Source organism: Bufo gargarizans, chromosome 10, assembly GCF_014858855.1.
Source record: "Bufo gargarizans isolate SCDJY-AF-19 chromosome 10, ASM1485885v1, whole genome shotgun sequence".
Lineage (NCBI taxonomy): Eukaryota > Metazoa > Chordata > Amphibia > Anura > Bufonidae > Bufo > Bufo gargarizans.
Window position 1 is genome coordinate 50,850,598 of NC_058089.1, and position 144,179 is coordinate 50,994,776.

The 144,179-nt window shown below is 43.5% G+C and overlaps 1 protein-coding gene across 1 annotated transcript; it reads right to left on the bottom strand.

Moving 5' to 3' along the window:
• Positions 1–38,084: 38,084 nt before the first annotated feature.
• KIAA1549L (KIAA1549 like) lies at positions 38,085–110,704 on the bottom strand. Its single transcript, XM_044270633.1, has 20 exons — positions 110,062–110,704; positions 108,121–108,257; positions 107,352–107,562; positions 100,576–100,712; positions 97,121–97,283; positions 95,823–95,882; positions 89,422–89,573; positions 88,928–89,099; positions 88,045–88,208; positions 84,179–84,354; positions 82,419–82,546; positions 80,762–80,794; positions 75,356–75,531; positions 71,177–71,394; positions 66,625–66,757; positions 54,159–54,503; positions 48,119–48,216; positions 43,315–43,460; positions 40,445–40,593; positions 38,085–38,985 (listed from the first exon to the last, which is right to left on the bottom strand). The coding sequence occupies exons 1-20, from the start codon at positions 110,342–110,344 to the stop codon at positions 38,704–38,706; spliced, it is 3,363 nt and encodes a 1,120-aa protein (XP_044126568.1). The 5' UTR covers positions 110,345–110,704; the 3' UTR covers positions 38,085–38,703.
• Between the last annotated feature and the right edge of the window lie 33,475 nt (positions 110,705–144,179).

Sequence of the window (144,179 nt, forward strand, 5' to 3'; positions counted from 1 at the left end):
CTAAACACAATTGTGCACGCTAAAATACACATAATTCAAAACCTGCGTATGGATAGCTTGTTAGATGCTTGTATAAACACCAGAGTCCTTAATAGAACAAATGTCCTGTAAAATGATCGATCCAAAAAAACGTTATAAAATACTCAGTCCAAAAATCGCATCCGGAGAATATTGTGGTTCATCAGATTTTTTACGATTATTTGGTTCAATTATAATCAATATTTTGCGAATATTTTCTCCTATCAATGCACTTTGGTTTCTATGTTGCAGATAGGCTTAAGTCCTATGGGGAGATTATGCGATGATTGCTACATACAGTCACAGTTTTGCGGATTTCGATTATACCACTTATAAACTTTCGTGTGTATATGGTACTCACTGATAAATGGGTCTCTTCTGGTATTTCTCCGTGCTGTGTGGCGTCCCACGTGTAAAACAGCCGGTATGAGCTTACCTCTGAGGTCCCAATATATCTCACGGTTTTACCGCAGGTGTGGAATTCCGCAATCACAGCATCATCGAATTTCCTCTGTTTGCTCCACCCTTGTGAAGTGGCAAATTCTTACTCCTTTAAAGTCCCTTCAAAGTTAGATGAAACAAACCATCTATGCCGGCATGTGGTAGTTGATCTTCTTATAGATGATAAGGTATTTTTCAATGCTGACCAGACGCGTTTCGGAGCTTGGTACACTTGCTTCTTCATCAGTGGTATGAAGGAGCAAGTGTCCGAGCATGTCCTATTCTTATCCGTTTTGCGGACAATGATAAACATTGTTACAATGGATCCGCAAAAAAAGGATGCCATACGGACGTCATCCGTTTTTTTGCGGACTGCAAAACACAACTGTTTGTGTGCATGTAGGCTAACTCATTCATGGTTCGGTTTTATGTCCGCAAAAAACGGAACAGCAATGGAAAGCATACTGAAGACATTTTTGCAGAATCACAGAACGGAAACAGATACACATTGGTACACAAAACCGGAACAACGGATCCGTGAAAAACGGACCACAAAACAAATACCGTCGTGTGAACAAGCCCTAATGCACAGCATTATTCACACAGTAATGTCACAATATAGAGATAATATACACAGTAATGTCACAGTAAATGGCTTCACAACAGGGAAAAATACATACAGTGATGTCAGAGAATAGGAAAAATGCACATACAGTGGCTTGAAAAAGTATTCACACCCCTTTAAGTTTTCCACATTATTTTACATTACACCCACAAACTTAGATTTTGTTGGGATTTTATGTGATAAACCAAAGTAGGAAGTATGTGTAAAGTGAAACGAAAATCATCCATGGTTTTATAAAAATCGGAAAATTGTGGTGTGCATTAGTACTCAGCCTCCTGTACTCTGATACCCCAAAATAAAATCCAATTTGACCAATTGTCTTAAGAAGTCACCTAATTATTACATAGAGTCCACTTGTGTGTAATGTATTCTTAGTATAAATACAGCTGTTCTGTGAAGGCCTCAGAGGTTTGTTAGAGAACATTAGTGATCAAACAGCATCATGAAAACCAAGGAACAACCCAGACAGGTCAGGGATAAAGTTGTAGAGAAATGTAAAGTAGGGTTAGGTTATAAAAAAAATATCCTAAGCATTGAACATCTCACAAAGCACTGTTTAATCCATCATCTGAAAATGGCACAACTGCAACCTACCAAGACATGGTTGTCGACCTAAACTGACAGCCCAGGCAAGGAGAGCACTAATTAGAGAAGGTTATTCTGGAGGAGCTGCAGAGATCAACAACTCAGGTGGGAGAATCTGTCTACAGGACAACTATTAGTAGTGCACGCCACAAATCTTGCCTTTATGGAAAAGTGGCAAAAAGAAAGACTTTTTTGAAAGCAAGCCACAATAAGTCCTGTTTATCACATTCCTTATAAGGGACATAGCAAACATGTGGAAGAAGATGCTCTGGTCAGATGAGACCAAATTTAAACTTTTTTCGCCTAAATGTAAAATGCTATGTGTGTGCAAATCACCCTAAACACACCATCACCTCTGTGTACCACGGTGATTGCAGCATCACGCTGTGGGGATGCTTTTCTGCAGCAGGGACGGGGAAGCTGGTCAGAGTTGATGGGTAGAGCTAAATAGAGGGCAATCTTGGAGAAAAACCTGGTAGAGGCTGCAAAAGACTTGAGACTGGGGAAAAGTTTCACCTTGCAGCAGGACAACAACCCTAAATGTATAGCAAAAGCTCCAATGGAATGGTTTAGATCAAAGCATATTTATGTGTTAGAATGGCCCAGTCAAAGGCCAGACCTAAATCCCATTGAGAAAAAGTGACAAGACTTGCAAACTTGAAAACAATTTTTCACGTTCTCCATCCAATCTGACTGAGCTTGAGCGATTTTGCAAAGAATGGGCAAAAATGGAAGAGACATGCCCCAAGAGACTTTCAGCTATAATTGCAGCAAAAGATGGTACTAGAAAGTATTGGCTCAGGGGAGCTGAATATATATGCACGCTACACTTTCCAGATTTGTATTTGTTAAAAATGTTGAAAACCCCAATAAAATACATTGTAGTGATATCATAGAGGAGAAATAATAAAGATAGAGGCCACAGAATAGGAATAATGGGGGTCATTTATTAACCCCTTCCTGAACGCTGCCTTACATGTATAGATTTATTTAAGCTTGATGGCTGGGAAGGCAGCCCGCGTCCGTATCGTCTGGCTCTACAAAAATATCACATGATCCACCCCATCAGGTAAACGCTGTAAGAAATTAAATAAAAACTGTGCCAAAATAGCAATTTTTTTGTCACCTTGCCTCACAAAAAATGTAATGCCAAGTGATCAAAAAGTTGTATGTACCACAAAATGGTACCAATCAAGCCATCATCTCATCCCACAAAAAATTAGCCCTTACCTAAGACAATCACTCAAAAAACTAAAATATGGCTCTCAGAAAATGGCAACACAAAAACAAGGTATTATTCTTTTCAAAAATTATTTTACTGTGTAAAACTTAACAAAAAAAAATAAATAGACATATTAGGTATCACAACGTCCGTAACAACTGGCCTTATAAAAATATCACTATCACTTGATCTACCCCTTCAGGTGAACACTGTCAAAATAAATAAACACAAACTGTGACAGAACAGTCATTTTTTGTCATCTCGCTTTACAAAATGCGTAATATTGAGTGATCAAAAAGTTATATATATACTCCAAAATGGTACCAATGAAAATGTCACCGCATTCCACAACAAATGACCCTCCACATAAGACAATCGGTCAAAAAATAAAAACCAATGACGCCTGTAAACCAATCCATCAACATCTGCACTGCAAAAGCCATATGGTGCTACTTCCTTTCTGAGTCCTGCCATGTGCCCCAACAGCAATTTACCACCACATATGGGGTATTGCCATATTCAGGAGAAAATGGGTAACAAATTATGGGGTGGTGCTTTTTCTCCTGTTATCCCTTTTGAAAATGAAAAAATTTGGGGCTAAAGCAACATTTTATTGAAAGAAATTAAACTTTTCATTTTCACAGCCAAGTGTTTCTAAATTCTGTAAATCACTTATGGGGTCAATGTGCTTAGTACCCCCCTTAATAAATTCTTTGAGGGTGTAGTTTCCAAAATGGGGTCACTTTTTGAGGGTTTCCACTGTAAGGGTTAGTCAGGGTCTCTTCAAATACAACATTTTTTAATCTGCTTCCAAAAACCATATGGCGCTCCTTTGCTTCTGACCACTGCCATGTGCCCCTACCGCAGTTTACTACCACATATGGGGTATTTCTGCAAACTGCAGAATCATAATAATGCATATTGAAGTTTATTTTGCTGTGTTAACCCTTGCTGTGTTGCAAGAACAAAATGATTAACATAAAAAATATGCAAACAAAATGAAATTATGAAATTTCACCTCCATTTTACAATTCTTGTGGAACACCTCAAGGGTTAACAAAGCTTGTAACATCAGTTTTAAATAATTTGAGGGGTGTAGTTTCTAAAATGGGGTCATTTATGGGTTATTTCCATTACATAAGCCCCTCAAAATCACTTTATAACTGAATTGGTGATGAAAAAAATAGTTTTGGAAATTTTCTTGAAAATTGGTTCTAAAATTCTAAGCCTTCTAACGCCCTAAAAAAATTAAATGACATTTACAAAATGATGCCAACATAAAGCAGGCATATGGGAATTTTGATTGATAACTATTTTATGAGGTATTACTATCTCTGTCTTAAAGGTAGAGAAATAAAAAAAATGTAAAAAGTTTTTGGTAAATTTTTGATTTTTTTAATAAATAAAGGTGAAATATATTGAAACAAATTTACCACTCAAATAGTTAATTTTAAAAGGAATTGAAAGTAACAAAGTGGAATAGGTTGAGACTAGTTTACTAGGGTTGAGCGAACCCGAACTGCAAAGTTCGGGTTCGTACCGAACTTTGCGAGTTCGGGTACCTGGACCCAAACACGGCTTTTTCACTGAAGTTCGGGTTCGGTGTTCGGTTGATTTTATTATTTTTTATCATAAAATGGTTATAACGGAAAATAATTGAATTCTTAAGACAGAATGCTAAATAAAATGGCCATTGAGGGGCTAAAAAAAAAAAGTCAAATTCAAAACTTTTTTACTCACTTATCTGGAGGACTTTCTTCCCTTTCTGAGCGTGGGCAGCAGCTCATCAACCACCTGCATCTCCCAGGAAGCATTGCAATTAGCTCTTGTTAACTTCTTTATCACCTACATAGAAAAAAGTCCCTGACAACCCCAGAAATATATATGGTATGTAATGACCATGTTTTTTTTCCTGGCCACTTTTCCATGAAGCCCCACTTTGTGGAGAGTAACGTCCTATGGACAGATATTCATAGTGTTATCATTGGTGTCACTGTCAAATCTCTGATTAAAGGGGCTGTCCCATCTCAGACATTGATGGCATATAGCTAGGATATGCCATCAATGTCAGAGAGGTGTGAGTTCCACCTCTGTGACCTGCTCCTATCTCCAGAATGGGGCCACAAAATGAAGGAAAGTGGACTGTGCAAGCGCTGCAAGCCCCCATACACCACAGTATAGTCGAGTACTGGCTTGGCTTTTTTCAGCAGTCCTATAGTAGAGAATGGAGAGCACCTGCACATACAAGGTACGCTCTCCTTCATTTTGGGGGTCTCATTCTGGAAATCGGAGCCAGTCCCAGAAGGACCCATACCTACATGATATCCTAGCGATATGATATCAAAGTATGCGATGAGCGAACCCCTTTTAATGTCCTCCATGCCCTGTCTGTTCTGTATGGAGAAATGTATCTGTGTTCACATCATGCGGCAGATCATGAGATGCTTTGATCACACACAAAGGGGCCTTATTCAAATAGTTATGTGACTTCAGAAGCTATTTGGTTGGACCAGACCTTATTTAGGGGTTTCATAGCAAAGGGGTGAATACATATGCACTCACAACCTGTCCGTTTGTATTTAGTAAAGGGGTTGTCCCACCTCAACATTTGTGGCATATCGTTAGGATATGCCACAAATGTCAGATAGATGCGGGTTCTAAGTAACTCTGGGATTTGTCCCTATCTCCAGAACGGGGCCCCAAAGTGAAGAGAGAACAGCCAAGAATGCCACCCTCTATTCGCCACTATGGGAGTTCCGAAAATAGTCAAGCAGCAGCTGGACACAACACAGTATGCAGTATAGGAAAGAAGCAGTAGGTGGCGCCATTTGACAACATTTGTTACATTTCTATTTCTATAAGACAACTGTAAAAAAAGATTGTAACAATTTCACTTGCAAAAAAGTGTGTGTGTTTGTGTGTTACATAGTTACATAGTTAATACAGTTGAAAAAAGACAAACGTCCATCAAGTTCAACCAAGGGATAGGTGGGGACGCGAATCCCAGAAGGAAGTGAGACTCAGATTTCTATACGTTTTCATAAGCATTAATGTTGTTTACTTTTTAGAATTCATCTAAACCCTTTTGAAACTGTCCACTGTTCCTGCTGTGACCACGTCCTGAGGAAGTCTATGCCACAGATTCACAGTTCTTACAGTAAAGAAGTTTTGACACTTCTGAAGACTAAACGGTTTCTTCTCCGGTCGGAGGCAGTGCAGTTTTTCACCTTTTTTTTTTGTATGGCCCATTTATATATTTGTATAGGTTAATCATGTCCCCCTTTAGACGTCTCTTCTCAAGACTAAATAAATGTAATTATTTTAATCTTTCTTCATAATTAAGACCCTCCAGGCCCCTTATCAGTTTAGTCGCTCTCCTCTGTACTTTTTTCAGCTCCAGGGCATCCTTTCTATGGACTGGTGCCCAGAACTGAACTGCATATTCTAGATGAGGCTGCACCAACGCTTTGTAAAGTGGTAATATTACATCCCTGGCCCGCGAGTCCGTGCCTCTTCTAATGCATGACAATATACTGATAGCCTTAAAAGCAGCTGATTGACATTGTATGCTGTTATTTAATCTACCATCTACAAGGACCTAATCCAAATCCTTTTCTATAAGTAACTCACCCAGTGTTACATCACCTAGGACATATGATGCACGGAGATTGTGTGTATTTGTGTGTGTATATGTACTGGACCTCCGTGTATTATGTTATAAAAGGCCTCATGCACACGACCGTTGTTTTATTCCGTGTCCGTTGTGCCGTTTTTCTGCGGACCCATTGATTTTCAATGGGTCCGTTGAAAACTCAGCAAAATGCACCGTTTGCCATCCGCGTCCGTGATCCGTGGTTCCAGTCCATCAAAAAAATATAACCTGTCCTATTATTTTCGCAGAAAAAAAGGTTTGCAGACCCATTCAAGTCAATGGGACAGCAAAAAAACGCAGAGGCACACAAGATTGTCATCCGCGTCCGCGTCCGTTTTTTTCCTATCATTTGCATGGCAAACCTGTCTTAGACTTTTTTTTTACATTCCTTTATGTCTGGTGGTCCTCCAAAAATAAAGGAAGGCACACGGAAACAAAAACGGAAACGGATCACGGAACAACGGAACCCCATTTTGCGGAACGGAACACAACAACGGTCGTGTGCATGAGGCCTAATGCGTATAGACTTTACAGTATGTACTACATAGTGCTTAGGGCACCTTTATGTTTAAAATATGATGGTACATTGGCAAATAGAGTGAGAATCATAAAAACTAGCCAAAGTTAAAAGCAGGATTATTACAAATTACGAGATATAGCAATTGTTTCATACGTTTTTTAAAGGGGTATTCCCATCTGAGACAATGGGGGCATATTGCTAGGATATGTCCCCATTGTCTGATAGGTGCGGGTCCCACCACTAGGACTTGCACCTATATCGAGAACGGGACGGGGAAAGTGGTGGCTGGAGGACCCCGGCCACCAAAAAAGTGATCTCCCCGTTGAAGTGAATGGGAGCGCACCGTGTATGCATGGCCACCACTAGCGCTCAGCTATTTTGGCGACCTCATAGAAATGAATAAAGGGTGGCTGCGCAGTGCACCCTCCACCACTTTCAGGGTTCCGTTCTTGGTGTAGGTTCAGGTCCCAGAGGTCCTAGCGATATGCCCCCATTGTCTGAGATGGGAAAACCCATCACAGGTACAGTAAGTAGTGCTAATTTCCCCGTGTAGTTACTGGAGCCGGACTTGTGATAATCTGGTCACCTCAGCTGCCATACTAATGGGATTTTTCTGTGATGATGGTCACTTCAGTTTAACAAAAGGGATCAAGTAATCCTTGGGGATGCCATAACTATCTAAAGTAGAAACAGGTATGTAGAACAACCCTAGAGATGCTCTACAACCCATCACTAGTTATTAGCAAAAGACTATTACAGTCGGTAGTAATTCTGATAATACCATACCAATCTGAAATTATTATTCATACAGTTCCCTAGCTGCAAGGGTGGCATTCCCCTTTTAGTTATTAATACAGGTATGGAGACTAGTACTGGGTCACTTCTCACACCAGAAAAGATGGTGTTATGTGGAACCACTGTGTCAACTGAACAGATTTGTCTTTTTGCTACTCCCAAGGGCATTATCCTGACAGTCCTCTGGTATTCACCATTTAATCCCTATATAGGGATCTGGACATCACTGCAGGGAGACACCAGCCCCCTTCCTCCTGAATGGTTGACAGCAGAGCACAGAGGGATAAGGCAAAACCATAGTCAGGGACAGGCCGAGGTCAGGGCAGGCTGAGTACATGCAATCCAATAAACAGTCCAAGGTTGAGGCACATTACAGAGATCAGGCAGAGTTCAGGTCAGATAGTAAAGGGTCAAATCCAGGAAACAAGCAGAAGTCAGTACACAGGGGGGATATCTGACTCAAACCTATTGCTCAGGCACCTTCTCAAAAGGGAAGGTGTCTTAAATAACCCAAGGTGGCCAGCGATTTGCTGGTGAAGATTAGGGTGCACACGTGGCCATTTAAGAGTCTGAGGGAGCGCAATAAGAGAGGCTTAGCCAGTAAGTAGGCTGCCACCTGGGTAGAGAACATACCTACACCAGTGGCTGGATCCGCCATGAAGGAGAGGAGAGAGGGAGGAGGCACCCAGAGCGGGTTATGACAGCAGCAGCCGCCACTGTAATAGGTGGTCATGACCACCAGCTGCCTTCCTCTTCCCAATCCTTTCTCTAAGTTAAGGACTAGGAAAAGAGAATGGGGTCACCTTTACCACAGAATTAGAGTGACTGCAAGGATTGTTTCTATGGAGCCTATCTCCTTGATACCAACTTCAATTGTGACTATTACAGTTCCCCACCTCGGGTTAACCATTATATAGTTATGGTAAAGGCATCTTAAAGGGTCTAGGACTATGCTGGCAAGCATTTTTATTATACATTTTTGGACAGATCTAGTCAATGTCTGATAACAAATGCCATAAAATACAGCGCTGAGAAAGGTGCTTAGGTTTCAGCTCAGAGCCAACACTAGTGTATGTGCCAGGGTGATTCAATCCACAAAAATAGTGAGATTTGACACAAAAGGCCGGACGATTGATGAGATTATTACCTGTAAGAGATACAGACAGTGCAGTGTTTGTAGCTCAGCAGGTTTTAATGAAACACAGAGCTGAGGAGGGGATGAAAACCCGGCCTACACTCTCTTCTGTCAGCGATGCTCATAAACCGAAATGTTCTTTTTTGAGATGGTTTTTGGAGAAATAAGTTTGTGAGTATACATAAAACTTGAAAAGAAAAAAGATCCAGGAGATTAACCCTCAATGATTACACGCGGCAGAGAGCAATGGAATACATTATTGCTTGAACTAAATGTATAGGCAGAATAGGCAGCTGCCTAGGGTACCAGTGAGAGAGTGATAGCAGTGGCCGTGAGGATATGACATCACGTCACCTGCACTGGCAGCTGGTTCTGTTACACTGGCAGTTCTTGTTCAGACTAGACCACGTATAAAAATGGCCGTGGCTACTCCGGTTTACTTCCCTTCCTTGTATGATAAGAGTGTCTTCGATTCTTCAGAGAATTGTTTTAACATCTGGAAGAAATTTGGGATCCACTTGACTGAAGATCCTAGCCACAGAGGAGAGGTCTCCCGCTGGCCCCCTGGATTAGCAGATCTTAGCTATATCCCAATCTGGTTCTTCTCAACGTCTATCCAGGAAGACCTAAGACCCAAGACGAGCCTCTCGGACAAACTATGTGAGCTGGAGATTCAAATCAAGGAGATAGAGCTCCTTGTTATAACAGGAGATTGGTTTGATGTTCAAAAATGTAAGTGATCCTCATGGGGTGTCTAATTTTAGGGGGCGCTTCATTTTTAAGCGGTACCATTTTTAGGGGTGTTTTGCATATAGGACCATTGCCGGTTATCTGACTCCTTATTGCAGTGCTTGGATTACCCGTTCTGAAATTACTGCTTGAAGCCCACATGGGGTAAGAGTAATTATGATGATTAGTCCTTTGTATTGGTATGGGGTATTTTTTACCATAAAACATACCTGCGCTCTGTACCTTTAAATCCCCGGCTTAATTTTTACCCGCTGGCAGTTATTGGTCAGGTGGAGACTTGTCAGTTGGAGCATTTCCAGTCGTAAGTATAAACCTGAAAATATACCGTACTTTTATATCATTTTATATATATATTTGAGACTTGTCAGAAGATGCCATCTCGGAGGGTCTGTTGGCTCCAAAAAGAACCACCTTTTGGTTTTGGATAAGGCATTTCTGTACCTCTGAGCTACAGTATGTTGGTGGCAGTTCACTTCAATGCGGGGTTTACATTTACAGATATTGGTCCAAATCAGATGATTATATCTTAACTTAATTTTAGGAAAATGCCCAACCTACTACTTGAATATTTTGGTGGAATGGGAACTAAATTGCTCTTTCTTTATGCCTCGTGCACATGGCCTGTAATAGGCCTCCCAGGTCCATTGGGCTTTACTATTCTTCGATATCATGGACATAACTACCAGGGCAGAGCGAGTATTAGCTGCTATGGGGGCCCAATAATTAAAGAGGCCCACTCAGGCAGAAGGTGCAGTTAGTAAACCAAGGAAGGAAGCATGAAAAAGTAATTTCGACTCCATTCTTAGTTTTACTGTAAAGCCCCATAGTTAAAGGGGTTCTCTCACTTCAGCAAATGGCATTGATCATGTAAAGGCACTTACTAATGTATTGTTATTTTCCATGTTGCCTCCTTTGCTGTCTTGATTCATTTTTTCCCTCACATTATACACTGCTCATATCCAAGGGTTACGGCCACCGTTGCAGAGCAGATATGAGGTGGTCAGGACGGCATCTGCTGCACATATGTTCCTATGTGCGCTCCTACAGCTTTTTCCTATAGTGTGCAAGCACGACCACCGCTGCTGGATTGCAGGGTGGTCATAACCCCTGGAATTGAGCAGTGTATAATGTGATGGAAAAATGAATCCAGCCAGCAAAGGAAGCAATATGGACAATCACAATACATTAGTAAGTGCCTTGTATTAACTTTCTCTACATGATAAATGCCATTTACTGAAGTGAGAGAACCCCTTTAGCTCTGCTGTGCATATTGTATGCTATGCTGTGATATCACATGTGTATTATATCTCCATGCAGAGGTAGATTTGGCATTTCTGGGGCAGCATGCAAAGTTATGTTTAGGGGCTCCACCCAGTCTGATAAGCTCCACCCGCTGTACCACTTAACTCCTCCCTGGTTGCATGATAAGCTCCACCCCTGTCAGTCTAGCTCTCAGCTTAGCAGTGCAGCCTGGGCACATTTGCTACTGCAGTATGGCTGAACCAGCTGCACAGGCGGTATTTCTACCACCTGTTAGTCAGTTGTTGTTTTTTTGCCAACTGCTTGTGGCCAGCAAGGAGGTCCCCTAATCTCTAGGGTCCCAAACATTGGGTAGGTTTGCACAGTGGTAAAGTCTACCAATGCCTCCATGTGCCATCATTATAGGGATCATTTACTATGCTAAAATACACCAAAATCAGGGGCAGATAGACCTGTTCATGCCAGCTCTAAAATTGTGGGCGTTTCGTGGGTGGGAAAGGGGACGGGACGGCAGGCCCATCTCATTCACTATTTTCTACGCCTATTTTAGGCGTAGAAAAAGGTCTAAGTGTATGACGGCTCAGAAGCTGTCTTACATTTAGAACTTCGCCGAAGTTATGGATAGGCAGCCGCCAGTTTAGGGCTTTATTAAGACCGTTGTCTAAAATGCCAGTCTTAATAAATGTGCCCCTATGTGTTTTTTCTATGCTCTGATATTGCTGTACATGGTGGTCTTTTTGTGTGTGTTATTCTCCCAGCATTGGGTTATGAAGGAATTATTTCCATTTTACGGCAAATTGGGGCTGTGTAAAGAATACAGTACCCCCCAAAAAATGTTCCATCAGGTAACACCGGTATCCATCATATGAAAGATCCAGCACTGCGTTGTGGTTATAAACAGAAACCATGGCGGATGCTGTATGTTATTAGAATAGAGAAAAATCTCACCCAGGCTTCCATGGAACTTGACTTAGGGTTCCTCAGAAGACAGGAACCCCAAGAGTTGTCACTTTTACAGTAGAGATGAGGTAGTTGCTGTCCAGGGGTTCCACTATAATAGAAATGTTGGGAACTACTACTGTCCATGATAAGCAATGTCATGTATCAGGCTGTATATTCTGGTCTTGCAGCCTAACGGAATCAAAAATTGCTGACAGCTTTTTTGTGAACCTCCGAAGGAAATATGAGATGTAAAATTGGTCTCCGATTTTAAAATGCTCTGCTAGGTAAGAAAAAAAATTGGAAACATACTTACATTTCTTTAGTTTCCTCTAATGTCCACCATCGAGAAACTGGGTTAACAAGTAGCCTTTGTCTCAGAAGAAAGATAATATCTGGACACGTCAAGAAGGATTTCCGCGTATCTGGCCCAGCATATTACATTGTACAATGGGCAGTAGTTACAGGAAGATTAAGCAATTGAGGTATAATTTGTTAAATGACATAACAAGGCCTTTGTACCAAAAGTACAATTTCCATTTTATTTTTTCAGATCACTTTCTGAGGGCTGTAAAGGAGAAGATGATCCAGGATATGAAGACCATGGAGGCTCAGGGGAAATCTAAACAGGCTTCTTTAAGAAGAAAACTTTTTTAATATATTTAACAAAAAATTTATATTTTTTGGTTCTGTTCTGTTTGTAGATTGTGAAATAAAGCTGAATTTATGGACTTCCACATTTATTGAGTAAAACTTTCCTTTATCATCCTACTGTATATTTGTAATGAGTAGGATGAGGGCAGTGTAAAGGTCACTTGCCCAGAAAGGAAATTATTCTTGAGGCCCCAACCCCGATATCATCAATAATGTTTAATAGGTTTCGAGCCACTGAAGTAGACCCCCTACGAGCAAGTGTCACGCTCCGGACTCACAGCGCAGCTTCCGTACTGAACTTCTGGCACTGCCGGGGTCGCATAGCATTATATTGATGATGCTATTTGTGATGCTATGTAACCCTTACAGTTCTAAAATGTATTGGATAACACTGACAGCATTATGTCAGTGTTATCCAATACATTCCAGATCTCTAAAGGTTACATAGCATAATTAATCAATATAATGCTATGCGACCCCGGCAGTGCTGGGAGGTCAGAATTGGTCTGGGCGTGACACTCGCTCGTGTGAAATCAGCCCAATGGTGAGTGTTGGCTCCAGAGGCAACCAAATGTATTTATTTTCCAGGATTTTGGGGCCCATTAGAGTATCAGTGACTGGGAAATCCAGTTCAACCCTGTGACACAGAGTGCGGGGGGGGGGGGGGATTTGCAATTTGAAGCCATTTTCATTACAAAATATATTCCTTTATGAACCACTATATTGTAAAATCCCAGTGCCCATACACCTTCAATAGCTCCCTCATACACATACATACATGGCTGGGTATGCATGTGTTGTAAGGCTACTTTCACACTTACGGTAGCATGGTCCGGAAGGTTCCGGCGGGGATCCGTGCTAACGCTAGCCCATCGTGCCGCCGGAAGTCTGCTCCGGTCCTATTCACTATTATGGGGGCGGATCGGAGGTCCAGCCGCAGCACAGTAAACATGCCAAGAGGCGGCCGGACAACAACTACAGCACGCTGCAGTTAATGAGGCTGGAGCAGACTTCTGGCGGCACAGTGGACTAGCTTTATCAGGTAGGTTGCTCCCCCGCCGGACCCTGCTGCCGCAAGTGTGAAAGTAGTCTAAAGGAGGTGTACAATAAGTTGTTGACAGACACCCTCGGGTAGTTAATTATTCACTTTAATAAATGAAAGACTGACATGGTATACTTCACCTTCTGTCCGAGCCTCACAGATGTGGCAGCTTCTCCCATTTCTCCTTCACATCTGATGCCAGTAATAGATTTGCGGTCCAGAAATGCCCTGTCCGGTTGGGCAACGGTCTTACTTCCACTTGTATCTCAGCACTTTTAATGGCACAGCAATCTCTTTTGAAATTGTCTTAATAAAGTACTTTTTTAAATTAATTTGCAAACTGATAGCAACCGCTGGATCAGGCTGCAAGAAGACAGCAGATGATACGCCCTGATAATGCCTGTCCACGGCATTCCTTCCAGACTTTATACATATACAGTACAACACAAGGCCACGTCCCAGCGTCCAGAGAGCCGTCCTTGTGAAAAAAGGGATCTATATCTCATTAAAAGTTTAGATGTTTTTACACAGATGTCCGGGCGGTGCTCTGGGATTTGGACTCCGCACAGTCCACGTGGTGGAGTTGGGAACGGAGAGGCAATCCTTCCAAACAATCCCAGCTTTGATTAACAAAAGGACTGATGATAGAAAATGCACTTAGGCATCGCTAAGGTTCCTTGATCATGGCACGCTGAGAAATGCAACTTGGAAAGACAACCGTTTAATCTCTATGCAATTAATTAGCTACAAATAGGTGAAAAGGAGAGTATGTGCTGAACTAACAGAGCGGCTCTGAGTCTTATCTGGGTTATTTGTCAAGGGTACAGCTAGGGGTGAGCTGGTACAGAATGTACCCCAGGTGCTGCGCAGACAAAGGGGCACCAACAAGCCGCTCTGTCTCAGCCCGATCATTTAGATACAGGATTAGAATCTTTTCTCCAGGTGAAGGAAAGCCTAGCCATACATCTGCTGTGATTGTTAGACTCATGTCCCTTCTAGGACCCATTCTTTTATTATAGTACATGGACAACCATTCATTTAAATGATCAGTATATGATGTACGTCCTCTGCAGCATCCACTTGCAGCGCTGGGGTCCTAGGTTCAAATCCGACCAAGGACAACATCTGCATGGAGTTTGTATGTTCTCCCCGTGTTTGCGTGGGTTTCCTCCAGGTACTCCAGTTTCCTCCCACACTCCAAAGACATACATAGTAACATAGTAACATAAGGCCGAAAACATACATTTGTCCATCCAGTTCGGCCAGTTATTGATCCAGAGGAAGGCAAAAAAAAAAAAAAAACTGTGAGGTAGAAGCTAATTTTTCCCACTTAAGGGGGAAAAAAATTCCTTCCCGACTCAGTTGTTCATGTGCTCAGGTCAAACACCTCGGGATGCTCGGGGGTTCTACCGAGTACCCAAGCACAATGGAAGTCAATGGCAGAACCCGAGCATTAAGCCAGGCACCCCCTGCTCTGAAGAGGGGAGGGTGTCTGGTTCATAGGAAAAGGTCAGAAATGGATGGAAACACCACTGCAATTGTTCGGGAACAGCATGGGGAGGATGTCTGGATGCATCTTGGACTCCCAGGTCGCTGCTGGGAGCAATGTTGTCCGAGTAGTACGCCACTTTTACAGACTGACACTAAAATGCACAAAACCAAAGATAAAATCAATTTTAGAGGAAAAATTGCTAGGAAACATTCTATCCTGTATATTTACTTGTATATAAAGTGCAAGTTCTGCCAAAAATTACAAGGAAGAGGCACTCCGATGCAACCTGTATATCACATAATGGTGGGCCTCATTCACATTGTGGTACAATTGTTCAGGTAGTGGGACTCCTACACTCATAAAGCCTATGCACTAGGTGAAAGGGCTGCCAAAAATTACAAGAAAACGGCACTCTAATACACCCTTTACTACACATAAAGGAGGGCATCATACACCCTTGAAAAATTATGATTGATGGCCTGCTGGTGACCCTCAAAAACATTAGGAGCAAGGGCCTCTATAACATTACGGGCGAGGGCCTGCTGCTGAGATGACCATCTAAAACATTAGGGGTGAGGGTCTGCTGCAGAGATGACTCTCTTAAACATTAGGGGCGAGTGCCTGCTGTTGATCTGAGCATCGAAAAAATTATGGGCGAGTGCCTGCTGCTGAGCTGACCATTGAATAAATTATAGGCGAGGGCCTGCTGGTGAGCTGACCCTGTAAAACATTATGGTTGAGGGCCTGCTGGTGAGATGACCCTCTAAAGCATTACATGCGAGGGCCTGCAGGTGAGCTGACCCACTAAAAGATTGTAGGTGAGGGCCTGCTGGTGAGCTGACCCTCTAAAACATTATATGTGAGGGCCTGCAGGTGAGCTGACCCTCTAAAACATTACATGCGAGGGCCTGCAGGTGAGCTGTCCCTCTAAAAGATTGTAGGTGAGGGCCAGCTGGTGAGCTGACCCTCTAAAACATTATATGCGAGGGCCTGCAGGTAAGCTGGCCCTCTAAAAGATTATAGGTGAGGGCCTGCAAGTGAGCTGACCCTCTAAAACATTATATGCGAGGGTCTGCAGATGAGCTGACCCTCTAAAAGATTGTAGGTGAGGGCCTGCTGGTGAGCTGACCCTCTAAAACATTATATGCAAGGGCCTGCAGGTGAGCTGACCCTCTAAAACAGCGGTCCCCAACCGCCGCTATATACAGCCAGCCGACAGCAGAATGAAGAATGAAGAGGATCGCGATAGTGACCAGAAGCAGGAGAGGTTAGTGTTTTTTTTTATTTTATTTTATTTGCACTGGGGGCTGATGGCTGACCTGGGGGACATAGGGCAGACATGAGGGGCTAATGGGGGCTTATGGCTGACATGAGGGCAGGCCCGTCGCTACCCAACAGGCAAAACAAGCAATTGCTTGGGGCCCCGAGCTGGTTGGGGCCCCGAGCTGGCCCGGGGCCAAGCAGAGCTGAGTAACTCAGAAGATCCGATGGTATAGTCTAACCCCCAGGCGTTCCCATGGTGACGGGGACGCCTGCGGGTTAGAATATACCATCGGATCTGAGTTTTACGAGCTCAGTGAGATCGTAAAAACTCAAATCTGATGGTATATTCTAACCCCCAGGCGTTCCCATGGTGACAGGGAAGCTTGCCTGGGGGTTAGAATATACAGACAGGGCCACGCCGCTCACAGCAGTATATTTATAAACTAATCAGTAACTACTTTAACTTTAATCATTGCTCATTGCTGAGCTCTTTACTTGAATTATTTGGATATCTTACTTTGTCTTAGCTCCGGTAATAGGCGGCACAGGCGCGTGACGTCAGTGGGTGAGCGCCGCCTGCACTGCCTGCTGTTACCAGAGCTAAGACAGAGTAAGATATCCAAATAATCCAAGTAAAGAGCTCAGCAATGAGCAATGATTAAAGTTAAAGTAGTTACTGATTAGTTTATAAATATACTGCTGTGAGCGTCGGGGAAGGGGATCTGTGGATGGCACTGTAGGGGGATCTGTGGATGGCAGTGCCATCCACAGATCCCCCTACAGTGCCATCCACAGATCCCCCCTCCCCTAAACAGTAGATCTGAGGGGGGATCTGTGGAAGGCACTGTTTAGGGGGGGGATCTGTGGATGGCACTGTTTAGGGGGGATCTGTGGATGGCACTGTTTAGGGGGGATCTGTGGATGGCACTGTTTAGGGGGATCTGTGGATGGCACTGTTTAGGGGGATCTGTGGATGGCACTGTTTAGGGAGGGGGGATCTGTGGATGGCACGTTTAGGGGAGGAGGATCTGTGGATGGCACCTGTTTAGGGGAGGAGGGATCTGTGGATGGCACTGTTTAGGGGGGAGGATCTGTGGATGGCACTGTTTAGGGGGGATCTGTGGATGGCACTGTTTAGGGGGGATCTGTGGATGGCACTGTTTAGGGGGGGGATCTGTGGATGGCACTGTTTAGGGGAGGGGGGATCTGTGGATGGCACTGTTTAGGAGGGGGATCTGTGGATGGCACTGTTTAGGGGGGATCTGTGGATGGCACTGTTTAGGGGAGGGGGATCTGTGGATGGCACTGTTTAGGGGAGGGGGATCTGTGGATGGCACTGTTTAGGGAGGGGGCATCTGTGGATGGTACTGTTTAGGGAGGGGGATCTGTGGATGGCACTGTTTAGGGGAGGGGGGATCTGTGGATGGCACTGTTTAGGGGGGGGATCTGTGGATGGCACTGTTTAGGAGGGGGGATCTGTGGATGGCACTGTTTAGGGGAGGGGGATATGTGGATGGCACTGTTTAGGGGAGGGGGATCTGTGGATGGCACTGTTTAGGGGGGGATCTGTGGATGGCACTGTTTAGGGGGGGGATCTGTGGATGGCACTGTTTAGGGAGGGGGGATCTGTGGATGGCACTGTTTAGGGGAGGGGGGATCTGTGGATGGCACTGTTTAGGGAGGGGGGATCTGTGGATGGCACTGTTTAGGGGGGGGATCTGTGGATGGCACTGTTTAGGGGGGGGGATCTGTGGATGGCACTGTTTAGGAGGGGACTCTGTGGATGGCACTGTTTAGGGGGGGGGATCTGTGGATGGCACTGTTTAGGGGAGGAGGGATCTGTGGATGGCACTGTTTAGGGGAGGGGGATCTGTGGATGGCACTGTTTAGGGGGGGATCTGTGGATGGCACTGTTTAGGGGGGATCTGTGGATGGCACTGTTTAGGGGGATCTGTGGATGGCACTGTTTAGGGGAGGGGGGATCTGTGGATGGCACTGTTTAGGGGGGATCTGTAGGGATCTGGGGCACTGTTTAGGGGGGAGATCTGTGGATGGCACTGTTTAGGGGGGAGATCTGTGGATGGCACTGTTTAGGGGGGAGATCTGTGGATGGCACTGTTTAGGGGGAGATCTGTGGATGGCACTGTTTAGGGGGAGATCTGTGGATGGCACTGTTTAGGGGGGAGATCTGTGGATGGCACTGTTTAGGGGGGAGATCTTTGGATGGCACTGTTTAGGGGGGATCTGTGGATTGCACTGTTTAGGGGAGGGGGATCTGTGGATTACACTGTTCAAATTTCATGCACATTAAATGCAACAGCAGTATTTGCACTGTAAACCTCCTTTTTTATTTATATAAAGTGTGGGTGAACTTAAACTGTATGGCTATACTGTGGTTTCTGTAGGCTTTGCGTGCGTAAGGTGTGGAGGGGGGAGGCCTCCATGTCTATTTTGCTTGGGGCCCCCAAATTCCTTCAAACGGCCCTGCATGAGGGGCTAATAGGGGGCTTATGGCTGACATGAGGGGCTAATGGGGGGCTTATGGCTGACATGAGGGGCTAATGGGGGCTTATGGCTGACATGAGAGACTAATGGGGGGCTTATGGCTGACATGAGGGGCTAATGGGGGCTTATGGCTGGCATGAGGGGCTAATGGGGGGCTTATGGGTGACCTGGGGGACATGGGGCAGACATGAGGGGCTAATGGGGGCTTATGGCTGACATGAGGGGCTAATGGGGGCTTATGGCTAACATGAGGGGCTAATGGGGGGCTTATGGCTGACATGAGGGGCTAATGGGGGGCTTATGGCTGACATGAGGGGCTAATGGGGGCTTATGGCTGACATGAGGGGCTAATGGGGGGCTTATGGCTGACATTGGGGGGGTTTATGGCTGACATTGGGGGCTGATAGATGGCTAAAGGTTTGGGGGTCTGATCTGAGGTCTGATTAACATTGGGGGTCTGATTGCTGGTCTGACCTGAGGTGTAATGAAAAATATTTTTTTCTTATTGTTCTCCTCTAAAACTAGGTGCATCTTATAGGGCGAAAAATATGGTACAGTGCAGCAGAGACCAGTGCAGCAGAGACCAGTGCAGCAGAGACCATAGTCAGTTTATATAGTCGTTATATAGTGTTATATATTTTAATATGCACCTTGTGTTTTGTTATGCGCGTGAATCAGTCAGCCCCGCCCACCCCCTAAGCCCCGCCCCAGAGTCAACCTGTCAGCATTTTTAGTTGACAGGCGTATGCGCTTATCAGTTACTATGCCACCAGCAGCACTAAATACCCGCTCTGACAAAACAATGGCGGCAGGGCAGGCCAGCACCTCCAAGGCGTAGAGCGCCAGTTCGTGCCACGTGTCCAGCTTGGAAACCCAGTAGGGATCATTGAGGATCACGGTCTGCTACGTACTCCGTGACCATCTTCCAAAACTTTTCTCTCCTTATGACACTAGGCCGCGCATCAGGGTGAGGGTGCTGGCGGGGTGTCATGAAACTGTCCCAGGCCTTGGAGAGTGTTGCCTTGCCTCTGTTGGAACTGCTGTGTGTTCCCCTCGTCATCCCTCCTCAGTTTCCCAAAGAACTGTGCACTCTGCCGCCAGCGTTGTCACCTGGAAGTTTTTGGAGCAATTTTTCCACAAGGACCTTCTGGTATTGCTCACCCTCTCCACTACAGGAATGAGAGATGAGAAGTTATCTTTGTAGGGGGGGGGGTCGAGAAGGTTGATAACCAGTAATCGGTGTTGTCCAAAATGCGTAAAACGCGTGGGTCACTGGAAAGGCAGCCTAACATAAAGTCAGCCATGTGCGCCAGAGTCCCAACAGGCAAGACTTCGCTGTCGTCATCAGGAGGATGACTCTCAATCTCCTCATCCTCTTCCTCCTCTTCTGCTATCCACGCTGAACAGATGGAATTAAACTTCCATGGGTACTACCCTCTGTATCGGAGGCAACCGTCTCCTGCTCCTCCTCTTCCTCATCATCATCATCCAATTTGCGCTGAGAACACAAACTGAGGGTGGTCTGGCTATCACCCTGTGTAATTTCTTCCCCCATTTCCACCTCTTCCAAATGCAAAGCATCAGCCTTAATTGTGAGCAGCGAGTGTTTGAGTAGACACAGAAGTGGGATGGTTACACTGATAATAGCGTTATACCCGCTCACCATCTGTGTTGATTCCTTAAAGTTTCTTAAAACCTCACAGAGGTCAGACATCAATGCCCACTCCTCGCTTGTGAAGTGTGGAAGCTGAATGGAAAGGCGACGACCATGTTGCAGCTGGTATTCCACTACTGCCCTCTGCTGCTCACAAAGTCTGGCCAACATGTAACGACGGACGGCCGCCAACATCAGGCTGCGGAAGGCCACAGTGTCCACAAGCCTAAATGGCAACATTTCCAGGGCCAGTAATTTGGAAAGTTGCGCATTTAGTGCTATGGCCTGTGGGTGGGTGGTTGGGTATTTGCGCTTGCGTTCAAATGCCTGGGGTAAGGACATTTGTATGCTGCGCTGGGACGCAGAAGTGGATGTGGTTGCTGATGGTGCTTGCGAAGGTCCAGGTGCAGGGCGGGAGGGATCTGGGCCTGCGCCTTCGACAGGGGATTGGCCAGCACGTAACAGAGGGGAAGAGAAGGCAGTGGTGTGACCCGCAGACACAGATTGTGGACCCATGCATTCGGCCCACCTATTACGGTACTTTGATGCCATGTGGCAGATCATGCTGGTGGTGGTGAGGTTGCTAGTGTTCACGCCCCTGCTCATTTTTGTATGGCACAGGTTGCAAATTACAATTCTTTTAGCGTCTGCACTTTCCTCAAAAAGGTGCCAGACTGCGGAACACCTACCCCTTGGCAAGGGAGATTTCTGCAAGGGTGTGCTCCGGGAACAGTTGCAGGCCTGTTTGGTGTGGCCCGCCTTCTCCCTTTTGCCACCCACTGCCTCTTCCTGCTGTGGATCCCTCCCCCTCTGTACTGCTGTCCTCGCTCAGCTTGCCACCTTCCCAGGTTGGGTCAGTGACTTCATTGTCCACCACCTCCTCTTTCACTTCCTCACTCTGCTCATCCTCCTGACTTGTTGACTTAACAACAACCTCAGGTATTGACAACTGTGTCTCATCCTCATCATCAATCTCTTGAGAGACTAATTGCCGGAGACTTATTGGCAACTGTGTCTCATCATCATCGTCCACCTCGTGAAATACTAATTGCCATTGCCCCACCGTCATCTTCTTGTGACTGTGGATGCTCAAGAGTTTGGGAATCAGGGCACAAGATCTCATGTCCTTATTCAAGCGGGCTTGTCGAGAGGCCCAAACGAAGAAATGGCGCTGAAAAGAGCTCCTCGGAATATCTGAGTGTGGGATCACTTGTTTGACAAGACTCTCCATGGTGGGAGGAAAGAGGATCATGGTGAGGATTGTGTTGACCAGACTCTTGCCTACTGAGACTGGACTTGGTGGAAGACAGGGTGGTGCTTAACCGACTGGAAGCATTATCTGCTGCAATCCAACCAACCACCTGGTCGCACTGGTCTGACTTTGAGAGCATTGTCCTGCACCGCCCTGCAAACTGGGACATGAAGCTAGGTATTGTGGATGATTGTTTTTCTTGTGCTCTGGCAGCAGGCACAGTTCTAACGCGCCCAGGGCCACGGCATCAGCATCACGGCCACTTCCCTGCCCTAACTGATCGCCTTCTTCATATTAAATGTTACATATGCTTGAAAGTATGTCACACATACAGTAGCGTAGGATTTGTAAGTGTATGAGCAAAAAAATAAAAAAAGGTATTTGGGATGCGGAAACGTCACACAGGAGAAATACCGAAGATAATGTTGTTGATGTCAGCAGCGCCTAATATAAAATTACAGGGATTGTCCCAGGTATTTTGGATGTGGAAACGTTACACAGGAGAAATACCGCAGATAATGTCGCTGATGTCAGCAGCGGCTAATAAAAAATTTAAGGGAATGTCACTGGTATTTTGGATGTGCACATGTTACACGGGAGATGTACCCCAGCTAATGTCACTGTCCGTAGCGGACACCGTCTACGGAAAGAGTACTCTGGATGTCACAGATATTTTTGGGATGTGCACATGTTACACAGGAGAAATACCGCAGATAATGTCGCTGATGTCAGCAGCGGCTAATATAAAATTACAGGGAATGTCGCAGGTATTTTGGATGTGGAAACGTTACACAGGATAAATACCGCAGATAATGTTGCTGATGTCAACAACGGCTAATTAAAAATTACAGGGCTTGTCACGGGTATTTGGGATGTGGAAACGTTACAGAGGAGATGTACCCCAGGTAATGTCACTGTCCACAGGGGACACAGTCTACGGAAAAAGTACACTGGATGTCACAGATATTTTTAGGATGCGCACATGTTACACAGGAGATGTAGCGCAGATAATGTCGCTGTCTGCAGCGGCCTAACTATTGCACACCATTTATCGCAGGATGCACTAAAAATAGATATTGCTGCCACACACAATAGTCCTTAAAAGGACTTTTGGGTCTGTAAAGTTTTATTAATTTAGCGCAGGTTTCGCTAAAAATATATATTGCTGCTGCCACACATAACAATAGTCCTTAAAAGGACTTTTGGGTATCTGACATGTTTTTCAACTTCACCCAAAAAATATTTCTCTCCCTACACTATCTTTACCTTCATCAGCACAGCTCTCCCTGACTAACACTGAGCCGAACACATGTCATCGAGTGCTATATAGCACCCGATGACGCGTTCCGGCCAGCCAATCACTGTAATGCCAGTAACCAACATGGCTACGGCATTACAGTGAAGGGCAGTACTAATCTGCACGTTTATTGGCTGCGTAGCCAATACCGCCATACCGAATACCTCCACATGCCGAGCATCGAAATGCTCGAACCAAACTGGTGTTCTGCCAAGCATGCTCGATCAACACTAACTGTGATGTCACAGTACAGAGATAATAAACACAGTGATGTCACAGTACAGAGATAATAAACACAGTGATGTCACAGTAGAGGGATAATAAACTCAGTGATGTCACAGTACATGGATAATAAGCACGGTGATATCACAGTACAGAGATAATAAACACAGTGATGTCACAGTACAGGGATAATAAACACAATGATGTCACAGTACAGAGATAATAAACACAGTGATGTCACAGTACAGGGATAATAAACACAATGATGTCACAGTACAGAGATAATAAACACAGTGATGTCACAGTACAGGGATAATAGACACAGTGATGTCACAGTACAGGAATAATAAACACAATGATGTCACAGTACAGGGGTAATAAACACAGTGATGTCACAGTACAGGGATAATAGACACAGTGATGTCACAGTACAGGGATAATAAACACAGTGATGTCACAGTACAGGGGTAATAAACACAGTGATGTCACAGTACAGGGATAATAAACACAATGATGTCACAGTACAGAGATAATAAACACAGTGATGTCACAGTACAGGGGTAATAAACACAGTGATGTCACAGTACAGGGATAATAAGCACAGTGATGTCACAGTACATGGATAATAAGCACAGTGATGTCACAGTACAGGGATAATAGAAACAGTGATACAGTGATATTACAGTACAGGGATAATAAACCCAGTGATGTCACAGTACAGGAATAATAAATGTTGTACTATGATAATAAACTTAAAAAAATATTGAATGTGTGTCAAAAGTCTGACACTTTGCATAAATAGTTGGGGAAATGAGTGTTTTGCATATTTGGTCACAAAAGGTCCAAAGATGTAACCGCAAGACAGGTACCTGTACTGGCAGTATAATCCAGAACTGGTCATAGCACATTTCCACGTAAAAAGTTATAAACAGTAAATGTGACCTCATATGATTGCAATATCAAATAGAGCAGTTTTGAATGAGATTTTATTTTGGTCATTTTTAGTGCAGTTTAGGAAAACTGGCTTAGTTACCCATAGCAACCAATCAGATTCCACCTTTCATTTTTCAGAGCTACACTACAAATTTATCCTACAGTCAGGTCCATAAATATTGGGACACTGACACAATTCTAACATTTTTGGCTCTATACACCACCACAATGGATTTGAAATAAAACGAACAAGATGTGCTTTACCTGCAGACTGTCAGCTTTAATTTGAGGGTATTTACATCCAAATCTGGTGAACGGTGCAGGAATTACAGCAGTTTGCATATGTGGCTCCCACTTGTTAAGGGACCAAAAGTAATGGTACATAATAATAATCATAAATCAAACTTTCACTTTTTTATAATTGGTTGCAAATCCTTTGCAGTCAATAACAGCCTGAAGTCTGGAACGCATAGACATCACCAGACGCTGGGTTTCATCCCTGGTGATGCTCTGCCAGGCCTCTACTGCTACTGTCTTCAGTTCCTGCTTGTTCTTGGGGCATTTTCCCTTCAGTTTTGTCTTCAGCAAGTGAAATGCTCAATCGGATTCAGGTCAGGGGATTGACTTGGCCATTGCATAACATTCCACTTCTTTCCCTTAAAAAACTCTTTGGTTGCTTTTGCAGTATGCTTTGGGTCATTGTCCATCTGCAATGTGAAGCGCCATCCAATGAGTTCTGAAGCATTTGGCTGAATATGAGCAGATAATATTGCTCTTCTGTCAGCAGTCACATCATCAATAAATACAAGAGAACCAGTTCCATTGGCAGCCATACATGCCCATGCCATGACACTACCACCACCATCGTTCACTGATGAGGTGGTATGCTTAGGATCATGAGCAGTTCCTTTCCTTCTCTATACTCTTCTCTTCCCATCACTCTGGTACAAGTTGATCTTGGTCTCATCTGTCCATAGGATGTTGTTCCAGAACTGTGAAGGCTTTTTTAGATGTCGTTTGGCAAACTCTAATCTGGCCTTCCTGTTTTTGAGGCTCATCAATGGTTTACATCTTGTGGTGAACCCTCTATATTCACTCTGGTGAAGTCTTCTCTTGATTGTTGACTTTGACACACATACACCTACCTCCTGGAGAGTGTACACGATCTGGCCAACTGTTGTGATGGGTGTTTTCTTAAACAAGGGAAAGAATTATTCGGTCATCCACCACAGTTGTTTTCCGTGGTCTTTCAGGTCTTTTGGTGTTGCTGAGCTCACTGGTGCGTTCCTTCTTTTTAAGAATGTTTCAAACAGTTGTTTTGGCCACGCCGAATGTTTTTGCTATCTCTCTGATGGGTTTGTTGTGTTTTTTCAGCCTAATGATGGCTTGCTTCACTGATAGTGACAGCTCTTTGGATCTCATCTTGAGAGTTGACAGCAACAGATTCCAAATGCAAATAGCAGACTAGAAATGAACTCTGGACCTTTTATCTGCTCATTGTTATTGGGATAATGAGGAAATAACCCACACCTGGCCATGGAACAATTATCCCATTACTTTTGGTCCCTTGACAAGTAGGAGGCACATATGCAAACTGTTGTAATTCCTGCACCGTTCACCTGATTTGGATGTAAATACCCTCAAATTAAAGCTGACAGTCTGCAGTTAGTTAGTTTCATTTCAAATCCATTGTGGTGGTGTATAGAGCCAAAAATGTTACATTTGTGTCGATGTCCCAATATTTATGGACCTGACTGTATGTAGTCGGATCCTGCATTCACATTCTCTTGCATCTGCCCCCTAATCCTTGAACATACAGTCAGCAGGTTTTGCAAAGTTCCTTAATTTTTTTAAATTTTTATTTTTCCCAGGAATTCATCTTTGATCAGCGCTCAGATTTTGCCATCTGCCGTCTTCATTTTGTTCCTTTATATTTGAAAAAAAAAGAACATGGACACAATTTAAAATAGATAATTTTGCTAAACTTTGTTGCCGACATGCGCTGAGTTCCAGTTGGTTACCAGGCAACACTACACAGAAGAAATAGATTTCCAGGCAGGTTACTAACCTTTGGTGACTCATCTGATAGGATTACTACCGATGTGTCATGACCGTTCACATCTTTCGGAGAGTGAAACACATAAAATAAGCACCTTAATTATCACTGATTAAGTATAAATATGCCAGTGTGAAACAGTGCAGGCCCTCCATTTTTGTTTTTCCTTTTTTTGTTATATACTATATTACATCTCTAGAAATCAAGGGAAAAATGTGCAACTTTCATGCAATGGATAAAAAGTCAGTGAGTTCTGTTATGGCTTCTTTTGTAGCCACCACACTTTGGATTTATTAAAGTATTGCATTTGAATAATAATAATAATAATACACTGTGGGGGGAATTTATCATTAGGAGAATATTTTAAGTCAGTTTTTCTTCAGTCTGTTTTGCAGTTCTTGGTGCCACATTTATCAAATGTTGCATGTTGTTTGATAAATTTGGCTTGTCCTTAAACCTACCACTTCTGTCTAGAGAAGCTACTCCAATTTTCCTACTCCACCCTGCTCCTGGAGTGAGATTGCGACTTATTTGTGACTTTTAAAAAAAGTCTCAATGATAAATCTGGAGTGAAACTCATTATCATAGCTCGTCACGCCCACTTTCCCACCCATATTACAAAACTGGAGTGAGTGGTGTACACATGCAAAAAGTCGCTAAATTTTACCCCATCGCATAAATTATGCGCAAGCGAATGCAAAAAATCAGGGCCTGTATCTTTTGGACTATAAGACTTTTTTCAGCCAAAAGTGGGGGAAAAGTTGCAGTGCGTCTTATAGTCCGAATGCTAATGACTGTTTCCATTATGAAAGCGGTCATTAGCATGCAGAAGGCACAGGGATCGACGAGGGATGTGCTGCGCTGGCTGTACTCATCCTCCCTGGTGGGGGTCTGAGGCTGATGGAGAGGTCTGATCTGAGGTCTGAAGGGGATTCGATCTGAGGCTGATAGAGGGGTCCGATCTGAGGCTAATGGGAGTTTGAACTGAGGCCGATGGGGGTCTAAGCTGAGGCTAATTGAGATCTAAACTGAGGCTGATGGGGGTCTGATCTGAGGCTGATGGGGGTCTGATCTCGAGGCTGATGAAGGCTTGGGGTCTGATCTGAGTTTTTGATGAAAAATATTATTCCTCCTCTAAATTCTGAATGCGTCTTATAGTCTGAAAAATACGGTAATTAAAAAATATCAGTATGCCTGGAATATGACTTGTATAAGAGCAATTTAGCAAAACATTATAGGCAGGATTAGAATGACAGATATGCAGGTAACTGTAGTAAAGTGATCTGTACAGACCACAAAGTGGTGCTTGTTAAACAACAGGAGATTTTCTGAAGACACATCCCCTTTAATCAATACTGAATGGGATACCTAATAATTTGTTAACCATAAAAGAATTTTTATATGTATCCCTAAATAACACATAAAAAGTAAAATTAAAGTCACACTCAACACAAAATCTAAAACTTCAAGTTTGAGAGCAATTAAACACAATATATCACATAATCAGAGATGCAGACCTTTGGCTTTGCTTTACCAAAGATGTGGTACCTCACCCCTCATGTACATTCACACATAAAACTTAATCGGGTTTTCCGAAATTTTTATACTGATGATGACCAATCCTCTGTAAAGGTCATCAGTATCTGATCGGTGGGGCTCCGACACCCGGGACCCCCACCGATTAGATGTTTGAGAAGACACCGGTGCTCCTGTGAGCGCCGCAGCCTTCTCTCCACTTTTCCTAGGCCGAGTGACAACACGTTCATTGGTCAAGTGGCCTAGGAGCAGCTGAGCACCATTAAAGCGAATGGGGCTGAGCGCAATATTAAGCACAGCCGCTGTACAATGTACAACGCTGTTCTTGGTAAGCTGCAAGAAGGCAGAGGTGCTTACAGGAGCCCCCACCGATCAAATACTGATGACCTATCCAGAGGATAGTTCATCAGTAATAAAATCTCAAAAAAAACTTTTAACTAAACCTCCCTTTACTAAAATGTAGCTTCACATGCATGCAGCTATAACACACACACATAGTACCACCATACCACACAAATTAATAGTACTGCTATACCACACACATACATATAAATGCTATATAACACACACACACATTACACACATGTGCAGTATATACATTACAAACACAGAAGTTACGAACACCTTTTGCAGCAATTCTCAGATTTCCTTGGTGTACAAAACCATCCTGTATTGAGCCCTAGGGGTACCACAAATAGTCCATCTCTATAACCAGATATTAACCTCTTATGGACTCCACAACTCTAGCAAAATGGTACAGTAATGGTCAGTGTCTGCAGACACATTCCACTTCACAGTCTAATTCACTGTACAGACTTGCCATGCTGTCTTAATATTTTGCAGGTGCATGCAGCTTGCACTCCTTCCAGGGGTACAAAACTCGGAAATGTATATACAGTACTTAGAGTTTATTAGGATTTATCCTTAATACTCTCCCTCTGTCTCACATGTGCACCAACACGCTGCTCTCTCCCTCTTGTCTCATATGACCCGGAGCCTACTACTTGTCTTGTCTGAACAGGCAGTGTCCGTATGCCCCTGTTCAGAATTGTTCCCTTCCTTCCTGGCCATGCTGAGCAAGTGGCAAGGGAACAGTGTTGCATGCTGTGAACTGAACAACAAAGGTTTCCATGACAACCAGCAGCAAATCTGTTGCTGAAAGTCTGGCTTCCCACACTGATGCAGAAAGGGTTGTCCCTCCTTATATACAAATTACACACATATGTACCCATTATACACACATAGTCACACACTACACTTACATTTCAGCAGTGGAGATGGAGCTGTGCTGGGTAGAAGACAGAGCCACTCTGCGGACTCCTTCCCTCTTCTACTTCTTCTTCTGTCCCTCACCAGACAGGATCTCCAGACACCCTAATCTTGTGTTCCCCTCCACATCCCTACCTAAATGCATTTTCTGACTCCCCCACATGACCAGCTACACTTCTGACTTAGCTCCCCTAAATCAAATTCGTTAGGATTCAGTAAGCTGAGATCTATGCTGATGTTTGCAAGTTGGCCATTGTTTAGTCAGATAAAAACATTTACCAATAGCAACCTTTTTCCATTCATGTCAGTGCTACAGGCCCACATCTGTATTGTGTTCACATCTGTATCGGAGACTTTGTTCATGGCCTCCATCGCAGATTTCATCCAAAAGACCAGACAAAAAAGGACTTTTTTGTCCAGTAGAATGTACAAGGTTACAGTCTGTTTAGAAAGGATTGCCAAAACCGGAGAGGGGGAGGGGTCTTCCTTGATGTAAAGTCCTGTCTAAAGCCCACTAGTCCGAGAAGATATAAGTGAGGGACATCAACATGTGGAGTCACTGTGGGTAGAAATACATGGAGGCAAAAACAATAATAAAATATTAATAGAAGTTTATTATAAACCACCTAATATACCAGAGTCCACAGAAAATCTGCTACTAAACGAGATAGACGAGGCGGCAAATCATAATGAGGTTGTTATCATGGGGGACTTCAACTACCCAGATATAGACTGGGAAACTTAAACCTGTATATCTCATAAAGGAAAGCAGGTTCTTGTCAATAACCAATGACAATTACCTTTCCGAACTGGGTCAGGACCCGACTAGAGGGACAGCTATACTGGACTTAGTATTTATCAATAGACCTGACAGAATAACAGATGTGCAGGTTGGGGGACACCTGGGAAATAGTGACCATAAGTAATGACCTTCCAATTGTCATTCAAAAGAGTGTTTGTTCAGGGAGGAACAAAAATACCAAACTTCAAAAAAGTCTAACTAACTGGGACGAAGTCCTCAAAAATAAAAATACAGCGACAATGAGATATTTTTAAAAGCATCCTAAAATCTAATTGTGATAGGTACATACCTTATGGGAATAAAAGGTTAAGGAACAAGAAAAACCAATGTGGATAAATAGAACTGCAAAGAGAGCAATAAATGACAAAAATAAAGCATTTAAATCACTAAAACAGGAGGGTAGCGAGGAAGCACTAAAAAACTATAAGGAAGAAAATAGAATATGTAAAGAACAAATAAAAGCAGCCAAACTAGAGACCGAGAGATTAATTGCCAAAGAGAGCAAAACTAACTTTAAAATAATTTTTATAATTATATAAATGGTAAAAAGTATAAATCTGAAGGTGTCGGCCCTCTACAGAGTAATGAGGGGGGAGTTGCAGAGAGTGATGAGGAGAAAGCAAAGCTATTAAATATTTTTTTTCTCCACTGTATTCACTGAGGAAAATAAACTGTCAGATGAAATGCAGAATGTAAAAGTAAATTCCCCATTAAAAGTGCCCTGTCTGACCCAGGAAGAAGTACAAATCGCCAGGACCAGATGGCATACATCCCCGTATCCTAAGAGAACTAAGTAATGTCATAGCCAGACCCTTATTTCTGTATTTCTGATATTTGCGGACTCTATACTGACAGGGAGTGTTCCATAGGATTGGCGCATAGCACATGTAGTGCCAATATTCAAAAAGGGTCTAAAAACAGAGCCCGGAAACTATAGGCCGGTAAGTTTAACATCTGTCGTGGATAAACTGTTTGAAGGTTTTCTAAGAGATGCTATCTTGGAGCACCTCAATAAAAATAAGCAAATAACGCCATATCAGCATGGCTTCATGAGGGATCGGTCACTAATTTAATCAGTTTCTATGAGGAGGTAAGTTCTAGACTTGCAAAAACACAAATGCAATCGCACACTGCAACCAGCACTCTGCCCTGCCTCTATGCTGGATGTTGAATGAGGCATTAGTGTACATTTTGGCCAAAGCGTAATAAGCCACTAACCACGTCAAGGTCGCCTCTATGAGTGGTCCCTAACACTAGTTCCTACCTGTTATGGGCCATGACAGCCACACAAAGTCCAGGGAGCGCAGGTACAAGTTCTAGACTTGACAACAGCGAATCAATGAATGTCGTGTATCTGGACTTCTCCAAAGCATTTGACACTGTACCACATAAAAGGTTAGTATATAAAATGAGAATGCTCGGACTGGGAGAAAACGTCTGTATGTGGGTAAGTAACTGGCTCAGTGATAGAAAACAGAGGGTGGTTATTAACGGTACACACTCAGATTGGGTCACTAGTGGGGTACCTCAGGGGTCAGCATTGGGCCCTATTCTCTTCAATATATTTATCAATAATCTTGTAGAAGGCTTGCACAGTAAAATATCAATTTTTGCAGATGACACGAAACTGTGTAAAGTAATTCACACGGAGGAGGACAGTATACTACTACAGAGGGATCTGGCTAGATTGGAGGCTTGGGCAGATAAGTGGCAGATGAGGTTTAACACTGACAAATGTAAGTTTATGCACATGGGAAGGAATAATGCAAGTCACCCCTACATACTAAATGGTAAAACACTCGGTAACACTGACATGGAAAAGGACCAAGGAATTTTAGTGAACAGCAAACTAAGCTGTAGAAACCAGTGTCCGGCAGCTGCTGCCAAGGCCAATAAGATAATAGGTTGCAAAAGGGGCATAGATGCCCGTGATGAGAACATAGTCCTACCACTTTACAAATCATTAGTCAGAACACACATGGAGTACTGTGTACAGTTCTGTGCTCCTGTGAACAAGGCAGACATAGCAGAGCTGGAGAGGGTCCAGAGGGGGGTAACTAAAGTAATAACTGGAATGGGGCAACTACAGTACCCTGAAAGATTATCAAAATTAGGGTTATTCACTTTAGAAAAAAGACGACTGAGGGGAGATCTAATAACTATGTATAAATATATCAGGGGTCAGTACAGAGATCAATCCCATCATCTATTTATCCCCAGGACTGTGACTGTGACGAGGGGACATCCTCTGCGTCTGGAGGAAAGAAGGTTTGTACACAAACATAGAAGAGGATTCTTTACGGTAAGAGCAGTGAGACTATGGAACTCTCTGCCTGAGGAGGTGGTGATGGTGAGTACAATAAAGGAATTCAGGAGGGGCCTGGGTGTATTTCTGGAGTGTAATAATATTACAGGCTATAGCTACTAGAGAGGGGTCGTTGATCCAGGGAGTTATTCTGATTGCCTGATTGGAGTCGGGAAGGAATTTTTTTCCCCTTAAGTGGGGAGGGGTTTTTTTTGCCTGCCTCTGGATCAGCTTGCAGGATAACAGGCCGAACTGGATGGACAGATGTCTTTTTTTGGACTTATAAACTATGTTACTATGTAGAAAACAGGTTTCCAAACTGTAGTAAATGGGGGTCTGTTCAGCTCCAGTCATCTCATTTATGTGCTGAATCCGGCACTTCCATTATTTTCATTGTTCTGCTCCTCTAACAGAGCAGAAGAACGGAAATAACTAGCGGTGGTGTGAACTCAGCCTAAGGGCTCATTCAGACGGCCATATTGTTTTGCAGCCCGCAAATTGCAGATCCGCAAAACATGGACACCAGTCCTTGTGCTTTCCGCAATTTGAGTATGACTGCAATAGATTTCGCCTTTAGAAAAGGAGGACAATAATAAATACAGTATACATTTAAATGAGACTTCATGATCTTGAGTAAATAAAAAATAAAAATTATTCCGATTAGTTCGAATCACCAAAGAAATTTGATTTGGGTAATAATTGATACTACCCGAATCTAAAATACTTGTAATGGCTCGGAACGAGAGAGGTGGAAAAATCCTCTCTCATTCTGTCTCTGTTATTGGAAAAATTATATCTAAACAAATCAGAATTTAAAAAAAAAATTGGGGTTGAATTTCAATTTGCAAGTAATCTAATTGCTCATCTCTACACTGAATATCTATCTGTAATACCGAAAAAATATCACTTAACAATCTATTCCACTGTAGCAATGACCCTGATTTAATGTTATCATGAATCAAGTTTTAATTGTGTTTTAGCAATGAGCCCAAAAACAGCAATTGCTGTAATAAATAGTAAAGTCTGGAGGGTTCAGGGAATTAAATCTTATCAAAGCCGGAGGTCACTTCATCTAATTATACCACCGGGTGCAGGAGAAGACACAGCAGCATTTTTATCCCATCTAATCCCATTAATTGTTGGTCTATAGCATCATGTCTCAAGTGTACTGACCAGTCAGTGAATCATAGAATCATATCATACAATACCATAGTGGCCACTAGTACTACATACAGGTTTATGTGTATGTGCAGTTCCTCACCTTCATTTCCATCACCTGCCTCAGAGCATACCATACATAAGGCTGGCTCACTGTATTACAGAATTCCCATAAGGAAAACATTTAATTTTAGTTGACGTTACCCTACACTAAATTCCTAAACCTGAATACTATCTGGGAGAAGGTCCATAAATAAATGCAAAATGTGATTCAAATTAGTCTTCTGCACTAGCTTAATTTAGATGCTACAAAGCTGCAGGTCTCTTGCATAGAGACAGAGATAAATGAAAGAATTCTGTCTTGCAACCACCACTAGGGGGAGCTTAGGAGCTTACTGCATACAATAATAAAACAGTATTCTGTGAGATTCTATGCTCCCCTTAGTGGTGGCTGCAAGCAGGCAGAATCGTAACATTTTAATGTATGTCTATGCAGGGTATTTGGAACTCTGGACCAGAAAAATTTAATTCTGGTTAGAACAAGCTATTGCCTATCTACGGATAGGGCATAACTGTCAAATGAGTGGGGGTATTACCAATGGGAAACCCACCAATCGCCAAAATGCTCCATTCAGATAGAGGAACAGGACCATCTCTAGGCCCCACAAATCACTAGAATGGGGCTCCCAAGCCCCCTGCTAACTTCACAACTTTAGAGAGGAGGAGTTTGGAGGTCCATTCAGTGTCTACAGGGCAGAAGGAAACATCAGAGCACTCAGGGGACCCATTGATCCATTAGATTCCTCCCTGTAGGCGAAACAAGTATACAGCTCTCTAACTTCACAGGACTATTCCTAAACGAGGGAAGAGGAATCAGGCCAAGGGTCATGAATGATGCCCCTCTCTCTTACAATTTTGGGGAAAATGTTGGTCCAGTGCCAACAGGTGCTTTCCATACCCCACATATCCTGGATACATAGAGATAGATAGATAGATAGATAGATAGATAGATAGATAGATAGATAGATAGATAGATTGTCTATAGTCTATGAGCATTGCATTAAAAACATCTGAATGGGTTTGAAAAATGTGTAGACAATAATTGTTTTAATATATAGTTAAATCAGATCATTATCACAAGCAATGCAGCATGACAAATAAAATAAAACAATAATTACTAATGTATTCAAGACAGCTAATACAGAAAGCATCCTCATATTGTGGGTGGACATTCATCCTCTTGGGGTAACTTCAAGTCAATTGTCCTTGTAGTTTCTATTCTTTGCCCGAAACGGCTCTTTATTCAAGTTAATCATTGGATCAATCCATTGCAGCCTGACAGTTTGCATATATCTGTAATATATGTACAATATATACTGTATAGATATTTACAAGGATTACAAAAATACATTTCAGGTATGTACATATATAAGACTTGTTTACATGACCAAATATGTCATAAAAGAAAAAAAAAATCATACTGAAGAGACAAAGAAGAAACATTTAAAATCATCGATACCCCAAATTCTGTTTGTAGTCATTTGGTAATATTGCGTCAGACTAAAATTTACCTTGTTGCAAGTTGGAAACTCTAGACTGAAAACAGACTGGAGGGGGCAAAATAATGCCATTTTATGTAAGTAGTACAAACTGTAGCATTGCAGATAGAAAAAAACATGTTAAAGCGACCCTCTGGTTCAAGAAAAATTATTTACATCAACTGGGAAGCAAACAGAACACTTATCTGTTGTCCTCCTTTTCATCTGTAGATGCACCGATTTCCTGTCATCTTTTCTGTCATCCAAGATGGCTGCACTGCTTCTTAGACTACCTGGTGCATACTCTGCACTCGGTCGTCCAAGACACTTCCTGCTGCCCTCTGATTGGCAAGCTCCACTCATGTGAGCAGTGCAGGCCAACCTATGCACAGGGTGGGAAAAACAGGAAGAGCCTTGGACTACTGATGCACAGTACGCATCAGGTAGTCTAAGAAGCTTTGCAATCATCTTGGATGACAAAATAAGAGCCTGAAAATTGAAGGATCTTCAGTTGAAAAGATAATTTGGAGGTCACCAGGTAAGTGTTCCTCTCCAGTTAGTGTGAATTTTTGTTTGGCTTGAACCAGTGGGTCAATTTAAGGATTTTATACATTTGTGCAGTCAATGTGGGTATCATGCTATGGAAGGTGTATGACCGTATGGACCCAATGAGGTACAACTCTGTAATATGGCAAGCCTAGACCCCTATGAGCTCATACTGTACCTTCATGTGCCTTGGATTTTGCATGACAGTACACTTTCTCATGGAAAAAAAAAATGTTGACTGCACCATCGTATTACCTATTACAGAAGTAAGCTCCCGTAAAACTAATGTAGCCCCCCAGTGCCTACAGGTCTGCAATATAGACCCAAGTAACTCCTTGTGCCATTGTATTGTGCCCCACAGCTAAAAGAAATTCCAAGTTCTCTGCATCAAGGGACTCCGCTAAATTTTTGTAAGAGTTTAAAAAAAAGATTCCCTTTTATAACAAAAAATGGCAACATTTCAAAAACAAAGAGTTAAAATTAGAAACAGTATTTATGCCTTTTACCTTAGGAAACATATATGTTCTTCCATGGTTCTCAAGTTCTTACAAAAATGAGGTTTGAGTCATTAGGACAGTAACTATATTGGGTGCAGAGGTTGTGGTCAAACCCAGGAGGTCCTATATAAGGAGCCCAGTACTGAAAATGAAGTGTGATAAATGGGGACCTCAGTAGGTTACCATTCCTGGTAGCAAATACGGCTTCAGTGTTACCATCAGATAGATATATCTGTGATAGACATGCCAACCCTAGAAATACTGGGTAGATATACAAGAACACATAATAGCCATAGCATCTGGGAATGGAAAATAAGCCATAAATCCAGTTTTAGAAGGTATTAGCATCGGACCATATATACGTGGCACATCTTATGGAGGCTGAGCCGTGGTGTGGTAATTTCTACAAACCACAATATCATATTTCCTTGCATATACCGTATCGGGAATGAATAATAGCTGTTTTGCATAACCAAAGGGGTTCTTTAAAAAGTCCTTACTGTATGTGCATTCTAAATTAAGACTCAAATCTAATAGGATTCTATCTCCAAGCATTCCTAGGCTGGAAAGCAGACGTTCATTAGTTTCAGGGGCTCTTTGGCTCTCTGTTTCATGGCTTAGCATTATTTCTTACTAAATAATAGAAATCTCAAGCAGACAGAGACTTGTTTGTACAGCCGGCCAGAGATCGGGTTCTAAGCCAAATTTACTCAAGGTTCTCAGTTTACCTGCTTCGGACTAGCGCCAGCCTGAGAAACCTTTCAATGTTGAGAGGAATGAGTGCTCGCTCAATGAAACTTTTCACCAACTAGACCTGAAGTTAAGATTGCATTGCAATGTATGTATTATACTGTATATTCTGAGGGAGTGTTGGATAGTTTTTTTTTCTTGCTAACAGCCTTGTATAACCTCAGAACTGCTAGCACAGGGGTGCACAACCTTTGACCTGGGTACCACATTCATCTTGCAGTGTCATTCTGTGCAGAACCAACCATCTAGTCACAGATTTGCTTGTCTCTGTCTTGGTGGCTGTGCACATGTATTTGAAGTGGCATGTAATGGCAATGCAGCACTGTGTATATGCCTCTGGGTCTCCCATAGATAAGCAGAATGTGGGTCTCCTGACCCTTGCGTGGATCTTCATGAAGGAGTAAAATGTGATGGAGAGTTACATAGTTAAATAGTTAATACGGTTGAAAAAAGACATAAGTCCATCAAGTTCAACCAAGGGATAGGTGGGGAAGCGAATCCTAGTTGGCTATGTAAAATTACAGCTGCTAACAAAGAACGGCTCTTACTCTGGTGGACCTGGTTCATCCATGTATTCAATGATTGGCCATTAATTTGAAGCTGTAGGCCAGACTCCCTAGGTCAGTGTTCCTAGACTCCAGTCCTCAGAGCCCACCTACGGGTCATGTTTTTAGGATTTCCTTAGTATTGAGCTGGTGATATAATTAGTGTCAATGTCTTAGGACTTACCACAGGTGTCCATTCTGTGGGCTATTCTCAAATCCTGACTGGTAGGTGGGCCCTGAGGACTGGAGTTGTGGAACTCTGCCCTAGGTGATATCAGCGATTCACCAAGGGATTCAAGTCAGACCAGTGGTGGTCATAAGATGACTCCTTTAAAAGGAATAATATTTTTTTAGATAAGGGGCAGAAGGTGTTTATAAAATAAAAGAAGCATTACTCACCTCACTGGTTCCCTGCCACTGCCATTCTGACATTTACCGGTCTCCCCTTGGTGCTTGACTGTGGCATCTCCTGCCACTTCATAAGTGTTTAGCCTGGACCAGGAAATGGAGACCAGTTGGGACCTGCTAAGCATCAGAACGGCAGTGGTGGGGAATCGGTAAGGTAAGTAATGCCTTTTATTTTTTGTAACCCATTCTGCTCCATATCTACAAAAATGTATTCCACCAGATGACCCATCTAATTTTCTGTATTGTTCATGAAAGTGATACTACAAGTGAAGGCATGTGTTATTAATAAAAATTATGGCATCTATGTTAAAAATGGTCCTCAGGGTGCAAGTCAATAATGTTTAATCGACAGCAATCATAAAGATAAAAAAGTAATAATGTACATTATCCAGATACGCATCCATGACATTCCTGGATTCGGTAAACATCACTGGACAGATATATTTTATAGTTGCTTTATATTATAGTATATTCATTGCTGTGTGTGTCGGAATAACTACACATCAGCACTGTAAAACCGTGCGTCTATCAATGATGCATCGGCAACAGCACAATAAACACCATCATCAGTAGCAGGGACTGTTAAGACATGGGAGGACTGTTGCACAGCAGGATCTTTAGAGCAGAGCAGAGTCAGTCACCATTACTGGTATATAGTCCGGCCCAAATGGGTTGCTCAGAAGTGTAAACAATGGGAGCAACTCATCTGTAGCCAACTACACAGTTGCCCTTCCTGTCTTGACTAATCCACACTGACATGGCCGAAGGTTTGATTGCGAGTAATACTGATATATTTTACCAACATAACAAAAAGTAATTCATCAGTTTGGTCTTGAGGTCAATAGAAAAATGATTTAATAATTTACATATATAAATAAAAATCAAAGTTTAGTAACCAAACGTCATTCGGCTTTATCCATTTGAATAAAAATATCATAAAATCCCTTGTAGGTTCTTATTCATTTAGGCACTGTTACCATAACTTAACAGCAAAGCATTTGGTGCAATGAAGCACATGAGATGAAGTCATGGAGTCCTCACACCTGGAACTCAAACATGTCTGTCTGTTTTTTGGCCAGTTTAGCAACTTCTTCTCTTATGGCTTTAACCAGTGCGGCTGTGGATAGATTTGTGATGGAGGCGTCCGGAGTGTCAGTGTCTGCTAGACTTTGTTGAGAAGCTCCAATAGATGGTCCAGTAGCATGGTCTAGGCTTGGATGTAAATTCACTGGCTGGCCAAACTGCCTGGGAAGTCGAGAAGGAGAGTTCTGTGGGTATCTTGACCTGGGATACGCTTCAATGTATCCTGGAAGTGGAACCTAAAGTAACAAGAAATATCTAGATATTTAGCATTTTTCAGACAAAGTAATAATAAGTAACTTTAAAGGGAACCTGTCATCAACTTTATGCTACCCATACTAACATCAGAATAAAGTAGAGACAGGTGAGTTGATTTCAGTGGTCTGTCATTTATATGTTAAAAGTAAGTGGTTGCCAAGAACCAGCATCACAATCATTGTAGACTGGGCCTGGAAAAGAGTCCCGGCCACCTGAGAAGAGTCATGTTATTCATGAATTCCTGCTCTCCTGCCCACCTGCTGATGGCTGACAGTCTTCTACCTAGATTTCTCCCTTTTTCTCTTAGAGACAACTGCCAATCATTGCAGACTGGGCCTGGAAAAGAGTCACGGCCACCTGAGAAGAGTCCTGGTTATTCATGGATTCCTGCTCTCCTGGCCAACTGCTGATGGCTGACAGTCTTCTACCTAGATTTCTCTCTTTCCCTCTAGGAGACAACTGCCAATCATCAGCAGATGGGCGAGAGAGCAGGAGATTATGAATAACCAGGACTTTTCTCAGGTAGACTGGACTCTTTTCAAGGCCTGGTCTGCAATGATTATTATGCTTGTTCTCAGCAACTGCTTACTTTTAGCTCATGAGTGACACACGGCTGAGATCGGCATTTCTGTCACTATTTTATGCTGCCCTCAGTGAGGTTAGCATGAAGTTGATGACAGATTCCCTTTAAAGACTATGGACATTTTCATGGCAATTTTTTAATGATTATATTTGAGTCATTTTGGGCAAATTTTTTTTTGCCATTGGTCTTTATTAAAAACGTTTACTCATTTCTGAGATACAAGAGTTAAAAATCAGTCTGTTTTATTTGAATTTCATTGTCTGACGGCTCATGTGTAGCTCTTCTCTCTGATCTCCTGACCTTATAAACACTGTCTGCCCAAATTCACATCTCAACTTGAAAATTATCGAATTAGTCTTTAGCAGAAGAAAAAAAATCTATGCCTTAGACCATGGATGTCAAACTTATGGCCCTCCAGATGTTGCAAAACTACAACTCCCATCATTCCCTGATAGCTGTAGTATGCCCAGGCATGATGGGAGTTGTAGTTTTGCAACAGCTGGAGGGCCACGAGTTTGACATCCCTGCCTTAGACCCTAACTTTCTGTTGGGTGTGGGAAAGAGTATGGATCTAATAGAAAAGATCAGTAAGACCATCATTTTTTCACTTGAGTGTTACCAGAATCTACCGACCACACAACAACCAGTAAGGTGGGGTGGGTTAGGTTAGTGCTTGAGTCTTTTTACTCACTGGTTATAGTAGATGTTCTTGTCATGTGTCCAAAATAGAAAAACAATTTTTTTTCACATAGGTGGGGGTGATCAGATTATAATCTTAATGTATGGACCTTGCCATGCAGCGTTATGACCCACCTATAGCTTCTGTGACCCCAAGGGTAATAAAAGAAAAGACTTACCGAGTCTGCCCACTGTCCCGGCAAATCATTCTCTCCTGAGTACGACATCCAGGACTGGTTCCGGTAGGAAGCTGGTGGTTGTGGAATGTAATAACCGGAGTATCCAGCCCTGTTCCCTGGTATGGCGAATACAGCAGGCAATGAGTTACCTGACAAAGTAATGCATTGATTGAGATAGAGTATGTCCTGGAACCACCATAAAATTACAGTGACAATGGATCTACTGAGACAATGAGTTGTCACTAGCTATTACATGCCATTAATAGGGGTTTCAATATTCATAGCCAATCCTCAATATCTCCTGTGTGATGCCATATTACAAAGATATTCTCACCTAGATGAGCACTTCTGTAATAAGAGTCTGATGGAGCATACCATATATGAAACGCACACCAAAAACCTATGCGTACCTCCATATAAAATTGGAGGCTTATAGAATGGCCCCATAGACTGCTATATGCTATGGTTAAGGTTATATGTAGCCATGGAGTGTGGGAGGAAACCCATGCAAACATGGGAAGAACATAGAAACTCCATACAGATGTTGCCCTTGGTCAGATTCAAACCTAGGAGCCCAGTGCTGCAAGGCACCAGTGCTACCCACTGAGCCACCATGCTGCCCACATCCCAATCTCCCCATCTCTCAGCTAATCTGCACTAGTAATCAGATTTTTGGCAATCACTGCTGCCAAGTATACGTGATTATTGGGTATATAGAAAACATCGGATTCTGCACACTGCAGATTTCCAGCAACGGATTGCCCTCGGTTACACACAGTTGACTGTAGCTTTATTTATGGATAAACACGACATTGTGGCATATGGGTCACGCCGTAATTGTGTCATGTACTGTACTATTATCATCTGTTACAAATTCTAACACAGCTAATGAGCGGCTGTCTCTTGTGGAGAGAGGAATAGAGCAGAATGTGTACATATCTCTTGGGGAGGAAACATGGGAACGGTACAAACATAACATTAACATAACAGGCATGCCTTAGAGGTCTCGGAACAATACAATTATCCGCCTGGTACAGTGTGCAGGTATTCAAATGCTATAGGTATTGCTAACAGGTTAAACATGTCCAAGGTGACCTTTAGTGCACGTGAACTACCAATGGATGGAAGGTCCCGTGCTCTTGACAATGTTGCTGGCTTCATTCAATGAAAGTGTTAGTACTTTAGGGCTGAAAAGTTCTAGCAAAGGTAATCCTTGGACATGTGGGTACGTGAAGTTACCTAATAACTGTATCTGACCATAGTAGTGATTGCCCACCACTCTACAGTGACGTAGATGGTCAAGAGCTTGGAGATGTCTATAGCTTTAGGCTATTGGGATCATTTTGACCCCATGCTGCTAATTCATATAGGTGGCTCTTTGGATAAGATATCTTCATAGTTCTCTACAGTCATGTATCGGGGTGGACATATCATATGTGCAACGTGTGTAGATGCACAGGGGCACTGTTGCTACTTTAGAAAACTAATACTATAAGGGTCCATTCACACGTCCGCAATTTAGTTCCGCAAAATTGCGGGACCCATTCATTTCTATGGGGCAGCACTTCCAGGTCTGCAATTCCGATCCCTGAAAAATATAGAACATGTCCTATTCTTGTCAGCAATTGCGGACAAGAATAGGCATTTTCTATTAAGTGCCGGCGACGTCAGTGTTTTGTGGATCCACGGATCCGTGGATCCGCAAAACACACACGGACGTGTGAATGGACCCTAAGGGTCTATTCACATGTCCCTAGTTCTGGGTCCGCATCCATTCCTCAATTTTGCAGAACAGGTGCTGGACCCTTTCATTTCAATGGGGCCTGCAAAAGATGCGGACAGCACACCATGTGCTGTCCTCATTCGTAGTTCCGTTCCGCGGCCCCGCAAAAAAAAAAAAAGAGCATGTCCTATTCTTACCCGCAATCGCGGACAAGAATAGGCTTTTCTAGCATAGGGCCGGCCATGTGCGGTCTGCAAAACACTTACGGACGTGTGAATGGACCCTTAGGGTCTATTCACACATCCGCAAAATTGTGGAACGGGTGCAGACCCATTCATTTTCAACGGGGCCGCAAAAGATGCGGACAGCACACCGTCTGCTATCCGCACTACCGTTCTATGGCCCCGCAAAAAAATAGAACATGTCCTATTCTTGTCCGCTGCCACAGACAAGAAAAGGCATTTCTATCATAGTGCCGGCCATGTGCGGTCCACAAAATGCAAAACGCACATGGCCGGTGTCCGTGTTTGCGGATCTCCAATTTGCGGACCACAAAACAGTTGCAGACGTGTGAATGGACCCTAAATCTTATTAGATTGCAGTACATGTTCGGGACAATTACGGTCTAGACTGGCACACCAGTGAGGTTTTTTCTGGAGAGCCATGAATAAGGATCTCTATGGCTAGCATCCCGCTGTCATCTAGTATACTGCTCTTGACCAAGGACTTTCTGTTGTCAGTGCCCATCACTGCAGGCATACAACGAATCCTCTTTAAGAAGACCACCCAAAATTGCATTGATAAGCATTCTTCTTCTGCAAAAAACAGATGGCCAGTATGGTAGAACGGAATATCTGTCTGGATGAGGAAGTTGCCTTCTCAAAGAGGTGGTTTATAATACATTATTTGATATCTATGTATATTAAGCCCTAGAGCCATTTTACAAACAGTCTATCACCGTATTGCCATAGGCATTCCACAAAACCTGAGCAGACTCATGGCCCATAGCCTCCCACATGGTTGTTAATGAATTCTAATGGTAATGATGAATATTATAATAAAGCAGTATAACAGGTGATAACACTTCAGTAAATGGTTGCCCATGGATTAAGTATCTTAGCACATGTTCATGGTGACGTTGCCTCACCTGAATAATTTGATACCGACTGATTTGTTTGGGCCACAGGGACTGGCACCCTTGAAACGGCTGGAAACCTCCCATGCTCACCTGGACCTGGGTCATTTCCACCAGGCTCTGGCACCCTGTTCTTGTTTGCCATATCTGATGTAGACCTATATAGGATAGCACAATACTGGTTACTGCATAGGATCACATACATACCAAAATAATAAAATCATTATTAATGCAATTCTAAAAATATCTCATTACATTTTTGTGCATTAGGAGGAGCTTTACATTTTTAACATGCAATGTCACTGACAGCCACTAGGTGTCACTATATCAAATACTACAATATTTTTTCTATGCTATCTGGGTAATTTCTACTATGCAACAAAGCATTTTCTGTTGATGCATTGAGTCAATAATAATATATAGGTTATGGTTATGCTAAAACAGTTTTTTCATTCTAACTACATACCCCTCTAAACAGAGTTACTCCTGCAATACAAACATACAATTGTGCAAGTGTCCGTTATACTGTACAAGAACAACCGTGACATATAGCTAGAAAACAAAAAGAAAATCTCACTTGAAGCCATACTGTGTCCAGATCAATAGTGCAATACAATACCCATATAGAAGCCATACAATGCCCAAAGCAATAGTGCAATATCCTGATAGAAACCATACAATTCCCAGATCAATAGTGCAATACAATACCCATACAAAAGCCATACAATGCCCAGATTTATAGTGCAATATTCTGATAGAAACCATACAATGCCCACATCAATAGTGCAATACAATACCCAGATAGAAACCATATAATGCCCAGATCAATAGAAGCCATACTGTGTCCAGATCAATAGTGCAATACAATACCCATATAGAAGCCATACTGTGTCCAGATTAATAGTGCAATATCCTGATAGAAACCATACAATGCCCAGATCAATAGTGCAATACAATACCCAGATAGAAACCATATAATTCCCAAATTAGTAGTGCAATACAATATGCAGATAGAACCCATTTAACGCCCAGATCAATAATGCAATAATCAGATAGAAACTATACAGTGCCCAGATCAACAGTGCAATACAATACCCAGATAAAAGCCATACAATGTCCAAATCAATAGGGCAATACCCAGACAGACGACATACAATGCCCAAATCAATAGTGGAATACCCAGATAGAAGCCATACTGTGCCCAAATCAATAGTGGAATACCCAGATAGAAGACATACTGTGCCCAGATCAATAGTGGAATACCCAGATAGAAGCCATAGTGTGCCCATATCAATAGGGCAATACCCAGATAGAAGCCATACTGTGCCCAGATCAATAGTACTCACTGGCTCAGGCTGTACAGTTTACTGCTTGCATTATGAGCATCTATGCTGGCTCCAGGCCAAAAGAGGCCTACGGCCTGTGCATTCAAAAATATTTAAAATAAATATTTGAACAAATTCTGGGATTTCAGTAATAAAATAAATATGGCCATCGCTGTTCAACCAAAATATGGAGGATCTAGTCAATTATTGTTGGGATCTGCTAATGATCTGATGTCTTTGGACACTATCAATGCATATTAGCTGCTCATTCCCAGGACAAATGTTGGCTGGCCATGTTGGAATAGTTTTGCCTGTCCCTCTTTTCCACATTAGGCAGATCCCAGGTTTTTATACACATCACATATCAGCTATGTTCCACTTCTTATGGGCTAAAGAAAAAAAAGCTAACTGATAGTAAGCCCATCAACCACTAGGTGGCAGAATTTACCAGGAAAAGAGGAGTATTGATTTGCAGCTGGCGGAACCGTCAATTAAAATGCAAAAAAAAAAAAACTGTCACTATTACTGCAGTGATTTTGCTTGAATCGCACAGCAACTAAAGCAGGTGTTCCCTGTTTATTGTACGGTACGTGAGAATCTCTCTGTCAAGTCATTTGGAGGTCATAAAAAAATGATTTTCACATCCTGCAGCACCAGGAGGACGTTATGGAGAATTATCCTAATTTTGGGATGGGTTTTAGATGATCTATAGAGCCTTCTTTACTTGCATACGGTTCTCAGATGGCAGGAGCAGTGCAGGAGGCCACACCATTACATTAAAACATAGCAAAAGCCACAAGGATATACATTTGGTGTTTCACTGCAGCATTAGGCCTCATGCACACGACCGTTGCCGTTTTCCGTTTTTTTTCGCGGACCCATTGACTATCAATGGGTCAGTGGAAAAATCGGAAAATGCACCGTTTGGCAGCCGCATCCGTGATCCGTGTTTCCTGGCCGTGAAAAAAATATGACCTGTCCTATTTGTTTCACGGCCTACGGTTCACGGACCCATTCAAGTCAATGGGTCCGTAAAAAAACCACGGATGCACACAAGATTGCCATCCGCGTCCGTGATCCGTGTCCGTTTTTTCCTATCATTTCAATGGCAAACTTGACTTAGATTTTTTTTTCAATTTTCATGTACGGGGGATCCTCCAAAAAACAAGGAAGACCCACGGACGAAAAAACGATCACGGACCTACGGACCCCGTTTTTGCAGACCTTAAAACTGTGTGCATGAGGCCTTACTGAGATTTCTGGAGGAAGAAGCTCTAGGAAATGTTACCATTTACTAACCACTGTGTATGCCTCCGTTTATTTGGACCCATAGAAAAGAGTGGAAAATGAGGCAAAAACACAAAGTAACAAGGCATGCTAAATATTAAAAGACTCCTTATGAACATGTAGTGGGACAGATTGGTTGACCATCTATTGTGTGTGGGCATCATTCAAGTCTTTCCTCACAGCAGATGTTGAGGGAGATAAGGGTGGTGCTCAATCTTTTTGCTTTTGGGGAGATAATCCACTGTCGGGGTACCTGGCAGCATCTTTCTTTATTTTCCCCATTCAGGACACATGCATGCTCAGCTCAGCCGAATGGGTCAGGCAATACTCTTAGTCAAGAAACAGGAAGAGGTCAGGGGTGTCAGATTTGGTGCCAATCCATGAAACTAATCTGAGGTCAGGGCAAGCAGAAAAGGGTCAATACAGTAAATAGGCTAGTTGGAAGGTCAGAATCGGTAAACAGGCAGAAGTTGGTACATGGGCAGACGGACAGAACTGCATACACTTCACAAGGTAAAGAACTGAAAGTTCAGGCACCTTCCCCTAGATCAGAGATGGCGAACCTTTTAGAGACCGAGTGCCCAAACTGCAACCCAAAACACACTTATTTATCGCAAAGTGCCAACACGGTAATTTAACCTAAATACTACAGTCCAATATAGTATATCTGCCATGTACTTTATCATTTAGCTACAATACCCTGCCTACATTCAAGCACTGCCTGAGCTGTTCATAGTGCAGTCGATAAATGGCAGGAAAAGTCTAAGGCATATTGGTACACCATAGACTTTTTCCAAGGTGCGGGTGCCCACAGAGAGGGCCTCTGAGTGCCGCCTCTGGCAGCCGTGCCATAGGTTCGCCACCACTGCTAGAGGGGAAGGTGCCTCTCTTCTGCTCATAAAGGGCCAGAGCGCACACATCCTTGTCTCATCCAGCCAAAGACTGGTCACTTCAATCTGGATATACCCAGAAGTGACCAGTCTTTGGCTGGATGAGACACGGATGCATGCCCTCTGGCCCTTTATGAGCAGAAGAGAGTGCGTGAACCCCAGGAACAGACCGGGGAACCTTACAAGAAGTGCAGGCCACACAATCCTTTATGCTTCCTTTTTGCTGGATTTCTACTATCTTTGTCCAAGTTGTCTAAAGAAAAACTAATGGGAGCAGCCCTGTGGTTGGCAATGGTAAAAGTACTAGACAGGTACATGGTAAGCATTGGGAATACTGCATACACTGCTTGCCCACGTTGTAGGGTTTGTCTTTGTCACATTAAAGGGTTACCAGTTCTACCTGTATGAAAAACTATAAGATTTTCCAAATGGAGATTTATAATACCGCTGCCTGCTGGGCAATGAATGAACAGAAAGCAGCTGGCAATTTTTGCACAACTAATAGGCTTTCTACGCAGCCCTCTGACATTGGCAAATGTAGTCTCCAAGAAAGAACACAGCGGGAAACAGAAATATCAGCCGATATTACATTCACAGTGGAGTTTTGAATGGAAATGTCCCTTTTAATACCTAAAATAAGCGAAACAGTTCAGGACTTAAGAAGATGTCCTGTAATGAGTCCCTTGAAATATAACAGTCACTGATGAGTAACTTGTGGACGAGTCCTTGTGATAAAGCAATTATGCCAGCATTTACTACAGCATAGCAAACCATTTAATTGAGTAGTTATTAAAGGAGTAGTCCCCATTATTTCTGTATAACCGTACTGGAAATGCAACAAGCCGTGCAACTGTGTGTCTATCAAATGACCAGAATGGATCTGTATCGTATTTCCTATTAAATCACAGCGAGCAAAGATCGTGAAAACCATAAGGAATCAATACAGAAAGGGTACTGGAAAAACGGACATTTAATGGCAAAAAACTGAATTCCCCTTTAAATGGGTCATACCCCCAAAAGGTATCCACAGCATAGGTTATACATAATGGCTTGTGGAGGGTTTGACCACTGGAACATCCCTCAATCTTGAGAAAGAGGGTTTCCCAAGTCCCCTCTCTGAGTGGAGCAGTAGAGCACATGTCGGTCAGTAGACAGCACTCCTTCAGTTTCACTAAGGTGAATGGAGTGGTGGACCAACGCACGCACAACCACCCCTCGTTTTCAGGATGGTGAGGTGTTCCCTCGGATAAGTGATAAATAATTCTAGTGTGATAACCCCTTTAATGTAGAAATAGGACATAAAATTAGCTTTACCTCCTTAGAGAAGGGACAGCAACAGGACCTGTCCGGGGGGGTACCGGTGGTGGCGGAGAACCTACGACCATTTCAGGTAGTTGAGAAAATCGGTAATTCTGTTGGAGAAGAAAAATATTTAGGAAATCGCTTAACATACATCTAGTGTTTCTCTGGTCAAACCAACAGAACGTTTTGTACATGAATGGAAAAAAATTAAAGGGGTTTTGCAACTTTTTTTTATACTGATCGGTGGGGTCAGACACCTAGGACCACTGCCGATCAGCTATTTGAGAAGGCCACGGCACTCACAGGAGTTCAGCAGCCATCTTGAAGCTTTCCCTAGGCCAGTGACATAGCTTTCATCGGTCACATGGCCTAGACGCAGCTCAGCCCCATTCAAGTGAATGGGTGTCAGCTGCGATACCGAGTACAGCCGCTATATAATGTACGGCAAGCTGCGAGGAGGCCGCGGAGCTCCGAGGGCGCGGCGACCTTCCTCACGCAGCCGATTGGGGGGGGGGGTCCCAGGTGTCTGATCCCCACCTATCAGATACTGATGACCTATCCAGGGGACAGATCTTCAGTTAAAAACAGTCAAAAACGTCCTTTTGCAAAGGTAAATTCTGAGTACATTGCATCTTATGGCAGAAATTTTGATGACCGGGGGACCGATTATAGGCCAGTTTATTTTAATCAATCATTTGCAAGATTGATGAGTTACATAAAACAGAAGTATATAAATCTCTCTCCCATCCTGATAGATTGCTACAATGTATCATTGCTAGTAAAATGTATAAGTTTAACTACCTGCTGTTTCGTTTAGGGCTCTTTCACACTTGCGTTCTTTTCTTCCGGCATAGAGTTCCGTCGTCGGGGCTCTATGCCGGAAGAATCCTGATCAGTTTTATCCTAATGCATTCTGAATGGAGAGAAATCCGTTTAGGATGCATCAGGATGTCTTCAGTTCCGGACCCGAACGTTTTTTGGCCGGAGAAAATACTGCAGCATGCTGTGCTTTTTGCTCCGGCCAAAAATCCTGAAGACTTGCCGCAAGGCCGGATCCGGAATGAATGCCCATTGAAAGGCATTGATCCGGATCCGGCCTTAAGCTAAACGTCGTTTCGCTTTTTCTGAATAGTTACCATGGCTGCCGGGACGCTAAAGTCCTGGCAGCCATGGTAAAGTGTAGTGGGGAGCGGGGGAGCAGTATACTTACCGTCCGTGCGGCTCCCGGGGCGCTCCAGAGTGACGTCAGGGCGCCCCACGCGCATGGATGACGTGATCGCATGGCACGTCATCCATGCGCATGGGGCGCTCTGACGTCATTCTGGAGCGCCCCGGGAGCCGCACGGACTGTAAGTATACTGCTCCCCCGCTCCCCACTACTACTATGGCAACCAGGACTTTAATAGCGTCCTGAATGCCATAGTAACACTGAACGCATTTTGAAGACGGATCCGTCTTCAAATGCTTTCAGTACACTTGCGTTTTTCCAGATCCGGCGTGTAATTCCGGCAAGTGGAGTACACGCCGGATTTGGACAACGCAAGTGTGAAAGAGCCCTTACAGAGGATTTCCTAGATTTGATACAATTGTAGCAAGTTTTATTTATTTATTTTTTAAGTTCTGTACAAGGGTGTACATGTCAAGGTGTCAGGAAGGGCTGGCAGAGCATGTGCATTGTGTGGTAGGTGCCGGGATTGGGGAGAGTGCCAAACAGCCATAATGTGTTTGCTGGCGTATTTAGCTAGGGCAGCAAAATTAATATTTGCCCCAAATGAAGGAAAGCTTCTGGTTTTGTTTTTGTTATACTGAGCAGCTTTACTACTTTGGTGCCAGTGTGTGGATCATCTTCTGTGTGATAGGCATTAAAATTCTATCTACCAGGTAGCAATGTACATATGGGTCATATACTGGCTTCATCTTTCTCCTCATCTGACTGCTCTAATGTCTCCTTATCACTTACTTTTATTAACAGCAGCAACACATCAGGGGACTTAACCCTAAAACTGCCTTATTGAAGAGATTACTGTTACATTAGTTATAGGTAAGCAAGGTAAGGGTTAACTCCCCTAACTTGTCGCTACAATAAACAAAAGTTAGTTATAAGGAGACTTGAGAAGCAGCATCACTAAGGTGAAAGAATCAACATAAATCATTAGTCTTATCTGTAAAGTGCTGCCGCCATCCCTCCTGACACCCTAGGCACATGCCCTCATGTGCCTTGTTGTAAATACGGCCCTGGGTAGGTACCAAGGAAAAATGTCCCATTGTTACCAACATAGTTCTACATAAAAAGCATAGACATGGTTCAGGCTGTAGCTGCAAAGTCGTTATAAAAAAATGAAGGGGGGGGGAATTTGACAATCGTTACTGCAATGCACATAATCTACAGCACCATTGTCACTGGTCTAGTAACATAGTAACGTAGTAACATAGTATATAAGGCCGAAAAAAGACATTCGTCCATCCAGTTCGGACTGTTATCCTGCAAGTTGATCCAGAGGAAGGCAAAAAAAAAAAAAAAACTGTGAGGTAGAAGCCAATTTTCCCCACTTTAGGGGAAAAAAAATCCTTCCCGACTCGAATCAGGCATCAGAATAACTCCCTGGATCACCGACCCATCTCTTAGGCTTCACATGAATAATCTGGAGTGGTCTTCATCCATTGTGGCATGGGCTGTTCAACTACTGTAGCTAAATACTGCTCCCCTCTAATCCCTAGCTGCATCCTGATTAAGCCTTTAATTCTTATATGATTTGCTAACATTTTGAATTACTTATGTAGATATATGTTGATTACAGTTCAGCTGCCCACTAGCAACATATCTAGTGTTGTGCACTTAGGCATGCTATCTATCAAGTTTTCTGGTTATTAGGCCTCATGCACACGACCGTTGTTGTGTTCCGTTCCGCAAAATGGGGTCCCGTTGTTCCGTGATCGGTTTCCGTTTTTGTTTCCGTGTGTCTTCCTTTATTTTTGGAGGATCACCAGACATAAAGGAATGTAAAAAAAAAAGTCTAAGACAGGTTTGCCATGCAAATGATAGGAATAAAACGGACGCGGATAACAATCTTGTGTGCCTCCATGTTTTTTAGCGGTCCCATTGACTTGAACGGGTCCGCGAACCGTTTTCCGCGGAAATAATAGGACAGGTTATATTTTTTTGACGGACTGGAACCACGGATCACGGACGCGGATGGCAAACGGTGCACTATATTTTCAACTGCTCCATAGAAATGAACGGGTCCGCACCTGAAACGTTAAAATCGGCGTAACGGACGCGGACGCAAACAACGGTCGTGTGCACGAGGCCTTAATGTGACCTTGGAACATTGTAGTGCTAAGAAATATCAAAAGGGGTATTCTGATGGGGCAAATGACACAGCAGGTCCATTACATCGACCAATTGTCTGAATGTGATCTTTAACCATTTCAAAGAAAAGATGAATTTTTTGATTTAGGGGAAAATGTTCTGTACAAAAATGTTATATTATCATACATTGTACAAAGCAGTAAGGGGTTAATCTGGAAGTGGAATTTTTTCTGTGCATTTCAATATGCAGACCTATATACCGAAAACACAGCAGTCTGCAATGTAGATTGTATGCAAGAATACAGCAGGCTGGGCAATTTCTGTGACGTATCCAGACAAGCTTACTGAAATGCCTCTAATTAGCTCTGGGCTATAAGCCGCTTGTCACCCATTCTGTGACTCTCATAGCATCTCCGCCATCATCCTATTCTGTCATCATTCATTTATTCTCTTTCCATAAGTGATTTATATCCCTGGATGCTGAATAAACAGATATGAAGAGTCCGATCATCGCCACAGAATATACTCTCCGTGATATATTTTACCTATATGTATATTATTTATTATATTAGTGTCTGTTTCTGTGTTCCTCATATTCATTGTATATACAGTCATGTCGTAAATGTTGGCACCCATGACATTTTTCAAGAAACACATGTTTTGCTGTACACATGTTTATTCCCTTTGTGTGTATTGGAACAAAACCAAAAAAGGGAGGACAAAAAGCAAGTTGTACATAATGTCACACCAAACTCCAAAAATGGGCTGGACAAAATGATTGGCACCCATAACTTAATATTTGGTTGCACACCCTTTGGAAAAAATAACTGAAATCAGTAGCTTCCTATAACCATTCAATAAGCTTCTGACACCTCTCACCCGGAATTTCGGACCACTCTTCCTTAGCAAACTGCTCCAGGTCTCTCCTATTGGAAGGGCGCCTTTTCCCAACAGAAATTTTAAGATCTCTCCACAGGTGTTCAATGGGATTTAGATCTGGACTCATTGGCCACTTCAGAACTCTCCAGCGCTTTGTTGCCATCCATTTATGGGTGCTTTTTGACGTATGTTTGGGGTCATTGTCCTGCTGGAAGACCTAAGATCTTGGACGCAAACCCAGCTTTCTGAGAACTGGGCTCTACAGTCCGACCCAAAATCCGTTGGTAATCCTCAGATTTCATGATGCCTTGCACACATTCAAGGCACCCAGTGCCAGAGGCAGCAAAACAACCACAAAACATCAATGAACCTCCACCATATTTCATTGTAGATACTGTGTTCTTTTCTTTGTAGGCTCATTCCGTTTTCAGTAGAATGATGTGCATTACCAAAAAGATCTATCTTGGTCTCATCTGTCCACAAGACGTTTTCCCAGAAGGATTTTGGCTTACTCAAGTTCATTTTTGCAAAATGTAGTCTTGCTTTTTTATGTCTCTGTGTCAGCAGTGGGGTCCTCCTGGGTCTCCTGCCATAGCGTTTCATTTCATTTAAATGTCAACGGATAGTTTGCGCTGACACTGATGCTCCCTGAGCCTGCAGGACAGCTTGTTTGGGGCTGCTTAGCCACCATCCGGACTATCCTGCGTTGACACCTTTCATCAATTTTTCTCTTCCGTCCACGCCAAGGGAGATTAGCTACAGTGCCATGGGTTGCAAACTTCTTGATAATGTTGCGCACTGTGGACAAAGGCAAATCTAGATCTCTGGAGATAGACTTGTAACCTTGAGATTGTCAATATTTTTCCACAATTTTGGTTCTCTTCTCTTTCTGTTGTCCATGCTTAGTGTGGCGCGCACACACACATTATACGAAGACTAAGTGAACTTCTCTCCTTTTTATCTGCTTTCATGTGTGATTTTTATATTGCCCACACCTGTTACTTGCCCCAGGTGAGTTTCAATGAGCATCACATGCTTGAAACAATCTTATTTATCCACAATTTTGAAAAAGTGCCAATAATTTGGAGTTTGGTGTGACATTATGTCCAATTTGCTTTTTTTCCTCCCTTTTTTCCTGTGGCATGGGTGGTGAAGAAAACAGGCCGAAAATGTTCTAAATGTACACCAGCAAGGAAACTGGCGTAGATTTAGATTGGCGGTGGATGCGCCGAAGTTATGTAGAAGCAGGCGCCTGTACATTACTTCAGCGGATCCATCGCCAGCTCAGGGGTTATAAGGATCGACCGGTGTCGAAAACGACAGTCTTAATAAATGACCCCCATAATCTTGAATATAATCTTATTTTAGGCTGATTATTCCATAAATGTTTGATAGATGTGTGTCCCACATTTGCATCTATCTTGAGAATGGGGGTCTCCAACCACTGGTCCTACCCTACTACCTTCAGGCTGGAATGGATACAGAGGTTCTCTTCTTTCACTGCTATTGGAGTCGTGGAAGCTTCAGGGTCTTCATACCTCTGAGACAGGTGTAAATCTCTGAAGTCTTATCAGGTATTTATGGCGTATCCTGTAGCTATCGGGGAATACCCCTTTGAACAATTAAGGAACATTATACATAAATTACATTATGTATAATGACAGTCTGAGCTGCATTCTTAGCTGGATGACAACCCTTTTACCAGTGGTTACTTTAACCATTGACAACCCAGTAAAAAGGTAAAAGTTGGCTGGATATGGTGAACTATCTTCTATAGTTTGATGTTTTAGCTCTTTTTTATATATATTTTTTAACATATTACATTACAGATGGCAACTAAACTGTAAGTTGAAAATAACTTACTGGTCTGGGCAGACTGTACTGATATACCTCTGGCCCATAAGTCGGTACCCACTGCATGCGAGGCCGTGACATTGTGCCAGGGGCACTGGTGACAACTTCTGAATATGGCATATGCTGAACGGAGGCATAGGGATCCGCTTGCCGTTTGGCTCCACCATGCCCTGCGGATGCCAAGCTAAAAGCTTCCTCCAGCAACAAGTGCATCTGCTGCCGCACTTCATCAATAGATGGCTGGGAGCTCAGGGTGGATGTCTCCGAATGGCCTTTAGCTTGACGAGGTTTGATATACGTTCTTGCTTGCTTTATCCTATCGATATTTGTTTCTTCAATGACTTCAGGTTCCGTCTAAGAGAAAAGAATCAAAAAGCGTAATGTAATACACATTACAATGTTCAATACTCAATACGTACATCATTAAAAAAATTCAATATAACATTAGAAATGTAAGAGAATGAAGCTCCTCATAGACATGAGTCAAGAGATGAACTTCACAAGTTGTAGACAAATCTCAGGTGAAATTTGAAATTTTTAGAGGACCACACAGTCTCAAGTCCAACACCAAACACATATCTGCTGAAAACTGAATCACAAGAGTTGGATTGTCTTTGGCTGCTTGCCATTCATCATCTTGTGTCCTTTGGCTTTCCACCCAATGAGACATAAAGGGAACACCCATACTGGCCTTTTTTTTTTTTTTTTAAGACATCGATTTCTCTTCATGTGACTTCAATAGCCATCAACTCAAAGCTTAGACATCCATGAACTGGCCTGTTTATGGCCACCTAGAACTATGTGAAAGTTTCCTTCCAGATGGCAACTTGACACATTGCTAAAGGCTTGATTCGTCTCATTGTTAATCTGTTTGATTTCCCGTATAACCTCTTTCTTTGCTTTTCCAATATACCAGTGACCTACTTGGGTAAAAGTGCAACATTTTAATTATTCCAAGCACCATCAGGCTTGTCCAGGATTCAAAAGGCAAGGCTGCTTTTTGCCAAAAACATTGCCACAATTCCACATGTCAATCAATTATGTCTGGTATTCCAGTTGAACTCCATTAAAATAAAGGGGGTTAAGCCACTGTACCACATATAGTCTGTGGACAGGTGTGGTGATGCTGTTTGTAGAAGAAAGTAGGCCATGTTTTCATAAATCTAGAAAAGCCCTTGAATTTTTTTTTATGTTACAGAGATTGCCTGACCTTAGAAGAGCAGATGAGATCAAGGCATTTCTAGAGTCAACTACAACTATAAATATCTAAAGTGAGCAGAGCTCAGGGTAACGATGATATTTTTATTAGATACTCCAAACATCACAGAAATCTTTTTTGACCAGTAGTCCTTCATCAAACTGTCTGATTAGGGAAATTTGAGAGATAAAGCATCAAAGCCATTCAAAGGAGGTTTAATTGAAAGCAGACCCTACTTTCCTGTAGCACAAGGAAGTATTATAAATTTCTGGAAGGTAGTCCGTCAGGATCAGTTAGATCATCGGAATGTACTCAACTTGATCATGATTAGATACTAGGGGTGCTCCCAGCAATCAGAAATGATAACCAAGTGGTCCATGGAAGCAGGTTCAGATGAGTATGCTGATATGTGAGAGCCAAAGCCCTGTCCTTTGCAGAGCTTTATGTGTCAGGACTCGGACTAGCGTCAAGATGTGGCAACAGTATGAAAATGCATGCCATTCATTATACAGAAAGTCACCTATAGGGGGCAGTGAAGAGAGTTTTTTACATATGAGGTAGAGTTCCCATTATTTAGGCATTTTTATTATTAGTCCATACACCTGCCATTTCAATTAGGAAAAAAGTGAGAAGCGGTAAAATGATGTCTCCCAAATGGCGCTGTATGAAGAAAATAATTTCCACATAGCTTTTTAGGTGTGGTAGTGGTGCAGCTCAGTTCTGCACCACTACCCACGAGGTGCAAAGAAAACAATACGTTACCAGACTGGTACCAGATTGCAGTTAATGAGTTAAACGTTTTTTCTTTTCCAAGTTCTCTGCGGCTTTTTCTCAGCCACACATTGATTTTTTTTTGCCCACAGGGAAATTATTAAGTGTCCGTTTAAACAGTTCCAGCTTCCTAGGAGGATTTACTGTTCTGCAGACTCTCACCAGTGACCGCGGCAATACACAGGACAGCATTGCCATAAGTGATCCCAGAGAAAACATCAGATTACTGAGCACCTACATCTACTGTGCTACAGAAGGGAAAACATATCTGATTGGTAGGTGGATAGATAGATAGATAGATAGATAGATAGATAGATAGATAGATAGATAGATAGATAGACTTAATACAAGATAATCCTTATGTATTCAGGCTCTAATGTTATGCAGTTGATAATAGCCAAGACAAAATTAAGGTTAGGGGCAAGAATCGGATTCAGATAGATAAAAACTATTTTTGTCCCTATTTTAGATGGAATAGCCATCATTTACAGTTATTTAACATAGTAACATAGTAACATAGTATATAAGGCCGAAAAAAGACATTTGTCCATCCAGTTAGGATGTAAATCTATAGAAGGAGCAGTGGGGTCTAATACAGACACAATATAATGTAAGAACGGCGCACAGGTAGATAAATAACCTGGAGATATACTGCATAGCGCAGAAGGCGGTTTAATGATACAAGATCGATGTTGTTTACTGCCTGCATCTCCAACATATAAATTCTCCCATTTCTGCAGGTTCCCGGGTTTCTAAGATTAATAAGCATCGGCCTGACCCAGTTCCTGTGGAAGGTGAAGTGTAAATGGCTGGAACCACGCACAACCGAAAATAAGTGCAAAATTCACAATGTGAAGAATTATTGGACAACTATATGAAAGCATTAAAAATGCACCCTGTAGTGGAAGCCCTAGCAGCATTTGCTATGGGACCCATTGCCTAAAGTTCACCAGACCCTACAGCCACTGGTAATATCTGAGCTAAGAGATGTCAGTTGCTGTGGCATTTGCTTTAGCTGGTATAGGGAAAGGGACAGCACCAACCAGCAGCAGTAACTTTACTAGCACTCATAATGTTGTGCCCATTCACAAGAAAGGTAGTAGGGAGAAATCAGGCAACTATAGGCCAGTAAGCCTGACATCAATAGTGGGGAAATTAATGGAAACCATACTTAAGGAGAGGATTGTGGAACATCTAAAATCCCATGGATTGAAAGATGAAAAACAGCATGGGTTTACTTCAGGGAGATCATGCCAAACTAATTTCTATTAATTTTTTTGAGGTGACTAAAATAATAGATGGCGGAGGTGCAGTAGACATCGCTTATCTAGACTTTAGTAAGGCTTTTGATACTGTCCCACATAGAAGGCTTATCAATAAATTGCAGTCTTTGGGCTTGGACTCCCATATTGTTGAATGGATTAGGCAGTAGCTGAGGGACAGGCAACAGAGGGTTGTAGTCAATGGAGTATATTCAGACCAGGGTCTTGTTACCAGTGGGGTACCTCAGGGATCTGTTCTGGGACCCATATTGTTTAATATCTTTATCAGCAAAATTGCAGAAGGCCTCGATGGTAAGGTGTGTCTTTTTGCTGATGACACAAAGATTTGTAACAGGGTTGATGTTTCTGGAGGGATACACCAGATGAAAAAGGATTTAGGAAAACTAGAGGAATGGTCAAAAATCTGGCAACTAAAATTAAATGTTGATAAGTGCAAGTTAATGCACCTGGGACGTAAAAACCCAAGAGCAGAATATAAAATCAGTGATACAGTCCTAACCTCAGTATCTGAGGAAAGGGATGTAGGAGTCATTATTTCAGAAGACTTAAAGGTAGGCAGACAATGTCACAGAGCAGCAGGAGATGCTAGCAGAATGCTTGGGTGTATAGGGAGAGGCATTACCAGTAGACAGAGGGAGGTGCTCATGCCGCTCTACAGAGCACTAGTGAGACCTCATTTGGAGTATTGTGCTCAGTACTGGAGACCATATCTCCAGAAGGATATTGATACTTTGGAGAGAGTTCAGAGAAGAGCTACTAAACTGGTACATGGATTGCCGGATAAAACTTATCAGGAAAGATTAATGGACCTTAACATGTATAGCTTGGAAGAAAGATGAGACAGAGGGGATATGAGAGAAACTGCTAAATACATAAAGGGAATCAACAAGGTAAAAGAGGAGAGAATATTTAAAAGAAGAAAAACTGCTACAAGAGGACATCGTTTTAGAGGGGCAGAGGTTTAAAAGTAATATCAGGAAGTATTACTTTACTGAGAGAGTAGTGGATGCATGGAATAGCCTTCCTGCAGAAGTGGTAGCTGCAAGTACAGTGGAGGAGTTTAAGCATGCATGGGATAGGCATAAGGCCATCCTTCATATAAGATAGGGCCAGGGGCTATTTATAGTATTCAGTATATTGGGCAGACTAGATGGGCCAAATGGTTCTTATCTGCCGACACATTCTATGTTTCTAGGTTTCTAGGTTTCATAAATGCTTAAAGGGTTTGTTCACACGTGGGAGCCTTTCAGGCAGACCCCTTCCCCCTAGTGTGGCTGGACCTGCAGATAGAATCATACTGACTTGATCCCAGTGGCTGTGTTCCAGCTCCTTTTTTTCGGCAGTGCCACTGCAGCTTTCAGGTCTCCCTGCGTCAACATTTAGTTTGATGTGGGTCAGATGGCTGCTGCAACCAAAGACTAGCTGCAGCGGTAATGTGTCCCCCATGTATTACATGACCCAGTAGTGACATGACACATGGGGGGCACATCACCATTACAGCAGCCACGTATTCTGCATCAAACCGAATGTTGATGCAGGGAGACCTGAGACCTGCTGCAGGGCCAGGGGAGCATAGGAACCAAAACCAGAAGCGGGGATCAATAAATATGATTCTCTCCACAAGTTTGGCCACAATGGGGGGGGGGGGAGTCTGCCCAAAAGGCCCCCAATGGTTAACAACCTCTTTAGTCTATGCTTTTCAGATTTTATGCAAGAGGTTGTAAGTATGAGCAAAACTGGACTCACCCACATACCCAGACATGCCGTGATGGCTGCTATACATGGACTATAAAACTATGTTTGTATATAAGTCCAGCCGAACAACAGAGCACAGTTGACAGATCTACTCACAAAAGTGGAGTTTCCCTTTAAATGACTAAAATCAGCTGGAAGCTAAAAAGCCTCGACAGGGGAATACATACCATAGTTCTTACTATGTAGCTTCTATGGGGCCCATGATAAAAGGGGTCTGTCCAAAATGGTGGTATGTGATACCATAAACCTGCAAGTAGGGGGGGCATATATATATATTTTTTTTTATGGGGACCATTCTGCACCAGGTATCTCACAACGACCACAGGCTACGCTGTATAAGGTTGTGTCAAATTTCACAGTATAAAAAAAACTCTAAAACAAAACTTTTAGTAATCATGCAGTTAAAATAAAATATCCAAGGATACACAAAATAAACCACAAACTGATTAATTATCAGATAAACAAAAATAATAAATCATGCCCACATACATAGATGGGAACCAAAAGATAAATTACAAGTACATCCAGCAGCCATATCAGTTCTGGTGCATCTTGGCACGTCTGATAACGTGCAGCATAAATCTGGCAGGTTGGGTAACCTTTTTTACTCATGGTTTAGTTGTACCGGGCATCAACTGAAGAGAAGTCACCTTGAAGACAGGGTCGGCAGATGGATCTGTCCCTACTTTACCCCTGTCCAGGGTGGATTGGCTATAGACCTTACATGGAAATTTCCCGGTGGGCCGATGCCCAGGGGGCCGCCTGAGTCCTCCTCACAGCCGGCCGGTGGAAGTTTTTGCGGATGTATTTTGTGCTGCTCAGTGGCAATATTTTGTGATGGACTGTGGTTTTTGGCTCTGTTGGGGTGGTATAATGTGCCGCAATATGGTATTGCTGGCCCTGCCTACTTGTGTTGACCCTGCCTTCCATCAATTTGGACGGGGCCACTTTTATTTTTTTTCCAGGGCCACTTTAAGTTCCCAGTGCAGCCCTACCCCTGTGGCTACCCCTGCCTAAAGGTGGAGCACCCACCCCAAAAGGAGGGACCCCACTTCTAGGTGGCTAAACCCTCTGATGTCACCAGTAAGGCCCTGATCAACTTCATCAATTTGGCATGTTACACCCATTTTCCTTTCTTATACCACCTCACTGTTGTCATACCTGTATATCAATAATATTCACCACAAAACGGGGCACTTTTTTGATAAATGCTATGACTGTCCTTAGGGATGCCTGTTTTTCTGGACAGTTTTCAAAAATCATTGGTGAATTATTATTTTTTTAAATTGCAAGCGATTTCTTAGTAATCCCAACATTAAATGGGTATTCCCATCTGGGACATGTATGGCATATATTTAGGATATGGCATGAATGCCCAATAGGTGCGGGTCTCACCTCTGGGACCTACTCTCAACTCAAGAAAGGGGCCCCAAAGTGAATGCAGAGGATGCAGCACTCTGTAAAACATTACAGGGTTTGGTTAGAAAACTCAGCAGGAAGTTGATGAAAACAGGAAGTTCTGCATGTAAACATCCTGCCAGAATGCAGTGATGCTGAGAACAGGGGAAGGAAAGGGCTGACATGAAAATCAGGTCTATGGGGCAAATATAAACAGTGTCTGGGCAGATGAAATGAGGCCGGAAAAATTCTTTAATTAACCACTTCAGCCCCGCTAGCTAAAACCCCCTTCATGACCAGAGCACTTTTTACACTTCGGCACTACACTACTTTCACCATTTATCGCTCGGTCATGCAACTTACCACCCAAATGAATTTTACCTCCTTTTCTTCTCACTAATAGAGCTTTCATTTGGTGGTATTTTATTGCTGCTGACATTTTTACTTTTTTTGTTATTAATCGAAATGTAACAATTTTTTTGAAAAAAAATGACATTTTTCACTTTCAGCTGTAAAATTTTGCAAAAAAAACGACATCCATATATAAATTTTTCGCTAAATTTATAGTTCTACATGTCTTTGATAAAAAAAAATGTTTGGGCAAAAAAAAATGGTTTGGGTAAAAGTTATAGCATTTACAAACTATGGTACAAAAATGTGAATTTCCGCATTTTGAAGCAGCTCTGACTTTCTGAGCAACTGTCATGATTCCTGAGGTTCTACAATGCCCAGACAGTAGAAAAACCCCACAAATGACCCCATTTCGGAAAGTAGACACCCTAAGGTATTCGCTGATGGGCATAGTGAGTTCATAGAACTTTTTATTTTTTGTCACAAGTTAGCGGAAAATGATGATGATTTTTTATTTTTATTTTTTTCTTACAAAGTCTCATATTCCACTAACTTGCGACAAAAAATAAAAAATTCTAGGAACTCGCCATGCCCCTCACGGAATACCTTGGGGTGTCTTCTTTCCAAAATGGGGTCACTTGTGGGGTAGTTATACTGCCCTGGCAATTTAGGGGCCCAAATGTGTGAGAAGAACTTTGCAATCGAAATGTGTAAAAAATGACCGGTGAAATCCGAAAGGTGCACTTTGGAATATGTGCCCCTTTGCCCACCTTGGCTGCAAAAAAGTGCCACACATCTGGTATCGCCGTACTCAGGAGAAGTTGGGGAATGTGTTTTGGGGTGTCATTTTACATATACCCATGCTGGGTGAGAGAAATATCTTGGCAAAAGACAACTTTTCCAATTTTTTTATACAAAGTTGGCATTTGACCAAGATATTTTTCTCACCCAGCATGGGTATATGTAAAATGACACCCCAAAACACATTCCCCAACTTCTCCTGAGTACGGCGATACCAGATGTGTGACACTTTTTTGCAGCCAAGGTGGGCAAAGGGGCATATATTTCAAAGTGCACCTTTCGGATTTCGCATTACATTTTTTACACATTTTGATTGCAAGGTACTTCTTACACATTTGGGCCCCTAAATTGCCAGGGCAGTATAACTACCCCACAAGTGACCCCATTTTGGAAAGAAGACACCCCAAGGTATTCCGTGAGGGGCACGGCGAGTTCCTAGAATTTTTTATTTTTTGTCGCAAGTGGACTCAATATGCCCCTCACGGAATACCTTGGGGTGTCTTCTTTCCGAAATGGGGTCACATGTGGGGTATTTATACTGCCCTGGCTTTTTAGGGGCCCTAAAGCGTGAGAAGAAGTCTGGAATATAAATGTCTAAAAATGTTTACGCATTTGGATTCCGTGAGGGGTATGGTGAGTTCATGTGAGATTTTATTTTTTGACACAAGTTAGTGGAATATGAGACTTAGTAAGAAAAAACAAAAACAAAAAAAATTTCCGCTAACTTGTGCCAAAAAAAATGTCTGAATGGAGCTTTACCAGGGGGGTGATCAATGACAGGGGGGTGATCAATGACAGGGGGGTGATCACCCATATAGACTCCCTGATCACCCCCCTGTCATTGATCACCCCCCTGTAAGGCTCCATTCAGACGTCTGTATGATTTTTACGGATCCATGGATACATGGATCGGATCCACAAAACACATGCGGACGTCTGAATGGAGCCTTACAGGGGGGTGATCAATGACAGGGGGTGATCAGGGTGATCACCCCCCTGTCACTGATCACCCCCCCTGTAAGGCTCCATTCAGACGTCCGCATGATTTTTACGGATCCATGGATACATGGATCGGATCCACAAAATACATGCGGACGTCTGAATGGAGCCTTACAGGGGGGGTGATCAATGACAGGGGGTGATCAGGGTGATCAGGGTGATCACCCCCCTGTCACTGATCACCCCCCCTGTAAGGCTCCATTCAGACGTCCGCATGATTTTTACGGATCCATGGATACATGGATCGGATCCACAAAACACATGCGGACGTCTGAATGGAGCCTTACAGGGGGGTGATCAATGACAGGGGGTGATCAGGGTGATCACCCCCCTGTCACTGATCACCCCCCCTGTAAGGCTCCATTCAGACGTCCGCATGATTTTTACGGATCCATGGATACATGGATCGGATCCACAAAACACATGCGGACGTCTGAATGGAGCCTTACAGGGGGGTGATCAATGACAGGGGGTGATCAGGGTGATCACCCCCCTGTCACTGATCACCCTCCCTGTAAGGCTCCATTCAGACGTCCGCATGATTTTTACGGATCCATGGATACATGGATCGGATCCACAAAACACATGCGGACGTCTGAATGGAGCCTTACAGGGGGGTTATCAATGACAGGGGGTGATCAGGGTGATCACCCCCCTGTCACTGATCACCCCCCCTGTAAGGCTCCATTCAGACGTCCGCATGATTTTTACGGATCCATGGATACATGGATCGGATCCACAAAACACATGCGGACGTCTGAATGGAGCCTTACAGGGGGGTTATCAATGACAGGGGGTGATCAGGGTGATCACCCCCCTGTCACTGATCACCCCCCCCTGTAAGGCTCCATTCAGATGTCCACATGATTTTTACGGATCCATGGATACATGGATCGGATCCACAAAACACATGCGGAAGTCTGAATGGAGCCTTACAGGGGGGTGATCAATGACAGGGGGGTGATCAGGGAGTGTATATGGGTGATCACCCGCCTGTCATTGATCACCCCCTGTAAGGCTCCATTTAGACGTCCGCATGTGTTTTGCGGATCCGATCCATGTATCCATGGATCCGTAAAAATCATGCGGACGTCTGAATGGAGCCTTACAGGGGGGTGATCAATGACAGGGGGTGATCAGGGAGTGTATATGGGTGATCACCCGCCTGTCATTGATCACCCCCCTGTAAGGCTCCATTCAGACGTCCGCATGTGTTTTGCAGATCCGATCCATGTATCCGTGGATCCGTGATCAATGACAGGGGGGTGATCAATGACAGGGGGGTGATCAGGGAGTTTATATGGGGTGATCAGGGGTTCATAAAGGGTTAATAAGTGACGGGGGGGGGGTGTAGTGTAGTGTAGTGTTTGGTGCGACTTTACTGACCTACCTGTGTCCTCTGGTGGTCGATCCTAACAAAAGGGACCACCAGAGGACCAGGTAGGAGGTATATTAGACGCTGTTATAAAAACAGCGTCTAATATACCTGTTAGGGGTTAAAAAATTCGGATCTCCAGCCTGCCAGCGAGCGATCGCCGCTGGCAGGCTGGAGATCCACTCGCTTACCTTCCGTTCCTGTGAGCGCGCGCGCCTGTGTGCGCGCGTTCACAGGAAATCCCGGCCCTCACGAGATGACGCATATATGCGTGACTCTGCGCAGGGCTGCCACCTCCGGAACGCACATCTGCGTTAGGCGGTCCGGAGGTGGTTAAGAAGAATCAATGAAAATACCAATTGTCTCTACATAGTATAGCCGCTATATGGGTACATCTGATGCCACGTATTCTGAATCTGATATAATGTTGTGAGGTGGAGTACTGTAATGTCCTCTATTGCACAGTATGGCTTTTGACCATCATTTCATCCAACATTATCTTGTGTGCGGCATTAATCTGAGGCTATTTTCCTCCCTTCCCCACATCCACAAGAATAAAAATGTCAGCTCTGGTTTGCAGCCGTTAACATGTGTAAATCTTGTTCTTCTAGTCTCATCCATGATTGGGAGAAGTGAATCACCGCCTCCATTGATTTTTGGCATATGGCATAAAATACAGATAATTGAGACACATTATCATCATGAAAGGAGCTGATGCCTGCACAATTCCCCCCATTGGCTACAATGAGTGTTTTGGAGAGCGCAGTAACCCCTGTGATGCTAAATGAGTCTCTAATCGTCCATGTAGGGGATGGGTGGATACTGGGCTGTGATATTGCATATGTATGCCTTACTTCCAACTTTTTATGCTCTTTGGCCCAACTCAAAGTCTGCAACAGGAAGCCCTAATTATCAGACTACTTTCGCACTTGCGTTGCTGTTTTCTGGTATTGAGATCCAGCAGAGGATCTCAATACCGGGAAAAAAAATGTTTCCGTTTAGTCCTCATGCATTCTGAATAGAAAGAAATCCGTTCAGGATGCATCAGGATGTCTTTCGATCTGGCAGCATTCCGATTTGTGACCAGACACAAAATTGCTGCAAGCTGTGGTTTTGTGTCCGGTCATAAAAACGGAAGAAAACGGATCCGGCACTGAAAACAATGTAAGTCAATGGTAACGGATCAATTTTTTTAGGATCAATGTATTTAGTGATGGACCCGTTTTTTTTCCCTTTTGATTTCACACGACTGCATCTTAACGGAACGGATGCGTCCTGATGTGCAAAATCAAAACGGATCAGTTTAATTCCGGTATTGAGATCCTCTGCCGGATCTTAATACCGGAATTAACAACGCAAGTGTGAACGTAGCCTCACACGCCATTTATAGCACTGGTCTCCTCATATGGGGCAGAGGGACCTACTGATCCCTCAGAGGGTCTAAGAATGGAAATAGGAAGGGCCCTAAAATAATGAATGAATGAAGAGAATGGGGCTGAACTGTAATACCACACACAACCTGTGGACAGGGGTGGTGCTATTTTTGGGAGAAAGCAGCCATCTTTTGTCTAGTCCTGAACAACCCCTTTGAACTTTTTCTCCTACAAAATAAAGAAAATCTCATATCAGCCAAACCAGAGACTCCTTCAAAAAGAAGAGACACCCATATTCCTTTTGAATCTTCCTTCTGGAGGAGAGCTAATTTGCATACTTTTTTTCCCATGGAGCACTGCCTGTTAGTAAGTCTCCATATACCAGATGGGGTCTCTTCAATGAGAACCGCTACCCCAACCAGAGCTCCTCAGAGGGAACAAGTTCTGGCTGACCACCATTCGTCACAGTCATTAGTGCCCACAGATTAGTCCCACAGGTTTCCACAATCCCTAAAGAACAGATGAGTCTGCATTGTTATAGAATGTAATATACAACCTATGCCAATCAGGGACTGTGGACATTTTGAGTAAAAACGTATAGGGACACAATAACATCATTGTTATTTGTCACCTTTGTAAAGCCAGCATCTGTGGTATGTAAAGTAAATTTAAAAAAAAATTCCTTCATATGAATGACACAAAATACTGCCGTCTACCTTTGTATATTTAGAGTCCAATAATTATACATAAAAGGCTTGTACACATTAGCAACCATTTTATTGCTCCAATGCATATAAAATGTAAAAAAATAAAATAAAATGGAAGCAAATTAGAATATAGTCTTAATTTAAAATATCCTCTTTTGTGTCTACAGCTCCTATGCAGATCTAAGCTTCTCCAAGGTTACAGACTACAAACAAACCCTGTGTAGTCTGATAATGCAGTCATACTAAATGGTAGCAAGAAGTAGATGACAGCAGATCCAGACTACACATGGTTTTTTTGGTAGTCTGTAACCAAAGAAACACAAACATTTGTATAAGAACTGTAGACACAAAAAAGTTAAGTTTTTATCAAGTCTGTTTCCAAAGTTGCCTCATTTTTTTGTGTAGATACATTTAATATACTATATTTACTTAATGGGAGAAAAGATCTTCAGTCTTATACTCACATCATAACCACTGTTCCTTATTCCACGTCTTGGTCTTTCCCGAGTGACAAGAAGATCCATTTCAGTTTCTCCTGGGCTTGGGCTATTAAGAGATTGTCGACTTCTATATGGATGGTTCTTCATGGAGGTTTGCCTGTAGAAATTATGGTAAACTGTGTCACAGAAGTACAATTCAGACAGACACACAGGGGCGTAGATATAGGGAAAGCAGGGGAAGCGGCTGCTTTGGGGCCCTGACCCAGAAGGGGCCCATCCAGGAGGAGGACTGAAAGATTTTGTCAGGGCCCCCTCAACAGTATTACACAATGAAATAATATACAGTGACAGTATAGACAGTGAAGAAAACGGATGGAACAGCTGCCGGGCCTGGTCTGAGAGAGCGATATTTACTAGCCACAGGAATGGGGGCGGCATGAAAGGAAGTGGTTGCAAAAAAATTACTGGGGGAGGGGGGTCCCCATTCAAAAATTTTCTGTGGGGCCCAGTATTCAGATCCAGGTATCCAGGTGCTGGTTTGAAAAATAGAGAATATAGTATAACCCCTTTAAAAGGTTTGTTCACCCCCAGGGGCCTATCTGGCAGACCCCCATCAGTGTTGCAGGACCTGCAAAGGGAATAATACTTACCTGATGCCAGCTGCTCGGTTCTAGTTCCTTCACTCTCTCTACAGATTGCTGGCCTCCCTGCGCCAACATCTGGTCTGATACGGGTCATGTGGGTGCTGCAGCCACATGATGTGAGTGACAGCGGGCAGGGTAAGTATGATCCATGCATCCATGTATAGTCTATAAAGTATTGATTCTATACATTTTAATCTCCTTGGCATGTTAGGTAACCGAGCCATTATGCCTTTCCATAACCTCACTGCAGTTTCGGACCAGCATCGCATTGTTCTCTCTCTATGTGAGTATGTTAATTCCTATTGACAGGTTAATTAGCTATATTTCACTCTACACTGGCAGCTATATAGCTCTCAGACAGCCGCCTGCCTTTTGTCAAAGAAACTGAAATCTGGACAATAGAAAGCGCAACAGTGTAGGGAACAACAAAGGAGAGAAGGAACCCATCGGTGTAAGGAACATGCGTCTACCTGTAGACAATATAAGGCTATTGTTCAACTTATGGAATTTACTGTATAGTTTTACATCTCTGGCAGAAAAGAAATCCTAAAAATAACACGAGGGCACCTTGCAGTGATTTTCCTCATTTGCATTGTTGGCATTTTGCTGACAAGACATTTTTCCTATTAAGGGGATATTTCTGTAATAATGATTTTTAAGCAAATGCCTGCAGCCTGCCTCCTGAAATATGTACCACCGCTGTGTTTCACAGATAGGATGAAGTTTTAATGCTGGAATGCAGTGTTTTCCCTTCTCCAAACATAACACTTTTCATTTAAACCAAAAATTTCTATTCTGGTCTCATCCATCCACAAAACATAGTTCCAATAGCCCTCTGACTTGTCCAGGTGACTTTTAGCAAACTGCAGACGGGCAGCAATATTCTTTTTGAGAGAGTAGCAGCTTTCTCCTTGCAACCCTGCCACTCACACCATTGTTGTTCAGTGTCTTCCTGATGGTGGACTCTTGAACATGACCATTAGCTAATGTGAGAAAGGCCTTGGAGTTTACCTTCGGTTCCTTTGTGACCTTGTGGTCTATTACATGCCTGGTTTTTGTTGTGATCTTTGTTGGTCGACCACTCCTGGGGAGGGTAATGGTGATCTTGAATTTCCTCCACACAGTCTGTCTGAGGGTGGATTAGTGGAGTCCAAACTCTTTACAGATGGTTTTGTAATCTTTTCCATCCTGATGAGCATCAACAACTCTTCTTCTAAGGTCCTCAGAAATCTCCTTTGCTTGTGCCATAATACATATGAGGGGGACAATGTAACGGTGGGAGGAAAGTAATGGAGGCAGACAGGAGGCAACAAGGAGAACAATACAATGGTACCAGTGACGAGTGAAACTGCCTTCTTGTTATTATCATTGATGGGCGTATTGTCTGCTATGAATCCATATGTGCTACATGTATGAAGACAGAGGAAAAAATTTAGATCGATATTCAAACATTTCTGTCTCCATTGACTTATAAATGGGAAATATAGTTCCGCAAAGGGGTTTTCCCATCTTAGGATTTGTGTCATAAAGCAAGGATATGCCACATTGTCAGATATGTCCAGGTCTCACCTCTAGGACCCACTCATATCTCCAGAATGGGGCCTCCAAAGTGTAGAAGAGCAGGCACTGCGTCCTCTCCATTCACTGCTGAGGGACTCCCAAAAACAGCATGCTAGCCTATCTTTCAGACTGTGAAAAAGTCATCATGCCTTATCCTGTCAATCAAAGTGGCAGTTGCAGAGAGAGCAGAGCCTCTGGGTGTAATGGTAACGCCCCCGTTGCTCCTAGAGGTTCATTTGCAGACATTAAAATGTAATTTTTCTCAGCAATGCGGGCACATATGAACATGGGACCAACGCAGATGCCTTCAGCTGCCGAGCGCACATGTAACAGGTCAGCCAGTGTCATAGGGACAAAACTGCTGACAGATGCCCTAAAAACAAACAATTCATGACATAAACCAAGCTCAATGTCAGCTTAGAAAGAAGAAATGACTTGCATAATAAATCGTACCTTTAGTCGAAATGCTTTGATGTAAGCTGCATGATAACATGGACAATCCACCACTATTTAGCAGTCCCCTGTGCTCATCGCTGACCTAATTGCAGATGACTGAAAAAGGAAGTAACGCAACTTCCATCGCTATCTCTAGGAGGTTTCTCATTAGCCCAGTTACACGGTGCGAGTTACTCGCCGGGCTTTGTGCAAGATTCTGAATGAAGATATGAAGTTCTATAGACCCAAGATGCACCATAAAATGACTGTGCCACTTGCCTCTTCATCTTTCCCATCCCTGCCATACACATTTCACTAACCCTGCTACTCGCATTGAGTAATTCACACGTTTTAATAGCTTCTCATTAGCCTCCATAGTGGCTGCAGAGCCGCAGTGGGTGAATAATACAATTCCATCCGGAGTAGAAGTATTCTGCTAATTCATTACACATTCTGTTCTGCCACTGCCTCTAATTCTTAGTCATCGGTCAACCCAGGGAAAATGTGTTTACGTACCATTAAATAACCACCAGCTTTGAACTCGTTTTATTGCCTGTGACATACAGTACTTAATACTGTACATACTGGCGCGGGGATGATTTGTTTCAATGTACTATCACTAGAGGAATATTAGGGCTTATCAGGACATTGATACATGTACGGTGCATTTTTATAATTTTTGCACTGTAATGCCTTCCCATTCGTAATACAATAATGTATAGACTACTCCTGTCTGCTCTCTCTTAAAGGGGTTATCCCATAAAGAAGTTGCGTGTGCCAGTATATCATTTGCTGCCCCTCCATTCAATCCCATATCTGCCTGGAAATGTGCAGAATCTCAAACCTTTTGTCCCAAAGAAATTTCCCTAAGGGCTCATGCACACAAACAGATTTTTTTTTGTCCCGTGTCCGTACAGTTTTTTTTGCAGCCTGTATGCATTTACTTTATGAGCATTCCGTTTCCGTATTTCCGCATGGCCGTTCCGCTAAAAAAGATAGAACATGTCCTATTCTTGTCCGTTTTGAGGACAAGGATAGGCATTGTTGCAATGGATCTGCAAAAAAAAGGGGATGCAGTATGGATGTCACACGGACGTCCTCTGTATTTCTTGAGGATCCGTGTTTTGTGGACCCTAAAATACATGCGGCCGTGTGCATGAGCCCTAAGACATTACAAAAGCATGAAAGCAGCCATATGGTCATCTAAACCATTATTTTTGAGAAATGGTCCTATGAGTGGTCTCAGGAAAGGTGACATGGCTAAAATACATGATATAAGGCAGTAGTGTAACTAGAAGCGACTGGGTCCCACAGCAAATTTTTGAAAGGGGCCCCACCCCAAAAAAAAACAAAAAACTCATCCCTCTTCTCCTCCTGTGGGTGCCTCCGCTCTTCATGTAGCACTGTGACCTGACGCCGCACAGCATCAGGTCGTGGTGTGTTCCATGAGAAGAAGACCATGGATCAGTGAGTAATACCAGTGCTAGGACTAGGAGCATCATGCTCAGGGGCGTAGCTAAAGGCTTATGGGCCCTGGTGCAAGAGTTCAGCTTGGGCCCCTGTTCCCTCAAACCTTCGTGCTGCATGAGGCAAACATTGAAACTGCACCCCCCCCCCCTCCTCCTCCTCCTCCTCCTCCTCCATACCAAATTCTTAACCTAACCCCTTCTGTCCAGGCAGAGGTGTAACTTGCATGCACTTTCTATAATACCAGTGTCTTCTTCTGTGGCACAAGGGTTTTTGGGCCCCTCAGGCTCCTGGCTACCTCTGCACCCCCTATAGCTACACCCCTGATCATGCTCCCTGAGCTCTGAAAATAAATTCATTTGTCCTCCTCGTGGGCCCCTTCCTGAGTTTGGGCCCCGTTGCAGACGCTTTCCCTGCTTCCATTGGTACCCCTGATATAAGCCATGGAATGTCATTGTCAGATGTCCTACCTGTTCTTAGGCTCCGCAAATGGAGAGGAGGTATCTGTTCCGGCATCCAGCGCGTTGTCGATCTCAATCTGAGTTTTTTCATAGACCTTTCTCTTCCTGTCATTGAGTGACTTGCTTTCTATGGGAGGGAAATCATAGTAGCCCTTCCTCTTCGCTTTTAGACGTAGTTTGTTGCGATAGTGTTCGATGTCCGATTTCTGTTTAAGTGCTTTATTAACCTGGTGAGAGACAAGTAACTTTAAGAAGGTTGTTTATTTAGGAGATACAAAGTACATCATCATTTTGTTTTCCATTCTTCTGATCTGTCAGAAGAACAGAAAAAAAAATGGATCCTGTTATGCTGAGTTATGCTTATTTTGCATTTGTTTTGGTCATTTCCGTCTGAGATGCGTTATTTTAGACGGAAGATAAATTCCATTGTGGAGGACTTCTTCTCCCATCTAAAATAACGGATCTGTAACAGAACTGACAAAACCAGATACAAAGTGAGCATAGCTGAGCATAATGGATGCTCAAAATAATGTATCAGGGTTTTTTTTTGTTTAGTTTTTTTCTGCTCTTCTGATGGATCAGAAGAACAGAAAACGAAACGGTGATGTGAGTCCGGTCTAATGAAGAAATTGGCAAGTTCTCACAGCCCCACCCTTAGGGTCCATTCACACGTCCGCAAAATGGATCTGCATCCGTTCCGCAATTTTGCGGAATGGGTGCGGACCCATTCATTTTCAATGGGGCCACAAAAGATGCGGACAGCAGACTGTGTGCTGTCCGCATCCGCACTTCCGTTCCGCGCCCCCGCAAAAAAATAGAACATGTCCTATTCTGGACAAGAAAAGGCATTTCTATTATAGTGCCGTCCATGTGCGGTCCGCAAAATGCGTAATGCACATGGCCGGTGTCCGTGTTTTGCGGATCCGCAATTTGCGGACGTGTGAATGGACTCTTATAACGAGCATCACTGAGCAGCTATTGTTTAACATCCTTCTGACCCATTAAAGTAAAGCTGGCCGTATGTGTTAGATAGCAACAGTAATCTATCTCAACCCCCATCCTATGCATGTGTCCGGAATGGGGAGAAGCGAGGAAATCGCTGCCAGACACTACTGATGGCGTCTTATCTCCAAAGAACAAAAGGATCACATGGTTGACACTCAACAACCCAAAACTTAACGTGTCAGTACTGACATCGGCCCATATGCACATTCAACACAAATCACCGCAATTATTAATGATATGCACGTCGCGTCACTGGTGGATATGGTTCACAGTTACTTAAAGGGACGCTAAAATGAAAATAGCAAATAACTTTATTATCTTACTTTGCTTAAAATTAAGGGGACCACACTTATAATCCTAATATGGGACCACACCATAATTAGGAGCGGCTATGGTACTCACTGCTGATCTCGCTGAGTATCTATATCAATATACTGACACTGTTGCTCCTATGTAAGTTTGATATTAGGAGCAGCATATGATACTCTCTGCTGATATCGCTGGGTACCAATAATAATGTATTAACACTGTTGCTCCTATGCAAGTTTGGCATCCTAAGTGAGAGTACCGGGTTGGGATACAGACTATATAGTATCCTATTGGTAAATACTGCTCTCACCCTCAGTACGAACCAGTAACCGCCTTCTATACTACAAACGCCCCGTTATCATGGTCAAAGTCTGTTACTACTGGCTGCCGTTAAACCTTGGCTCAACGCGTTTCTGGTTAAAGAACCTCATCAGGAGCCCTATCACTGTAACTGCCAGTGTTGCCTATATGACTACAGACAAACATAAAAGTGAGCATGCCACCTCTCACATGTGGCAGCGCCCCTGGCACTAATGCTGTTGTTATTTTCATTTTAGCGTCCCTTTAAATAACTGTGAACCATATGCACATTCAGCCCGATAAAATCGAATGCGTATGTCATCTTGTGTATACTCCACCAGGACAGATTGAGGGGAATTTATCATAGACCAGCGTTTTATGTTAGTCTGTGATATCTCTGTATGCTACTGGAGGTTGCGCCTAATTACAAGGACAGTTATCACTAGTGGTCAGCGAATTGAGCTTTGGATCCAAGATCCAAAGTCAATTTGTTCCAAAGCTTCATTTTAATGCTGTCCGGAGACCTGTCTACGTACAGCATTAACATGTATGTGCTTCGCAGAAGAAACATTTGTTAAGTCCAAAGTCACACGAGACTTTGGTGAATAACTTCACGCTTTGATTCAATGACTTTAAAAACATCTTAAAACAGGAATCCGAAGTTGGCTTCAGTATGGCATTAAAATGAAGTTTTGGAACTAGTCGACTTTGGATCTTGGATTCGAAGCTTGATTTGCTCACCCCTAGTTATCACCTCTGTATAGATAACACAGGATCCAACATTAAGTGATGCCACAGCTGATCTGCTCCCTCCTGACCTCTGCACAGGTCACAGAGCATGCCTAGAAAAGTCTACCATAGAAGTCAATGAGGTCCCCTCCAGTGACGGCCAGTTCGCCGTGTTCACCTGCGAACACATGCGGGCTGCCATCTTAAATCACAAGTCCGGCGAGGCACAGGTAAGCCCTTACCTGTGCCTGCGCCGCGAGCCGGTCTGAAACAAATGCGGTCACCGGGAGCAGGCAGTTCCGAGAACAGCCACCGGGGGCCTTCATCGGGCTGTTCTCGGAACTACCTGCTCCCGGTGACCGCATTTGTTTCAGACCGGCTCGTGGCGCAGGCACAGGTAAGGACTTGTGATTTAAGATGGCAGCCCGCATGTGTTCGCGGGCGAACACGGCGAACTGGCCATCACTGGTCCCCTCCTGTCCATTGTGTCTATGGTTCATGTGGCGGACCTCAAAGAACAGGAAGTCCTGACATATTTTAGAACTAGTGGCCCGTGTGAAAATTGCAGGATTTAAGGATTATTTTTGAAATATAGATAGGGACATGAGAAATTGAAAAAAATAGCCAAAAAGTGTACAAAAATATAGGAAAATATATGTTTAACATAGAAACGTCATTTTCTGATGACACATTCTCTTTAAACTGGGCAGGATTATAGAATGGGCAAAAGGGGAATTGTCCTAGGTCCTCCACCACCCAGTTTCTTCCCAAAAGTTAGTCACGACATATATAATGTTGCCCCTTTTTTTAATTTTGAGCAGTGGCCTCCACCTTGCTTGGTCCAGCCCGTTTCTAAAGGTCAGAGATCAGAGCCTTATAGCGCTATACTGATATCCAGCATTTTGGTGTATGTACATATATATACACTTTATATAATGGATAAGAAATACGCATGCAGTGTTTTTTCCTTTCATGACAGTGTTAGAAGGAGACATCTGCCGCACAATGCATAATGAGCTATTTTAAGGATTACTCCACTAATTAGAGATTCGGGCAGCGCTGGCATGCTGCTTGTTGTTGGGTAGACATGGGCCGTACCCACAATCTGTATTTGCTGCAGGGGTGGAAAATATATGTCTGCTGGCTGTGACATCTTCTGAAGCATAGGTTTGGGGACAGGGACTGATGTGAGTAATGACAATTCTGTACATCGCTGCGGAAGACGTAAGCGCTATATAAATGACTAGAATAAATAGGGTAAGGGCGGATGGCCATATTATGGCTCTGTACAGCAAGTTCTCAAATCCCATAGACTTCTAAGGGACCCTACTGACCTCATATTTCATATGGAGACATATATAAAATGCTGTAAAATACAATAACGTACAGCGCACCATATGGTGGCAATCTTCATCAAACACATGCTTTTATTTATTTATGCACTTATATAGCGCTTTACAGACAGTAGCATCAAGCTGTCCCCAATGGGGCTCACAATCTAAGAGTATGTCTTTGGAGTGTGGGAGGAAACCATACAAGCTCCATGCAGATGTAGTCCTTGGTCGGAATCAAACCTAGGACCCCAGCACTAACCACTGAGCCACCATGCTGCCTAGATAGGTTTTGAGGGGGCACCTGTTACCAGGGCTTATTCCTTTAGATTAAGGTGAGGTCAGGGTAAACATGAAGGCAGCCCCCTGTAGAAGTGAACCCACAGTATTTCTGGCCCAATTTCCTATAGACTTTGTGGAGCTGGACAGCCCTCTCCATGATGTCCTCAGCCGCGGCCACAACAGAGGGGAGGAAGGGGGGGAGTGTATAATAACCCGATAAAATATTTCTTACCTCTCCATTAATGATGGACATCTCCTGATTTCGTTCCGATAAGGTAAGAGCGGGCGGGAGAGACACTGGTTTGATTGCAATAAGTTGCACAGAGCCAGAAGATGAGTCAAACGGGTCGGACAACATTTTATTTTTGTCATAGTGAATGTTCCCCTCCTCTTCACCGCATATAGGCACTAGGGAACAATGATTCCAAATTAGTGATCACTTCATCCATCCATCCAAAAATCCAATGCAGCCACAATGTGTCGCTAAATAATGCCCTGTGACCAGTCTGAGTTTTTTTTTCGGCTTTTGTGAGATCATAAGACCCACCACCCTCCGATTCCCCAGCTGCAAAATGCTATAAATATTTTTTAAATTGGAAGTAGAAATAAACTAACCTTTGAGAAAGATGTATATGATGTAAGGGAAATGTTATATAAAGAGAGAGTCACTGCTGCTGTCAGTGTGAGTATTTTTAATAGGCAGAGAAGAAAGATCAGAACACAATATGGCACAGCAGTGGTGCAGCGCGAGGCCAAGCCATCTCCATCCTCAGTCTGCTGGTTCCTATCAAAGGTCATAACAATTTAATGACTGTAATTCTATATGGCACCGTCCCTCTCTTACTTGTGGAGGTGATATTTAAGTCATTGGTCTATTCATTGTCCGCTAAGAAAAGCAAGGTAAAGTTTGCGAAGACCGGAGGACAGGAATACAAATTGCCACATAGACCATTAAAGTGATGCTCTAATTTTGGGCACTAGACCAAAGAAGGACTAAGGTTCCTGGAATATGTCATCAGCATGAGCGGAGCTGAGCTGATTAATTTCTTATATATCTTCTTTTTTCTGATACAGAGCCATAAGATTCTGACTGCCTGTTGCCACCACTAGGGGGAGCTTAAGAACTTATTATTGAGTTCAATGTATACAGCATGTAGTTGGCTCTGAAGCTCCTCCTAGTGGTGGCTGTGGGCAGTCAGAATTGTATCATTTGAAGGGATACTCCAGTAAGATAAGGGTTTGACTGTTAGATCGGTGAGGGTCTGACCACTGAGACCACAAGTGATCATGATAACAGGGGTCTTGTGTCACCCCCATATGAGTGGAGAAAAGGCAAAGTATGCATGCTGACGCTCCACTCATCTTAAAGTGACTGCTGGAGATAGCAAGTACATCCTGCATCTCCAGCATATTGGATGAAGTGACAGCATGTATGCTTGACCACCACTTAATCCACACAGGGAACAAGGGACCCCCTTCTCATAATTGGTGGAGGTCCCAGAGACCAGATTCCCACTGATCTAAGAATTATCCATTATTCTGTGTATAGGGTGTAACTTGTTGTAAGCAGAATACTCTTTTAAAGTGGATTTGTCACCTCTCCTGACATGTCTTAATAATTTATTGCATTCCCCATATATTATCAATTCTGCAGCATATTTTCTTATGACTGTATGGTGTGCCTTTTATCTATTACCCCTACTAGAAGTTATGAATTAATTACTAGCAGTTTGCAATGAAGGTCCAGTCCGTCCAGATGAGTGTTACCAGTTGAGAGTGTTCCCCCTGCACAGTATGACACTAGCCACATGGTGCTGCCAGTCTCAGACTTTGCAAGGCCTCCCCCCAACTGGTAACACCCAGCTGGACCTTTAGTGCAGGCTACTGACAATTCATTCATGGATTTCTAACAAGAATAATAGAGGAACGGAACAACATAGAGTGAAAAGAATAGAGGCTCCAAAATTGTTATTACATGGGGAATGCAAGTAGTTACTAAAACAGAGATGTAAGGTGACAGCTCCTCTTTAGGGCCTCATGTTGCAGACTCGCAAACAGCGGGTCCGCAATATTTGGGCACCGGCCGTGCGCTTAACGCATCACGGATGTGGACCCATTCACATGTTCTATTTTTTCGCGGTGTGGAAGGATCATGGACTCATTCAAGTTGAATGGGTCTGGATCTATCTGCGGAATCTGCACGGATGTTGCACGTGCACTGGGGAACAGCCGCACGACGGCCGTGTGCAAGAGGCCTAACTCTATGTCTAGGATAGGGTTTTGGAGCCTACTAACATTTTTAAAAATTGTGGTCCAAGAGTGAACCTTCCCAGTTTCTTGAGTAAATTATAGTCTCTTATGTAAATGTATTCTCTTGCACATCGGTGACTAAAGATGCAGTGGACCATAGGTGTGATATGCCTCCTATGGTGATTTGCAATGTAAAAAGATATATTTAGCATAAAAGTATGTAGCACACCTAATACTACTGTATATTCATATTCATTCTCTAAACCAATGTAGATGGTAATCTACTGTAAGTGAACAAATTCCCTGCTTTACTGCATTAGTCAAGTCCAACTATTGTGGCCATGCTGCATGATTATTTACTGCTACTGTTGAAGGCCAAGTCCTTTCTAGAAGCTACGATTGTATTTTCTCACTAACCTTGACAGCCTAAAGCAGGTTATAGCTCATAATCTGAACTGCTTCACTGCCAATAAAATGTGCACAATGGCTGCCAACAGACTGATAAAATCTTAGTTATTGTAGTCCAAAGCCAATAATGCACTCAAAAGGTGCAGGTACTGACCCAACGTATTAGGACATTTTCCTCTTCTGACAAGCGCTCTCTTGGGTTTCAACATATATTTCCAAGGAGCTCCTTAATTTCAGCCATTACCATCCTATGATACTATTATCTGCATTTCATTTGGAGGAAATCAAAGACTTAAACCCTTGAAGGTTTCTACTTGGAGTCAAATAGAATCCATTGCATGGTCCTACAAATGGTAAGTGACATACTCCCACCTAAATATCTGATTTTGTACCATGTTCTCTATATTGACACTCTTGAAAACTGAACCTGGCGCTTGTGAATACAGCCCTAAAAAGCTTTCACTCCATCTCAAATGGACCAGCTCTTCTTAAGTATCATATTACCATGTAAATACAAGTCTATGGAGAGGGGCGGAGGGAGGAGTGAACAGCAGAAGTAGTGAGTCAAAGAGACTGCACAGATACATAGGAAGTTTCTATCTCAGCACAAGTGCTACAGGTCATTACTTTTCTGTAATACTCTCCATGATCCTGCAGCTGGCTCTGAATGAGTAAAAGGTTAGGAAGGAGATTCTCCTCTACTTTCTGTGTGTGCAGTGGGTGGCAGCAAGACTCCACCCAACAACGCTGATAGAACTGTAAACTAGACATTCAGCATACACAAAGGAAAACGAAAAAAGCTAAAAAAAAAAAAGTCAGATACAAGTCATGTAGTGGCCAGAAATAGTGTTGTTTCTCATGTACACACACTGTACTATTGATTAACGGAAAGTTTGTTGAAAAGTTAGTGACGCTTCAATACTGACATTTATAGGTCTACATGGCCAATAAACCAGCATAGAGTTCCACTGGAAGTATCTGGAGAAGGTGGCCTATTGTTGTCCCCAGATGTCCACTTTTGAAGGGAAGAATCCCCGGAGCTCACAGTCACACTAAGGTCTAGTCTTGGGACTCTGTAGCATCTTCAGACATAATAGGATATGAAGGATCTGAAAATGTCGTTGCCATGAAATCATCATGGTGAAGAGAGGAATCTATCAAGTGTGTTTGGACCAGCAAAGTACAATTAAGTTCAACTTTTATTTGGTGTAATACCTTTGTAGTGAATATAAATCTAACATGATTTATTAGGCTGCGTTCACATCTCCATTTCGGAGATCTGGCTGCCTGATCCAGCGCAATTGGCGGCTGACTGCCGGGCAAATTTTTTTTTGCATGCAACAGTTTTTGTCAATCCGAAACCTGGCATTTATGCAGTCAACGGGGATCCGGCGGTGAAGTAGAGGATCTGGCAATGTCGGATCTTGTGAGATCCAGCAGGCTGCTCTGTGCCGGAACAGCCTGCTGGATCACCTAATGTAGATGTGAACAAAGCCTTTGTGAATGGTTGCGCAACTGTTTCATCAAATGGACTGCAAAAAAAAAGTTGCACAATTGATATACTGTATATTGGGAAATTTGGATTACCATGCGCTATGTAAAGCCTATGCATTGGGAACTAAATGCACCAATTGCTGTGTGGTTTGGGTCGTAAAGTGAATATTCACCCTAGAACACCATTTTGTTTCTGCATAGATTGACCTATATATATATATATATATATATACAGTATATATATATTTATAGTGGTCACAGCTAATAAAAAGCTCCAAATTCTCTGAAGAGACATAGAGATCAATGATAGTATCCTGTATAATGGTAACAAACTGAACGCGATAATAAAGCAGTATGGGGGTCTATGGGGTCTATATGTTCGTCCTATCAGTTGCTGAAAGCAGCCAGAATATCACATTGGCCAATGATTAGGAATAAATATTTGAAGGAACATTCGTTCGGCTCATTGGTTTGTCGAAAACACCCCACCAATAGACGAGCCAGCCGCTCGATTGTCTTCTGATCAGATCTATAATGCGGCCAAAAATAATCAATGCTGCCAACCATATGCAAATGCAATTTGCAAGGACCCTTTCAATGAGCAGCAATCTAGTAGTCAATCAGTGACCATTATGGCCACGCATCGGCACATGTTACGGACCCCTAGCAGAGGATTTGGTGCTATGTTTTGGAACATAAAGAGCTGATTCTGGAGATGGCCTTAACCATAAAGAGTCTTAAAGAGGTATTCCCATTATATAAATGTATGGCATATCTCTAAGATATTCTATCACTTTATAATCAGTGGGGGTCGGGCTCTGGCAATCTGATTTCATTTCACAATAGTGATTCCTGCCACGTACTGGGCAGGGAAAACTGAGAAAAGTTTGCAGAACTACACCATCAGCGCAGCCCCTCATCAGTGGGGGTCACAGAGGTCAGACCCCCAAAAATCATTAATAGATTTTGCAATATGCCATTTTTGAGATGTGAATACCCCTTTTAAGAGGGGCTGTCACCTCTCTTGACATGTCTGTTTTAGTAGTTGCATTTTACAATTCGGGAGCATCTATCTGTGCTGCACCATTATTCCTGCTAGAATTTATGAATGAATTACTAGCAGTTTGCAACAAAGGTCCAACTGGGTGTTACCAGTTGGGGATGTGTCCCTACACAGTCTGACACTATTAAGTCCTGCCAGCGTGAGAATGTGCAGGGAAACTCCCACAACTGGTAACTTCCATCTGGGCTTTCATTTAAAAAAAAAGTGACTTCTAGCAGGAATAATAAAGGAATAGAACAACATAGAGTCATAAGAATAGATGCTCTAGAACTGTTATTACATGGGGAATTCAAGAAGTTACTAAAAACATGCATTTTAGGAGAGGGGACAGGTCCTCTTTCAGTGAAGTCACAGATCTCTCCAAAGAATTAGAAAGCCTTTTAATATGTTAGTGACAGGAGATCAGTACATGGAAGATCTTACCAATTTTTTTGTTTCTTTTTAGTTTAGGTACACCTAAATATTAAAGAAATTGAAATAAAAAAGCCTTAATACTAAACTGTGCTGGAAAATAAAACAATGTTAATAATATAAAGTAATATGTGTACAGATGGAATGCAAAGCTGGGGGCCGCAGTTTCCCTGTAACTTGAATGTCCTGGGCCCCAATGCAAAACATGCATAGTTGCCAACTGACCGGAATTTGCAGTGACTGTCCCGAATTTTCAGAACCAGTCCCGGCAAATTCGTGCAGTCGTGGGTCGAAAATGAGCAGGGCTAATGATAACCCTTCCAATAAGTTGTTGTTTTTGGATGGAGTCGGGGTGTTCCCATAGGCGAGGGTTTGGATGCCCTGATGTTACCAATACCAACCTAAACGTTGGTAAGTATGGACATGTAACAGGGGCCCCCACCTATCAAGTGCCATTTGTAATACTGGTGTCTTCTTATGTGGCATAGGGGTCTTTAGAGTAGATCATAGAAACCAATGACATTCAGCTTAAACCATGCCATAAGAACAAAAAGGTGGAATAAAATATGGCTTCTGTCTTCTACAACTTCTTTAAAGGAATCCATAAGTTGACAATGATGAGCCATCACATTGGCGGGGTCCGAGTCCGGGCACCGCGGCTAATCAGCTTTTGAGGGAGCCATTGCTCAGCACAGCTCTGGTGAGCACAGCTGACCCCCGCAGCTAACCAAGCACAGCGCCGTACACTGTATAGTGGCCGTGCTTGGTATTGCAGCTCAGCTCCATTGACTTCAATGGGGCTGAGCTGTAACTAGGCCATGTGTCCGATGTATGGTGATGTCACTGGCCTAGGAAGAGGCCGTGGTGCTCACGGAGCGCCGGCCTCTTTTAAAAGCTGATCTGTGGCTCCCAGGTGGTGAACCCCTGCCGATCTGATATTGATGACCAGGATTAGAAAAACATGGCGGTCTCCTTCCAAAAACACAGCTTGTGTCCACAGCTTGTGTGCGGTATTGCCTGTCAGTCGCATTCACTTCAGTGGAACTGAGCTGCAACACCAGACACAACTCATGAACAGGTGTGGCGCTATATCTTGAAGAAAGAAACCATGGGGCTCCTTTATCAAAGCTGTCCAGCAGCAAGGTTGCCTCTGTTACCCATAGCAACCAATCAGATATCAGCTTTCATGTTTCCAGGACAGGCTAAGCCATGAAAGCTGAGCTCTGATTGGTTGCCAGGGGCAACAAAGGCAGCCTTGCTGCTAGAGAGCTTTGAGTAATGAGGCCTATGGAGTTTTTCTCATCCTGCATCACCCCTTCACTTCATTTCCAGAAGAAGAAAAAAAATCGCATTACATTTTATGGCCCTGTTAAGACATATGCAGTGTAAATTTTATCGACGCCACAGAACGCAGCAGAGGGGGTTCTGTAACTATTTCTGTGCCAGCCTCCTGCAAGACAAAGGAACACGTGCAGGGGGATGCATGAGGAAAAATAAAAATTCTACAAAATAATAAAAAAAAGAGGTAATATCTGACTGGTTATCCAGGAAATTTAGACAAGGGCGCAATAATATAACTGTAATGACATTTTACTTCATGGCGCGTGCATGGCGCCGCGGATGATATACAGCGCGGGCTGCAGAGGTATTAGCGGTGCGCCCTCCTCACCGTTCCGCTTGCAAGCCTCGTCCTTTGTCACTCTGTGCTGAGCCAATACTTTCTGCGGCGTGCTCCTGTCTGAACTGGCCTCCTCCGATTCGTTGCTGATGACGGAACCATTCTCACAAGGCGACCGGCTGTGGGTTACCATGGCAACAGAGACAAGTGTTAGGCGTCATTTCTGCAACTCACATAATGAAAATGTCAAGAGCTTTTGGGAGGAGCGGGGGCTTCTGTGACCGTGCTGTGCCTTTCCTATTGTAGAGGTTTCCTTTCCGTACATGCAGCAGAGCCGAGTTAGTCAACATTACTTCAATGGGTTTGTTTGTCATTCAGTACAACTCATCACATGGGGGGAGATTTATTAAGACTAATATTTTATACCCCGTTAATCCAAAATAGGCCGGAGTAAAATGTGCCAGATTGATACAGATTAATAAATTTGGCGCATCTTTTGGCTGTTTGTGCACCAGAAACGCAAATGTATGCCTCTATGAGCAGGCGCAGATTTGCATCATAATTTATACCGTTTTCTGGTGGTGTGTGGGAGGCTCTGACGTAATACACTGCCCACTTTTGTAAAAAGTTTAAATTTTTTGCAGAAAAACTTTTTCATGATTTTCAACTTTTTTTAAGGGCACAAAACTGGCGTAAATCGGTAAAATTTGGGCAAATTTTTTTGTGATTGCACGCTGTTCTTGACGCTTTGGGAATGGCCGTGGTTAGCTATGCTAATTAGGTGCCGCCAGATTTATCAATTTATCAACTGGAGTACAAAAACCATCCCCCTCCCCCCTGTGCATCTCTCAGCACACTGTGCGCATACAATGAAATCTACGCCAGGCGTTGATTTCACTTATCACTTACGCCAGAAGACTGCGGTAGATAATGATAAATCCGCCCATACCATGCCCATGCCATACTTCTTTTTCAGAAAGTGGGAAGGATAGTGTGAAAATGACATTTGCACATAAATTTTTTCATAACTGGCATGTAAAAAGTCGCTGTTTGTGATTTAAAAAAAAAAAATTGGGGCATAGGGGGTTGATAAATCTACCCTAGAGAGTTCTAGAGCAAAAAAACAAATTTAGCTCTGCTATATCTGCATCTTTTATAGCTCACCTGTGCCTGGTGCACAATGAAACATAATTAAGGGCTCATTCACACGACCGTATTCGTTTTTGCAGACAAAAAAAAGCGTATACCGGTTGTGTGCATTTTGCATAACGGAACATTCGTCTACCTGATAGAAATGCCTATTCCAGTCCGCGGGGGGGCGCAGAACAGACATACGGATGCGGACAGCACACGTTGTGCTGTCCGTATCTTTTACGGCCCCATTGAAATGAATGGGTCTGCATCCAGTCAGCAATTTAGAAAGAAAAATACGCTCCCGTGAATGCGCCCTTATCTTTATAAGCTGGTCATGCAGATACAGCAAAGCTGAGTTTGTCATTTGGCACAAGTGATTTGCGAAATCAAGATGCGTTATCAGCACTGCCCTACACATTGACAATTTAAAGTACATTTCCAAAAACACCATCCAGTGGTGGCACCACATTCAAAGGGGTCCTGAATGGCAATGACTGCGTTACTAGATAGATTTGCCATACTGTAGTTGCCATTTTGACTTGTCATCCAGCTTTCCTAGACCCAGATATAATAAAGAAACAACAGAAAGGGCGACTTGAGAGAAATCCGACCTACCATGGGGAGCGAAGGGAAGGTACACACATGGCTAAATACTATACAATGACTTGGGGTCTCACCTCTTTCTGTTATCTGAAGACTTGAGCATCTTCTCCGTGCTGCCATCCTTTGTGCTGTCTCTTTCTTGGGACAAGTTGAGTGATGGCACAACAGTCTCTTGGGTAACGGGGAGCATCTCCTCATCTCCTCCTTGCTGTCCAAGATGCTGCTTCGCGTAATCAAAACCTTGCACCGGCTGTAAAAGGAAATGTGACATTTCTAAACTCTGCGCATAAGTAATGGCAATGACTTCACTCGTGGGATACATATGTTAATGGGGCCGATCCCAATAAGGCAGCGGGTGAGCCCCATCTTGGCAGACTAAGGGCTCATGCACACGACCGTGCCGTTTTTTGCGGTCCGCAAATTGCGGATCCGCAAAAAACGGATGCCGGCCGTGTGCCTTCCGCAATTTGCGGAAAGGAACAGGAGGTCCATTATAGAAATGCCTATTCTTGTCCGCAAAATGTACAAGAATAGGACATGCCTCATAATTTTTGCGGGGCCACAGAACGGAGCCCTAATGGCTCATGCACACAAAAGTTTTTTGCGTTCCGTATACGAGCCGTATTTTGATTGTGAATTCGGTCCGTATACAGAACCATATGCGGACAGCACTCTGTGTGCTTTCCGCATCCGTTGCTCCGTTCCGTGGCCCCGCAAAAATTATGAGGCATGTCCTATTCTTGTCTGTTTTGCATTTCTATAATGGGCCTCCTGTTCCGTTCCGCAAATTGCGGAAAGCACACGGGCAGCATCCATTTTTTGCGGACCGCAAAAAAACGTCACGGTCATGTGCATGAACACTAAGAGTTATAGCTTCTGCTGATGGCTGCGGTGGGAGGAAAGCCCACCAGAGCTGTCACTGGCCTCCAGTAGACCTCCAGTCTGCTAATATCATTAGACATGTAAAGCCTATATTACACAGGCCGATTGAGAAAGCGATTGTCGGGAGGGAATCGTTCCTTCCCGGCAATCGCTGGTGGCTAGCAGAGGAGACTTCTGCTATTACATGCAGCGATTTCCTCAGCAGCATGAGGAGGAGCGATCGCTATGCCATCGCTCGTCCCCATGCTGTACAGTAGTGGTTTGCCAGCGCCAGATCGCTATTAGACAGCACAATCTGCCACCTTCAAGAACTAAATCTTAAGCATGCTTGCAAATCAGAATCCGCGGCAGTATTACACTGCCAGATGATCGCTAACGAGCGTTCATGCGAAAGTCGGCCAAGAAATCGTCCAGTGTAATACAGCCTTAAAGTTCTCCTGACAGAATTAACAGAATTAACAAATAGATTGACTTTTTGCTGTCACATTTTCCAAAGGCTACCACGAAAACTATGAAAATGGAAGAGTTTGGAAATGGAAGAGATGAAAAATAGGAAGGGTGCCCATAACAGTGGACGAGTTCAAGGGTGGACATATCATAGAGATTATCAAAGTAGCTGCTTTGGGACCCCTGAAGGAAAAGATCTCAATGAGGTTGCCCCAACAGGAAGGCTCAAGATTGTCCCATCATGAGGTGACCCCTGAACCACCACCAAAAGAGGGGTCCATTTTGCTTGTGCTATGGGTCCCACTCACCTCTATGTCCACCCCTGGTAAGGATGGATACACTCAACGCTTTATACTTGAGTTTTTTTCTAAAATACATTAGTACTAGTGACTATAGGTCTACCCCCCCCCACAAAAAACTAAAAAAACACTTGACCATATATTTCTGAGAGCGTGAATGCGACTGAGCTGCAGTACCATACACATCCCATGAACAAGAGTGACAAGAGTGTAATGAAGAGTACTTGCTCCACCAAGTGAGTACTTGTCATTACACTATGCCGCTGCTCCACAGGAGACAACACATAGTGTAAAGACCAGGAAGTGTCTCTTGGATGGAGTGCTGCCTCCTCACCAAACAGCTGATTGGTGGGGGTCCCGGATGTCGGACTCCCGCCAATCAGTTATTGATACACAACCCCTTTAAGTCCTCAAAATTACATTTCACTCAACCATGAGGCTTCCTTGTGATGGACCCTAGTCTACTGAGAAATGGACAAACACCTTTATGGAGAGACTACAAAAATGGCAATTTATTATAAAATAGATCAATTCTAATTCTGTATCCGTATATCAGGTCTCAGAAGACGCTTGGAAATAAATCAAGCCTTTTTGGCAGTAATAGTCCATAACCCAACAATAACATTCTGTCTGTCAAATTCCATTCCATTAATAAGCTCTGCAGATCTGTAAACAAGAGACGGTCAAAGCTTCACTTGAGGAGAAGGAAGCATTGAACTCTGCCAAATCAAAGATTCCTGAATGCGTTATGAAAATGAATTTCAGGATGTTGTAATATAATCTTGAAATCAATGTCGCAAACATAATGTTAAAGCTCAGAACATTCACTGGCCGAAATGAGGCAACCAAAACATTATCAGACGACAGATGGCCGCCCCGTGGAGTTATCCTCTGCTCTTCAGCATGCGCTTTGTTTCAATTATATTTGCACAGAGTTGACCAATATTTCACATAATACAAGGATGTCTATCCTTCATTGGGTTTAAGCAAAATTTACAACCAACAGTGCAAAGCTGATGGCTCATTGTGTCCACCAAAGGACCATGATTCTGGGGTTTACCATCCATATATGAGATGTCCACTTTTAATTACATCGTATTCATTAGACACACAGGACTAAAGTTATTTGTAAATCATCCCATTAGAAATTGACCCTAGTAACAAGTGATTGTTTTCGAGTCAGCTCCAAATAGAGTAGTCTTTTCCTGGATCTTTAAGAGCCTATCGGAGAACCACCTGGTATTCTAGAGAGCCAATCTAACCCTGCAGCCAAATATCCATGCCATGGCAGCAAAAACGTATAATTGACCATATAGAAACACAATAACAGATTGAGAAAAGTAGGTCCTACTCTATTGGGACTCCTAAAACCTAAGATACATCATCTACCATGTAGGACATTTTGAAACTTACTGTGGTGACCTCCCCAATGATTGTCAGGCTAGGGCTTCATAGAGATATGATTTTAGGTATAAATCATGGAATTACAGTGACTTATTCACAGCCTAATTGTTTCCTATTGACAGCTAGTTGTGTGCCGTGCCCAGGTTACAGTAACTTCCAGATTTTACAGGATATCAAGGGTAACCAAATGTCATTGTGGGTCCCTAATGTTAATCCTCAAGCAATAGCTCCAGAAGATCTTACCTTTGGCACATTTTCTGAACATGGTTTAGTGCTGTATCAAACATGATTGCCATTTAAAGGGGTATTCCATTAGGTAAAAGTTATCCACTATCCACAGGATCCGGAATACCCCTTTGAGGTGTCAGTCATATGTTATGTAGGCTACATGTGGTGTCAGTCATATGGTATGTAGGCTACAATGTGGGGTGAGACTCATGTGGGTATGCTCCAACTCAGCCCCAAAAACTTGAATAGAGTCCTCTTCATTCTGACTGTGAAAGTCTGGGGGTCAAAGCCATGAAGCTGTATTCCTAGAAAACCTCCTGCAGGGCTCCTACAAAGTTCAGGCTGGTTTCAGGAAGTTTCTGGTTTAAAAATGTAAATTTCTACATATATAATTATTTTTGGGAGTCAAATAAAATTATTATAAAAAAAATAAATTATTTAAAGGCTCTGTACAGGAGGTCAAGAGATAAGAGATGGGATAAAAGCTACACATGAGCTGTCAGATGATGGCATTCAAAGAAAACATACAGCCTGCAAGCAGATTGATTGGAACTCTGTATCTCAGAAACGGTAGTAAAGCCCTATTGAATAAAAAGATTTTTAGCCCAAAATGAAAAAATACAATTATAAATAATTGTCTCGAAGGTGTCCATAGCATTTAAGGAGGCAACACAATTTACCTTGGTCCTGGGAGGAAGGTTGCTGATGTTGTCTGACTTGAAGTCACTTTTGTTCTTTCGGCAGAGGACAGCAGTGATGATAATAATGATGACCGTGACTACGGCTATAGGAGCCAAGACTGCCGCAATTATCCACAGATTGTTTGGTGGTTTTTGCACAACAGCTAAGTAATGGAAGAGAAGAACACATACATAATAAGAAGTCTAGGACCAAATAAGTAGTCTTCCAGGTAGCTTCACCCAAACTACAGTACATATATAAAGAAAAGTGACTGGTTGCTCTGGAGAACTGCTCCACTTTTCTTTTGCAAATTTCTCCCATAATCATTTAAGTTCTTTTCAGGTGGAAGGGGTCGTCTGCATTGGGTCAGCCACTTAAGAAATGACCTTAATGTTCACAGAGTAACCTGCTGCTAGGACCTCCAGCTGTCATCTAGGGGAGAATATGGGAAAGCTGTACATTTCCCTGCAGCACCACCGCAGGGGAAATTAAGTACTACACACTGCCCCACTGAAATCAATGTACAGCCCTGGTAATCCACTACCATGCTTGGTCCTCCAGAGTGAGAGACACTTTTTGTAACCGCTCTGTGCTCTGGCTGATCTACAAGTGTCTTGAAGAGAGAGTCCTCTCCTTAGAATTCCATAATAGGGCATTTTAATCACAAAAAATACATTTTTAAAAAGAAAAAATTACTTTAAAATTGAAAAATGCATGTTTTCAGAGCCTCTTCAGTATTACAATAAATTAAAAGTAGTTTCAGGGTCCCATTGATTCAGAATTAAAGGACTTTTACTCAACCGATAGACTAATGCGTTTCTAAGAATATGTCATTTAAATCCTTGGACCGGAATACCACTGATTAAAGTAAAATTTGCTTACAATTAGCTTGTACTCTGACGATATATCCAAGGGTCAGGGCCATGGTCTGAGGGTCGATGGTACTCAATTGTTTGGCAGAAACTGTGCCTAGTAGTGGCTGCCCGTCTTTCAAAGCATAGTAAGTCAGTTCTGCCAGGTTATTAGGACCATCCAAACGCTGCATCTTCACCATCTGTAACACAAGCCATACAAGCAGTGACACGTGGCGCAATATCTGAATTTATAATGGTGCAGTCAGACTCCTGACATTTAAAGGTGGTGTATGAAACAACAAAAAGGGTCTGCCTATGTTCTCCTCTGGTCTATGGGCTGTGTCTGGTATTGCAATTCAGCCCTATTCACTTGAATGGGTCTGAGTTGCAATACCAGACAAAGCCTATGGACAAGGATGGTGCTGTTTCTGAGAAAATAAGAACAGCCCCTTTTTTATTTTTCAACTGAATGACCAAATGACACTTGGGTGGTTGATTTTGGATGAGAACAGTTTTACCCACCTGAACTGTGTAGCTTCCCACCGTGGTCGCCCTTCTAAATCTCCTCGATTGTTGGCTGGAGATCTGAAACAGTGTGGCCAATCTCCCTTCCATCTGTTGTGCAAAGCTTTGGTTTTTGGCTCCCAATAACTGGCTGTCAACCCCTTGTATCACTGGAGAAAAAAGCATAGTGTCCAATATCGAAATACTTCCATGCGTACATTTTATATTATACGTTGCCATTATATTACAATGATTTGATGTATTTGTAACATTGTAGCTTCACTTGTAACAAAGTCTTGTTACTGGAGTATTCTAGTTTCAGCAAATAAAGCTTACTCATTATACAATGAAATGTACAATTTTTCCAGTATATATACTGATGGTTGCTAGGAGATGTTGGGTGTTATCCTTCACATGCGCAAAAAAACACATAAAAAAATGATTGCATCCGTGCAGAAAAAACTGAAGCACTGAATACAGAAAAAACTGATTAAAAGTGCCTTCCCCGAACAGACCACAAAGTTAGGCCTCATGCACACGACCATTGTTTTGGTCCATATCCGAGCCGCAGTTTTGGCAGCTCAGATGCGGACCCATTCACTTCAATGGGGCCGCAAAAGATACGGACAGCACTCCGTGCGCTGTCCGCATCCGTTGCTCCGTTCCATGCTCCGCCAAAAAAATATAACCTGTCCTATTCTTATCCGTTTTGCGGACAAGAATAAGGAGTTATATCAATGGCTGTCCGTGCCGTTCCACAAATTGCGGAACGCACATGGACGCCTTCCATATTTTGCGGATCCAGCAATTTGCGGACCGCAAAACACACAATGGTCGTGTGCATGTAGCCTTATTCTGTATTGCTCGTGTCAAATAAGCCTAAGGGCTCATGCACACAAATGTATTTTCTTTCCGTGTCCGTTCCGTTTTTTTTGCGGATCGATTCTTTTCAATCGGTCCGCCCAAAAAATGCAAGTGACTCCGTGTGCATTCCATTTCTGTATGTCCGTATTTCCGTTCTGTAAAAAAATATTATCATTGTCCGCATTACGGAGAAAGATATGACTGTTCAATTAGGGGCCAGCCTTTCCCTTCCACAAAATATGGAATGCACACGGACGTCATCCATATTTTTTTCGGATTCGTGTTTTGCGGACAGCAAAATACATACGGTCGTATGCATGAGCCCTAAAGGAAACAATAAGGGTATGGCCACAGGTGGTGCAAATGCTGCAGAAAATCCACAACAATTTACAGCAGCAAAGTGGATGAGATTTTAAAATATCTGCTGCAAACGGCGACAAATTGTAGCAAAAGCTGCAATGGAAAATCTGCCTCGTCTGGCCAACACTGCATGCTCCCATGACAGCAAGCAGAGGTCTTTAAAACCACGAGGAAGTGATTAGCAAAATACTGTATAATAGATAACAGAATAACTGTTCATCATACAATAAATAAACTTTGCAGACCCCCCCCCCCCCCCTTGCTTGCGGGTTCCATGGCGGCTCTGGGGCTAGCACTGTTCTATTGCACTTTTGGGATCCTGGGTTGAGATCTGAAGAAGGATAGCCTCTGTATGGAGTTTCTCTATTTGCCTGGGGTTACTCTGGTTTCCTTCCACATCCTAAAAAGACTAATTTGGAATTTAGATTGGGAGCCCTAATAGGGGCAGGAACCAATGTGAGCGATGACAATCTCTGTACAGTGCTGCAGAATATGTTGGGACCTTTTCGGGACCTTTTTACCTTTTTCCTGCTCCATGCTGTAAAGTATGGCCCAGGCATCCGTATCAGATCAGACATGGCACAGGCGCCGTGTCCACTTCATCAGCAGTGAGTGACAGCAAATTTTAGGATGCAATGGTCGGTACTGGAAACAACTCAGATCCAAGCCTTTTAACTCTATGGGTTCTGCAGTCAATAGTGACCACAGCACCCAAGTGGTGTGACAGAAGAAAGGAGCTCTCCATCAGTATCTCCAGGACGCAACACCAGGGGGGTCTCACTAGTGGCGTCGCTAGAGGGGGGCGAGGGGGGGCAATTGCCCCCCCTATGTTGTCCCTTGCCCCCCCGGGTGCCCCCCCGCTAATTCTCCCAGGTGAATACTAATGAGCGCTTCCATTATGGAAGCGCTCATTAGTACCGAAGGACCAGGAAGTGGTGAACGCTCTGTACTCACCACTTCCTGGTCCTCGGCTGTCGGCTGTGCAGGGCTGCGCACAGCGTGAGGTCGCTCTGTGACCTCACGCTGTGCGCGCCAGTTTAGAGCACAGTCGACTGAGAAGAAAATGGCAGGCGGCGTCCGTCCAGGAACAGGAGAGGTAAGTGTTTTTATTTTTTATTTTATAAAAAATGTGGCTGCTGGGGGCATTATGGGGGCTAATAGGAGGCATATAAGGGCTAATTGGAGCCATATGGGGCATTTGGAGGCATATTTGGGGGCTAATAGGAGGCATATGGGGGCTAATTGGAGGCATATATGGGGGCTAATTGGAGGCATATTTGGGGCTAATTGGAGGCATATTTGGGGCTAATTGGAGGCATATTTGGGGCTAATTGGAGGCATATTTGGGGCTAATAGGAGGCATATGGGGCTAATAGGAGGCATATGGGGCTGATAGGAGGCATATGGGGGCTAATTGGAGGCATATGGGGGCCTATGGGGCTAATTGGAGGCATATGGGGGCTAATTGGAGGCATATGGGGGCTAATTGGAGGCAAATGGGGGCATATGGGGCTAATAGGAGGCATATGGGGGCAAAAGGAGGCATATGGGGGCTGATAGGAGGCATATGGGGGCTAATAGGAGGCATATGGGGGCTAATAGGAGGAATATGGGGGCTAATAGGAGGCATATGGGGGCTAATTGGAGGCATATGGGGGCATATGGGGCTAATAGGAGGCATATGGGGTAATAGGAGGCATATGGGGGCTGATAGGAGGCATATGGGGGCTAATAGGAGGCATATGGGGGCTAATAGGAGGCATATGGGGGCTAATAGGAGGCATATGGGGGCTAATACGAGGCATATGGGGGCTAATAGGAGGCATATGGGGGCTAATAGGAGGCATATGGGGGCTAATAGGAGGCATATGGGGGCTAATTGGAGGCATATGGGGCTAATAGGAGGCATATGGGGGCTAATAGGAGGCATATGGGGGCTAATAGGAGGCATATGGGGGCTAATAGGAGGCATATGGGGGCTAATAGGAGGCATATAGGGGCTAATAGGAGGCATATGGGGGCTAATAGGAGGCATATGGGGGCTAATAGGAGGCATATGGGGGCTAATTGGAGGCATATGGGGGCTAATTGGAGGCATATGGGGGCATATGGGGGCTAATAGGAGGCATATGGGGGCTAATTGGAGGCATATGGGGGCTAATAGGAGGCATATGGGGGCTAATAGGAGGCATATGGGGGCTAATAGGAGGCATATGGGGGCTAATAGGAGGCATATGGGGGCTAATTGGAGGCATAATGGGGGCTAATGAGGCATAAGGGCTGATATGGGGGCTAATGAGGCATAAGGGCTGATATGGGGGCTAATGAGGCATAAGGGCTGATATGGGGGCTAATGAGGCATAAGGGCTGATATGGGAGCTAATGAGGCATAAGGGCTGATATGGGGGCTGATATGAGAGGCATAATGTGTCATCCACAGATGCCCCCATAACAGTGTGTCTTCCACAGATCCACCATAACAGTGTGCCTGTGCACTGACGAGAGACAGAAAGAAGGGGAAAGAATACGTGGAAGCAAGCAGAGGACGGCACAGCAGACGACTGAGTAGCTTCTTTTGTAAGTAAATTGCTTTATTATAACTGTATCCCTGCATATCGCAATTCACTCGTATTTTGTAATCTTATTGATATATACTTATTTTGTTTGTGCCCCCCCATTTTTGACTGTGGTATGTTTGTGCCCCCCCTATATATTGTTCCTAGAGTCGCCACTGGGTCTCACAAAGGTCTGCTTGCCTAGATACCCCAAATGGTGTAATGAAAAAGGGACCTCGATGATACAAAACCCCTACTTGTGTAATAATATGTGTATTATGAACAGTACCTCCAGTTGAGGTCTTGATGTTAGAGTGCCTATTGTCTACAGCTACAAGTTAACCTCTCATCAGCCATTAGTCATCCTTTGGTCCCCAAGACAACAGAACGTAATCATAGCGCTGACATTGTTCCAGGGCATTTTGAAATATGTTTCCTCTTGTAACGTGTGGAGAGATTCTTCAGTAGGGGCAGGAATGTTTGCAGGTAGGGGCCAAGGTCTTTCATGTGATTGCTGTTTGCTTAGGCCTCCTGTATAGTGACTTAGGTATTACACCCTATAGCAGGAGGCACAAGAGACAAACACACTGATTGCTCTTTGTCAGTTTTGCTTCATGTGAAGGGAGCAGTTAATCTATGATTTCAGTCGGGTTTAACAGTATTAAGAATACATTTCTATTTCCTCTATATGTAAAAAAAAATTAAGTGCCAGCCATACTGCAAGACTATTAAATTCTGTCTGCCTGCAGCCACCACTAGAGGGAGCTTATTGCATGCACTGACCTCCTCAATAATAAACCAGTACACAATAAACTCCCCCCATCCTTAGGGCAGGTCAATAACATCTGATCGGTGGGGGGGTCTTGGTGCTTGGACCAGTGCAGCAGCCTCTTCATACCATACCAAGCATGGAGCCGTACATAGTGGCTGTCCGTGGTATTGCAGCTCGGTTCCATTCACTTGAATGGGACTGAGCAGTGCAAAGGCCCTGTGACCGATGGACATGACGTCACAGGCAAAGGAAAAGTCCACAGCACTCGTTCAAGCACTGCTGCTCCTTCCACCATCCTGAAGATAGGTGAAAAATATGTAAGTCCTGGGGGGGAAAAATACATATAATCTATGTAGTAGTTTTGGAGCTTTATCTCAAAAAATAAAAGCTGCATCAACAATTTACTGTAATCAGTGATGATTTTTTTTAGATTTAGCCTACACATGCATTTGGCCGACACAGATCTTTCAACACCATGAACAAATATCTGCCATAAAGGGACAGTTCAGAGGCCCCCGAGCACTTTAAATCATTGACTGACTTTTCTCTAATGTGTACGATCGGCTTAAAGGGAATCAGTCAGCAGTTTTGTCGGTTAAAATGCTGACAGCACCAAGGAGGAGCTCGGGAGAGCAGCAGAAACATGCATTTTGTGATGCTTTTATTCCCAGGAGCAGTGAGAATATGAACTTTTATTCTGCCAAATTCTGCTCCTCAGGTGCAATGGAGGTGGAGCTTCACTGGAAAGTGATAGCTGTTTTCTGCATTGAGGTCCTTCATAGCTCCTTCCCTCTGCTCTGAGTGACAGCTGTAACGGTCTCCTGGTTGGATGCTACAGCTGTCACTGAAAAGCAGAGGGGAGGGAAAGAGCACTTCACTGTGAAACTCCGTCTCCAGGGCACTTGCAGGAGCAGAATCTTGAAGAATAAAAGTTCATACTCTTGCTACTCCTGATAATAAAACCTTGCTTGTATTTTTCTCCCCAGGCCCTACCTCCTGATGTCAGCATGGCCAAAACTGCGGACAAACTCCCTTTAAGGGCTCATCCGTCCACAAACAGCAGGTTCACAACATACAGGCACTGGCCATGTGTGCACCATATCACGGATGCGGACCCATTCACTTGAACGGGTCTGCAATCCAGAAGATATAGAGTGGAGGCACAGAGCGGAAGACCACAGAAGCACTACGATGCCCGTGCTTCCGTGGCATTTCCGTCCGTGCCTCCACACCGCAAAAAAAAAGAACATGCTCTATTTTTTTGCAGTGTGGATGGATCGTGGACCCATTCAAGTTGAATGGGTCTACATCCGTCAGCGCAGGCCACATGGACGGTGCCCGTGTACTGGGCATTCAAATGTGACCAAGGGCGCCATCTGCACGGAGTTTGTATAGTCTCCATACTTTTGTGGGAGTTTCCTCCAAGAAACATAAAGAACAGATAGGTTAATCTGGAATTTAGTCTGTGAGCCCCAATGGGGACATCTGTGAGCAATGACAATCTCAGCTGCAGAATGTTAGTGCTATATAAATGAATAAAAATACGGAACTTGTTTGAGTAATTTTCTGAGTTTTGTGGATTTTCAATAACACATTTTTTCTACAAAAATGTAATATAATACAGTATAATAAATGAGCTCTGCCGGATCTGCCGCATGATGGCCACCAGCTTTGCCCAACAGGCCCTGCTAACTTATAACATGGCCTGATGGGTTCCGCTGAGGTCTTCGTCACTTTGACAGAATCTGTACAGAGCCTTTCATGCAGGTGTGAACAAAGCCTAATGAAAACAATTAAAAGGTGTTGACAGGAAAGGAATCTAGTAATAATCCCACTATGAATGCTACGAAATACATAAGTCAAGTTACCTGTGTACACCCAGTAGTTCATCGTGGCACCAGACGTATCAATGTTTGGATAGTACAGAGCTAAAAAATAAACAGAAACAAAGAGAAAATGTCGGCATTTTAATTTATTGCGTTATACAGTTGTGTTTGTCGCTTTAAACCGCAATGCTGAAATAGGTCAATTTTACGGACATAAAACTAGGACTCGGATCCTGTCGCCTCTCCTGTCTGTCTTAGTAAATACTTGTATCCCTCATGAAATAACAACTCTGGAATATCATTCTTAGGGCTCGTTCACACGACCGCGTGAAGCCCGTGCCCGTGCTGTGGATCGCAAATTGCGGTCCGCAATGCACGGGCACCGTCCATGTGGCAGCCGCATGGGGATCGCAGACCCATTCACTTGAATGGGTCCGCGATCTGTCCGTTCCGCAAAGAGATAGAGCAAGTTCTATCTTTTTGCGGTGCAGAGGCACGGAACCGCAGAAAGCACTCCGTAGTGCTTCCGTAGTGTTCCGTTCCATGCTTCCGTTCCGCATCTCCGGATTTGCGGACCCACTGAAGTGAATGGGTCCGCATCCGTGATGCGGAATGCACACGGAACGGTGCCCGTTCTGTCTTCCTCCTGCAGTTGCCTCAGAACGGCAATACAGTTACATTCAGGAGTCAGGGAAGGGGCGTCAGATCATTACTTACCTTTAGGGATGAGTGAACCCATGGAAGTTCGGGTTCACCTGGTTCCGCCAAACTATAGGTCAAAGTTCGGGTTCGGAACCCAAACTTCACCCCGGACCCCATTAAACTCAAAGGGGACCCAAACTTGGCTTTATTATTTTCCGTTATAACATGGTTATATCGGAAAATAATAGCATTCTTAAGACTCCCGTCATCCACTTGATCGTGCGCAGCAGCTTCTTCTATCTTCACTGAACAGGACCTGCAATATGCAGGTCCGGGTACCCGAACTGGCAAAGTCTGGTACGAACCTGAACTCTGCAGGTCGGGTTCGCTCAGCCCTACTTTCCATGACTGGTGGCCATGAGGAGGCCTCGGCCCATCGGGCAGTTTCCCTGTGGGCTCTCTGACCAGGCCGCCCCTGATTGATGGCCTGTGCTAAGAATAGGTCATCAATTGTTAAGTCCTTTAGAACCCCTTTAAGTGTTCCTGGCGAAAAACGGATGAACCTAGATTTCCCACAGGCTCAGAATTTCCACACCTCAGGACCCTAATGCTCATGTTCAAGCATGAAGGAGGAGTCCATTGTAATCAATACACAGCTACTGGGGGAAGCCCATAAGAATAGGGTGTGCACTACTTACGTTCTGCAATAATGGAGGGAGGGTCTCCCAGATAGTATCCGACCACTTCTCCGGACAGGACATTGAGCAGGCTGCTGGCCGTTGTACCATTCAATGGAACACTATTATTCTTCACGACATAGATCAGGGTCAGACTGTGGGTATCTTTGGATGTGCTCAAAATCTATCGAAAGACAGAAAAAACTTTTTATAGGAGATTGTAAACGTGTGATTATAAAGTAACACAACCATGGCTGGCGGTTATGTTCCCAATTACATGACTTAAAGGGAACCTGTCACCAGTTTTATGGTGTCCTAACTAAGGGCAACATAAATAAGTGACTGATTCTCTTAGCAAAATGCTGGGTCACTTTCTTTAATTGACCCAGTCAATCTGCCAACATCTTGTATTGAAAAGCTCCAGCTGATAATGATGAGTCATGAATATTCATGAGCTCCTGACTCTCCCCGCCCACCTGCTGCTGATTGACAGTTTGTTTCCATAGGAATCAGCAGCAGGTGGGCAGGGGAGTGGCTATAGCTCTGAATTAAATATACGCTGGACTCAATGACATCACGCTGGACTCAAATCAGCTCATTAGCATGCGGCATGTGGCATCTTTGTGTGTATATCAGGAGGTAACCATCTGTCATACCAGTAAGTGAATACATCTAAGGCACTTTTTAGTAGTTAATGATTGTATATAATTAGTTAGATTATAATCAAATATCCACATGACAGGTTCCCTTTAAATGTGGTTGACCCGATTAAAACACTTTTTCTTAATATGTAAATTAAGCCTTTGGTGCAATGAGGGCATTACCATTGCTCTTGTTGCACCCAAGCTCCTCTCCTTTCTGTGGTCAGCCCCTCCCTGGCTGATTTAATTGCCAGGGCCAGGCAGCTTGGGTGCTCTGTGAATTTGATGTTTTCTGATTTAGCCACAATGTGTGAACCAGTGGTGGAAGCAGATTTCATGGTTCTTAGGGGCTCTGGGGAAGGAAGCCCCCAGCCCTGAACTACTTTTCTAGTTCGAGACATATATTTACAGAATTTTCCATCAGCTGCCACTAGGGGAGCTCAGTACAAAGAAATGTACAGCTTCCGTTCAAGTGAATGGTAACTGTATAAATTCCTATACACTGAGCTCCCCCTAGTGGTGGCTGCTTGCAGACAGTTTAACAATATGCTGTGTAGAGGGGGCAGGAGCTTTATTAATGTATATGGCGTTAATACATTGAGAAACACGGTGTTCATAATATTGCAAGTGTTATATTTCTGAAGCACCAGTTGCAATTTTTCCTTTATAAGAAGTAAGATAAAAAGGGTGAGGTGGATTGTGATTCTTTTATTAAAAATTTCTTTCACTTAATATAAAAAGTCTGGGGAGTCACGCTTTGCGTTTTGCATTGCCTGGGAGTGCGTGATGCAGACATACTGGTGGAGGGCCCATATTAAGCTTTGCTATGGGATCCTGTGAGATCTGTGTACGGTGTGAACCCATCCATAGTGTCCTTCTCTATGACCACTTGATACTTTAGAATATTTGATAATCCAGCACTGTAGTCAAGGCATTTTATTATGTAGAAACGTTATTAATGCAAATGACCTATTCAACAAAACTTTCATGGTTAAAGCTGAAAATTGGCAAGCAAAGGGTTAAGTGGGCAATTTCTGTAGATATCACAGAGCAGAATGTCCTGCCGGGCCGTGCACCTGCGCATAGTATAATCATGAATAGTAACACGCGTTCTGACAGGTGCAGCACCGCCGCGACTAGCTTTGTGCCAAAACCCTACCGTTGTATGTGGAAGATTGTGCCAAGGTGTACTCTGATTTTCCAGTATATGCAGCCAGGGAAGAAAAGTCGGCAGAACACATGTAATATACAGCACTTTTCCATCATACATAATATTGTTGCAAGTCATTCCGTAGAATGGTTGGTTAAATATTTGGTGGTGGTGGACTTTTGGAAGACCACGGACTTGGGCCTCAATCCTGTTTAGAGATCCAGGGGTATCACTATTAGGGTTGCAGAGGTTGTGGTTGCATCTGGCATCTAGGCCCTGAAGCTTGAGTCGGCCCCTATGAGCAGGCCGGTACCATAAATTAAGCATCATATTTGGGGGTCTTGATCAGCAAGTCATTAATTGTTATTTATTGATTTTTCTATAATAAAAAATAGGCCAAAAAATAATCCTTCACCAGTGGTTGGAGATGGTGTGAGGGCTGTAAAGACCCTTTTACACAGGCAGATTATCAGGTCAATTATCAGGAAAGAACATTCTCATTCTCGATAATCGGTCCATGCAAAGGTGCCGCTGATCACGCAATGAAAAAGCAAACACTTACTCATCGGGTGAAAGCAGCGCTGATGTGGACACCTAAATTATTGTTTCTGGGCACCAAATTGTGCTGTGTGAACAGGGATCTGCTGCTCAGAAATAATCAATCTGTATGGGGAAGAATGATCGCAGCAGTGATCACTTGTGCCCGTACTGAGTCAATGACTGGTAAAATGTGCCTCTCTCCTCAGCTTGTAGTCAAGCAAATATAGGGAACATTAGGTCAGTAGGCCTATGTAAGTGGTCTTCATGGTCCTTTTACACAGACCAATGTAACAGGCAATTACTGAAAGCAAACCAAACATTCCCAATAATTGCCTGACCATCAAAGGAGGTGAGAGCTGCTGTATATGGGAACCAGTGATCGTTGCATCAATTCTCGTCCCCGTACAGAATTATTGCTTTTAGGCAGCAGATCCCTGGCTACACAGGACGGTATGCTGCCTGCAAGCAATGGCTGACTGAAAGATACTATCACCAGATTCCCATTTATCCGGTAACTGTGGCACCTTTAGGGCTCTTTCACACAAGCGGATGCCGTGCGTGGAATCCGCTGCGTGAAAGAGTGCCAAGCCCTGCTCCGGACAGCAGAGACCCGGAGCATTAACATGATCGATAATGCTCCGTGCCTCTCTGTGATCTTTTTGCTACAAAAGTGACAACTTTATCTCACTGTGATTTTGTAGTAAAAAGATCACAGAGCGGCACGGAGCATTATCAATCATGTTAATGCTCCGCGTCTCTGCTGTCCGGAGCGGGGCTTGGCTGTCTTTCACGCAGCGGATGCCACGCATGGCATCCGCTCGTGTTATAGAGCCCTTACATAGGTCAAGAGCATGTTAAAAAAAACTTAAAGGAGCAACAGGAAATCCCACAACCCAAAATAAGGTTCAAAAAGGGAAGTGAGGTCAATTTTTTGCAGTAGGTTTACCTGCAGTCCTATGTAAATACAGATAATCTTAGCATGATACTGTGATGAGCTGTCCAATGAAAAACCAGCGTGGATGAAATTTACTGATACTGTAACACATTCCCAGTTGAAAAGCTGCAGTGTGTCACCCATGGGTGCACGTGCCCGTAAAATCACAAACGGGTACCTAATAAATGGACAGTGATGACTGCTTTCTTACCTGAACTGGAAGGTTGCTCCTGCTCACCCCAGTACTGGTCAGTTCTGCCCTCTCATACGCCGTCTGCAGCCTTTGTTCCATGTTTTGGACGTACACGCAGGTATGGACATTAGGGCCTGTTCCCATCAGCTTCAGTACTGTCCAAACAGAAGGACATTGAACAGTGAAAATTATCATGTGGAACGTTTCTAAAGCTCTATCTATACAAGTGTACAACAGAGCCATGACGACTGGCAAATCCTGTCAGATCCCATTAAACTCATAGGGTTTGTGCTGGGTTCTGGAAATGTTGATAGCAGGTGCAGTCTGTGCTATTGTCAAAAGTATTGGAAAGCCAATGCAAACAAGAGTCTATTACGGTATAAAAGGTGATTCCACGATTGGAAAAATATGGCTTCTTTCTTCCAGAAACAGTTCCTTGCCTGTCCATGGGTTGTACCTGCGGCAAGCCCCTGAGGAGCTAGAGCAGAGAATCAGAGTGGTAGTGGCCCTGATGATAATATGTCATGGTGTACCCCCTCAGGCCATAGCTCCCTGGGGTCAGTGCAGTGAAGGAGGGGCACCCTGTGTTTCTTCGGGGTACTCCCTGTAGCTGAGTGCTCCCTGCCTGATGGTAGTTTGGGGATGCCCATGGTATTAATTTTCATGTGGGTTCCAGGCAGGGCATATCTAGGAGATGCAATGGCCAGCATGTGGTATTAAGAGAGTAAGTGACCAGGCCAGATGAAACTTAACAAGAGTCTCTCTGTATACAGGACTGATGTTGTAGTACGTCCAGCAGTAGTTTGCACACAGTACAAAGTCCTCCCCGATGTCCCAGCATGAGCTAAGCAGATGAATACGGCATCATCCCTAAGATTACTCTGACTAAAATATCTGCTAAAGGGATCTCTGGCTAAAAGCTGTTGTCTGGCAACCGTGGCTGTAGTGTCCACTAATTTGGGGTGCATAGGGTGTCTTAACTTGTTATCCCTCTGCAGCAGCAAGGTCTGGATCACTTTAAGCTGGGTTACCTTGATGTCTCTCTCTCTCACTGTAGCCATGCAAATCCTCCTACTTTAGTTGTTTCTTGCATCTCCTGAAGCTCGTGGAGGCGACCAAGTCTACAGGACTTATAGCTAAAGTATATGGGAGAGGAGCACATGGAGACTGTTTCTTCTTCCTCCTTCTCTATAGCTACTCTCCTAGATTCTTCTGGGAAACTAGGGTGTTGAGCCAGCCCATACCCTGAGCTCCAGAGAGAGCTGGGCCAGGATTGTTAACTATTGCCTTGCCTGGCTCATGCTGGACAACTGAGTGTGTAGTGCACAGTATTAACATTACAAACATTATATAACAGACATAACTTTGCAGATACCCCCACATCTGGGATACTGCACATCTGGTATTACAGCTCAGCTCCGTTAAAGTCGATGAGACTAAGCTCCAACACCACACACACACTTTGGATGGGAAGGGCGCTGTTTTTGGAGAAAGCGTCTATGTCTTTTTAAAGCTGTACAACAGTAATGCTATCAGGCTGGGGGAGGGGGAGGAGCCACGATCTTCCAAGTCAATAGGTCCCCAAACTCAGATAATACTAAAAGGTCCACTATGTTGGATGATATTCATGACACTTACATTCTGCTGTAACCCACTGTGACACAGAACAAAGTACAGGGGGGATAAAAATACAATTGCTGATAGCTGGCATTGCACATGCCTTTCCAGAAAAGAAACCAATAAACTCAAAGTTTGCTGGAAAAAAAGAGAAACGGGCCCTGCCAAGGGTAGGCCTCCCATTTTTGGGAGGCAGGGAGGTTGACCAGTTTTTCACTGAAGAACAGATAGACAACGTTCATTTGACAGCTATTGGCAACACCACGCAACCAAAAAAATACTTTTCGTCTGCTACTGGGCAAAAACCATTTGTCCTATACTAAATCGAGTGTGCGGATTACAAATCCGAAGTCAGAATTGTTGTAACACGTCACAAAATTTTGCTATGCATAAGTATGCCTAAATGAATTAAGCACTTGGAAAGCATTACATCATTTTGAACAGAACGAGTTTTACTCCAACAATTACCTGATCTACATCAAAGTTTGCGTAGTAAACAGTGTATGAAAATATAATGAAATAACAAAATTTCAAAAAGTCTTGTTTTTCCAGTTTAAAAATCTTACTTGAGCAAGGCCCAGTACTGTTAAAAGTGCTTCAGGCCTCTGCTTTTGCGTTTGTGAACGGTCATATTTTCCAGTTGAAAAAACCAGCAGTAGTCCCCCATCATGTTGGGATGCCTTGATACCTGTTCTCTATTGTAGAAATATCTTTATGGAACCGCTCTCCATGTTCGTCACTTACGTGTCTCAAATTGGGTGGGAAAAAGTCAAGATGGGAATGTAAGAAATGCACTTTCAATGACCTTCGGCAGCGAAGTTGTTCATATGCTGTAAGCAGGTTGTCTACTGATTCAGCAGAGTTTGCAGCTCGTCTGTTCCCAAGGAAGTTCTGCACTACTAGCACTAATGCCTCCCAAGCTGCAAGACGCACTCGCTTTGTCAGATTCTTGCGCTGATCATAAGTAGTGTATTTGCCACATATGTAGCAGAAATTGCCTGGATCGTTAACACATTTGCGTTTATCCATCTTAAAGAGGACCTTTCATCGGTCCAAACATTGTAAGATAACTATCAGGCTGTGTAGAGCGCCGCTTCGTTCTCCCGCTATGTCCCCCAGTATTTTTCCTGACTTCGTTATACTGGGAGGAGCCTGCCCTTTTTCTTCTGGGCATCTCCTTCTCCCAGGCTGTAGCGCTGTCCAATCACAACGCAGAACTCACAGCCTGAGAGGGAGAAGGAACGCCCAGGAGAAAAAGGGCAGGCTCCTCCCAGTATAACCAAGTCAGCAAAAATACCGGGGGACATAGCGGGAGAACGAAGCGGCGCCCTAGAATAATAGTAAGTGCAGTGAGATCCCGGGGCGCCGCTCTACACAGCCTGATAGTTATCTTACAATGTTTGGACTGATGAAAGGTCCTCTTTAAGTTTCAAAACTGATAGTACTATAACAGATCACTTTATCAAAATCTGTCCAGCTTGCCTTATATACTTACTGCTGACATCTGCCTGAGTGCATCTGGACATGTCCATAGGAATATCTCCAATATATTGCATTAATATTATAACTGAATAGGCTTTGCATGTATAACTTAAAATCTAGACGTGTCAGGAAAATTCCGAGTTCATATTTGGAATCAGCGCGCTCATTTTAGTGTAATTCACATGCTTTTCTCTCAGTAGCAAAATCATTGTTGCGCGGTGTAATTATTTGCCCCGGTCAGTTGCACATTTGGCTCTGTTTAGCATGTTCACCCAAACGTTATGCCTCCCTCCAAATGGCGCCCTATCTGACAGCCTACTCTGCCTACCCCCTGTGCTGGCTCTGCTTGTCATGTAGCACCTCATGACAATGGCACACAATCATTTCACCGCAGCAGTCATTGTCTCTTGGTTGATGCAGTTGAGATTTTCCATGGCGGACATATTTCTCTACAACTTATGCAAAGAACTTGTAGACAGCAAGAAGCTGGTTTCAAAACACAACAAGAAAACATAAGCTCAAGGTCCGTCACTGTACCCTGCATCTTAACTGGGCCAGATCCAAAGCAACCCAAAACAATGGCAGGTGTTCCCAGCACTCCAGCACCATTGTGCACCTGCCACCCTGGCAGCACTTGGCATTGTCGCCTGTGCGGTTCTAGTGCGAAGATGCTGCGCAAAAATCTGCAGTAAAGTATTTGAAGAAGCAGAAACAGCAACAACATAAATGGTAATCCTGGCCGCCTGCCAAATGAGAAAAGAAAAGAAGGCAAACCCAGAGCGCAGACATTCTCTGCTAATTGAATTGACACGTCAGCTTCAGCCTAATCTATAGATTACAGAGCACAAATCATCTAATAACAATACATCCTATATAATAAAATCCCTCTGTGCCTGCGATGTGACCGTGCGTGTGTGCCGAAGTTAAATGCGCATGCGCTGAGTTAAATGCGCATGCGCGATGCACCGAGTTGCATGCGCGCCAGCCAATAGAATCGCAGCGCACCACACAGACGCCCGGACCTCCCACAAGCGCCGCCATTACAGTCCTGTCAGATACAGACACAGATAGAGCAGCTGCTGCTGCCAGCAGTATTAGCCACCAGTTGCTGCCAGTGGTCTCAGCACCACCAGTCAGTGCCAGCCATCTCAGCCATCAGTAATTGCCACCAGTCACAATGCCAGCAGTCTCAGCACCACCAGTCAGTGCCAGCCGTCTCAGCCACCAGTCACAGTGCCAGCAGTCTTAGCACCACCAGTCAGTGCCAGCCATCTCAGCAATTAGCCACAGTCAACAGTCTCAGGCACAGCCGCAGTCTCAGCACCACCAGTCAGTGTCAGCTGTCTCAGCCACCAGTCACAGTGCCCACAGTCTCAGCCACCAGTCAGTGCCAGTCGTCTCAGCCACCAGTCAGTTCCAGAAGTCTCAGCCACCAGTCAGTGCTAGCCGTATCAGCCACCAGTCAGTGCCAGCTGTCTCAGCCATCAGTCAGTGCCACAAGCAACAGCCACTAGTCACAGTGCCAGCAGTCTCAGCAATTAGCCCCAGTCAACAGTCTAAGCCACAGCCGCAGTCTCAGCACCACCAGTCAGTGCCGGCAGTCAGTGCCAGCCGTCTCAGCCACTAGTCAGTGTCAACCATCTCAGCCATCAGTCAGTGCCTCCAGCCACCAGTCACAGTGCCAGACGTCTCAGCACCATCAGTCAGTGCCAGCAGTCTCAGCCATTAGCCGCACTCAACAGTCTCAGCCACAGCCGCAGTCTCAGCAATACCAGTCAGTGCCAGCCGTCTCAGCCACCAGTCAGGGCCAGTCTTCTCAGCCACCAGTCAGTGTCAGCCATCTCAGCCACCAGTCAGTGTCAGCCATCTCAGCCATCAGTTAGTGCCACCAGTCACAGTGCCAGCAGTCTCAACATCACCAGTCAGTGCCAGCCATCTCAGTAATTAGCCTCAGTCAACAGTCTCAGCCACAGATGCAGTCTCAGCACCACCAGTCAGTGCCAGCCGTCTCAAACACCAGTCAGTACCAGCCGTCTCAGACACCAGTCATAGTGCCCGCAGTCTCAACCACCAGTCAGTGCCAGTTGTCTCAGACACCAGTCAGTGCAAGCCATCTCAGCCACCAGTCAGTGCCAGCTGTCTCAGCCATCAGTCAGTGCCACCAGTCAAAGTGCCAGCAATCTCAGCAATTAGCCCCAGTCAACAGTCTCAGCCACAGCCGCAGTCTCAGCACCACCAGTCAGTGCCAGCAGTCAATGCCAGCTGTCTTAGCCACCAGTCACAGTGCCTGCAGTCTCAGCCACCAGTCAGTGCCAGCCGTCTCAGCCACCAGTCAGTGTCAGCCATCTCAGCCATCAATCACAGTGCCAGCAGTCTCAGTCACCAGTCAGTACCAGTCATCTCAGCCACCAGTCAGTGCCAGCCGTCTCAGCCATCAGTCAGTGCAAAAAGCCACAGCCACCAGCCAGTGCCGGTCGTATCAGCCATCAGTCAGTGCCACCAGCCACGAGTCACAGTGCAAGCAGTCTCAGCACCATCAGTTAGTGCCAGCTGTCTCAGTCATTAGCCACAGCTGCAGTCTCAGCACCACCAGTCAGTGCCAGCCGTCTCAGCCACCAGTCAGTGCCAGCTGTCTCAGCCACAAGTCAGTGCCAGCCGTCTCAGCCACCAGTCAGTGTCAGCCGCCTCAGCCACCAGTCAGTGTCAGCCGCCTCAGCCACCAGTCAGTGTCAGCCGTCTCAGCCACCAGTCAGTGTCAGCCGTCTCAGCCACCAGTCAGTGTCAGCCGTCTCAGCCACCAGTCAGTGTCAGCCGTCTCAGCCACCAGTCAGTGTCAGCCGTCTCAGCCACCAGTCAGTGTCAGCCGTCTCAGCCACCAGTCAGTGTCAGTCGTCTCAGCCATCAGTCAGTGCCACCAGTCACAGTGCCAGCAGTCTGTTCCTACTAATGTTTATGCACTACTTCTCTAGTGGTTGTCATTGTAACGGGCTTAATGTCTAGTTACTAATAATTTCATCACTGATATAGGTTATCAATGACTGCCTTCAGTAGCAAGTTCATTCTTCCAAATGCACAGGGATAATTCATAAAGAAATGTAACAATACATACATAATGAACACTGTTATGTCACAGTATAGGGATAACATACACAGGCATGTCATAGTACACACAGTGATGTGGAAGAAGAAAGATGATCCACATAGTAGTGTCACAGCAAAGGGATTGATAATAATGGACATAGTAGAGTCACAGGAATCATGCACACATCAATGTTACAGTAGTCACATCACTGTTTACGTGATACGGTGGGACAATACACACTTGAATGTCACAGTACAGGGATAATGCACACAGAGGTGTTACGTTACAGGAGTAATAAACACAGTGATGTCACATTACAAGTATAATGAACACAAAAATCCCAGCAGTTCCTCCCTTAACCTCTACACTTTGATCCTATTCCACTTAATATTGCAATGTTATCTGTGATAATTTCTTCTATATTAATAAAATTAGGCATTTTTCCACTCTCCAAAAAGATAAGGCTCATCTCTGGCTGTGGGGTAACTGGCTGCAATATCTCACCACTGTCTGGGTTTAGTGTTCCTTTAACATATGCAAAACTGTATCATTCCAAAAATGACCATATAAAACATTCTACTTTAAATCTATATATCTGCATAAATGATCTCACCTGTTTTTACCCTATAGCTGATATCAGGTTCAGGTTCCCAAGTTTCAGCTATTATCGGCACAGACTGCAGAACTGGAATAAGAACCTTGAGCTCAGAAATGCTGAAGACGTCTTTGCCTGTAAGAACCTCCACAATGGCTGATGGGATGTACACTGAAGCATTGACTGCCACCGAATATCCCACTGTCACATTACCCGGCTGGCTCGCCAACTGTAAAAAGATGACTGGTATCAGAATCAATTTATGAACAGATTATAGGTTGCCACAGAAACAACGTATGGGGAAAAACATACAGACAATAAAATACTTCATATGTAACAAAAGAAACTGAAGAAAAATAAAATGTTGAATTTATAAGACAAATACTGTATACAGAAAGGTGGAATAAAAGCTTTTTGTAATAAAATTGTAATAATTTCTAGCAAAATTATTATGTTTCTATTGTTTTCTTGCATTGTTTTGTACCCAACAGCAAAAACAGGATGAAACATACATCAGCCATATTATTCTACTATTGGTACTATAAGTGAAATACATTCACCCCCAAAAAAACACACAGAGTACCTCTGTCTAGCTGTCTGAAACAGACCATTGTACACAGATAATGTGGGGTTTATGGCTATGCATGAAGGAGGTGCAATATCAGACTGAGCCCATGGTACAAGAGGGACACTGGAATGAAACAGACCCTTTCCTCCAATCCCATACAACCCTGCTGGTTATGCTATCCTGTCGGAAGTGAGAAAACATGGGATATTCCATACTTACATTTAATGAAGTTCTATTCACAAATATTTGGATGGACTGGTTTACAGCTTGGTAGAGGGTGCGATTGAGAAATTCTTCAAATTTCTGCACAATGGCCTCTTTTGATGCGGTAAGTGACTGATTACTCAAGGTAAGAACTAAAAACGAGATACAATCAACAGTTAGGTCATATATGTTATATATAACATAAGCTTAAAAAAACTAAATTCTAACCAAAAACTAAATAAAAATAATCACTATTAAATATAAGGGATTTTTCAGAGGAAGGATATGAAAGTCATCTGTGTTCTGGCCGGTAAACACTGATGTGTCAGATTTTCTTGTAGATCCATTCGCTTGTGGAAAATTGGAGCTGGACAGTGCAAGCTGCAATTTTTCTTGTCACAGGCCTAGAGAAATGACCCATTTACTGTAACGGGTTAGGTTTTTTTTCTAGTGCTGTCCATTCTACACTTGGAAAGCACCCTGAAATCATCAGTCTGCATGGGCCTTTAATATTTTTTATCTAAACTAGTTAAATATTCTGTGCTGATTAATCTCTTAATGCATTTTTAGTAAGAATTCTGTTTCTGTTGTAGAGCTCCAAATCCCCTTCATTGAAAAAGATTTAAAAGATAAAACACTGCTGTCTGCAGCCACCACTAGATGGAGCTAACAAGCTTACAAAATACCGCTTTGCCAAGAGTGTGCAAAGCAGTAATCAAAGCAAAAGCTACTTTGAAAAAGCTAGACAGTGATGGAGAACCATCTCACTAGCAGCAGACTTGGTCCACTTATTGGAGGTGGTTCCCTATAAGCCAATGATTGACTTTTCAACAAACATAGGAAAAAAGCCAAGCCACGCATCCATCCACATGACTAATTTTCCTTGTCATGTTTCGGGACTTGTTGAAAAGTCCAACATTGACTCTTAAGGAGCCACTTCCAATAGGTGGCAGTAATGAGAGGGATCTCCTTCACTAGAAGATTCATTTTTGCATATTATTTTCCAATGGAGCATTGCCACTAAGTCTCTATACACAGTTGATCTTCTCAAGGAGAGCCAGAACCTACCCAGAGCTGCCTGTCTATGGAAAGAATCAGCAGGAAATGAACCCCCATGTTCTCTGCAAGACTGTTAGGGTAGGTTCACATATGCAGCATGAACTCCAGTAGTCTGTTCCTGCAGAGGAACAGACTACTGGAGTTCACCATATACAGCATAGCCGGATCCCCATTGACTATAATGGGATAAATACAGACGGACAAATACAGATGCGGCATTTATGCCGGAAACCCGTTGGATCCCATTATGGTCAATGAAGTTCTGCCAGTGAGCAGCCCTGTCCGGCTATGCTGGATACTGTAAACTCGGATAGTCTGCTCCTCTGCCAGAGGCTGTGGGGGCAAGGTTATCTTCTGTTTACTTTTATCAATCAGTTCTAGGTTTAGTGTTCATTGAAGAAATATAACAATGTCAGAAGCTGTTGTCTATATGCTGATGGAGACTCTGTAGCCCGGCAGCAGAGTTCTTATAGAATAACCACATAAAAAATGCAAGTAGCCTTAGGCTGAAAGCAAACTTTGCATTGCAGTCTTTCTATAGCCGAGAGGCATGATTACTTCTTCATGTATTTTACATGCCAAAGAAACTTCACAACCTGTTTGTTCTTAGAAGTAGACCCAGACTTCTAACATTTTCATGAAATTTCAAAGTCTGCCAGAGCACAAGTCAAAATCCTTTCCTGTTATTAATAAAATCAAAACAGCAGACTTGGTCCATGAAGAGGAACTATCTCATCACTGATGGAGAGCAGCATTACAGTGCAAGCTCATTAACAACTTGGCTGCTCAGGCATGTACCATCAATTGCAGTAAATATTCGGGTTCCAGCATTTTTGACCATGCAATATTGGTATACAAAATATTTCCCAAACAACTGAGCAAAAACTAGGAACTTACCAGTTTTCACCATAGTTTTGGTGGATAGCTTGCACTCGAATATAGAAGGCATTGTAGATGTACTCTGCATGGTCGCCAGAGTTGTGTGATTAAGAACAGTTGTACTTGTTGTTGGTGTCACAGAAGCCACAGGTGTCCTCAGGGATGTTGTTGTAGATGCCACGGTTGATGAAGTAATGGTGTGAGGAAGAACAGTTGACACTTTGGTGGTATCTGACACTGTTGTGACTGTATCTGTTGTAGGTGTATTGGTAGTACTTGAAGGGGTTGATGTCAGGGTCATGGTTTGTAATCCGGTTGAAATAACTACTGTGGTAGGTGTATGTATGGTGTGGTTTGTTGGCGTAAAATGTGTACTACCTGTAGTAATGACGCCTAATGTTGGTGTCGAAGCACTCTTGGTAAAGTGAGTGGACAACAATGTATAGATAATAGATGGGGACACATGAGTTGTAGGGGTTGTGAGAGTCACAGAAGAAGAAGGAGATGGTCTTTCTGGAGTAGTAAAGTTTTGTGTTGCATTTCCAGTAGCTGGAACAGTTGACAGTTCATCAGGAGATACCACAGAAGAGACTGTAGAGAGAGAATCAGATATGATTGTTGGAAAGTTTGTAGTTGTGAGAGGTGAGAAAGATGAGGGATGCATAGATGTTATGTTTGTGGATGACACATGGGATGTAGTGTGAAGCATGGTCATCGTGGTGTCCTGTCTGTGAGTGGTACTTTTACTAGAATTTACCATATCTACAGTGCTGGCAGCTATGGATTCAGTTTGTGTTGTCAGCTGAGATAGTGAAGATGTGACTGTAGAAGTAGTAAAGGTAGAGGGGCTTTGAAGACTCTCTGAACTTGTCTGATTTTCAGAATTTCTGCTCGATGATTGCACTGTGGATGGCACTGAAGAAACAGTAGACTGACCACTAGATAACATTATGGTACTATGACTTCTGATATTGTCTAAATCAGTGGTAATCTCTGTAGTAGAGATCATATTGCCCGTAGCACCATCACTAGGTTGTGTTAATGTGGAAAGGAATGGTGTCGTTACGCCACTCGATATAGGCTGAGGGCCACTTGATAATGTTATACTGCCATCACTTCTGGTATTGTCTGAAGCAGTGGTAATCTCTGTGGCAGGGGTTATGTCCGTAGCTCTGTCACTAGATAGTATTAATGTGGAAAGGAATGGTGTTGTTTCACCACTCAATAAAGACTGCGGACCACTTGATGACACTATGGTACTATGACTTCCAGTATTATCTGAAGCAGTGGTCATCTCTGTAGTAGAGTTTATATTGTCGGTTGCTCTAACTGTAGGTTGCGTTAAAGTGGAAAGGAATGGCGTTGTTAATCCACTAGATAGAGGCTGAGGAGCACTTGATATCATTATGGTACTATGACTTCTGGTATTGTCTGAAGCAGTGGTAACATCTGTGGTGGAGCTCATATTACTGGTTGCATTAACAGTAGGTTGTGTTAATGTGGAAAGTAATGGTGTCGTTACGCCACTCGATATAGGCTGAGGGTCACTTGATAATGTTGTAGTGCCATCACTTCTGGTATTGTCGGAAGCAGTGGTAATCTCTGTGGTAGGGGTCATGTCCGTAGCTCTGTCACTAGATAGTATTAATGTGGAAAGGAATGGTGTTGTTTCACCACTCAATAAAGACTGCGGACCACTTGATGACACTATGGTACTATGACTTCCAGTATTATCTGAAGCAGTGGTCATCTCTGTAGTAGAGTTTATATTGTCGGTTGCTCTAACTGTAGGTTGCGTTAAAGTGGAAAGGAATGGCGTTGTTACTCCACTAGATAGAGGCTGAGGAGCACTTGATATCATTTTGGTACTATGAGTTCTGGTATTGTCTGAAGCAGTGGTAACATCTGTGGTGGAGCTCATATTACTGGTTGCATTAACAGTAGGTTGTGTTAATGTCGAAAGGAATGGTGTCGTTACGCCACTCGATATAGGCTGAGGGTCACTTGATAATGTTATAGTGCTATCACTTCTGGTATTGTCTGAAACAGTGGTAATCTCTGTGGCAGGGGTCATGTCTGTAACTCTGTCACTAGATAGTATTAATGTGGAAAGGAATGGCATTGTTAATCCACTAGATAGAGGCTGAGGAGAACTTGATATCATTATGGTACTATGACTGCTGGTATTGTCTGAAGCAGTGGTAACATCTGTGGTGGAGCTCATATTATTGGTTGCATTAACAGTAGGTTGTGTTAATGTGGAAAGGAAAGGTGTCGTTACACCACTCGATATAGGCTGAGGGTCACTTGATAATGTTGTAGTGCCATCACTTCTGGTATTGTCGGAAGCAGTGGTAATCTCTGTGGCAGGGGTCATGTCTGTAGCTCTGTCACTAGATAGTATTAATGTAGAAAGGAATGGTGTTGTTACACCACTTGATAGAGGTTGAGGACCACTTGATGACACTATGGTACTATGACTTCTGGTATTGTCTGAAGCAGTGGTAATCTCTGTGGTAGAGGTCATATGGTTGGTAGCACTAACTGTAGGTTGTGTTAATATGGAAAGGAATGGCGTTGTTACTCCACTCGATAGAGGCTGAGGAGCACTTGATATCATTATGGTACTATGACTTCTGGTATTGTCTGAAGCAGTGGTAACATCTGTGGTGGAGCTCATATTATTAGTTGCACTAAAAGTAGTTTGTGTTAATATGGAAAGGAATGGTGTTGTTACCCCACTCGATGTAGGCTGAGGACCACTAGATAACGTTATGGTACCATCACTTCTGGTATTGTCGAAAGCAGTGGTAATCTCTGTGGTAGAGGTCATGTCCATAGGTCTGTCACTAGGTTGTATTAATGTAGAAAGGAATGGCGTTGTTACACCACTTGATAGAGGCTGAGGACCACTTGATAACTTTATAGTACTACTTCTGGTAATGTCTAAGGCAGTGGTAATCCCTGTGGTAGAGCTCATACTGTCCATAGCACTGGCACTAGATTGTGTTAACGTGGAAAGGGATGGTGTTGTTACACTACTCGATAGAGGCTGAAGCCTTGAGATGTCCCAAGTAGTCGACGTCCGCAAACTTTCTGTTTTTGTATCAATATTTGTGGACTGTGAAAACAATAATATTGTGGATATGCCTAATGTAACTGGAAATGTATCAGTTGATTCTTCATTAGTATTATCAGTAATCGTCCATGGGGTAACTGCATGGGAGGGGGTCATTACTAGAGACCCTGTTGTTGACTCCAGTGGTGACGTTACTTCTGAAACTACGCCTATGTTCGATGTACTTTGTCCACTGTTAGTCTTGAAATCAGTGCTCAACTCATCAAAATTTGATGTGGGGAATGAAGAGGATTGATACGTATTTGAAGATTTGAGTTCTGTTGGACTGGACGGTGTTGTGTCATCAAACGCACTTGTGGTTTTATAACTGGAATATGGAGTAGAATTAACATCCATGCTATTTGTACTTGAACTGATTTCTTGCATAGTGGCGGAAGCCCTGCTAAATGTAAGGGTTTCAGATCCAGTTGTGACCACTGACAGGGAAGGAACTGTTGCTACAGATGTGTTGCCTTCAGGTTGTGATGTGATATCAAACAGAGAAGAGCTATTATCAGTCACAGTCTGGGTTGTCATTCCTCTAACGCCAAAGTTGGACGTTGATTTAAGAGTGGTTGAAGTTAGGGGTTCTGGTACTGTTGACCTAAAATTAGAATCTTCTTGACCACTTGTGGCTATATGGGTGGTTTCTCCTATGGAGTGTGTCTGTTGGGTATCAGTGTTTACGCTGGTGTCAATTATCGTGGAGATTTCCGGTATTGTTTCAGAAGCTAATGTTGCACCTGAATGTGAATAGGACGTCATAGACGTGCTTGTTTTCACTGGGGATCTACTAATCACAATTTCATTAGAAGTCCATAACGGCATTTCACTTGTTTTGTCTAGTGATATAGGCAATGTTGTGGTCTTCACTGATGATGCTACTTCTCTGGTGCTTGATTCCATGCTTACAGCACGATCAGAGGTTGAGTACACAAAAGTTGAGAATGTACTGCTAGTGGATGAGAAATTATTCTCCTCACTTGGGTGGTCTGTGGAGACTTGACTAGTGCCTACTATATGATCTGTCTTCCGCGTTTCTGTCATTATACTAGCACTAGATGTTATAGTGGATGGTTCAGAAGAGAGATAAACTTCTGTTGGAGTTTCTGAAGGAGCCATTGAAGTCCAGGAGGTCATGCCATCATTTATACTTTGAGTATGTTTTTCTTCTGTAATGGTTGATGCTCTATTGGTACTTGCTAGTACACCTTTAGTAAGATGAGAAGTCATTTCCTCAGAATATGAGGTAGACTGTGTTAGATTAAAACTGGTGTCTATTTCAGTCACATTTTGAGCCCGTAAAGTACTGGTCGAGAGATCTGTAAGTCTGGAAACTGTGACATCAGTGCTTGTATCAGTGTTGATGGTGGATAAATCATCAGACAAAGAAGATCCTATTGTATGTTCAGCATGGGTATAGTCAGTAGGTTGAACAGAAATGAATGCTGTTGATGGGTTAAGTGGAGCTGATGTGGTCACAGACATGGTGGACATCATGGTATTAGGAGATAAACTTAATTCAGATGAAGTTGCGTTCACAGATGTTTCTTCTGAACTTGGTATTGTTGAAGTGCCCATGAAGTGATGGGAGCTGGACTCTATGAATCCAGTCGATGGCTGCTCTGTTGACAATGTTGAGCGAGATGCACTTTCCTCTTGTGTCACAGGGACATATGGAGATGTGTTAAAATGACTGCCACTTTCCATTGTTGTATGGATCTCTACCTGACGTGATTCTAAACTGCTAACGTCTACTGTGTCTAGGAGTGTTGTAAATGTTGTGCCAAATGGAGTGGATGGCTTGTATGATGTGGAAAAAGAGTCAGTGTAGGAGGTTGTTGAGATGACAGTGCTTTCATATGGGAGGGTAGAGGCAGATCTTTCTGATGATAAGGAAGACGTAACAGCTACAGTTAAAGATTCTGTTTCGTTCTTGGTTTGTCCTAAGGAGGTTCCAATTGTTGCAGCTACAGCCGAGTCTGTATGCCATGGTGACTGAGTACCTTTTACCAAATCAGTGGTGCTATTTTCAGTTCTCTCCAATGAACTGGTGAAATTAATAGTTACCTTAGAACTAGAATTTAGGACATCTGTAGCTGTTTTCTGAATCAACACTTCCCCCTCAGTAACTTCATCAAAGTAAGGCACAGTGGTATAGGAAGCTACAGCCGAGGAAGTCAGGTAAGGTTGTGGCAATGATGATGATGGTAATGAAGATGAAGGTGATGGCAATGATGAAGAAATAAAACCATCTTGGTTATATGGATGCAGAGTCAATAAAGGCAATATGCTGGTATCACTTAGACCTTGGTTTGTAGGCTGGAATGGAGATGTGATTGGAGATTCAGAAGGACTGAGGTCTTCAAATTGCACATTCAACATGTCTTGAATAGAGGGGTTAGGGCTTGGATCATTGAGTTTCTTGCTGGTGGGTGTGGTACTGGAAAATACAGTAGTATTTTCTGTCTTTTCTTGGCCATATAAAGCAAGAATTTCACTGGCAGCAGAAGACGATAATTCTTCAGGAGGCCATGATTCACCTACTGAGATGCTTGCATCTGGCTGAACTGTTAAAAAACCTGAAACAACAGACCTAAATCGTTATTTTAGCTGGCATATTTTGTCAATTGTACATTGAACTGTCAACCATTATATATGAATCAGTTAAGAGCAACAAAAAGTCAATTGGGATCAGAAAAGCAATTATGACATAGGTCTAAAGGCCTTTCCATAACATCTTCAGTTTATGCACAACTATAACATTTACAATGAAATCTAGGCCTTCAAATTTAAAGGGATTGGCCAAACATTAACTGTTATTTTTATACATGTATAATTCAGTATGACAAACGAGTTACTTTTGTAATTTACTTTGTCTTACAAAAATGATCCAGTTGTGAAATATTCCATTGACTTCATTATAATGGCGCCCCCTGGTGTTCAATCTATATAATAACTTGATTGTTCTGCTACAGAGCTGAATGAGCAGGACGCACATGCTTAGGGCCATCATTTAACTGCCACCAGATGGATCTAATATTAGAAGAGAGCTGCAGCAGAAAGGACAAAACCCTTGAGCTGTGATAGGATGGCAGCTGCATCAGAAAGGATACACCCCCTGAGCTGTGACAGATAGAGATCTGCAGCAGAAAGGATACACCCCCTGAGCTGTGACAGGTAGAGAGCTGCAGCAGAAAGGATACATCCCCTGAGCTGTGATAGGATGACAGCTGCATCAGAAAGGATACACCCCTTGAGCTGTGACAGATAGAGATCTGCAGCAGAAAGGATGCATCCCCTGAGCTGTGACAGGTAGAGAGCTGCAGCAGAAAGGATACATCCCCTGAGCTGTGACACGTAGAGAGCTGCAGCAGAAAGGATACACCCCCTGAGCTGCTACAGGTAGAGAGCTGCAGCAGAAAGGATACATCCCCTGAGCTGTAATACAGAGAGAACAGCAGCAGGAAGGACACATCCTCATTGAATGGAGATAAACCGGGAGCAGACGTGGTTTTCAGCTACGGCCATAGGCCTGATCTTTATTCTGCTCAGTTTCTTTGGTGGGGTGGCAATAATCCTAGCTGAGTGTATATTATCATATGCTGTATATCTATATACCTTTTCTTTTTTACAATGATTCATACACCTCTGTTAGCCTGACCATGAATAACACAATTGCAAGGGGTCCACGGGATAACAGAGACGTTATATCCAGATGGAGGGTGAGAAAGACCCAAGCTCTGTGATAAATTAGGTGCTTGACCTGCAGGCAGCAAAAATAATAAAACCCGCCACTCTCAATAACTGTATTTCCATTGCTTCGGTGAGTCATAGAGCGCTAGCTCTGCCGTAGTTTGTAAACTTGACGCTACTTTGAGTCATAGACAGGCAGCTTCAATTGTGTTCATTTATCGAGGGCTCAGCCAACAGAGTCATTATTCACCAGTTGTCATGGAAATGAGGAGCGATATTCCTCAAAAACCACAAATCAGACAATAGGCGGTTTATATCTTGATTATAACCGTCAGGATGCAGACGATTCCTTGTAATGTCCTACTCGGCGATTTAAAGAGAATATATCACATTCTTTTAGTTATATTCTGCTAGATCATCTAGACGTGAGCTGGAACCTTCCAGGTTTCCAAAAAAGTGCATGCGGTAAGAATTCTGAAGGAGAGGAGGGCTGCAAAGGTCAAGTCGAGGGTATATGTATGGTGGGGGGTAACAAGGTCAACCCTTCCTCTCCTAACTCATCTCATGTGTATGGGGGGGGGGGGGCTCTTGAGTCAGCCATGATGGCAGATAAAGAAGAATCAGGCTGTTGGATTTCAACATGCCCGATCCTTCTAATCGGAGAAGAGATAAGCCACTGCCAGAGGTGTGCTCAGCCTACATGAGCGTGCATGTTTATGGGGGTCAGGAGAGATACAGTAGTTGACGGCCAAGTGAGCACTTGACCAACAGCTATCTAATGTGCATTGATGACCTCTGATATGGCCTTTCTCTGTTCAGACACCACAAAGGAAAACTTAAAGGGGTTGTCCCAAGATTTAAAATGATCCCTACAAGATAGGGGATATGTCGGTGGGGGTCTGACCACTGATCATGAGAATGGGTGCCTGTGTACCCATATGTATGCAGAGGTGATCGCGCATACACAGTGCCATTCCATTCATCTCTATCCACAAAAGATGACTCCATTCAAACAAGGAGGACCCCTGTTCTCATGATCGGTAGGGTCCTAGTGGCTGAACTCCCAATGATTGATAGGCGACAACCCAATTTTAGAAGGCAAAAAACTTGGTGAACTTCATCGCTGCACGAAAAGAAGAATGGAAATGGGGGCACAGCATCAGAAAACGTATCTCTGATCCCCAGAATATATTAGGAAATTAATTCATACAGTTTTGTGCTCAGTGTAGCAGCATAATCTATGTAAACTGTATGACGACATTCCATTGTCTGCGTCACATCCAATATCTTTCAACCACGCTGGACAAAATCCTTTGGTAAGGGGTTTGGTTCATCCTGTGATATTATATGAATTGCAAATTTCTGAATAAACTTCTCTACCATCAGTGGCCCAGATTCAGGTAGATTTGCCCATTACTTACACCTGAGCCGCTCAGCTGAATTTCTCTGCGCTGGAGCAATTTTGCCAAATTGCCACCTGATTCAGGAATCGTTTGTACATTTAATTTGCTCCTGTTTAAGGCAAAGCTGAGGGCGCAAGGCCGTGCAAGTCAAAGTGGGTGTGCCCCTATGTAAATGAGGAATTTTCGGCTCAGCAGAGGTTTGCTAGCATAATTTCAGGGCAAATCCTGCTCAGCTGCTTGCACTGAGCAAATAAATAGGAGCAGACTTGCGCAGGTTCTTTGCTGAATTTCATCCTGCTTTTTCCTACCCCCCCCTGAGCAAGGAAATTCAGCCCTTTTGCAAGACATGGCACCTCCCAAAGGGACCAAAATAAGGAAGGCCAACTTTGTGGCTGCAGAGATGGACATCCTGATTGCTGCACTCCAGCAGCATAAGGAAGTCCTATATGGTGCCCATGTGGGTGCTCTGCTTGTTCAGATCGTCTGTCTAGGTGCTGCTGAAGTTGCGCGCTCCTTCAGATGACATTTGGCCATCTTTTGCTAACTTGCCCCTGCTTTTAACAGGAGCAAGTTTGCCCAGGGAAAAAAGCTTGCACGCTTCCAGCGCAAGATGCGCATCACACGCGCATGTTTCTGAATCATCGGCAGTACCTAATTTGCATATTCGCTGAGGGAATTCCATGAAGGCGCAACTTACACCCCGCGCAAAATTGCACGAAAATTGCGCAGGAACAGCTAGGCTGCGTGCGCGGGAAAATGGCCGCATTTCAGGCTTAACTGGTTTACAGAATCAGCCGCAAATTTGCATAGGAGCAAATCAGTACTTGCGCGGCGCAAATCACACTTGTTCCCGCGCAAGTGCTTCTTGAATCTGGGCCAGTGTTTTTTCCTTTGCCTCTGTACAGGCCCATGTCTGCATCCAGCATTGGAAATAGAGACTGTTCATAAACCACAGGTCACACTATAGATAAGCGACACGCGCTTTTTAATTTGCACCATCTACAGAGAAAACAATCTGAAATAGATGTGTATTTTCAGTTTCTGGATTATTTGAGGCTGATTGTACGCAGTAAATAATTGTTTCTTGACTTAGGTGTTTTTTTGCCATCTGTTCTGTATAATCAGCCCGGTAATTTACAGATGGATCTTGTGCCAATTTATTCCAGACAGCAGCAACGCATATTCATCAAAGTCTGTCGGCTAGGAAATGTGCGCAATTTATACCGGAAAAAAAAAAGCCACAGATTTAGGTACCTCTCTTTTTTCATGTCAGGTGGGCAACAAAGTAACAGAATCACTGAACCCCTAAAATTATCATGGTAAAGTATAACCTCCCCTAAGCATCGAGAACCTCATGCTATCCATCTGCAGTTACCTACCATCTAAAATCTACATTATTGCCTAGGAGGGCTAACAAGTCATCGAGATAATGGATTCATCTAAGGCTACTTTCACACTTGCGTTGTTAATTCTAGTATTGAGATCGTCTGCCGGATCTCAAACGAATCCGTTTTTTATTTTACACATCAGAAGGCATCCGTTCTGTTAGGATGCGGTTGTGTGAAATCAAACCGGAAAAAAAAACGGATCCATCAATAAATACGTTGAAAGTCAATAGGTGACGGATCCGTTTTTTTAGGCTCCTAAAATAATGGATCCGTCACCATTGATTTACAGTACATTGTTTTCAGTGCCGGTGTTCTGCCAAATCTCTATACCTTGCCAAAAGTCTATACTGGAAGTGACGAGATCGCAAAGGAATCAGCTGGAGGAGGGTGTGCGCGGCGCTGTGCAAGCGCACATCCACCGGCTTAGCAAAGAATTATTGCAGCGCCACGATAGAAGTACTTTGTACACCGTGCGTGCGCACTTAGGGGTATAGAGATTTTGCAGTGCAAAATGTTTCATCAGATCTCCCTACCCCTGAGTGCGCAGGCGCCCACAAATCATCAGTTGCAGTTCATCTTTACCGCAGAGCTGAGAGCTGGATACCGAGCTCACCACATAGTAGAGCTGAACTGCAACTGATGATTTGTGGGCGCCTGCGCACTCAGGGGTAGGGAGATCTGATGAAACATTTTGCACTGCAAAATCTCTATACCCCTAAGTGCGCACGCGCGGTGAACAAAGTACTTCTATCGCTGCGCTGCAATAATTCTTTGCTAACCCTCCTCCAGCTGATTCCTTGGCAATCTCGTCCTCTGCCGGATCTCAATACCGGTAAACAACAACACAAGTGTGAAAGTAGCCTAAGGCACATGATGATAGAAGATGGTTTCTTCCAGAAAGAGCGCCTCTCTGTGTTATGGGTTATATTTGGTATTGCAGCCCAGTTCCCTTCAGAAATCAATCTATGGCAATAATCTCAGTGAGAACACTGCAGAGTTTGTTAGAAGTAGGTCAGTTCTTCCAATACACACATGTGGCGAAACTCGCGCTGCTCTCCTGCAATAGACGAGTCCGAAATGATCACAAAGGATCACCGTTTATCCAATACTTGTAAGCAATGTTGTTTCCCCGCTGCCGTCAATCAGATCATGCCGTTGGCAATGGTAACAGCCAAACCCCTTTCGCTCACATCCCCAGAATCAGTGTTGCAAAACTCGAGTTGGGCAGGACCCGCCACATGTTGATGGCGTCAGCTTGAGCTGCATTTCACCTGCTTCTAATGCTTGTCCTTTTGTGAGTACAAAAAGACTAATTTACCCTGTCGCAGTTGTGTTTCGCTATTGGAGGCGCACATCTCTTACTGATCAGGCTGACCGTGAACTTGCAAGTATTGGATAGACTGTGATTATGAACATCTCTGACTGCTCTTTTGGAGGAGAGTGGTGTCCATCCAGACACAAGAGGTCCACACATAACATAAAAAGCAGCAAATGAAGGCAGCTGCGGATTTTGCCATGGATCGGCGGCAAAAGCTGTATACATTACATGCAGTTTTTGACACAAAAATGGCTGTGGATTTCACGCTCCCCATTGCAAACGGTGAGATCCCCAGAATAGCTTAACCTACTGAGGATTTCAAATCCACACCTCAGATCAATTTTCTCTGCATATTTTTACGTTGCGTGCGGATGACAGTTCTAAAAACCTACGCCACTTTGCTAATACTGTACAATACTGCAGATCTGCCACATGAAACTCCCCAACAGCAAATTCACAGCATTTCAGTCTGGTGTGAACCTACCCTTAAAGAGGTTATAATGATTATTAAGCAAGTGCCCGCAGTCTGTCCCCTGAAACAGAAGATTCGTACTCACCTGCTGTCTGCCGCTCCGGTCTTCCATGCTGCCTCCACGGTCTCCATCTTACGGTCCCCGCGCTGGTTTCACTTGCCAGTGCATGGCCACTGTCTCATGCAGCAATGACTGGCTTCAGCGGTAATGTGGCCACTAGCAGCACGTCACTGCTGAAGCCAGTCCTCGGCTGGAGCGGTGGACGTGACCATGCCCGTGCACCACCAGATATAAACCGTGTGGGGTCCAGTACATGAAGACACTGGAGGCGGCATGGACGACGGGAGCGGCAGACAGCAGGTGAGTATGAATCTTCTGTTTCAGGGGACAGACTGTGGGCACTTGCTTAAAAATCCAAAAGAGGACCTTTTACCAGTTTTTACTTTATAAAAGCGATACCTCACACTGTAGCCCATGTTCCCTAGATATCGCTAATTTGTTTCATGATATGCTCCTCCGTTGCGCCGCTGTGCCCCTCGTTCTGTTTAGGCGCCCTGTATGCTAATTAACAGCATCGGAACAGGGAGGAGGAGACTTCAGCTTTTCTTAGTGGGCGTATCTTCCATCTGGCTGTGGCGTTGTCCAATCACGGAGGAGCGCGCCACAGCCATTGAGGGAAAAAAAAACAGCTCACCTTCTCCCTGGCTGTGACGCGCTCCGGTGTGATTGGACAGCGCCACAGCCAGATGGAAGAGACGCCCACTGCGAAAAGCTGATGTCTCCTCCTCCCTGTTCCGATGCTATTAATTAGCATACAGGGCGCCTAAACAGAACGAGGGGCACATGGGCGCAACGGAGGAGCATATCATGAAACAAATTAGCAGTCAGGGGGAAAACAACAAGCAATGAAAAAGATGAGTCATGTGCATAGCATCTATTTACTACCGAGTACAATATATATACAGTACAAAAATGCAAACATTTTAAGCATGTGTGGGAAATATGCTACAAAGTAAGTAAGAATGCTTTCAAAAATAGAACAGTTAATAGTTTAAATGTAAATGTATTCTGCAGCAGGATGACGACCCCAAACAGTATCCATCATGAAGTCCCATCAGGGATGAGCTTGATTGGCTGCACATTTATTCTGCAGCAGGGCAATGACCCCAAACATACAGCCAATGTCCTTAGATGGGTTGTCCGAGTTATTTGTTTGTACTTTGCAAGTTTCTAACTAATCGAATGTAAGGGCTTTACAATTCACTTACTTTATCTCCAGTTGCTGCTTTCTCAGATTTCGCTGAGGGTCACATGACCTGTGATGTCATCTTCTCTCTCTGCTCTGATGATGTTTAATACACAAGCCTGAGAGAGCAGGTCTGTGCCTGTGCACCAGACGGTCACTGTGCTGGCCACGCCCCCCTGCACTGTTGTCTGCCCTGTGTCTCCCTCCCACTGGATTCTTCATGAAAGATTAACCCCTTCTGCAACACAGACTTAGGGCCGGAGGTGTCCTCTTGAATTCAACTGTACCTTCAGGATAATGATATAGTTTCATACTGTATTTTGTCCCTCACTGTGGTATTTGGTTCTGCTGGGGCAGTATTTTGTCCTTCACTGTGGTATTTGGTTCTGCTGGGGTGGTATTTTGTCCTGCACTATGGAAATGCCGACCCTGCCTACTTCTGTTGTCCTCACCTTCTTGTATTCCTACAACATGGGGCCATTTATTTTTATTTTTTCCAGAGCCACTTTAAGTTCCCAGTCGACCCCTGCCCACTAGAAAGGGTCCACCGCAATATGATTCCAAGTAACTAAACTGCTGATGGCTACCTGTGAACAGCTTCTAAATACTTTAACATAGCTATTTCCCTGATGCATAGAAAATATCATTTCCTGTTAATTTCAGGCTGATTTCACCCTCCGCCGGCTCTCATGTTCTGATTTTCATGCCAGGACTACACTGCATTTAGTGGAACTAAAATAACACATTTATGTAAATTAACGGTTTCCATCCCCAAACCAGTAAATAAGCTAAATACATTGTATCACTCATCCGATCTCTCCTGTGCTGATTCTATCATATCTGATTTGGACAGAGAGATATTCCGAACAGGTGTCAGAGCTGGAATCCTCTCGACATCTTGGCATAATTCGGTTGTTTAGTGATGAAAATCAGGACGGGTCCAAGAAGTGTCTAATGATGTGTCAGCTTGGTGATCGCGTAGACATAAAATGACAGCAAAACTGTGTGTCGCCAAACAAATATGGTGGAGCTGACTCTTGCCCAAGATCCCCTTCGCATCCACACTAGGGGCAAAGGGTGACATCAGTGGTGGATTATGGTCACCCACTGCCGCCCTGTCACGGCGGCAGTGACAATTGCGGGTTACCAATCTCTTTCTCAAAGGACTGTGTCTCTACATACTGACGGATCAGTCGGTGTAGACACATCCTATATTCCCTTTTAGTGGAACACAAAGATTTACCATAACAAACATGTAACAAGAGGTGACCAAGAGGTGCTCCTCTAAAATGCATGGACTGATCAGCAGAGGTTATGCAGTGTCCAATTGCTCGCCCAGCCAAGCATGCATGTATTCAAAATGGGGGGAAGAAGGGAATATGCTGGTACCGGAAACCTGTAGCGGTGGTTATCTCCTACAGAACAAAACGATCCACCATGTTGAAATCCAAGAGCTCAATACTTATTTTCTCCTGAAGTATGCCATGATGCCTCCTACAATTGAGATGGTCGGCTGCCCCCCAAAAAAAAATGTCGTTTGTAAATGAAAACTATTCTGTTATCTGTTTCCCTATGTATGAAATTAAATATTTCACACAATCAACCATAAGTCTCCCACTTTCACCATCCAAAAAGCTGGGAGATATGTAAAAGTCCCAAGAAATGTCAAGAATGAAGCCCTGCCCCACCAGATCCCATCCCATCCATCACAGACACTCCAGAGGCCATCGTTAATTAACCCTTTGTGATCTTTCACTCGCTGGATTTCTTTTTACCTAGTTTAGCCAGTTATGTTATTAAGATATGCAAATGATCTTCTTGATGTCTCAGCTTAACCAGAGGCAGCCTTGATTTCCCTCCTTGATTGCCAGGCTGATAATTAAAAACATTTTGCAAGCGATCAGGCGAGAAGCCCGAGTCTCGTTTCTAACAGAACGTCAAGGATCAGGGTGCAAAATGAGCATCAATTATTAAAGTGAAGCTCCAACCAAACCGCTGTAACATAATGTTATCATCTGAACTGACTGATCGTTTTAAAAGTCTGAGAAAACTCAGAATCCCAACCTTAAAGGGGTTTTATGGCAATAGAATATCGAGGTCATCAGTAGCTGATTGGTGGGGGTCCAAGTCCTGTAAACCCCGCCAATCAGCTGTTCGAAGAGGCAGCGGCACTTTGGTGAGTGCTGCTGCCTCTTCCTATGCCATGTGATGTCATATACATTGGTCACATGTCCTAAGCGCAGCTCAGTCCCAGTCAAGTGAATGGCCCAGGGCTGCAATACCAAGCCCAGCCACTATACAATGTGCGGCGCTGTGCTTGGTATGCTGTGAGGAGGCCGCAGCACTTCCACAAGCACCATAGCCTCTTCAAACAGCTGATCGGTGGGGGATTCTGGGTGTCAGACTGCCACGATCAGATATTGAAGACCTATCCTGAAAATAGCCCTTTAGACCCTACAGACAGTATCAGCAGAATACAGGTGCCTTTTACAGTTATTTGTATTCAATCAATGACTGAACGCTGTCTACCATTATGATATACAGAGATGTCAGATGAGGATGGGCCCAGCAGGGTTGGGTTAGGGCAGTTGGAGGTTGATTGTAAAAGGAAGCCTATGTAGTTCCCAGGAGCACGGGTCCTTTGGATTATGGACATTTATGGACATCTTTCCCTCTTGCTACTATGCAAAGCTATCAACTCCCTACTTTAGTGCACTTGGAAAGGGTTAAATTGCACTATGATTTATGCCATTGTTTACACTTAAACTGTTTTATATTGTTGAACTTCATTTTATATGTTCATTTGCACTGTTACTGCACTGTATTTACACTATGGAAAGGGTTAATGCTCAGCCAACTAAAACAGAGATTTTGGGGCTTTCTATCTATTCACTGAGGAGTTAGGGTACTTTCACACTAGCGTTTTTCTTTTCCGGTATTAAGTTCCGTCCTAGGGGCTCAATACCGGGAAAAAACTGATCAGTTTTTATCATAATGCATTCTGAATGGAGAGAAATCTGTTCAGGATGCATCAGGATGTCTTCAGTTCAGTCCCTCTTACGTTTTTTGGCCGGAGAAAATACCGCAGCATGCTGTATTTGTCATCCACAGATCCCCCCATAGCAGTGTCATCCACAGATCCCCCCAAAACAGTGTCATCCACAGATTCCCCCCCTATAACAGTGTCATCCACAGATCCCCCCCATAACAGTGTCATCCACAGATCCCCCCATAACAGTGTCATCCACAGATCCCCCCATAGCAGTGTCATCCACAGATACCCCCAAAACAGTGTCATCCACAGATTCCCCCCCTATAACAGTGTCATCCACAGATCCCCCCCATAACAGTGTCATCCACAGATCCCCCCATAACAGTGTCATCCACAGATCCCCCCATAGCAGTGTCATCCACAGATACCCCCCATAACAGTGTCATCCACAGATTCCCCATAACAGTGTCATCCACAGATCCCCCTCATAACAGTGTCATCCACAGATCCCCCCATAACAGTGTCATCCACAGATCCCCCCATAACAGTGTCATCCACAGATCCCCCCATAACAGTGCCATCCACAGATCCCCATAACAGTGCGTCATCCACAGATCCCCTCCATAACAGTGTCATCCATAGATCCCCCATAATAGTGTCATCCACAGACCACCATTAGTTCAAAAACCACCAAAAGCACACCTTTTGGTTCAAAACATTTTTTTTAATAATTTTCCTCCTCAAAAACCTAGGTGCGTCTTATAGGGCAAAAAATATGGTATATGCAACCAGAGGACAGAAAAAGCAGATGTGTTAAAGAGGACCTGTCACTTCTCCGTAAATCTCTGTTTTACAACAAACGGTACTAACTACTTTTATAATCTATTCTTATGACTCCACGTTTTGCTGTTTATTATTCCTACTAGAAGTTTATAAATGAATTACTAGCAGTTTGCATTAAAGGTCCAGCTAGGTGTTACCAGTTGGGGGGGAGGTGCCCTGCCCCTATCCAATCAGTGCTACGAGTGTCAGACTATGCAGGGACACACCCCCAACTGGTAACACCCAGCTGGACCTTCACTGCCGACTTCCAGTAATTTGTTCCTAACTTCTAGAAGGAATAATAGAAAAATGGCACAACAAAGAGTTATAAGAATAGATGCTTCAGAATTGTTATTACATGGGGAATGCAGGTAGTTATTAAGACGGAAAGGAGTTGTCCAGAATTAGAAAAACATGGTTTCATTCTTCTAAAAACAGTGCCACACCTGTCCAGAGGTTGTGTGTGGTATTGCAGTTCCGCTCTATTCACTTCAATAGAAAATATCAGAATAGAATAGACACAACATCAGACACAACCGAAAGATAAGTGTGTGACTGTTTCTGGAAGGAAGCAGCCATGTTTTTCTAAACATCCCCTTTAATAGAACTCGTTCTCACCCTGACCATGTGTCCCATCGGTCAGATTGGTCTGTTTTTCTTTTCCATTTCGACAGCACTATCGGCTAGTATAATAGTAGATTGTAGAACTTAGGAAGACAGTTATTCCCTTTTAGGCTTAGGATCTAATTAAGTCACTACAGGAAGAGCGGGGGGGGGGGGCGCTCTCTGGCCTCAGTGATGGTCAGACTGAGAAAGTTAAGAGAGACTGTCTGCCGTGCTAAAAGTCCAAAGAGGAAGTTAAAGAGTCAGGACAGGAAGTAAAATAAATGGAGTGACTTCAAAAAGCAAAATTTTAAAAACCATCCACCCATTTTTTGTGAAAAAATAAATAAATAAGCAAAAATACCTAGAATAGTCACATATAGGCTGGTATTGTGTGCTAAAAAATGTGTTGATGGTAGTGTCCCTTTAATATGTTAGATGAGGGTCAAGTTTGGACAGCCAGGCTATCGATGGTTGTGGGAGCTCAGCACACATTTTTATTTAAAGGATATTATTTCCCACACAGTTTTGTTACTTTTTTCAACTTCTGTTGCCATGGCAACTGTCAGGAAATGTATTAGACAATGTAGAAAAGTCTGCGTGCTAAGAGGATGTTAACGAATGAGTGGCTACACAAGATTTTTGTTAAAATAAAGGGCATCTGTCAGCAGTTTTGTACCTATGACACTGGCTGACCTGTTACATATGCGCTTGGCAGCTGAAGGCACCTGTGTTGGTCCCATGTTCATATGTGCCCGCGTAGCTGAGAAAAATTATGTTTTACTATATGCAAATGAACCTCTAGGAGCAACGGGGGTGTTACCATTACATCTAGAGGCTCTGCTCTCTCTGCAACTGCTGCGCCCTCTGTACTTTGATTAACAGGGCTAGGCAGTGTGATCATGCCTAATCGTGGCAAAGTGAGGAGGATATGGCAGCTCCAGTGAGAGATGATCCTCTAGGTGTAATGGTAACGCCCCCGTTGCTCCTAGAGGCTCATTTGTATATATTAAAACATTTTTCCCAGCAATGCGGGCCCATATGAACATGGGACCAACACAGATGCCTTCAGCTGCCAAGCGCACATGTAACAGGTCAGCCAGTGTCATAGGTACAAAACTGCTGACAGATGCCCTTTAAATACAAATAAATGCCCATATTGCCCACAACAACCAATCAGTGACCCTTTTTTTTATTTATCAGTGCAGTGACTGCTATGGTCAGTAAGTTACCTTATATCACAAATAGGTTTACTACTTGCCAAGTCACTCAGAACATCCAGGGGGCTCCCAGAAAAAGGGTGAGACCTCCCGAACTCCTAGAAGAGCTGGCGGCAAATCTCCATGAGCGTTAACTGCATGTGGCACCAGGAAGCTGCAATTCCAACAGCAATATGTGCTTTAAGGGGGGGGGCAGACATGCCCACAGAAGGAAGGGGTAAGCCACCAATATGAAAATCCTGGAAAACCCCTTTAAATACTGACATGCAGAACATACAATTTTGTTTCAGAATCGTAAGCTTTTCACATAAGACATCGCCGATAAGTGAACAGGTAATAGTGACCACGATATAATCATATTTCCTCTAAACTATAAGAAGCAAACTCTGTTGGGCAGAGCAAAGACACTGAATCTTAAAAAGCCGAATTTCCCTGGGTTGAGGGCAGCATTTCAGGGCATAGACTGGGGGGCAGCTACTGTCACATAATAATACTGAGGATAAATGGGAGAGCTTTAAATCCACATTCAGTAATTGCATTAAAAAAAATATTCCTTTAGTTAACAAGTATAAACAACTAAAATTAAACCCCCCTATGGCTTACAGCTACTGTAAAAGAGCAATAAAAGACAAAAAAAAGGGCATTTGAAAAATACACATCTGGGGGGTCAGCTGGAGCGTTTGAAGATTACAAAGGGCTTAATAAAATCTGTAGAAAGGAAATAAAATTAGCAAAAAGTCACTGATTATAAGGAAAAGGCAGAGTTACTAAATGTGTTTTTTAGCTCTGTATATACGAAAGAAGAGAAAGGAGCTGATATCTGTGGTGCTGGGGCTGTTAGTACATCCAGTAATATACTCAATTGGCCAACTGTAGATATGGTCCAAGACAAGTTGAATAAGGTAAATGTGAACCCGGCTCCGAGTCCAGATGGATTACACCCAAGAGTGCTTAAAGAGCTCAGTTCAGTCATTCATGTGCCCCTGTTTATAATTTTTAAGGATTCTCTAGGGACTGGTACAGGGCCAAGTGATTGGTGCAAGGCAAACGTGGTGCCCATATTCAAAAAAGGATCTAGGTCCTTCACAGGTAATTATAGACCAGTTAGTTTAACTTCTGTTGTGGGAAAAATGTTTGAAGGACTCTTAAGGGACTATATACAGGAGTATGTGACTGTAAATAATATTATAAGTGATAATCAACATGGGGTTACCAAGGACAGAAGTTGTCAGACTAACCTGATTTGTTTTTATGAGGAGGTGAGTAGTAGCCTGGACAGAGGGGCGGCTGTGGATGTAGTGTTTCTGGATTTTGCAAAGGCTTTTGATACTGTCCTTCGTAGACGTTTAATAGGTAAAGTAAGGTCTATAGCAGGGGTCAGCAACCCTCGGCACTCCAGCTTTTGTGAAACTACAATTCCCAGCATGCTCCATTCATTTATATGGAGGTCTGAGAAGAGCAGAGCAAGTATGCATGCTGGGAGTTGTAGTTTCACAACAGTTGGAGTGCCGGAGGTTGCCTATCCCTGGTCTATAAAGGCTTGGAAAGTATAGTCTGTAATTGGATTGAAAACTGGCTGAAGGACCGTGTCCAGAGAGTTGTGGTCAATGATTCCTATTCAGAATGGTCCCAGATTACAAGTGGTGACCTCAAGGTTCAGTGCTGGGCCCTTTATTATATTTTTTTTTTTATTAATGATATAAAGGATGGGATTAATAGCACCATTTCTATTTTTGCAGATGACACTAAGCTATATAGTACTGTGCAGTCTATGGAAGATGTCCACAAACTACAAGCTGACTTGAACACTCTGAGTGATTGGGCATCAACTTGGCAAATGAGGTTCAATGTGGATAAATGTAAAGTTATGCATCTTTGGTATTAATAATCTCTGGGGGAGTCACTTTTAGGGAGAGATTTGGGTGTCCTCGTAGATGGTAGATTAAATAACAGCACAATGTCAATCAGCTGCTTCTAAGGCCACCAGGATATTGTCATGTATTAAACGAGGCAAGGACTCGCGGGGCAGGGATGTAATATTACCACTTTACAAAGCGTTGGTGCAGCCTCATCTGGAATATGCAGTTCAGTTCTGGGCACCAGTCCATAGAAAGGACGCCTTGGAGCTGGAAAAAGTACAAAGGAGAGCGACTAAACTGATAAGTAGTATGGAGGGTCTTGGTTATTAAGAAAGAATAACCCTTAGGCTATCAGAGGTTTTTTCATTTTTGCATTTTCATTTTTCTTTCCTATGTTCCTTGAGCAATAACTTTTTTATATTTCCGGTCACATAGCTGTATGAGGGCTTATTTTTTGCGGGACAAGTTGTACTTTTCAATGCCACCATTAATCATAGCATAAAATGTAGTGGGAAGCGGTAACAAATTCCAAATGGGGTGGAATTGGAAAAGAACGCAATTCCTCCACCGTTTTACAGGTTTTGTTCCCACGGCATTACAAATGCAGAACAAGAGAAAAAAGGAAGAGAGAGAGGACAGCGCCTCATGTGTGGTATTGCTAACAATATTATTATATATGCTTAAAAGATTCGCTTACCAGATGCTGTTTTAACATTTATTTTTTATTTTTTGTGATGATTTTGTGGCTCATATATGAGCGTATAAATTATGTTTTTTAAATTTTCATTTTGGTCTATCAGGGATTTTTAAAATGCCATTTAAACTCGATTTTGCTCATTTCTTATCCTGGTCTGCCATCTGGCGAGGCTGAAAGTGTTCAGCGCAAGTACAGATGCCCCATTTGGCCACACGGTAGTGGCGCTTCTGGGTTTTTGCGTATTTAGATGCCGTGACCTCACTTGATCACGGCATCTAAAGCATTTCATTACTGCGATCGGCATTATTGCCGGTCATGGTAATTAGCCACAGGTCTCTGCTGTTTGAAACAGCAGAGATCTGCCGACCATGGCGCCCGCTGCACGTGCGAGCGGGCGCCATGTTTACACATCGCTTCGGCGCCGTACATGTACAGCGCTGGTAGCGAATGGGTTAAAAGAATTACATTTATTTAGTCTTGAGAAGAGACGTCTAATGGGGGACATGATTAACCTATACAAATATATAAATGGGCCATACAAAAAATACGGTGAAAAACTGTTCGATGTAAAATGCCCCCAAAACACAAGGGGGCTCTGCCTCCGACTGGAGAGGAAAAAGTTTAGTCTCCAGAAGCGTCAAAGCTTCTTTACTGTAAGAACTGTGAATCTGTGGAATAGACTTCCTCAGGACGTGGTCACAGCAGGAACAGTGGACAGTTTTAAAAAGGGTTTAGATGAATTCTAAAAAGTAAAAACATTAATGCTTATGAAAACGTGTAGAAATCTGAGTCTCACTTCCTTCTGGGATTCGCGTCCCCACCTATCCCTTGGTGGAACTTGATGGACGTTTGTCTTTTTTCAACCGTATTAACTATGTAACTATGTACAGTAACTATGAACACTAATAGAATATGAATGGAGAAATTCCCCACTTGTAACTCTGAAACGCGTTGGAAGGTGTATAATTTATCTCGTATGTGATCTTTACGACCGCATGAAAGAAATATAGTATATCACTAAGTGTCCAAGCGCTCTGGACGTACGGCTGTTAGAGGAGAAAACTAAGAACACTGGGATGAGAAGTAAAAAAACGCTTCCACCCATCATCATCATAGGATCTGGGATAGTCAGCTCCATTCTTCGCCCATAGTTCCTCATAAACCCCATGATAAAATTCTGCAGGGATAATAAGGATTTTCCACTATAAGACGTGAATATAACCAGTTGGTTTTTTTTTACATACTGTAAGCCTTTTTTTTTTCCAGTGCTGCCACTTTGAAAGTCTTAGCGTAAAAAGAATGGTGATAATGATATGTAAATCACAGGCTTAGTCGTTTCCGACTAATTCTCCTTGGGTCAATATCAGATTATGAAATACTCCAGGTTGGAGTTCCCTGAATTGCCAATCATGGGTCTGTCAAAAAGAAGTATTGACATTATACATACACATTCACCCATTAAACTAATCGAGAGTATCTAGAAAATAAATCAGCAAATATAAGCCCTTAAAGGGGTCGTCCGACCCCCAACCCAAAGCAGTGTGAGTAAAATAAAGGAAAAAAAAGTCACTTTTGTATGTGAGGGTCGGGAAGGGAGTCCAGAGAGATAGCTGTCGGCTGAACAATCATTTGGTTGACGGCTATAGACTGTGTATGCCTGCCTTAAAGAGAACCTGTCACCTCTCCTGACATGTCAGTTTTAGGAACTACTTGCATTCCCTATGTAATAACAATTATGGAACATCTACTCTTATGACTCTATGTTGTGCCAGTTCTTTAATATTCCTGTTGGAAGTTATGAATGAATTGGTAGCGGTTTGCAATGAAGGTCCAGATGGGTGTTACCAGTTGGGGGGGGGTCAAAACAAATTCTGACACTCGCGACACTGATTGGATAGTGTCACACTGTGCAGGGACTCACCCCCAACTGGTAACACCCATCTGGACCTTCATTGCAAACTGCTAACAATTCATTCATAACTTCTAGCAGGAATAATAAAGGACTGGCACAACATAGAGTCATAAGAATAGAGGCTCCAGAATTGTTATTACATGGGGAATTCAAGTAGCTACTAAAACTGACATGTCAGGAGAGGTTATGGGTCCTCTTTAAGATCCCTTTTATTTTCCTTATCTATGATATTCATAGGCCCTGGCAGGACATACAGTATAGAAAGAAGTTGTCTAGATAGCACAAGCCCTTTAAGTGCAAAAATGGACAATCAGAAATAGATTATTTTTGAAAGTTCATTGGACACGTTTTGGCATTGAACTGGTGCCTTCATCAGGTCTTCGGTCAAGAAGCTGCTGTTAGAGGATCAGTTGTTTTGAGTGCAATGATTCTCGGCTGTGGACAAGTTTTGAGTCTAAGGCTAGTTCCACACCTGCGATGTGAATTCCGGCAGGCTGTTCCGGCAGACAATTCACTGGATCTGGCACTGCCGGATGCAGGCGGCATGCCCGGCGGCACCACTAAGTATAATGGGGTCCGGCAGAGATCCGTCCACATTCCGTCAGACAATGCGGAGAATCGTCCGGACACAAACCTCTGCACGCCGCAGTCTGTGTCCGGCCAATTCCCGGCACTGTCTGCCAGAACAGCCTGCAAGAATTCACAGCACAGGTGTGAAACAAGCCTAAGGCTGAACGTCCACGTAGCGTCCGCAGGGAGGTAGAGTTCTGCTGCAAACTGCGGTTCCTCAGCAGGCATGGGTGAAGCATTCATTGGCTTTTATGTGTTTCACCTGAACTTGCCAAGAAACCACTGGAGTTTTGCCACACAGTTCTCCGCAGCACCACACACTATCGCCCCCTAATGACTGCCACGTAGAGACGCAGCCTCTCTGACACATGGACACCAGTAGGGTCAGACTGGTCCACCTGAGGATCCTTGGTGGGCCCAGGCTCTGATACCATAGTGGGCCCCAAAGGACTAAGAGAAAAAAAAAAGCATTTAGAGCTTCCTCTGTAGCCAATCGTTTGCCACTAGGGTCTATTTCTTTGATTCAAAGCCTATTAGACATTATTGATTATATGGGGGTTGGGCCCCGAGAATAAGTTCCTCTGGTGGGTCAACGTAACCCCAGTCCGACCCTGGTGTCCAGCACGTGAATAGGATGATGCATTGATATGGTAACCTAAAATAAGTGATTTGCTGCCATGGATATTTATACAAGCCATAATGAGATTAAAAGTAAAATCATACTGAGATCCATCAGAAGCGACTTCGCTACCTTTTGACTGTTTCCAGGTAGCAAAAAAATGTTCATTGCACAGAGTAAAAAGGAAGCATTCTTCTCGGTAAGCAAATGGAAACCGTTTATAAAGTGGATGTGCAGGACGAGCGTGGCTGGCGAGGGCGACTTCTGAACTGCAGTGGGAAAGTCATGCTTTTTATAGATACATTTTGGGCCATATAATGATAGAGCTGTCCACCGCTAAACACAGCTGACGGCTCCGCTGGGTCATTTCCTCTTTGCTGTGGAGGGAAATAACAAATCTGACGGCAAAATGTCACTGTGTACATGTAAAGCTTTATTTTTTAACTGTTTAATGTGTGAAGCCATTAAAGTTTTTTTTACGAAAGTTCAACATTGATGGCCCATACTCAGTATAGGTCATCAATATTTGATAAATGGGGGTTTGACTTCTGGCACTCCTGCCAATCTGCTGTTTGAAGAGGCCCCTTATTAGGCCACTGACTTCACGTTCATTGGTCACCCAGCCTATGCGCATCTCAGACCCATTCAAGTGCATTGGCCTGGGCTGCAATACCAAGCAGCACCTCTATACAATCAAAGGCTTGGCATGCTGTGCAGAGGACGCACAGGGGCCGCTGTGGGGTGTGGTCCTTTAAACAGGAACGCAAGGCCTTTAGTCTTAGTTAAAATGCTGTGAAGTCCATATCCAGTTTGGAGCATTTTGCACATGACCCGGACACAAACAGTCTTGTAGAAATCCAACAGAGACCACAGGTGTTAAAGGGTTCTCCAAGAGTATAAAATGTCCCCTCATGTGCCGAGCACCCCACATGGAATATACTTACCCCGGTCCCCGCTCCTGGTGCCGCTCCCGGTCCCCGCACAACCAGATGTTTTCATCCGTGTGCAGGGGGACCGGGAGCAGCGCCAGGAGCGGGGACCGTGGTAAGTATATTCCATGTGGGGTGCCCGGCACATGAAGGGACATTTTATACTCTTGGAGAACCCCTTTAATCTCCTGCTGATTTCTTCTATTTTCAGCTGCAGAATGGCTGAGGGGGTGGATCTCAGCAAGGGGGCTCCTACTCCAACCAGTTGTCCTACTGCCAGACACATAACAGTGAGAAGGAGGAGGAGAGACATGGCTGAGCACACACAGAAGATCTATTCTGAAACAGGATAAAAGGAAAGCAGGAAGGGCTGATATTTTTTGTGCAAATTAGATCATTATGCATGATGTAAAAATATTACATAAAAACAGATAATTACGCCTCTTTCACACGGGCCAGATTTCCGCGCGGGTGCAATGCGTGAGGTGAACGCATTGCATCCGCACTGAATCCGGACCCATTCATTTCTATGGGGTTGTGCACATGAGCAGTGATTTTCACGCATCACTTGTGCGTTGCGTGAAAATCGCAGCATGCTCTACTTTGTGCGTTTTTCATGCAACGCAGGCCCCATAGAAGTGAATGGGGCTGCATGAAAATCACAAGTGCGGATGCGGTGCGATTTTCACGCACGGTTCTCTAGAAGACGATCGGGATGGGGACCCGATCATTATTATTTTCCCTTATAACATGGTTATAAGGGAAAATAATAGCATTCTTAATACAGAATGCTTAGTAAAATAGTGATGGAGGGAATAAAAAAATAATAATAATAATTTAACTCACCTTAATCCACTTGCTCGCGCAGCCCGGCTTCTCTTCTTTCTTCAGGACCTGGGTAAAGGACCTTTGATGACATCACTGCCCTGATCACATGGTCCATCACATGTTCCACCACAATGGTGATGGATCATGTGACGGACCATGTGATGAGCGCAGTGACGTCACCACAGGTCCTTTTCCTACTGCACAGCAAAGATGAAGACAGAAGAGAAGCCGGGCTGCGCGAGCAAGTGGATTAAGGTGAGTTAAATTATTTATCCTGCATCTTTTCCGGCCCAAAACCATGACGCCCGTGTGAAAGAGGCCTAAGACTTACGAACAGTGGATGTGGACCCATTGTGCCAACCAACCGATGTGGTTGGCTGCTAACACAGAGGGGTCAGAGTCACTGGTGCAAAACACTGAGGGATCAGGGAAGGCTTGTAGTCAGTGGTAGACTGAGGTCAGAGCAGACATAGTTCGTGTGAATCTGAAACTCATTCCAAAAGACAGGACAAGCAAAACAGGGTCAGAATAAATAACTGGCATGGGTCAGGTCAGACAGCAGAGAGTCAGAGTCTGGAAATCAGGCAGCAGTCAGTACACAGGCAGACAAATGGGTTAAATCTCTTTCACAGGATTTAGTGAGCTAAAAAGACCTACTGCTCACGCAAGGCAAAGAGCAAACGGCCTAACATATATAGGAGAGCTGATTAGCTCATTAGTCAAGCAGTTGAGCACAGGATCAGAAACAGGAATTAACCCTTCTAGTGTTGCAGGGGAAAGTCTCTCTAATACATACAGGGGACGAGGCCTTGCAGCCAGGCTGCCGTGCCTACCTTGCATAGTGACACAGTGGTGGGCACAGAGCACCGCCATGACAATAAGGATAATAGCAGCTTGCTGATAGTTTCCAGATAGTTAAAAAATCACTCACTGGGTGAAAAGAAAAATATACAGTATATCAATAAAGGACTGCTTTATATAACTGATTTATATAACCAATTCACTGCTGTTTTCTCCTGGTGTATATCTTTGCCTTCTTGTAGATACGACTTATTTTAAACCATGGTTACGCAATGTGTAACACTCCACCGCCCTTCAGATTTACACGTTGAGCTGTGATTTCTCTAGAACTTCACCCTGTCACCCAGTCACTTCTTGCTGCTTTATAAGATCTATGATATGGGTTCTCTCTGTCTATTCTAATATATTCTGTCATGAAGAGGCCACCGTGGTTACAAGGAATCCTGATGTGTATCTGCTTTGTATGGATAAGTATACCGGGTGAACACAGAAAGAAAGCACACGTTGATGTAAGACAGTCATTATAAGGTAAATCAGGGATGCTCAACCTGCGGCCCTCCAGCTGTTGCAAAACTACAATGCCCAGCATGCCCTAATAGCTGTAGGCTGTCCAGGCATGCTGGGAGTTGTAGTTTTGCAACAGCTGGAGGGCCGTAGGTTGGGCATCCCTGAGGTAAATGAAGATGTTCTGAGGGGTTGTCCACTTTGGACAAGACATTTTCACTAGAAGGATTCCCAGATGATGAGCTGATTATGAGATATCCTTCTACTGAGACCCCTAGAAATCGGCTGCAATCTGTGAGAGACTTTGGAAATATGAGTTATATTTTTCGACACTATGAAGTATTACACAGCTCTCTCAATGGAAATGAAAGGAGAGCCCGTGTAATGCACAGATGTGTTGTATCCTCCAGGAAAAGAGAAACCTCCTTCCACTATGGTATCAAGTTTGAGAATAACAGATAGAGGTGCCACCATCATAGATGAGGGTTAAATATCCCACTATAAATGACAATGTATAGACACACAGCTGGGTCACAGAGCTTTACCTAGCAGCCATTGTGCGTGGTTAGCTGACTTTCTACACAGGGTGGATACTGTCTGTCTTAGTTTATCTACCTATTACTTTAATCCCTAATTTCAATAAGGATTTTCCTTATTTTGATACAAACATTACATGAAGATGATTACAAAACCACACCATTTCTGTATGTTTTGCAGAAATCATTAGTACATATTTATAAATATGACTATATGAAACTTTGTAATATATCTTAGTGGAGAAGTCAGCATCTTCCTCAACTCCCATATATAGTGAATGGGGCCGGAGCGGACCTCCGGCAGCACGGATCCCGCATAATGTTCACCCGCCGGAACAGCCTGCCAGAGGAGGCTGCCGCTAATGTGAAAGTAGCCTAAGTAGTAAACAAAGAAGAGGTGAGGAGGGGGATGCAGCTGCAGAGAATGCAGTAATTCTAACATCATACCAGGAAGAGCATGCCCACTCAATAAGCATGGAGGGAGGAAACGCATGTAGGTTTGCACACAACACTTCCAGCTGCATGGCATCTAATACAGATCTACAGCTGCCTTAGGAGGGACCAGGGTTCAAGATTATCTCATCAGGACTCTGAAAAAGCTGTGATTTCTTCCTAATAAATTAATGTGAGATATGTGATGTCATTCCTGTATTTTTTTCAGAAATCATTAGTACATATTTATATATATGACTATATGAAACTTTGTAATATATCTTAGTGGAGAAGTCAGCATCTTCCTCAACTCCCAAATATAGTGAATGGGGCCGGAGCGGATTTACAGCGGCACGCATGCACTAGCGGCAGCACAGATCCAGCATGCTGTTCACCCACCGAAACAGCCTGCCACAGAAGGCTGCCGCTAATGTGAAAGTAGTCTAAGTAGTAGACAAAGAAGAGGGGAGGAGGGGGATGCAGCTGCAGAGAATGCAGTAGTTTAGTTCTAACATCATACCAGGAAGAGCATCTCCACTCAATAAGCATGGAGGGAGGAAACGCATGTAGGTTTGCACACAACACTTCCAGCTGCATGACATCTAATACACATCTACAGCTGCCTTAGGAGGGACCAGGCTTCCAGTTTATCTCATCAGGGTTCTGAAAAAGCTGTGATTTCTTCCTACAAAATTAATGTGAGATATGTGATGTCATTCCTGTATTTTTTTCAGAAATCATTAGTACATATTTATATATATGACTATATGAAACTTTGTAATATATCTTAGTGGAGAAGTCAACATCTTCCTCACCTTCCAGAAACCCGGAGTACATTTCTCTCTCTTCAGGCTCTCTGTAACTGTTCAGAAATCTCTTAAGTCTATAAAATATCTGTCTGGTGTTCACCAGTAAGAAGTAGACACAGAGGAGGGGGGAAGGGGGAGGAAGCTGCAGAGAACACAGCACAGTTCTTACATCATACCAGTAAGAGCCCACTCAATAAGCATGGAGGTTGCACGACATCTAATAGACATCTACCAGGGACCAGGGTTCAAGATTATCTCATCAGGATTCTTCAAAAGCTGCAATTTCTTCCTACAAAATTAATGCGAGCTATGTGATGCAATCCAGCAGTAAATCTAAAGTGACAGCTCCTTCCCGCAGGAACATTCTCGGCACATTGCAGCGGGATACATGGTTATGTTTGTTGCATGGTGCGGTGCACACAGTGGGGACATTGACCATGCGGATGGGAATCCTTATCACTCCGGCAGCCTGAGATTGTGCGATCAGTGGGAAGAAAATCTCTGTCTTGCGAACAACAGTAACTTGTGCATCACATTCCTGATGTCCCCAGAGGCGGGTTCCATTACCAATCACAATGCAAGGTGTTACGTGACCTCACTGCAGTGCGATAAAGAGGGAAGGGGCTCTACACACACATGCCCATGGACCTTCATTGCATCCCTCTCAGCTGCACACAGCATCTCTTCATCACTACAGGAACTACCAGGGTTGCTTTATGATGCTGCACGCCCAGTTCCTGCAATGTATTTTTCGTGCGGGGTCTGCCCAGTATATACATTTCAAAGCTTAATTATGAACTAAATGCAATTATTCTTATTTATTATTCTTATTGTATCATGCATAAATTGGGTATAACAGTCAGGTTTTTATTCAAGATTGGGTTGACGTACACAACACACAGGACACATACTGGGACAGCACTGTCTAGTTCCCTGCCTATCCACATTCCATATGTCGGGGGGGGGGGGGGGCGGCAAGGATGAACTTCCTTTCTTCACCATTGCATTCACCATTTTGGGGGCACTCTCGATTTGTTAATAAAGGCACCCGGGATGTGTTAATCAGATCGATCACACTGTTAGGGGGGAACTTGGCTCAGTTGTCCGATTTTATTAATGGGGTTCATCTGACCTTCATTATGGGATAACCTGGCATCATGCATACAGACGTGGACAAAATTGTTGGTACCCTTTGGTCAATGAAAGAAAAAGTCACAATGGTCACAGAAATAACTTTAATCTGACAAAAGTAATAATAAATTAAAATTCTATAAATGTTAACCAATGAAAGTCAGACATTGTTTTTCAACCATGCTTCAACAGAATTATGTAAAAAAATAAACTCATGAAACAGGCATGGACAAAAATGATGGTACCCCTAGAAAACACAGAACATAATGTGACCAAAGGGACATGTTAATTCAAGGTGTGTCCACTAATTAGCATCACAGGTGTCTACAACCTTGTAATCAGCCATTGGGCCTATATATATGGCTCCAGGTAATCACTGTGTTGTTTGGTGATATGGTGTGTACCACACTCGACATGGACCAGAGGAAGCAAAGGAAAGAGCTGTCTCAAGAGATCAGAAAGAAAATTATAGACAAGCATGTTAAAGGTAAAGGCTATAAGACCATCTCCAAGCAACTAGATGTTCCTGTGAGTACAGTTGCACATATTATTCATAAGTTTAAGATCCATGGGACTGTAGCCAACCTCCCTGGACGTGGCCGCAGGAGGAAAATTGATGACAAATCTAAGAGACGGATAATCCGAATGGTAACAAAAGAGCCTAGAAAGACTTCTAAAGAGATTCAAGGTGAACTTCATGCTCAAGGAACATCAGTGTCAGATCGCACCATCCGTCGTTGTTTGAGCCAAAGTGGACTACATGGGAGACGACCAAGGAGGACACCATTGTTGAAAACGAATCATAAAAAAGCAAGACTGGAATATGCCAAACTACATGTTGACAAGCCACAAAGCTTCTGGGAGAATGTCCTGTGGACAGATGAGACAAAAATCGAAGTTTTTGCCAAGGCACATCAGCTGTATGTTCACAGACGAAAAAATGAAGCATATCAAGAAAAGAACACTGTCCCTACTGTGAAACATGGAGGAGGCTCTGTTATGTTCTGGGGCTGCTTTGCTGCGTCTGGCACAGGGTGTCTTGAATCTGTGCAGGGTACAATGAAATCTCAAGACTATCAAGGAATTCTAGAGAGAAATGTACTAGCCAGTGTCAGAAAGCTTGGTCTCAGTCGCAGGTCATGGGTCTTGCAACAGGACAATGACCCAAAACACACCGCTAAAAACACCCAAGAATGGCTAAGAGGAAAAAATTGGACTATTCTAAAGTGGCCTTCTATGAGCCCTGACCTCAATCCTATTGAGCATCTTTGGAAGGAGCTGAAACATGCAGTCTGGAAAAGGCACCCTTCAAACCGGACACAACTGGAGCAGTTTGCTCATGAGGAGTGGGCCAAAATACCTGCTGAGAGGTGCAGATGTCTCATTGACAGTTACAGGAAGCGTTTGATTGCAGTGATTGCCTCAAAAGGTTGCGCAACAAAATATTAAGTTAGGGGTACCATCATTTTTGTCCATGCCTGTTTCATGAGTTTATTTTTTTACATAATTCTGTTGAAGCATGGTTGAAAAACAATGTCTGACTTTCATTGGTTAACATTTATAGAATTTTAATTTATTATTACTTTTGTCAGATTAAAGTTATTTCTGTGACCATTGTGACTTTTTCTTTCATTGACCAAAGGGTACCAACAATTTTGTCCACGTCTGTATAAAGAATGGCTCGGCACTACCTAAATCGATAAACAGGGTGCAACACAGCCAAACCAAACATACACAAGGAGTATAAAGACCAAGGAATGTGGCTATAAAATGTAAGCACACCTAGAAATCTATAAAAAATAAAAGCTTTATTACATGGTGACCGTATACAAAGAAGAACGTAACATTACAAACATGTGAAGCACACTAAAGGGGTGTCCTGATAAGCACACTCTTAACAGAAATTCCCCCTTGCAATAAATCTGCGTATTTCCAGGCCAACAAAGCGGGTGAGCAAGTACACATCAGCACAAACAATAAATGCTAAATATAAAGTACCATAAATCCAACATGTAGCAGCTCATGTTCCAAAAAATTCAACCAAAAGGCATAAGGAAACAACCAAATTAATTAGATATATGAAGATACCCACACCTCAACTTCACACCACCCTGTATCTGGCCATATTTCTTATTTATTTAGTTGTTTCCTTATGCCTTTTGGTTACATTTTTTTGCATTCATGGTGCTTTATTTTTAGATATAATAATAGCAAAGACAGGTGCACTCTGCGGACTTACTAAGCCCTGAAACTGATGTTAAAACTGAGAGATTAGCCAACATATCCTAGGAGGACATGTCTGAGCCCGAGCACCGCGCCAAGGTTTCTTAAGTAGCTCGGGTCCTAACAATCACCTACCTGAGCCGTATGGGCAATACCAGGGGCCAGTGGGCGAATAAAGGAGCGTGAGGACCGACTCACAGACACCTCACCAGTAACCTCCAACATGTAACCATGCTTGCAATGGGAGGAGGGAGGAGTCTGCGAGTCCCATTCAAGACTGTCATATACGGCCCAGGCCTCACAGGTGCACCTAAATGTAGCCTGTGGATGGAAAGCAGGCACATTTAAATTGGAGTTTATACACCTCCAGGCATCTCTATATACAAACAAACTGAAAAAAATGGGCCATATCAGCCAGTCTTGTGTGGGACTCGCAGACTCCTCCCTCCTCCCATTGCTAGCATGGTTACATGCTGGAGGTAACTGGTGAGGTGTCTGTAAGTCGGACCTCACGCTCCTGTAATTTGCCCACTGGCCCCTTGTATTGCCCATACGGCTCAGGTAGGTGAGTGTCAGGACCCGAGCTACTTGAGAAACCTTGGCGCGGTGCTCAGGCTCAGACATGTCCTACACAGTAGAATATGTTGGCTAATCTCTCAATTTTATCATCAGTTTGAGGGCTTAGTAAGACCGCAGAGTGCACCTGTCTTTGCTATTATTATATTATGGTTATATTGATTATCACATCCACATAATTGCTATCTTGTGTAGGATGTTTATTGTGGTACTTGTGGTTCGCTGCGGGCATCCTCCACTCTATGCATTTTTGCTGGGGATCGCCATTAGCATTGGGCCACAAGTGCAGGATTTGCTCCCCTGTATATATATATATGCACAACTGCATGTGGTTTTGAGCACCTCCTGCCTGTTTAACACCACGCCATTTTTTTCCGTTTGTTTACTTTATATTTAGTATTTATTTGTTTGTGATGTTATGCTCTTGCTTGCATACGCTCACCATGTCATGTTTATAGATTTCTAGGTGTGCTTACTGTTTATAGCCACACTTCTTGGCCTTCATAACCTAGCATTAACTATGGGGACACTCTGTTACTGTCCATGCGCCCACTCTAGTGCTGTTTATGTATGCACATTGCTACTATTTATGGGGGCACTCTGGTATTAACATAGAAGACTGGCTCTTGTCTGCCCTTATATTATTTCTCTTATGACAGGATTCTGCTTATCCCAGACATGTTTAAAGGAGTTATCCAAGACTAAACTTTTTAACAGACCACTCTGAAGACGTGTAGTCTTGGATAACCTCTTTAAATCCACTTACTGTAGATTTCTCAACCACTTCTGATGGGAGTTTGTTTCAAGCCCAACTACTCTTTCAGTGTCATATAATATGTGTCTCCATAAATGATACCAGGAGAACCTGGTACCATTTATGGAGACACCTTGGCACTGTTAAAAGGTGCAATCTATATAAGAGGTTCTCCGGCACTGTTAATGAGGTTGCTGTGGTATTAATTCTTGAGGAAACTCTGGTACTTTTCATGAGAACGCTCTGGTACTATTTATGAAGGCACTGTGATACTGTTTGTAGGGATGATAGTCCTGCTTAGGGGAGCACTCTGGTACTGTTTTTAGGACACTCTTGTAATATTTATGGGAAAACTATGGCACTGTTTATGGAGGCACTCCAGTACTGTTTTGAGGAACATGATACTGCTTAGGGGGACAGTCTAGTAATGTTTCTGAGGACTCTCTAGCACTATGTATTTATGTATATATTTATGAGGACACTAGTACTGTTCATGTGGACAGTGGATACTAATTTTGGGGCATTCTGGTACTGTTTCTGAGGACACTCTGGCACTTCTTATGGGGACACTCTAGTACTGCTTTTGAGAACACTCTGGCACTGTTTATGGGGTCACTTGAGAACTGTTCATGAGGACACTCTGATGCTATTTATGGAGGACACAGTGGCTTTCATGA

Bases quoted from the DNA above. Each gene is read 5' to 3' on its own strand.
- KIAA1549L (XM_044270633.1), bottom strand. From the start codon at position 110,344: ATGACCCTGACATCAACCCCTTCAAGTACTACCAATACACCTACAACA. The intron at 95,883-97,120 runs GTAAGTAGTGCA...TTTATTTTTTAG, and splicing joins TCCCTCCATTATTGCAGAAC to CTCTGTACTATCCAAACATT. The intron at 66,758-71,176 runs GTAGGACATCTG...TAATTTCTACAG, and splicing joins TTTGCGGAGCCTAAGAACAG to GCAAACCTCCATGAAGAACC.